This window comes from Lygodium microphyllum, chromosome 25, assembly GCF_053477565.2.
Source record: "Lygodium microphyllum isolate KBCC chromosome 25, Lygodium_microphyllum_v1.1.10, whole genome shotgun sequence".
NCBI classification, from domain to species: domain Eukaryota; kingdom Viridiplantae; phylum Streptophyta; class Polypodiopsida; order Schizaeales; family Lygodiaceae; genus Lygodium; species Lygodium microphyllum.
In genome coordinates this window covers 16,089,154-16,233,332 of record NC_141159.1, presented here as the reverse complement: position 1 = coordinate 16,233,332, position 144,179 = coordinate 16,089,154, and positions in this window count along the sequence as shown.

Sequence of the window (144,179 nt, the reverse complement as noted above, 5' to 3'; positions counted from 1 at the left end):
ATACTTGCATGTTTGGAGACGAGTAGTGTGAAAAAAGACAAAAAAGAAAGAAGAAATCAATGAGATTTTCAACCACTATAGCCATTCTTTAGAGTGTGAGAATTGAGGGAAGTCTAGATATTTAAGGGAGAGCTAGTGGCTAAGTTTATGGTCTTAATTGTTAGTTTGATGTGAATAAATTGATTTCATGTACATTAAAGTATCTCAATCTCACTCTCAATCTCACTCTTGATCACAATGTCAATCCGAATAACAATCATACTCAGAGTCTCAATCTCAAATTTTTGAAACAAGAATATGATGACACTAACTATTTGTTTGCTTCTCTTCCAAAATGACTTATTGCATATAGAATAGGCTTTTCCAATAATTGTATGTTTTCCAAGAAAAGCATGTGTCAAATTTGATGCGATCCTTCCAAAGCAACATTCGCAAGAAAACCTACCAAAGTTTCTGGAATTGTCATCTTAGATCTTCTTGCCTTGACTTCTCTATCATCAGGTTAATTCCTTGAAGTTTTTCTATCATCTCCAAGGTATTGAAACCAATGCAATCTTTGTTTCATTTGATAGGGATAGCTCATTAATGTGGGACTATATATCACTCCATGTGCATGTGCAGTCAAATGCACACAAGAGGACACTAGTACACATTTGTGTACGTTGTCATGATGCTATGCATTCACTTGCTAAAAATTTGGATAGATGGATATATGATAGTTGTTCAATGGGAATAATGCCCATGTCATTATCAATATGTGTTGGGTTGCTTAGTACACCAGAATGAACAACTTTACCATGTTTCTTTCTTGTTCAGTTAGGGTGAAAAAAGACTTGAGCTCTATATTTCATAATGCTAAGCATGGAGTGTATTAATTAGACAAATTGTGTGTGGTGGTGGTTCAATTCATGCTTAGAGGTGTTTGGCTTATCATAAGAAGAGTTAATATTCTAGATTATTATAACAAGTATCACATTTCCCTTTTAGTTTGTGATGGCTTATCACATAAGAGGAATTAATAGTTTAGTTTTTTATAACAAGTATGACATCTCCCTTTCAATTTGTGATGGCACATCTATTATAGGTAGCACATATACTGGAGCACTTGGTACTGCACGCCTTTGATATGTGACATGAAAATGAGCACACTAGCTTTCTAGAATGGGATGATGTTAAAGTTGGTGAGATTGCTTACAACATAACAGCACAGGCTACAAATTTAACAAAAAAATATCAATTTTCCAAGACATGGGATGATCCATCAAGAAACACTCATTTTTTAATGTGTCTCTCTCCTTGGCTTCGGTTATATGGTATGGATGAAATGAGTGGTTAGTTTCTTGCTATTAGGAAAAATTTCAATGGTGAATAGTAGGGAGAAGTGAACAAGTTTGCATACTTTTTGGGAAAAAGGTATGAAGGTATGCTTTTTGGAGGAGCATACTTGTATGTTTGGAGATGGGTAGTGTGGAAAAAGACAAATAAGAATAAAGAAGTCAACAACATTTTCAACCACTAGAGTCATTCTTTAGAGTTTTAGAATTGAGGGAAGTCTAGATATTTAAGGGAGAACTCTTGGCAAGTTTTATAGTCTTCATTGTTAGTTTCATGTAGATAACTCATTTCATGTACATGAAAGAATCGCAATATCACTCTCAATATTACTCTTTATCACAATCTCAATCACAATTAAAATCATACTCAAAGTCTCAATCTCGGATTTTGGGAAGAAGAATATGATGACGCTAACTATTTTTTTAGCTTTTCTACCAAAACGGCTTCATGCATCTAGAATAAGCTTTTCCAAAAATTGCAGTTTTTCAAGAAAAGTGTGTGTTAAAATAGATGCGGTCCTTCCAAATAATCATTCACATGAAAAACTGCAAAATTTTCTTCAATTGTCAACTTAGATCTTCTTGGTTTGGCTCCTCTATCACACTGAGTTAATTCCTTGAATATATATAAGCTTCATTTGATAGGGATAGCTCATTAATGCGGGACTATATATGAGTCCATGTGCATGTGCAATCAAATGCACACAAGAGCACACTAGTACACATTTGTGTACGTTGTCATGATGCTATGCATTCACTTGCTAAAAATTTGGAAGGATGGATATATGATAGTTGTTCAATGGGAATAATGCATGTGTCCATATCAATATGTTTTGGGTTGCTTAGTACTCTAGATTGAGAAACTTTTCCATGTTTCTTCCTTCTTCAACTAGGGTGAAAAAAGACTTGAGATCTATATTTCATAATGCTAAGCATGGAGTGTATTAATGACACGAATGGTGCCCTCTAGTGGTTCAATTCATGCTAAGAGGTGTTTACCTTATCATAAGAGTAATTAATATTCTAGATTATTATAACAATAATGACATCTCCCTTTGAATTTGTGAAGGATTATCATAAGAGGAATTAATATTTTAGATTATTATAACAAGTATGACATCTCCCTTTCAATTTTTGATGCCACATCTATTATATGCGGCACATATAATGGAGCACTTGGTATAGCATGTCTTTGATATGTGACACCAAATGAGCACATTGGCTTGCCAAAATGAGATCATGGTAAAGCTGGTGAGACTAGTGACAAGATAGCTACACATGCTACAAACTTAGCCAAATAATATCCATTTTCCAAGACATGGGATGATGCATCTGCTCATTTTGAATGTTTCTCTCTCCTTGGATTTGGTTCCATGGTATGGATAAAATGAGTGGTGAGTTTTTTGCTACTAAGAAAATAGTTAGTGGTAAATAATAGAGAGAAGTGAACAAGTTTGCATGTTTTTGGGAAATAGTATGAATGTATGCTTTTTTAGGAGCGTAGTTGCATGATTGGAGATGGGTAGTGTGACGAAAGACAGAAAAGTGTTTGGAGATGGGTAGTGTGACGAAAGACAGAAAAGTGTTTGGGAAAAAGGTATGAAGGTATGCTTTTTGGAGGAGCATACTTGTATGTTTGGAGATGGGTAGTGTGGAAAAAGACAAATAAGAATAAAGAAGTCAACAACATTTTCAACCACTAGAGTCATTCTTTAGAGTTTTAGAATTGAGGGAAGTCTAGATATTTAAGGGAGAACTCTTGGCAAGTTTTATAGTCTTCATTGTTAGTTTCATGTAGATAACTCATTTCATGTACATGAAAGAATCACAATATCACTCTCAATATTACTCTTTATCACAATCTCAATCACAATTAAAATCATACTCAAAGTCTCAATCTCAAATTTTGGGAAGAAGAATATGATGATGCTAACTATTTTTTTAGCTTTTCTACCAAAACGGCTTCATGCATCTAGAATAAGCTTTTCCAAAAATTGCAGTTTTTCAAGAAAAGTGTGTGTCAAAATTGATGCGGTCCTTCCAAATAATCATTCACATGAAAAACTACAAAATTTTCTTCAATTGTCAACTTAGATCTTCATGGTTTGGCTCCTCTATCACACTGAGTTAATTCCTTGAATATATATAAGCTTCATTTGATAGGGATAGCTCATTAATGTGGGACTATATATCAGTCCATGTTCATGTGCAATCAAATGCACACAAGAGCACACTAGTACACATATGTGTACATTGTCATGATGCTATGCATTCAGTTGCTAAAATTTTGGAAAGATGGATATATGATAGTTGTTTAATGGGAATAATGCATGTGTCCCTATCAATATGTTTTGGGTTTCTTAGTACGCTAGATTGAAAAACTATTCCATGTTTCTTTCTTTTTCACTTATTAGGGTGAATAAAGACTTGAGCTCTATATTTCGTAATGCTAAGCATGCAATGTATTAATGACACAAATTGTGCCTCATAGTGTTCAATTCATGCTAAGATGTGTTTAGCTTATCATAAGAGGAATTCATATTCTAGATTATTATAACAAATATGACACCTCCCTTTCAATTTGTGATGGCTTATCATAAGAAGAATCAATATTTTAGATTATTGTAACAAGTATGACATCTCCCTTTCATTTTTTGATGGCACATCTATTATAGGTGGTACATATCATGGAGCACTTGGTATTTTATGTCTTTGATATGTGACATCAAATGAGCACATTGGCTTGCCAAAATGGGATGATGTTAAAGCTAGTGAGATTGCTTACAAGATAGCTACACATGCTACAAATTTAGCCAAATAATATCCATTTTCCAAGATATGGGATGATGTATCAAGCAATGCTCATTTTGAATGTTTCTCTCTCTTTGGATTTGGGTGCATAATATGGATGAAATGACTAGTGAGTTTCTTGCTACTAGAAAAATAGTTAGTGGAGCAGGTAGAAGTGAACAAGTTTGCATGCTTTTTGGGAATAAGTATGAATGTATGATTTTTGGAGGAGCGTACTTGGAGATGGATAGTGTGGAGAAAGACAGAAAAGGAAGAAGAAATTAATGACATTTTCAAGCACTAGAGCCATGCTTCAGAGTGTAAGAATGTAGGGAAGTATTGATATTTAAGGGAGAGCTCCTAGCAAGTTTTAGAGTCTTCATTGTTCAAGTCTTAATTTTATTTTTTTAAGGGTTTTCTGGATGGCTAATGTGGGGAACAAAGGTAGTGGTTTCCTAAGTGAGCACCTCTCACTTTATCTATTATGTGCCCTCCCCACTTTCTTATAGTGCACTATAGACCTATTGGTCAACCTACTAAAGAGGCTACCAATATTCTAGAGAGGATGGTCATGTTGTCTTTTAGCCTCCAAAGTATTGTGTAGATGAGAACATGAAGGGAACTCATGATTGATAAAAATTATAAAGCACAAGAGTGCCTCCAAGCCATCAAACCAATTCTTATACAAGGGATGATATTACCGACAAGAAGAAGATAGATGATATCAATGTATGTTTGAATTGAAGATGTGCTACCAAAAGTAATGCCTCTTATGACAAAGAACATAACCTAATAACTATGTTGTGTCTACATGCATTCAGAAATTCTCATATTCTTTGTACTCCAGGATGACCAACTATGATCTTCATGAATTCCACAATCATAAGCAAGCTATTAGGTCAAAATATGACTCTAAGATTTTAACAGTCGTAAAAAGAACAAAAATATAGATATTAATCATAAAGGGTAACTGCAGATGCACATAATGTGCATGGAGGAATTTGATGGCAATCCTCTCCAACTAGGAAGGGGCCCTCAATCTACATTTAATTGGGGTGTTGGGGTAAAAGGCCCTTGGGCCTACTCGTATACACTGACCGCCCATATTCTTTATTCGTATATATGAGATACTACAATAAGGCTATCATATCATTCTTGACAGCACCTACATTTTGTGTCCTCTTCTCTCCTACATCTTCCTCTTCTCCTTCTCCACTGCCATTGTATCCCCTTCAACTGGTATTAAAGCTTTGGATCAGAGCTTGATCGTGGAGCTTGGCCCGGCATTACTTCAACCTGGACTGAAGACCTAGAGCTTGGAACTTCAAGGCCCCACAGTAGCAGCTCACTTTTTTTGCGCATATTTCAAAATTTGGCTCAAGAATCCCATTTTTTCTCATATCTTGGGCATCCAGAACCCGATTTAGGCAAGGTAAGACTTGGGGTTTTGGCATGCTCTGCATGCAATGGCGATGTTAGATCTGCCAAATTCTGATCATAGAATGTTTTGTAACAGGTCTGAGTTGATTTACAGTGAGAAAATGCCATGCTCTTAGCTTTTGTGATGCTTCTGAGGATTGGTATTTGATGCCCAGATACTTTGGGGATGTTTGCCCAATGTTTTGAGATGCTTTGGGACTTGGTTTAAGTTTCCATAGCTTGATTTATGCAGGGATTTATTATTGTACATTGTTTGGGCAGCAAGGTTTTATCAAGGACGGCTTCTGAATAATGCTTTTTGTTGACATTCAGGTGTCCTATTGGATGTATTCATGCTTGATCATCATGGTTTATGCCCAGATATGCTATTTGAGAGCTATTGAGCCTTGATTTGGATACAAAACTTCGTTGTTGGTTGGGATTTATGCTACCTTGGTTGACATGTTATTTTACCTCCAGTTTGGTTATGCCTATGGTCTACGGGTGCTCTCGACTACTCGAGATGATATGCTAATGTATTTGGATGATGCCACTTTGATGTTTATGCTCCTAGATGCTTCTTGAGAAAAGAGTAGAGCTCAATTCTTGGTTTACTAACATTTTCTTTGCAGCTGGCATTTCACTTGACAAGGTTTATGCTGGCTATATATAGTCTGTCTATATATAGCGCCCCAGGTCCCCTCTATATATTCCTATCATGTGTGCTCAGTTGACACACTTCTGGGGTTCCAATTCTGGTGTCTCATATCTCTCTTCTCTCCTCTCTTCCTTTCGTCTCTCGTCTTCCTTGCAGTTTCCAACATGGTATCATTGTTACAACTATATATATCATCTCTCACTTGACTTGGGTCTCACCTATATATACTAACTCTACATCAATATGAATCATTCTTTGGGAGCATGTCTTGTGTATCTCTCTTGTACTCTCTCTCTCTCTCAACATGTTAGCTATATATATTCTGTCTATATATAGCGCCCCAGGTCCCCTCTATATATTCCTATCATGTGTGCTCAGTTAACACACTTCTGGGGTTTCACTTCCGGTGTCTCATATCTCTCTTCTCTCCTCTCTTCCTTTTGTCTCTCGTCTTCCTTGCAGTTTCCAACATGGTATCAGAGCGCACAAATACGCCCGAGCTGGAGGAGAAGGAATGGGTGCTCTCCATCAAGGGCATGCTCGATGCCTGCTTGTGCGGGTCGTGGGACTCCTCCCCCTCCATCTTTAGTATGTTGCTTCACATCCTTTCTTCTTGCCACACTCTGTTTTACCTGAGTATGATCGTGTCCCGGTGCTGATTGTTTCCGTTCGAGGTGTGTATCTACTGTGACGGCATTGTCTGCCCCAGTCAGTTTTCCTTGGATTAGGATCTTGTTCCTGGTGTGGATTGTTATTGCCATAAAGCTTGTATATCAACTGAGATAACATCACCGAGACAGCATCCTACGTAGCTCTTATCGTGCTCTCGAATCCTGTCAAAACCACTTGTCAATCGGAGTTTTGGATCGAAAGTTATGACAAATTAGAATTCAAGACAACAATTCTGCTCAAATCTGTGATTCTTTATTTAAAATTGTAATTCGAATTACAATTTGTTAATCCCCAATTACAATTCGTTAATCGTCGTCTTCGTTAATGACGTTGATTACGACAAGCCAACATCTTGCTATTTTTAGCGATGTTTTATTATCAATCACCTTCTTTGCTCGACCAAAATAGCACTTTTCTTATATACGTCATCTCGTCTTGAACATTACGTCTCTCTATTTTGGGCTTTCTTTTTAGTCACTCGATACTTTTTGTCGTTCTTACGTGCATCTCCCTATTTTGATTGTCATGTGTTTCAACTATGTTCTCTTGATCATGGTTTGTAGATTCTGTGATCTCATCTTATTTGTTTTCTCTCGACATACAAGCATGGCCAATTGCATAATTGTTAATGGATATCCGTCTGGCCAATGTTCAGTTCCCTTCTTCCAAGGACAAGGCTTTCCTGGGTGGAAAGCAAAGATGATGCTAATTCTTGAAGGTGACAAATTATTTGATATTGTTTTGGGCGACCTGTCTTGCCCAGTTCAACCTATTGATGTGATGGATAAAATTCTATGATTACTGATGGCCCATTATTTGAATAATGGAAAATTGATTATACTGATTGGATTCATCATGACAAAGCGGCTCGTCATTATATATTGTCTGCACTTCCTGACTCACCTATGTTGGATGTCTTTCATCTCGAAACCTCTCATGCTATTTGGGAGTATCTTATCTCAACGTTTGAGAAGAAATCGGTCACCGAAATTTTATATCTCCAAACTTGTTTGAAGAATCTTCAATATAAGATTGGTACTTCTATGCACTCTCATATCGAGGCTTTTAAAGACATTATCAATCATCTTGGTGCTGCTGGCGCTCTTGTTGCTAAAAATCAGATTGTTACTCAACTTCTTCATACCATCAAAGATCCTTTATATGACAATATCATCAATATTTTGTCTAACAAGGATAATATCCACTTTGACAAAGCATGTATATCTCTTATTGAATATTCTCAACGTCATGAGCATCATTTGGAGAAATATGATGCTATTTCGGTCACTCGCGAACAAAGGGATTTTGATGCTGCTTTTGTTGCTCACAAGCATTCCACTTCACGTTTTCAGCAGGGGGGACGACCTAATCAAGGTAGTAAATCTTCTCATCTTGGTTATCCTAACAAACATTGTTCTTATTGTGATAAGAAAGGCCATGTGGCTTCTGATTGCTGGGCACGTCAATATGATGAGGAGCATGGAGTTACTACAAAGCAACCTCGCTCGTCCAAAAGTTTTCCTCCTTGTGATTACTATGCACATATAGATCATCCATCTCGTCGTTGTTATAAACGCAGATATGATGAAGAACATTCTCGAGCTTATATTGTTCAACAAACTACAAGTGATGATGATCATACTCATCGAGAGTTTAATTTCGTCCATCATGATATCTCTCTAGAAAAGGTACTTCATGTTCATGATGGTTCTCTATTCATCGTTGATTCATGTGCCACTAGAAACATGGCATACCAATCGTAGTGGCTTCACAATTATCATTCTCTTCCTGTCAAGAAGTTTGTTTACCTTGCGGATGATACGACTTGTCAAGTCAAAGGAGTGGGTGATTTATATCTAGGGATTGTTTCATCCACTAGAATATTAAGAGGAGTTCTTCATGTTCCAGATTTGCAAAGAAATATTCTTTCTGTTGCTCATCTAGTTGATCTTGGTTTGTTTGTTGGCTTTGATCATAATCAATGTCGTATAGAGAAAGACGGACATACTATAGCAGTGGCTCCTCGACATGGTAATCTATTTGAGCTATCATTGAATGATATAGTTGCAAATGTTGTTACTGCCCCTGGAGATGCAGATTGCAAATTATGGCATCAACGATTTGCACACTCCGATTTTGCCAAAATTCTTGATCTTCATTGTCATGGTCTTGTGCAAGGTATGGATCTTAAATCTCATCCACGTATGGGAATATGTGAGTACTATGCACTTGGAAAACACCATCGTTCGCCTTTCCACACTTCTACTTCATCACATTCCTGTGCTCTCTTGGATTTGGTTCATATACTGATATTTGCGGTTCTTTTCCTGCCTCAAAGTCTCAATATCAATATTTTATAACTTTCATTGATGATTTCTCACGGTACACACATGTCTATCTTCTTCGACATAAGTCTGAGGCTTTATCTATATTTAGACAATACAAGATAAGTGTGGAGCTTCAAATTGGATTCTCTATAAAGACGCTTCGTAGTGACAATGGCGGTGAATATGTATCCAATCTATTTGATGACTTCTGTAAGGATCAAGGTATTCATTATGAGTTTAGAGTTCCTTATTCTCCTCAGCAAAATGGTGTTGTTGAGCGCAAAAATTGCACTATTCTTAATGCTATACGTTGCATGCTTATACACTCTGGTTTGTCTTGAAAGTTTTGGACTGAAGCACTTCTAACAGCCGTTTTTATTCAAAATCATCTTCCAACTACTACACCTACTGGTAAAACTCCTATAACAATCTGGACAGGGAAGACACCTTCAGTCTCTCTTTCGCCCATTTGGCTACATTGCTTATATTCATGTGCCCAAGGACACTGGACATAAGTTGGAGCCTCCAGGTTTGAAGATTATTTTTCTTGGTTATTCAGATCATTCCAAAGGTTATAAATTTTATGATCCTTCTACTCTAAAGTTATCATTAGTCGTGATGCTATATTTGATGAGAAGACTATGGGTGGCACATGGTCGTCAAATGTTTCAGATGATACACAGTCTTTGCTTAGTGCATTTCCTTACTTGCTTTGTGAGTCTACTAATTCTGATGATCATAAACCTCCTTCACCTCCAAAGAAGATTAATGAAAATTTGGAGATCTATGTTGATCTTCCTATTGAGATAGAGCATGGATTCTATTCTATTGAATATGATATCTTTGATGATGCTATGTCTGTCCAAGAGGATCCAATATTGTATATGGAAGCTATCAATTCGTCTCAAAGGGATCAATGGCAAGAAGCTATGCAAGCTGAGTACAATTCTTTAATCTCCAAAGGTACATGGATTCTTACTGAACTCCCCCCAAATCGTGTTCCTATCAAATGTAAATGGGTTTATAAAACCAAGACCAATGTTGATGGCTCGTTTGATAAGTTCAAAGCATGACTTGTTGCAAAAGGTTACTGTCAGATTGCAGGAGTAGATTATCAAGGAACATTTTCTCCCATTGTGCACCCACAACTGTTCGTATGATTTTGGCTTTTGCAACACTATTTGATCTAGAAATTCACCAAATGGATGTTAAAACGGCTTTTCTCAATGGAGATCTTGAAGAAGAAATGTATATGGAGCAACCTGAAGGTTTTATGATTGCAGGAAATGAGCATCTTGTATGCCAGCTTCATCGTGCATTATATGGATTGAAGCAAGCCTCTCGTGGTTGGTATATTAAGATTGATTAGTTCCTCACATCTAAAGGTTTTGTAGCATGTTTTGCTGACCCAAATCTTTACATCAAAAGGGAGGACAAATGTTTTATTATTCTTGCTCTATATGTTGATGATATTATTCTTGTGTCAAATAATATTGCTTTCTTGGATGCTATGAAGAAGCTTTTATCGATTGCATTTGAAATGGTGGATCTTGGTGAGATACATTCTTGTTTGGGTATTCAAGTTCAATGACACTGACAACAAGGCATTCTTCTTCTTTGCCAGACAAAGTTTATTAATGATATTGTTAAGAAGTTTGGGTTGACAAATGTGCACTCTGCCAATACTCCCATTCTTTTGAGCTCTACCAAGGGTACATCTACAACACGCAATGAAGAATCAACCATTCATCAACATTTTGCTAATCTTGTTGGTTGTCTTGAATTTATTGGTTTAAACACAAGACCAGATATTTTATTTGTAGCTAACTTTTAGGGATAGTATCTTTCTTCCCCTTCCACTATTCATTAGAGTGCTACAAAACGTATTCTTAAGTACCTCAAGGGTACTAAGAAATTTGGTCTTATTTATCATCGTCGAGAGGATTCTTCTTTATCTTCTTCAACTTCTCTTGACCTTATTGGATATACAGATGCTGATTGGGCAAGTTCACACTTATCCATGCGATCTACAAGTGGGAATTATTTCTTTGTGAATGGATATTTGGTTTCTTGGTCCAGCAAGAAACAACGATGTGTTGCAGTTTCTACAACTGAGGCTGAATATGTTGCTGTTTCATTAGCAGCTCACGAGCTAGTTTGGCTTCGACAACTACTTGCAGATTTGGGACATCCTTCATCATCTAGTACACATCTTCGATGCGATAACGAAAGTGCTATTAGTCTTACCAAAGGCTATATACAACATAGTAAATCAAAGCATATTGCTATTCATTATCATTATGTTCGACATGAAGTCAATAAAGGTTCCATTATGGTGGAGCATTGTCCCACTGATCAAATGGTTGCAGACATCTTCACAAAAGCTCTTAGTGAAGCTCGCTTTAGTTCATTAAGACATGCACTTGGTATTGTTCCAAGTTCTTGTCTCATTAATTGATGCATGTATCATTGTATTCAAGAAAACTTTATAGTAAATTATTTTTGTATGGTAGATATGTGTAGGGCCTTGGGTTTTTACCTTGTTCTCCCCAAGGGTTTTTTCACTCATAGCCAGAGACCTTTGTTTGAGTGGGGATTGTTGAGAGAGAGAGAGAGTACGAGAGAGATACACAAGACATGCTCCCAAAGAATGATTCATATTGATGTAGAGTTAGTATATATAGCTAGGTGAGACCCAAGTCAAGTGAGAGATGATATATATAGTTGTAACAAGTTGGGTTAATAGGGTAGGGCCCTAACCCAAGGATATAAGGGTTAACAAAAAAACCCTTGGGGATCTTGCCAAGTCGCAATTGATCCTGGATCGAGTATAGGATGCATTCGGAGAGAAGGATTCACTCTTGAGCAGTTGGCCAAATAACGACCACTGAAAATGATTGTGCTTGTAACAGTTTTAAAGAGCACTGTTTGCTTTGTTTTCTCAAGGAATTAAAGGATGAAAAGATATCTAATGCTTCAAGTTGAAGGCCTGAAGGGAGAGGCAGCCTCAGTTACCCCCGACTCTCTGCCTAACCTTAACCAAGGGGGTTGTTAAATGCGCCGGGAAGGTGGACCGAACCCACTATGAGAAGTCTCTCCGTTGAGTGCTACTTGGAGCAGGAGGATGCTTGGGTGCCAGGGGGGCTTTGGCCATAAATCCCTCGCCTTCCGGGCCCTGTACAAGAGGCCAACGTGACTCATGATTGGATCTCGAGGCCCGCATACTAGTCTATCGGTTGAATCTTGGATTAATAATCCCTGTGGATTGATGGATAGCCTTCGGGCGGATTATGGATAAGCCTACGGGCTGGACTTTATAAATGTATTCCAAAGATAAATATGATAACCTATTGACAAGGAACTTGTTTTGACATTGTTTTTCTATGTCAAGTGCTAAGATTACGAGAAGAAACCAGTGCCTAACGGACTAACTAAGGAAGCTTCTTGATGCATGTCCAACTAAATGTGGTAGGTAATTAGACAACTAAAATAACTTGAGGAAAGTGCGGTGGATGTGGCCATGGGTCCATCTTATGGATGGGTGGTCCCGGTTGGCTGGGGACTTTTCTCAATCATGATGGAGAGCAAGAAGATCGTTTCAAAGAAAATGAATAGCAAGGGCGCTGACCTAGAGTCTAAGTTATAATAATCCCAATTTACGTTGTTTTAGGGGAACGGAATGGGACTATGCCTTATGGTAGAGAGGTCGAGCCTTGCATCCCTCTCATTTCCCATTCTCCTTGAACCAAGTGCAGCATGAATCTACTTCAACCCTGGTGTTTTTGCGTAAAGTAGTTCGCTCGGGGTTCAACGCTAGTTGCCGTTTAGAAAATGACCATTAGGGAAAACCCTGATTCTGGTCGGTCCTAAGTGGGAACGGCCAGAATACTTCCGCTACGTGGCAGACGTAAAAAGTCCTAGATCGCAAACCGCGTAACATTTCATGGGAGTGCCGGGCGAAGCTTTCTAGATCTCCTTTCCGATGGATTGCTAGACGTGTCCTGAAGAGAACAGGTGGACATGTTACAGAATAATCTCAATATATTTTTCATATTTTAGTGTTTTGCAAATTATTACAATCAATCTCTAGTTGTCTTTAATCAAGAAGAAAGAAAGCCAAGAGTTATGAACAATGAAGATGATCAGATTGGTGATCAAGAAGATAAGTTATGTATTCCAAAAGATGATGTTGTTATGGATGATAAGTTTGAGGATTATGGTTGTTGCAATGAAAATTTCATTGTGCATGATTTTCTTGGTTCTCTTATTAATGCTAAGGAAGATAATGCAACTACTAATAAGTTGGATTTCAATGAAGGAAAATTTCTAAAACTTGAAGAAGTGCCACTACTTGTAGTGAAAAATGCACCATCTTTGGATGTATTTGTTCAGGATACTGATGTTTCCAACATGCAAAATAATATTTGAGGTCATTGCATTGCTTGATCTGAAGAACAAGTCAGTGTTCCGCTCCCTTGGAATCACAGAATTGCAAGATTAGCATTGTAATCTCTTTGCAAGAAGAACAAAATTGCAATATTTGCACTTGAAATAATATTTTACTTGCATGAAATATGTTTTATGGGAAGGAGAGAAAGAAGTAATGAAATGAGAACAGTGTGAAGTGTATAAAGTACTTGTTCCATGGGGTATGGGAGATGGATGTATCACGATACAATATGATACAATCAAAGTATATGTTTTGTCAAGTAGGTGCAAAATTGCAATGTCAAGGTACAGTTGTCAAGTGGAAGAGAAAGAAAAGCCAATTCCAAAGCATATTGCTTCAATAGATCATGAAAACAAGGCAAGCGTGATCACCATTATGAAGTTAATATACTATGTAGCAAGAAAAAATAACTCAATTGCTTCATTTGAAGATCTTTATGACATGGCGATATCTCTAAGTGTTTTGAACATGCCAAGGACTAAAACATATTCTTCCTACATAAGTTGCTACGTAAGCACTAAGTTTCTTCTAGCAATATGAAGTCGATTCTTGTAAATGCAAGTTGCATCTATGTTGAAATTTTATTTATGATGTTGGCTGAGAGTACATAGAAGGGACTTGAGATGGATTTAATAGAATATGTCACATACATGGTAGACAAAGGTGTAGAGAGAAAGCAATTAAGCTTTATGGGCATTATGACTTTGCTAGATGGAAAAGGAAAGACATATTTGATGTTTTGATGCTATTTCTCAATGCAAGGGGGCTATCAAAGAAAAAAATGATTGGCTTAGTGATTGATGGGGCATCTATATGGTCAGACATGAGACATGATTTGTTGGACCTCTCAAAAGAGACTTGTCATACATGTTAGTAGTGTATTGTGTTGCACATCTTGAAGTTTAGTTGTTGGAGATGCATACAAATCATTTCTAGATCTTCTTTTTCTAGAAAAGCTAGCAAACAAGGCATATTAATGGATAAATAACTCATTTGAGAGAAACAATGATTTGATGTCTTTTTTAGTGATTATACAATTGGATACACATCAACCCTTACAAATCCATGAAGTTTGATGGCTTTCACATGGATAAGTCATGGAAAGACTTGTTGCCTTAATGCGTAGTACTTTGACAATTAGAAAAATGAGATCTTGATAGATTAGTGTAATAAATCAAGGCACTTTATTGCACAATTTTGTATTCATATGATGGTTGATGTCTTTAAAGAGTTGAATCTCTTGAGTGTATAGTTTCAAGAAGATATGGTGGATCTAGCATCCATTGGAAGTGTTATTGATGTGGTTATATCAAAGCTTAAGCTTTGTTTTTTAGACCCATATACTTTGGTCAAGATATCATATATCTATGTTTTGGAATGCTCTAAAGGAGGATACTTGCAAATGGTTGATATGGATGGCTGCAGACATATATATATCACTTCTTAAAGGTAAAGAGAAATATGATTCATCTAATGGGTAGAAAAAGGATGTTGAAAAGGCCCGGCCTAATTCTAAGACCACACATTGATGGCACATTGGGTTCTTGCATGCAACTCGCAATGGATTATGTGCAATGACTAATACATAGTCTAAATGCTTGTTTTACAAATCTTCTACTCTTAAATGCTGCAAAGCTCTTTCGTTCATGCTTTGAGGCTCAAGATGATGAAATAAGAGATAAGGATCCTAAGGGATGGCTTGATGAGTTGATACAACACCTTCAACCCTGCGAGGAAGGAAAAGAACCCGTGCATGGCCATTCCTCTCAATTCTCTGCGCATATGCAAGAGGCCGAAGCCGAAGTGTTAATGAAGGCCAAAAGGCATGTGATCACGTCCTCTTGTAACTTATTTCCTTATTTTAAATATGCCCTCAGGTGAAACTGTACCGCGATGTACGCGGGTACATCGCGTCGTATAAAAACGACCTTTGAACTGTACGCCAACTCTACGGCCTCTGTCTCTCTCTCTCTCTCTCTCTCTCTCTCTCTCGCTCGCTCTCTGTCTCTGTGGTTGTCTGTTGCCGTCTTTCTCTTCTCGTTTCTCTTTCGAAGGTTCGTATCATTGATTAAAATATCAATACCATACCATTAGCAGCTTAGCTGAATTTTCGGAGCTCTCGGGGAATCTGCCAAGGCCGGTAAAGTTGTAAACCTGTCCTGCATGCAAGATACAGTTACTCCAACGCAGATGTCACGATCTCTGCAGCCTCATGCTTCCGTAGCTAGGATTTCATCACTTCATGAGTGGTCTCGACGTCAGCTGAATAACGGGTGGCGATACTCATCCCGCCGCAGGCAAACCTGTTTCTCGGAAGACCCATCGGCTAGGGTTTGGTCTCCCGATTGACGATGATGCCGATATTCGTCACAAGCTGAACCTAAACGAGATGGTCAAGGAATTAGAGGTAACGCCAGAAACACACTACTGAGATGAACGACGACATGCTTGTATCGCTGTTTCAGAAAGTGTTGACGTCCAGTCACTACCCGGGGGAACTAGGTCCAGATCCGGCGCATCCAGAACCCTATCAGCCGATAGGTCACTTTCTACGAGACACACGTGGCGGCCATAGTCTTCTCTCCCACCAGCAAGCTCTACGAGTTCTGCAACACCAGATACGTCAAGTTCGTCATTAAGCCTATAGCTGCCTGCATTAGTATTTAGCTTGTCGAATGCTGCTCTCGAATGCGAGCATGTAGCTAGTACATGCATGTACACACGAATGTCAGCACCTTGCCATTACTTCTTTAATAGCACTTTTGCCAAATCCAAGAACACAATATCTCTGAACTGCTTACTATGGAGAGGATTCGAAATGTAGCCTACAGACAATTTGAGATCTTTGACATTCATACATGCATTTTGTAGGCCTTTGGTAAAGTCGTTGCTTTGTAGTTTGCTAAGTGAAAGATCCATAACTCGAGACTTGGCATTTTAATCCAATCATTTGATATCTAATTGAGTGACGCTTTGCACTCTAGTGGTACTGGCAGTCAATACGTTGCTGGTTTTCAAACTCGAAGTCTTGCTTGCACTCTAAGACTTACATTAAACTAAATTGTATATGTCGGACTTTAAGTCCTTCATCATGTCCTAACTTCTTGTTGACCAAGCCTTCTAAAACTAGACTAGGCTTCAAAAGTCATTCTTAACCATGTGAAGCATAAGACCTTAGCACATCTAAATTTGATTACCATTAGCACGAGATTTATAGTTCACTTTTAACCAACAAGCAACATCTCAATCCTTAGGAGTAAGATATGTGCACAAGCATACATGTCATGGATTGGTTTCTTTGTTTGAACAACTTATGGCACATGTAGCTAAAATTATGAGAATGTTTAGGTGTAGTCCAACCACAAATACAAAAAATTGTGTATTGCAAAAGTATTTCTTGTTCGTAAATAGTTTGCTAGTGTGGGGAGGTGTATAGATTCAAGGCACTATTGAATCATTCATTAATATGATGCTATATTATATCATTACCCAAATCAACAACGTTTTTTACATGTTCAAATATTACCATTATGGAGTTTGGAGGCATTGCCATTAAATGATTATTGTGTAACTTCTAAAAGTAGTATCACTATATGTTATTGGTGAAACGGTTAACCCTTACTAGGAAAAGACAACATGGTCTCTTGTTTACAACTTCCTCATATAAAAATGATAGGGTTGATGTTGGTACTACATTAAGTCTGTATCTCATAAGATTATTAAGAAAATTGCTTGAACGAGGAACCAAACCCTTTCAAATGTTTACGCCAAATTCATTCCTTTATTTTTTCTCAAGTGAATTACTAGAATCCTCATATTTTTCTTTTATTATGTAAACCATTGGGAGAGTTTAGGAAAACTAATAAGTTTACCATTAATGGCTTTGATACTTGATTACACATGAACCGGATTGTATTTGAGGAAAAGAGAGTGCATTTGAAAGAAGTGTTTGCTTGGTTGGAACCATGGTGGCCGATGTTCCTTTGATATGAGGGTATTCACATCTTGCGTGGCATGATTTGCACAAGACCATTGTTGGCTCACACAACCATGACAGTTCACGCTTCATGGGTACATCTTGTATAGTGTTATGGAACAATAGTAGTGAGAGAGGCATGCATGATGGGAAAAGTGTTACAAGTTGCTATTGATCACATCTTAAAGAGTTAACACTTTGAGGTCATGGTAGATCGTACACTACAAGATATAGGCCTTATACCAACGTTAAAAGCGACGAAAATGTAAATAACAAAATTTTTTCCCGTCGCCACAAAAAGTGTTGTTATTGGCAACGCAATAGAACAATCGATATCAGCATCGCTATTTGCGTCGATATCAGTGTCGCATTTGATACTGACGCAAATAGCGACGCTTATAACGACACTCTACGATGCTACGATAGACATGTCACCACAAAAGGATGAGTCCACCTTGTTCTCAAAGAATTCTTGGACTCCTGTATTTCCATCATTGTTAGGCGATGCTAGCTCCTCTACATGCTCCAAGCTTTTGGTGGCCTCCACCCCCTGCAATATCGACCCCTCTATTTGCATATTGTCCTCATCTATACTCACAACATTGCTTTGATCATATACTCTCGCACTTCGGGGAGGTGAAGGTATAGAATACCACCATTGAGGTTGTCGAGGGTTTGGATAAAAGATTATATGTTCACAAACATATACAAGAGAGATTAAACTATTGTGACATATACCATGTCGTTATACAATTAACAAACAAATGAGTTTATGCACATGTTCACAATGGGCTGACAACACAAAGGTGTCACGCAAAGCCGTCCATTTTTTTTCAGAATCTATTTCGAGAAATCTAGATGGACCTCGTCAAACTGTTGCTCCAGTTCCTTCAAGTGTCACTTTGAGCCACTGCATATCGAATAGTATCATGGAGAAGCTACAGTAATCCACTGTAACAGTACTTTGCAAGTTCCCAAAATAGTCCATCTCATCTATAACCGTGTTTGGATCCGTTGCTCGTTGTCGGCTCTCCTGATCGAACCTTGCCATGATACCATAGTCCATTGTGGAGCGCATTTTGTCAATACGCTCCACGCCAAAATGCCATCCGCGCGACCACGCTACACTATATATTTTGTATTGTACATTGAAACACTCAAATTAGTTGTTGCATATAAAATATAGATACGAAAAATCCTAAACACGTCATCACCTTTGGACTACATCCTCTCGAGAATTCCAACTCCTCCATTGAGACCTCTGCCCCTTCGCAAGCCATTGCGGTCAAAGCTCCATGCAACCATCGCGTTGACATGAACTGCGGCATCTCCTCCATGCCCTTGGGATATCAAATCGGTCGATGGCAGGTATTGTGTCGAAATTCAGATCGCGCTTTCTCTCGATCTTGCCTAGCGATCTGGTACTTAGCGAGCCATGTCTCCATAGAGGCATGGTGCAACATACAAAAGTGATTTACCTTCTCCTCCATTGCAGCATCCATTCTTTTTTCTACCCTATTTGCAACCACCACATCTCCGATCAGTCTATCATCATGCTTCAGTGACCATAGCATTTTGTTGTTTAGATCCACCATTGGTAGCCATTGTGAAAAATGCACTAGCGTCTCAGACACCAACCAACCTTCACCCATGCTACCTTCTGGCGGAGCTCGTTGTTGTACAAAGGATTTCAGGGTTTTCATGAAGCGCTCCAAGAAGAACATCCATCGCGTATGGACAGGTCTAGTAATCTCCACTTCATCTACAAGATGCACAAGAAGGTGGATTTGTATCGTGAGCATGCTGGTAGGCAAGTATTTCTCAAAGAGACAGACCGTCTCCACTGCTCCCCGTCTCGCGGATTCAATAGAGGACATCTTAATCTCCTTCTGTGAGATCCATTGCACCAAAGTCGACAACCTGTAAATGGCCCCACATATTTCTAGAGAAAGGTATCCTGTGATCGCGGTCGGTAGTACAAACGGCCACAAATGAGAAAGCATTATGAACAATGGCTACACTCCAAATAGCAAAATGCGCACGCTAATTACAATCCATTTGTAGTACAAACCTGACATATGTTATGCAAGTCATGGGATTTTAGCCCTGATAATTAGTCGTCTTTAGAAAATGTAAACCTGAGAGAACGCATCATACCCGTCGGAGTGTGGATAGACATGACTAGTTGCTTCACAATGCGCTTTTCTTTAGTGGACAAAACCCAAGGAGCATGAGGTAGCTGCACGCAACCATCAACACTTGACTGCGGCCAAAGCGCCTCCATCTTACCTACCTCCGTCGACCATCGTGCTTGCTCATATCTTGCACGGCGACCCCCTCCTCCTACAAAATCTTAAGCTCATCGACTAATGGACGAAGATACACGTCCATATTTTTGACTTTGTAATGGCCGGAGACGAGTAAACTAAGGATGAGATGTCCTTTCTTCGTAGAGAGCCATAGAGGGATATTGTAGTTGACAAGGACTATAGGCCACACACTATAAGAAGTTGAGCACAAATCGAATGGGTTCACGCCATCCATTGAAAGTTTGAGCCGAAGATTCCTTAGCTCTTGGGAAAAGCCTGGGAAGGTAGAGTCAATGTGGCTCCATGCGCATGAATCCGCTGATATTCGTTGAACTCCATCTGTGGACCTATTTTGCGCATGCCAGGTTGTCAAGCTCGCCATGCCAGATGTACGAAACATGTGGTTTCTACGAGGAATAAGCGAAAAGTGTCTAAGAACTTTTTGAGGGATGGTTTGCTCTTGCAAGTCCTATTGATACCTGTGAGTACCACACTTTGGACATGTCTCCATAGTCTCGTATTCTCCTCGAACCAATATGCAATTGTTGGTACATGTATGGATGCTGTTGTAGTCCATGCTAAGCTTTCGTAAAACATGTCGTGCATCATCACGAGACTTAGGCATGATATTTGCACGTGGTAATATATGATATTTCAATAACCTGAAAAAAATCATAAAACACCTTGAAAAAGCACAATTGTTTTTAATAATAGTGTCGGAAAGAAATCAACGAACCATACGTACAAGGTACCTTAACAACTTGGACACACTCGCATCGCTCCACCTGTATTTTACTTGCACACTTAGGAGTACAAGCAGTGTTTTCAGGTGAGATACTCGATACCCATCATATAATGGTATAGATGCTTCCTCTCTAAGCGGATTAGAAGTCTTGACATCCATGGGAATTAATGCATCGATCATTGCCTTCATCTTAGGCTCCAAGATTGTAGATAGGTCTTGAAGGCTAGTTGTCTCCTCTGATATTGACAATATAGATTGGGTAGTGCCTTCCAAGTCATGGATTGGCTCATGCACTCCATCTATCGCACACCCACAAACTCTTCTAATTTGCCGCAAAGGGTGCACTCCTCCTTGGGATGAGACGTTACCTCCTTCGATAGAAAATTGGCCAGCCACACCCAATCTTCTTGTATATGGTATTCAATTAGCTTACAAGTACAATGCATGATTGATATTAACTTTTCTTATCGTTTGTTGAAAATCCGTATTCGCCTAATCAATGATCTCAGATTGAAACTCACCGAAGCGTCGTACATGTTCTATAATCAATCGACGTTTTTATCTAATTGCCAGCTTCCATTGAGAGTAAGGACATGGGACACGCTGATTAAGTTACGCCTCACGATCTTGAACAACAAGACTTTCATCGTTTTCCATTTTTTCTATGTTACGACAAACAATTTGTTTTTGTTATCATTCTTTTTTTCTTTCTTAAATTTTTTAAAAAGGGATTTCTTCCCTTGTAACTCAGAAAAAATTAATGTATGTAAAGTCTCCACCCACCCACCCACAGATTAACATATATATGTCAGAGTGTTTCTATAACAACTCTGAAATAAAAATACGCATTTCGCATATGAATGCCCTCTTAGGTTAGGATAATTATTAGGGATAATATTTTTTGGAATCTGGAAAAAAAATTTCCCTGCCGACTGTCGTAATGGAGGAGAAGGGTTTAGTAAAGACACTAAGCTCCTTGCTGGAGCTTGAAGGGGGGAAACCCATGCTCATCGACGTGTAGGGGAGGGAGGATCTCCTCCCCTTTCCTATTTAAGCCTATGCCATGGGATGTAAAAGGGGTGTGCAAACTAAGTGAAGACACTACCGTAGTGATGCCACTTCGCCGTCATGAGCTGAGGGTCATGAGGATTGCCTAATTACTGCTTAGCTACTGTGTGGTTGTGAAGGTGAGGAAGGAGGAGCCGCCCTACACAAACGCCGCCGTGAAGGGAAGAAGGGAGAGTCCCAGCTGCCGCAGGAGCGCCACCCCCACTACAATCCGCTTGTTCGTCGACACGCCACCACAATCACTCTAGGCCGTCGTAATGCCACCTGGGATTCGTTCCCCCCTCTCCCCCCACGTGGCCTTTGTGAAGATTTTGGAAGCCCCTTGGAAGCTTCCAAGGGAGGGCTTCCTAAGCCCCCCATCCTGTGGCCTTTAAGACTACCCCCCTCCCCCCCTCAAATTTCCCCCTTAGGTCTCTATAAGCCCCCTTCCCCCCCCACTTTTGACGTGAAGGGCCCTCATATGGACCCTTAAGTTTTTTTTCCCCACCCTCGCAATAATTCCCTCCTAAGGGCTCCCTTAGGCCCCTCCCCCCCCCCCCCCCCCCCCCCTGATTTGCCATTGAAGGACCTTCAAGTGGTCCTTAAGCCCCTTTTTTCCCCATGCAAAAATCCCTTCTTTAGCCTTTTCATACCCTTTGTTCCCCCACCCCCCCCCCACACACACACAAAAAGAAAAGTCCCCTCTTTAAGCCCCACTCAAAAATTCACTGTAAAGGGTCTTTGACACCTTTTTCCCCCATACAAAAGCCCTTGTAAGGGTCTTCTACACCTTTTATTCTCCCTTTTTTTGTGGGTTTTTAAAAGGACCATTAAGCCTTTCTCGTGGCTTTAATGGGCCTTACTCGCGGAGGATTTTGAAACACCCCTCTCGGGTTTTAAACCCTTTCTGTGATTTCTCCCCTCCTCCACAGAAGTATCCCTTCATAGAGCTTCTACAAAAGGAAGGAAAAGAAAACTCATAAAGGACGGTGGAATTTCAAAAAGGAGTTCGCAAAGCCGCATCCAAGATAGAAAGGCTACATTCGCGATGGCTCCTAAGAAAGCCCAAGGTGCAGCCACAGGAGGATCCTCTCCTAACATCCACGTGAACATCTTACCCCAAGTCCAAGTTTTCCTTCCTAATTTTTATTTTTACGTTGTTATAATTTTACGTGCGTGGATGATTTTTGGAGATAAAATGCATTTTCCATCTTAAATATTTTGGTTAGTTTAAAAGAATTAGCTTACGATGAACAAGTTCGGTCATTAGTATTTTCAATAAAACGAACAAAAAGAAAGTGAGCAGAAAATTGATATGCATTTCTAGTAAGTAGTTTTTGTGCATCTCAATGAATTGAACTTAGATTAATGTCCATATTTATAAAACGGAATTAAGATAGTGCGCTCAGTTTAGGCATAGAAGTATAAATTGCATGTCACATTATTAGAATATATCTTCTCCGTAATAAGTCATTATGAAAAGTGCTAAGAATCCATAGGAAAGTGCAAGGCATGAAATGAGTCTTAAGTTGAATAACTCTAGTCAATTGGTATAAATATCGTTTTTTCAACTACATAATTATTAGAAAAGGCTGCATGCTTTAGCCTGAACCTTGTTCGCAAGTTATAGGATGATTATATGGAATTAGGATATAACCTAACCTATGCTTGACCTTAAATCGAAAAGTTAGGGTTTGAAAATCAACTTACGTGTAGACAATGAGTCATGTGGTTATGGAAACGATAGTGTAATTATCACCAAAAATAGATAGATTAAATTGGCATAAACCTAAACACCTAAACTCACGGAATACTTGTTTAGAAAAGAGTTAATTAAATGCAACGTATCCCAAGGAACTGACTAGGGCTGGCACGTTGGAGACATTACCTAGTCGCTCATTTTACCAAAGCTAAAACCCCAATACCCTAAAGACTTGCCCACATTCATGGAATGTAGGGACATTGGAACGTACTTGAGAAGTGATCTAGGGTTTATCCCTAGGAATCTCTCGCTAATAAAAGATGGAACTTGGAACCCTAGGACTAACAATGCCAGCCTAATGTAATCATGAACAGATTGTTTCGTGACTCCATCGCAAGGGTAAATAGTCCCATAGTTTGATGCAACACTTGTGCAACAAGTGTAGAGTCGTATGATCTTGTGATTGGATCAAAAGTGAACGGCCAATTCCTCGGAATGAGGTTGGTAGATTCTTACACAAGTTATCTTGCAAGAGGATGAATAATCGTCCTAATATAGTATCTATCTGGGATAAAGATAATTGCTTGAAGCAAAGGACAAGCCAGTAAATTGGAATAACATATTAACTTAAGGTATTGACCAAGTCGGGTTAATAGGGTATGGCCCTAACCCAAGATATAGGGGATCTTGCCAAGTCGCAAGTAATTCCAGATCGAGTGTTGGATGCATTCGGAAAGAAGGATTCACTCCTTAGCAGTTGGCCAACAATAACGACCAATGGAAATGATTGTACTTGTTATAGATTTAAGAGCACTGTTTTGCTTTGTTTGATCAATGAGTGCTACTTGGAGCAGGAGGACGCTTGGGTGCTAGGGGGGCTCTGGCCGTAAATCCCTCGCCTTTTTGGGCCCTGCACAAGAGGCTAATGTGACTCGGGATTGGATCTTGAGGCCCGCATACTAGTCTACGGTTGGAATCTTGGATTAGTGATCCCTATGGATTGCTGAATAGCCTTCGAGCGGATTGTGGATAAGCTTAGGGGTTGGAATATATGTATTTCAAAGATAAATATGATAACCTGTTAAAAAGGAACTTGTTTGACATTGCTTTTCTATGTCAAGTGATATGATTATGTGAAGAAACCAGTGCTTAACGAGCTAATTAAGGAAGCTCATTGATACATGTCCAACTAAATGTGTTAGATAATTAAATAACTAAAACAACCTAAGGAAAGTGCGGTGTATGCGGCTATAGGTTCATCCTACGGATGGGTGGTCCCGCTTGGTCGGTAACTTTTCTCAAATCACGATGGACAGCCAGAAGATCGTCAAAGAATATAAACAACAAAAGTGTTGACCTAGAGTTATAATTGATCCCGATTTACGCTGTTTAAGGGGAACGGAATGGGACTATGCCTTATGGCAGAGAGGTTGAGCTTCACATCCCTCTCGTTTCCCATTCTCCTTGAACCAAGTGCAGCATGAACCCGCTTTGAACCTGGCATTTCTGCGTAAAGTAGCTTGCTTGGGTTCGACGCTAGTTGCCGTTAGGAAATGACCAATAAGAAAAACCCTAATTCAAGTTGGTCCTAAGTGGGAACGGCCGGAATACTTCTGCTACGTGGCAGATGCAGAAAGTCCTAGATCACAAACCCCGTAACATTCCATGGGAGTGCCGGGCGGAGCTTTCTAGATATCCTTTCTGATGGACTACTAAGACGTGTCCTGAAGATACAAGTGGACACGTTATAGTTTCCCGTCTTGTGGTGTTGCACCGGACCTCGCCACCACTCTCTCTTTGTTTTTTATCCATTCATTATCTCCTCTCCTTCCATCTCTCTCTCTTTTTCTCTTTCTTTATTATGTTGTATGTTTATTCCCTCTCTCTCATTCCTTCTTCTTTTTTCTCTTCCTCCCCCGCTCTCATTTTCTTTAATGATCATGGCTACGACTACAATGAAGACTACGACCATGACTATGACTACGACTACAACCAAGACCACGACCATGACCACGACCACAACCACGACCACGACCACGACTATGACGACCATGACCAGGACTATGACTATGACTACAACCACAACCACGACCACGACCACGACTACCACGACCACGACCAGGACTAGGACTACGACCACGAGAGGAAGAGAGAGACAAGAGTTAGGGAGAGAGTAAAGTTAGAGAAGAAGAGGAGAGAAGTGAGAGAGGTAGAAATAAAAAGAGAGATAGAGGGAGAAAAGAGATACAGGGAGAGAGAAGGATTCAGGGAGAATATAGGAAGAGAAAAAGATGGAAGATTGAGGGAGAGAGAAGGGTTGAGAGAAGAGAGAGGAGAAAGAGAGAGAGATCCGACTAGAGCATTTGACACCCATAGCCAACACACCGTGGAGAACACAAGCACAAATTGGCATTGACTTATGGCGAGAAAATCCACCACAAAATAACAGTTATAATACACTACAACAAAAAGGGTTCATAGACGCGCTTGTAGACACAATATTTGAATTGTGAAAAAAAATGTCGGGCGTGTTTATTGACGCGTCTACAAAATCACATCTACAAGTGTGCTTATAATCAGATTTACACGCATACTTTGATGCGCGTATAAACGCGCTACGTAAATATATAATCATATTTATAAAAAAGTGTACATATTCATATTGTGCATCTATACAAGCGTGTATCTACGCGTCTAAAACCGCGTTTACTCTGAAATTTTTTGACGAGAATAGATGCGCATTTATCCTGCAATTTAGACGCGTTGATAGATGCGCAAAGCAGAGGTATGAAAAAAAAACCAGTGCAAAGCCACATGCTCTCTGGTTTTTTTTTCATACCTCTGCTTTGCGCGTCTATCAACGCGTCTAAATTGCAGGATAAATGCACGTCTATTCTCGTCAAAAAATTTCAAAGTAAACGCGGTTTTAGATGCATAGATACACGCTTATATAGATGCACCCATCAACATCAAATTGTATGCTTAGGGAAAATAGAGAAAGATTATTTCGAAGATTGGATACTGAAAACAAAACAATGTATGTAGCACACGAAATTTCATATATATAGATGAAATGTTTTTACATTATGAGTTCTGGTGCTTGTGACGTCATGGTCGCAAGCACTAGCTTAAAGTAATACATATCAAAAATGAAAATTACAAGCCAAGGGGAGGCATGCATGCATGGGGCTCCTCTATATCTCCTCAAAAGAGGCATCATCATCGCTACCACCACCGCTGCCTGTGCCGCTACCGTTGCCGCCACCGCTACTACTAGTCCCCCCTTTGCTATCCTCAACTACATCAGGATTGGCCTACACAAAGGATTAAGGTATATAAATACCATTACAAACAATAAATTAGAGTTATCTATACTTTTCATGTAACAAATAAAACATACCTCTTCTGATGGTGGAATCCTCATAGAGCGATTATATTTCTCCCCCATGATGAGTCCCTCCTCGTAGAAATGCTGCCAAGTGGACGCCCGGTTATGACCCCGATGGTAGCCTACCTCTCTAGAAGTAGGCATCCTACCAACGATATGATACTACAAAACAATTTGAACATAGAACGTATTAAAACACAATACATAATGAAGTGAAACAAATTACAAAGTTTAATTTTAAAAAAGAAATCAAATAAAACTTACAAACTCAGCCTCCCATGACTCCTTGCCACCCGATCCATAATGCGACGATCCCATGGTTGCCATCTAGATACGTCGCGCCTCTGCATGCTGGCGACTTGTCATTTTCTCCGCTGCTTTCTTCTTGGCCTCTTTCCACTCCTTGCAGTGCCAATTGGGTGGTTGGCCATATCCAGGGCGCCCCTGCTCTTGTCTACGCAATGACTCCTTGGCACGCGTCATAAGGTGAGACCTCTTGTTATGAAGCGCGTCTCTCACCTTTGACCGTCCCCAATCATCTGAGAATCGTGAATTCTCAGGATTAGGGTACCTTTTATGTACTGCCTGCAGCACCTCTTGCCACAAACCATTCTTTTGGTGCTTGAAGGGAATCATGCAATCTTTGTATGTGGCATGCACGACACTCCTCAAGTAGGCTATCACTTCCCTCCCATCAAAGTCATGCAAAATACCACCAACATCAGTGATAGAGTACTACATTTGTGGAGGCTTACCTCTCTCATTTTCTGGTGAGGGTGATCGAGAGCCACCACCTAGGCAACCCCCACAAAGCCCTTGACCTCCTCGTCCTCCCGCACCACTCTCCCTCCTCCCTCGACGTGCACTACCCTCTACCTCACTCGATACACGTGCTTCTGCAGATGCACATGCTTCAATCGATCCATGTACCTCAACTGATCCCTGTGTAGGCAAAGATGTGATAGGTGTCCTAGACATCACACTAAAAACCTCATCTATAGTGGGAGGGCAACCAAGATAATTGGTAATCTCCCCCATGAATTGCTCCTTATTGAATGGGGTGCTGGAGGATCTAGGATTCCACATCTACACAAGAAAAATCATATTACCCTGTGCAGATAAAACATATTACATAGAGCGTCTATACATGTGTCTCTGTGCGCGTCTATACCTGCGTCTCTCTGAGCGTCTGTCAGCGTGTCTCTGTGGGCGTCCGTCAGCGCGTCTATAGTTGAGTCTACACTGTTATCTGGACGCACTGACAGACGCGCGCAGTTGCACCATTTCTTCTCAAACTTGCTTAAAAAACAAAGCTAAAAAACCTCCATACATGACAAGATCCAACATGTGAAGAGAGAGACAAACAAACAGAGAAACCAAACAAGATTGAGAGAGAGAAGAAGAACTCACCTTCTTTGCTTGTTCCAACGGATGGCAGTGGCTAGGTTGCAAGCTCCTTGTCCTCCTTCTCCCTTCCCTTGGTGAGTTGCTTCAATCTTGTTCTCTTCCTTGTTGTTTGGCTCTTGATCTTTACTCTTTGACTCTTCTTTCCTCCTGTCCTCTTTTTACTCTTATTTCCTTGCCTCATTGTCTTCATGAAGTGATAGATAGGCACGAGTAGTGATGTCGAGCTCGAACTGCAGAAAACGTGCAAAAAACACAGGAAAGCACAGGTTTGAAAAGAAAGCCACAACTTTTTTTAACTTTTTCTATACTTGTGTGGCGCGTCTATCAGCGCGCGTATATGCGCAGATAATTCCTGTTACACGCGCTTACAGACACGCAAAAACAATTCAAGAAATCAATGCATGTACTTAGGGAATCAATTGACCTATGTGGTGACATATATAACAAAGCTTGAGGATAAGAGATAACACATTGGCAAGTCAATTGGCACATATATATGTAGTGACTTACTAGACCATCCCACTTACAATTGCATATTATCCCAATTACGTATCAATAGGTGGATAAAGCACGAATGGTTTTTAGCTAGAGAAAGATAATGCAATGAAGGTGTACATGAAAGAGATAGAGAAAGGCATATTATCCATCAATTAATCAAAGATATGTGAGCTATAAGTGCACCTTGACATGATTGGAATAGCTTGCATATGCACAAGCCAACTGATTTACATCAATCTACTCATGCTATGAATTGGCATGCATGGCTAGGTTAAGTGCACAACATTAAATGAGACATGTGAGTGTATTGATCAGTTATATATATATATATATATATATATATATATATATTGCATATGCACAAGTCAACCTTTGATTTATATATACATCCAATTATCATGCCCTATCCAATCACATTTGTATAGGGCATGATTGGATGTATATAGGGCATGAAATCACATATATGTAATTAGCTTTGAATGATTGGATGTATATTTGTAATACTTAGATTGAAGTAAAGTTGGTAATGTATATCATGTCCTATGCATGTATATGCCCTATACATGTATATCATGTCGTATATACATGTATATCATGTATGTATGATCCTATACATGTATATCATGTCCTAGCATATGATCCAGGTGTAATTATGTCATATATACATCCAATCATGCCCTATCCAATCATGCCCTATTCAAAAAAATACGAGTTGTTAAGAGGTTTGGTCATATTCAGGTAACCTCTTGCTTGCATGATATGTTTTAAACTACTCAGAATCTTGGGAAATTTAAAGAAAAGATAGGATTCTTTGCCACCCAAGCCTACCTTGCTTACTCTATTGTTGCCTGAGAGATTGTTGCAGGGGCTTCCCCCAATTACGAGGTCAATCTTTCCCACTGCATCCACAATCTCAGCCAACTTATCATCAGTAAGATCTCTAACATTATCCTCCATTTGAAATCGGCCTGTTTGGAAGGTTTTGTTCCACTAGCTGGCTATTATGTTTTTACATTTATCATTGATCTCCACAATAACAACAGCCTTCAAAATTATACCCAATTTGTGCAATGCCACTTCTTTCCCACCAAGGCTCGAGAATAAGGACAGAACTGTTAAACCTTGAGGATATAATTCTTTCAGTGGTGATAGACTGTGCACAATAGTATTGACCTGAAATGAGTTGCCCAATGCATCATACCAATCTGAAAGGGTAGAGCAGCCTCAAGTGTGGTCACAATCATATCCAAGCACCAGCTCAATCTCATGGGGTTCAAGTGGGGCGGCTTGGCCTGGGCTGACCCAAACCAAGTTCCATATTTTGCATGCCATGACAATCTCATGTTAAAGATGAGAAGGTGTCTTGCTTTCTTTGCGAGAAGAAAATATTTTTCAGATCAATCCACATATAGTGCTAGGGGCACCCTGTGTGTTTATGTAATTCAGCTTCTCTCTCAGATCCCATGGGGGCCAATACTTCTTTGTTTTCGGAAGAACCTCAAAGATTGTCATGGGAGCAGGGGGAAGGATCAACCTTCTTCCATCTACTGGAAGGTTATAAACATAACCACCTCAGCCTAAAGCATGCTGAAAAATATCTAGAGTCTGTGAACTCTGGATCTATGCCATTAAAATGCTGTTTGATGGTCTCCCACTCTGAATTGGGAACATTCTCAACATTTTCAAAATAGAAAAAGGGAGGGCCTTCCATCAAACTATTCAATGGTTTTGGCTTGGCTTTAAAAAAGCCAGGAATTCCAAACCCCATGCCCTTTTTGAACTTGAAGGGTGGGATAGAACCTAGATGTGAACATGATGTTTTTCCATTCATAGATTGAGTCTCAAGCCATAAAACATTCGAGTCTTCACTGGCACTTTTATCCAAGTCTAGAGTAGGGGTAATGCTGATCTTTGTTTTAAGGCCCAAGTAAGTGTACCATAGCTTAAGGGCTCTTTCATCTACCCAGTATATTTTGCTACAGACACCTCGTGAGGGTCCAGCATGTCTAGTTATTTGAACACCTCATGAGGGTCCAGCATGTCTAGTTTGATATTTTATCTTTTACGACTAGTGCACATTATTCAATGCACTTTGGTGTGAGGGTAAACATCTTCGAACTCAACGTATAGATGAAAAGAGAAATACCCAAGATTGTGGTATCCTTGCTCACTTCGAGGATGCCAATGGTACTTCGACTAATTATTAATTCTATTTTTTTAATTCAATGATTCAATGTGTATTCTTAATTCTATGGCTTTTATCATGCGCACACGTGCATGCTCAAGAATCAATTTTAGGTGGTTAAATAATTATTAAATTTGATTTTTTAATTATGGGAATTACAATTTTAGGTGGTTAAATAATTGTGCATCTGTTGGCGCATCTATATTAGCATCTATTTGCGCAGATATATAGACGCACAATTCGCGTCTATTTACACGCACGTTTACAGGCACTTATAGACGCTATGATAGACGCGCCCGACTTTGCACATCTAACATGCACGTCTATGCCTCATTTCTGTTGTAGTGATACTCGAGGTAGAATTTTAAAGTCATACCGATTTCAATCGGTCAAGGATGCCATACTATGGGTAGGTTGCACTCACGAAGAATAGAATTGTCTTTTCTACCTCATCTTCTCTTCATCATCAATAGAATTCCCATTTACCATTAACAACTCACCCACCTTCTCTCCACACTATTGCACACTACAATCTCTATGAGTGCATGAGATTGGGATCTCCACAGATACCAAAGCATGATCTCTAGCTTGATGGTTACATATATACTACTACTACTCATGGAAGAAACCTTAAAATAGTCATTATGCTCAAATATATACTTGTTGGAGCAGAAATTGGTTTCTAATACTATTCTAGGGATGAAAGAGGGTTAATGATAAAAGAGTATCCTTCCTTGCAAGTGATATTATATTATATTTTTAAATTAAAATTAATAGTTGAAGATGAGTTTCCTAAGAGATCTTGTGGTGATGAACATAAGGAACAATCTAGAAGTTATGTAGAAAAGAACCTTTACTACCTAGGCTACTCATCACCTAATGTACTACCAGGACTAGTAACTTTAAATAATGTAAGACAAATAAAGTACAATGATATACTTGGGATGGAATTGTTTATCTTTAGTACTAGTTATATTTGTACTTAACATAACAAGGGTAAGTTATTGTGGATCGCATCTTTTGCAAAGAATATGAATGATGTTGTTTTAGTTTTTTGTATTTGTCTTTTTAAGAATATATTTATTTTTATGGAATATCTAAAGTTATTTTTGGATTTACATTATGAAAAATGAATGTTTTTCTAACTGATAGGCTGATTGCCTTCCTTGTATACTTCTACAAAAGTTCTTGTGCCCTCATAGGTGGATATTTGGTTTCACATAAACCTCCCCCAAGGTTAAAGAAAACTCCATCTCTCTCTCTCATTTTCTCTCCCTCCCCCTCTCTTTCTCTCTCCCTCCCTCTCCCTCCCTCTCTCATTTCCCCTCCCTCCCTCTCCCATTTCCTTGCTCTCCCTCTCCCTCTCTCATTTCCTCTCCCTTCCTCTCCCTCTCCCTCTCTTTCTCTCTCATTTTCTCTCCCTCTCTCAATATACACAAATTATACCAAAAACAAGTAAAAGAGAGAGAGAAAACAAAAAGGCAAAGCAAGAATGGACAATGCACTCACCATAAAGACTCGAAGAAGGGTTTGGCGGCTCCTCTTCGTGACGAAGGCTCCTCTTCGCCCTGCATACACTAGACCCTCCTCTTCTTCGCGAGGCAGTGAGACGCCTTCTTTCCCTCTTTCTCTCCCTCTCAGCAAGATGGTCACTCTCCCTCTCGCTCTCTCTTTCGTGAATGTGTGAAAAATGACGCACTCAGATTTTGGCTAGCGTTTTTTTGCTCTAGGTACCATCACTATTTGCGTTGCATAGCGACGCCGCTATTTGTCATTGCTAACATGCATCGTTGTAGCCTTATATCCTTGTAGTGGTAATTGGTAATCAAGGTCTTACTGTGAGATTGATATCAATGTGAGTTTTGAGCAATAACATTCATTAACACATTTTTTACTTTTCATGTTAATATGATATTTTTTAAAAATATGGTTTTTATTGATAATTGTCATGTTATTATAATAATGGATGTCAATGTTAACATTCCTACTAATGTTTATGTCATAAACATTTGTGTTTCTGGAAATGTCAGAACCATGATTTTGGTCATGGTTAAGGAGAGAGAAGAAACGGTAGGGTGGAAATAGAGAAGAAGGTGATTGTTGGTGATATATATGGGTAAACAAGTACCATGTCTTGGACATTTTAAAAAAAGTGGAATGCAACTCTCGTGAGTCATGTGAAGATGAAGAGGTCCATATCTACTAGTGACAACCTCATAATTGGATGTTATTAATTGTACTGGATGGGTTTCATAAGTTTTTTATGAGTTCCATCTTAATTTTAAATTTTCCTAAACTTTAATATTTATTTCATAACCTTACCTTGGATTAGTAAACATATTTCTTGAGTAGTCCCCCTTTCCACCTGATACCAGGAGGCATTTCCACCATGGATTTAGTGAGGTTTTTCAATGGATTTTCGTAAAACTAGAGGCATATTTCACAGTGGATTCTGTGAGGTTTTTCCATGGATTCCATAAAACTATATGTATTTGTCGGGGCTCGTACACAAGGTGGATTCCTTGTGCGAGAAGTTGACGAGGATGCCCATCCTTTTCGGGTGTCAAATTAATTGAATGTGTACATGGCTAATTCCACAATGGGTGATTCCGCTGAATACATATCAAATTAATGGATGTTTATGAGTTTAGAGTGTATGTACACTTGAATTAAATTAAGGTTAGGATAGTGTTTCAATATATTTATTTATTTTGTAGTTGAATACTACTAGATATTCACTTTTGTTGGGTTTTATTATTTTCTAATAATTGTGAATACTTCAATTGATATATAGAGCACGTAGCAGTGGCTTTAAGTAGCATTGGTCGTTACCATAAGTCTAAGCATAAATTTCATAATTATGATTAGTTATCTTAAGTATAATATATAATATTATGTATTTATATGATATTGTAGTATTAAAATTATTACTCTATTTGTAAATTATAAGTTAAAACTTCTTTAGTAATAATTAGATCATTGTCCTTAATACTATTAATTTATTTATTTTTAACATATATTATTTTAGAATATGAGATTTAAGATATGCTTTTATTGAAATAAGCTTTTTTTATGGAATACCTTGTTATTTTCTTAATGTGGTTAAGTTTAGAAGGCTTTTCTAGCTTTTTTTATAAAAGCAACTGAATCGTGCGCAAAATAGGAGAACATGGTAAATTTTGAGTTTTTTTTCGTTTCTCCCTCATCCGGAACTAGAATTCAGAGCTTGAAGAGTCCTTTTGGGAGTTTTGGCATGCTCGGACACGATGGCGATCTCAAAACGTCAAGATTCAGAGCACAGAATTTTCTACATCAACTGCAGCATGTTACAAGATATCTCTTGACTCTTAAAACTTGGTATTTCAATTGATATTTGTACGTTCTTTGTAATCATATGTAAGATATAAATGCAAATATCCATGTAAAACTATAATATACAATTGGATGACAAACAATGGCTTTTGCCATGGGGGAGGTTGGGCTCAATCATGAGTTTTTCTCTTGTCTTTCTCAATCTATTGAGTTATTTAAATCCTGTTATTATTATAATGTTATTTGTATTTAATAGTTGAGATGTTTGATTTGTTGGATTTTTCTACTAAGTTCTTTGTCTATTATTGAGATTCAATTTGTTAGATTTGCCACGTGTTTCACTTCATAATATGCCTCTAGTTTTACGGAATCCTCTTGGCATCACCACCACCCAGAACATAAAAGCAATTAAATGCAGACTATTCTTATAGCACTATTATTCCATAAACAAGCAATCTATCATATCTTCTATCTCAAATACTTTGTGCTTAAACCATTTGTCATAAAATAATCTCTTTCTTCCTCATTTAGTCTACCCTCGCTAACCTTTGGTTTGCTTTCCACACTCCTACCTTGTATGGTCATCACGGCTTTTCATTATCGATATTGTTTGTGATTGAACCTTAGTACATGAAAGATGATCAAGTGGCTTCTCTTGATCCAAAAACACGCATGCCATATTATATTTAAGGTTCTTTCTAAAATATATCATATGTTGATTTATTTCTTAAGATCCACCAATAGGTCCGATTCAAGAAATCGTAGCTGAAACTGGTTAAGTTGTGTACTCCCCACTTTACATTTAGATTTTGGTATGCTCCAAAGCAATGCATAGTAGATATTCAAAAGTTTATGTAATTAAGTGTTCCTAGCCCAGTTCCAACAACCGTGAGGATGTTGCATTTTCAATTCCAACCGTATTCGTTTAAGGGAAAAACAAGGAATGTAACAAGATGAACTTCAACTTATGGAATTCTAAATGGATGGACCATTTCAATTTGCATGAGTTTGATGATGTTTTGTGTGTTAGAGAGATACAAAGTATGTTGCATAAGAAGACATACACTTGGTGGTTCTTCTTTGCAAATATATTATAAGAGAAATATAGAATTAGGTAAGCCATGGAATAGTATGCAACATTAGTTTTATTTAATCTAAGTTCTAGATTTTTATAAAATTTTTAAGGAGGCCATAGGATTTATGAATGCTTAAGATGCTTATTTATTTTCCTATTAAAATTAGCAAATTAATTTCAATAAAAAATGACTAGAAAAGGCGTTGTCTCTTGTCTTCCTTCATTTCATCAATTAAAATAGTTGTGGATTGCAATTGAAAAAGAGAACCCACAAAGATTGTGATTCATAAGTTACTTTTTAAATACAAATCACTTCCATAGTTGGGAGTGATCAAACCATTACTTTAAGACTCATATATACACAAGGCCGCCAACTCATTGATATTGTTTTCTCAATTTCATGGACCTCTTAATTCCTAATTTGTAACTTTATGGTTGTCATAGCTTCGTACTATACCTAAGACCATAGGACCATGAGAAATGAAAAAAATCTAGTTAGTTTCATAATTAGGCATATGTTGACATGTGGACGTATAGTTTTGACCACCACTAGTTAAGTGAGCTAAGGCCTAAATAGCATGCAATTATTGTCCAATCCATATACTAGGTAGAACCGATTAAAAGTTAGAACTACTCGTACACAAAGTCCGCGCATTGGTAAAAGCTTGTGATTCTAGCTCTACTCGTGTGCTAAAATTTTCATCAAAGGGTTGGATAGTTGAAATTTTGATTGGCTTAATGCGATCACTAAAATTAGAAAAGCATAGTTATGTAAGAATTTTAAATCTCCTTTCTCATTAAAACACTAAAATATTATTTGAAAAGAACTGCTTGGTTATTACTTTGGGTCTACAATTTATTTGCAAAATACATCAAAAAATTGGTAAAAACTTGTTGTTTATGCTTAACTAAGGGGTAGCATGTGAGTAGTTGCACTCCCGTAATGGCATGTATTGGGGATCTATTCAGCCAATTTTGTTCTGCCTACAAGCATTAGAATCTAGGCAAGAAGTCCTCATAAAAAGGTTCCCTCCTATGGCAACACATAATCGTTAGGGTTCTATGAGCAAGGGTCATTGCATAGTTTCTTCCAAGATGAAGAATAAATCCATATGAGTACGATGTATCAAGTATTGGGAGCCTAAAAAGAATGGGTTGGTTATTGTTCTAAATGAAAGAGTGGATATTGTACATGGCTCCATGAGCAAGAATCTTATGTACAAATTATTAATTAATAATACAAATGTTTTGAAAGAGTTGACTTTGCTACTTTTATGGTGTGCTTATTGAATACATGAAATGAATCTAGTGTTAAGAAATAATCAATAAAGATGTTTTTAAATGTGAAACATCATAGTTGTATGTTATATTTAGAAAACTAAAGAAAATCACAGTTGGATGGAAAGTGGACAATCATATTTTTCCAATGGAGAACCATTGATGATTGGATAGACTTGATAATTCTAATGCTTTCATAGCATGGAAATTTTAGGACAAGAGATGGTCGCTCTTGTTCCTAAGGTTTAGTCTTAAATATAGGTAGAGGGGTAATGTTGAGTTCACTCTCATCTCTCACTCACTATGAACTAAGTGTGGCAATGGACCTACTCTCAATCTCAAAGGATCACAATGTGATTGCTTGGATGAGCACTAGAATATTGGTAGAGACCATTAGGTGTTTGAAAACTTCTCATTGAACCTCATGGGTTAAGGTTAAGCACTTTAGTACTATAAGATATAGACCTAGGGCCACCCATTCATACAAAAAGGCCACATATTCCTTTGGAGTATGGACAGTGGCACATAGGATAGACCCTACACATCTACCAAGTCTTATCTTTTGCAATTAAGCATCTCGTATGTTATAGTCCCTAGTTAGAAACATGGGTGGATTTTCAATTAGTTTTTCAAAGGTTTTTATGAACACTGAGTTGAACATTTGTAAAGTTTATTTACATTGGACATGGAAAAGAAGACCTTGGACACTATACAAACCATGTGTTTTTCTCTACATGCATTACATCTTTCCTTTGCAATAAAAATACTTTAAAAAAGGTTCTTTGTAACCCTTTATATTATTAAGAGGATATCTTTATGTACACAAAAACACTTGGACAGTTTGATTGTAAGTAAAGGATACAAGTCACTAGGTTTGTCCTACCAAATTGCCTCAATTTCTAATACAAATGTACTTTCTATACCAACAATGGGCCATTAGTCTCCAGTTACTAGACAAGGTAGATTTAGGAGGATAGAGGATGGCTATAGAACAAGAAGCATTAATAAAAACTATAAAAGCTCCATGTATATTTTTAGATTTTTATCTACGAATCTTATCATTTATAATTTCCAAGGTTGTTTAATTAATGAGATTTTATTTCACCCACCCAACCAAATGAAATCCATTAGTAGTATTAAGGACATATTTTTTATAGTATTATTTGACAGCAGCTTCACTCACAATTTTCTTTCTTCTTAATTGGTGCAAATACTTTGATTCCACATGGCACTAGTTGATCAAGAATATTGAGTGTGATATGCAAGGGATAGAATTATGGATTGTTAGGAATGGATGTTTCCAAAGGTTGAATCTTTTTATCTTACAATACCACAAGATTTTGGACTTCTAGTTGATGATTTTGGACCATTCATGTGGATATCATTATTGGCATGCCATTGTGTTTTAAAGGTCTTCCTCATTTTTTATAAACTAAAAAGTATATCATACAATCCCCTTTAACCTTGATGGTTAATTCTATATGATTGAGAAACTTTCACCCTCAGAGATCACGAAATCTTATATACATATTTAATTAATCTTGGGATTCGATCAATGTTTTCAAAATCTAGATATTATTACTTATAAATAATTTATTAAAAATATTAATCATCAATGGTTTAATCTAATGAATTTCATTCAAATTATAATGTTAAAAATATTTATGGTTTATGTAAGTTGGATATGATATACATGAATTTTTTGAGTTTATTTTTTCTTTTAGAAATAAAAAAGGATAGCATGATACACTTCTTTATACACTTTAATATACGTCCAAATAAAGTAACAATGAAGGATTAGTATTTGTTAGCCTGAATGGATGATATGATAGATCAAGTATGTGGTGCAACTTAATTTGCCAAGGTTGACCTTAGATTTGCATACCATTAGATATGAATAGCTCTTGGGGATGTTCCAAATGACTATGTTTTGCATGTAGCATGGTCACTATATTTTGGATGTAGTATGGGTACTATCAATTCTTGGTCCTACCTTTTGAATTAACAAATATTTCCACTACCTTCTAGCATATGCGAAATTACATTTTTCATTCATATCTTGAAAATTTGAGTCATTTTTCTTGATGATATACTTATTTCTACCAATTTGTTGGAAAAATATACAAACCACATTTGTATCATATTATGTCTCTAAAGAAGATAACACTTATTTACAAAACTATAAAAGTTCAATTTTTACTACGTGGAGCTTTTTGTATCCAAGATGCATCATCTTAGTTGATGGGAATCAAGTCCATCTTGTATACTTGATTGGTCTATTCCAAGGATCATATAGAAAGAAAATTTATTTTGCAAGTTATGGCTAGTTGTTTGGACTAGTTATGGCTAGTTGTTTGGACTAGAGAGATAAATCAATGTCTCCAAGCATTGAATTTATAACTACTACTACATTGATATTGTAAATGATTAGTTCACATGAACATTTAGAGTTTTATAATGATCAAGTGATTATGTTGTTTCTTGTTTTTCTTTATTAAGGAAATTGACATATCACATTTGAGAGTTGAAAGCTAAAGAATACTTGAACACAATATATCATTCAAGGGAAGGATTTTTTAATAATCATCCATGTGCTTAAAATTTATTTTCAAGATTTATATGCTACATGATTCATTATTTGAACTCACCACCATTCACTAAAGTCCCTCTATGATTAGCCCACCAATCTTTATGGTCGTAAGTTGAGATGGGTGGAGCTTATGCAAGAGCTTGACTTTGAGATCCCTCACCAAAAGGGTATGACTATGACCTTACATGGATTCTTGATGTCAATGTCAATTTTTTGTTCAAAATGTTGATTAATATCTATCTTTCTTCCAAAATGCATTGCGAGAACAATCCTCATTTTCGTAGAATCTCACAATTACTCCAAGATGGACCTACTAGCCATGAAAGCTTTAATGATCTTGATGCTTGAAAGTTAGCTACTAAGAGAATATGATGGGAAATATTCCATCATAATATTTATGTTGGATGAAGAGGATATCCATAAAACAATTTTGTATGAGAGTCATGGTGCACTAAGCAAGAAATTACACCCTAAACTTTAACCTTAGTTGCTCAGTATTTTTTAAAGCTACATGAAGGCTTTGATTAAGTCTTATGTGTTTGAATGCTCATAGTCTTAGCTTAATTAAATAAAAATGGCACCAAAAAGTGGGGATCTTACATCCTTTATAAATTCTAGATAAAAAGTGGAGTAACATTTTTGTAGATTTTGTAGTAGGATTATCCCATACGAATTGAGGCCATCGATGCAATGTAGGTTGTGGTTGAAGGAAGTAAAACAATGAACTGATTCATTTAGAAAGAGACGAACAATAAAATCCATGATTTTGCTAGCCCCTTTACTAAGGATTAGAATAATTTTATGATATGGTTGAGAAAGTAAACAATGACCATGATTCTAAGTTCTTTCGCAAATTTTACCAAATGTTGTTCTAGAAATTGGACTCAATTGTCCATTTTATCCTCAAAATGTAATGAGAACGATGGATATACTGAGAGAAAAAATCAAATTTTGAATAATATATTGCATGTAGATATCTCCAATAGAAAATTTCATATGAAGTTACTTATAACATTGCTAAGCATTTAGCTACTACATATAGCACATTTATAGTTAAGTATAATTATGAGGTGAAATCACAATTAATACTTGCTTTAAAATTTCCCCATAAAAAATTACAAATGGAACTTACTCATAGTAGCTAAGCATTTAACTAGTGCATATAGTATGTTTATAGTTATGTATAATTATGAGATGAAATCATTGATTCCCTTGAAGCTCAAGGGGGTGAAAATATAAACTGTGGTAAACTTTCTACTTTACACATGGTCATGTTTACTAGAGAAAGAAGTAAAATAACCAAGATCATTCTATGTTTTAAATCAAAATTATACTCCTCAAGAGATCCAAGAGAGCATGTTTGTTTTCCTTAAAGTCCCAAAGGATTCCAATACAATGACAACCACTAAGTATAATAAATTGTCTTTGAGATATTGTGCTCCTTTCTAAGAGTACTAAGAAGATAAGAAACATGTCTTACTAGTTAGATTTACATCTAGTGTTGATCAAATGTTCTACATGTGTTGTTTGAAAGAATAATTGGGATAATGTAAACTGATAACCCTAGTTGAGAAAGTCCCATGACTTGAGGACATTACTTTTTAAAATACACATGAGACCAAATGATGTCTTCATTCCACAACTAAATAATCTTGTCAGATAATTTATCGAGGGTATTTGCTCACGTGGAAGAACCATGAGAAGGTGTAAGAATGTTATGGAAATTACGTAAATTTACCATAAAAATATGAAGTTACTATGAACATAAGTTATGTTAATTTATTTTTTGTATTCTTTCCATTTGATGTATAATTTATGACTTGTTTTACATAGTGATGTGTTTGATAGTAGTGTAATTTTATGTTATTAACCGAGGATAATTGCTTTTAACACTTAGAAAATTTTAAGGGAATGATTGAAATATACTATAAAAACAAGTTTTTTTAAAAATTTGGAGATATTTTCTATTTGTTACATGATTTGTGACTTGTTATGCATACCGCTACATGTGATATGGGCGAATTTGGCATATAAAATAGATGGAGGGACACTAATGTGTTATGTGTTGTGGTTAGTAGATAATTATAATTAAAAAGAGTTATATAGAATAAATTGTCTAATAAATTAAGCTTTTATACATAAGATCTATTTATGGTTCTATGCTTCATAATTTGGGATGGGTTAATCTATATCAAACATGCTATGGCTAAGATAAAGCTCTCTTTAAGTATTCAAAGTCCATATGACTCACGAATCTTTGACATTAATTTAGCAAATTTCAATCTGACCCAAAGTAGAGAGCTGTTTTGCAATGAAACAAAGCCCACTAGCTGGCATGATATTGTCACAAAATTCTTTAAGTTAAGGTCATCATTTCCAAAGGAATGTTTGTCCATGCAAGGAGCTAAGACTAGCCCTTGGTCTCTTGGGTCAAAAGGGAAAGTGACATCCTATCCATGCATGAAATCTATGACCACCAAGGCATAGGTATCATCACCCATGAAATGATATGTATGTACTTGTAAATCCAAAAAAGCATAAGCAATTGAATCAAACGTAAACCCATGGTCATGGTCTTCTTGATCAAAAACTTCATAAGCTATAATTTTAGATTTTTTATATTCCTCTTAGCTTGCATTAAAATTTTCCTCAGCATGAATATCTTCATCCTCTTCATCTAAATACTCAAGTACCAACAATATTCTTGCAATCTTTGCTCTGCATATATCTTTGTGATTGGAGTACATTGGTTCAATATATCCATAATATAAGTGTTGAGTATGCAATTCTCTAATCTAATCATTGGTTAAATGTCAAACTCTACTAGCTTTAGACACAAATTTTCCCACATCATCACTATGTAGATTAGTAATAGAATATTCATATTGCTTTATTTGGTACTCAAAATAAGCATGTGGCTGAGAAATAAATGAGTGCTACTCATAGTTATATTACAGCCCATATAGATAATGTTGCCTATAAGAGAGTGATTTCTTGTATTCACTAATGTATAATTTAGCTATAATTGTAGTAAGTGTTATGAAATTATTGCATTAGCCATAGCAATTGATGCAACCAACATATGCTTATCTTGTACATGTGCTAAACCCTTGTGAAAAACAACAGTATCATAAATATTTATGAGAGCTTTCAAGATGCATGGTTACACAACTAATCCATATGAGATGTCAAGTGTTGGATGACAACTGCTCATTCTATTCCGACTGTATCTACCACTTCTTCTACCATCATGATTTCATTAAAACCCATAAGTGCATGTGCCACCAATATATCAATCATATCAACCATGTGAGTGATTGCCTTGCTAAATTTTAGGTATCTTATGATGCTTATAATATTTCTATTGGATGCCATATTCTTCTTATTGGACAATTTAGAGTCAAGAATACCTCACTAAAAATCATGGGTATAAGTGTTGCAATGACTATCTTTATCCAAGGATTGACCCATAGTATCTATTCTTGTTGGAGATTGACTCAATAGTGTATGGCCTTTTCAAGAGCCCTTAGAAGCCCATATTGAATAAGAGATGTCCCTCTAATCTACATTTGTTATTGCCTATAAGATTTGACATTTTCAAACAAAAAACTACTTGCTTCATAGCTAACTTGGTGCTGAAACACTAGGCCATAACTAACTTTTTTCAATTCTATTATCACTATTATTTGAGCTTTCAGTACAATATATAGACCCAATATTATTTGAGACTTTTTGGGCGAGTGTTTTGGCATTTGTAAGGGTCCCATTGAATCTTACTACTTCAACCACATTACTAGAATCCCCAAGACAGCTAGTGTGATTTGCACTACTTGACTTGGTTGTCCTAGCTACCCCCCATTTTCTTGCAAACACTATCTACACTAAGTATAGGGAGAAAACTCTCGTTAGATAGAGTAAACATGGAAAATATAGGTCTAGAAGGGACTACATATAGAAATAAAGAAAAAACATAATATTCAAGATTGATATGCTGTATCATCAATGTGTTGTATAATGAGTGACATTGTAATTTCCACTATGACGTTCCACTATGAAGTTCTAAGTGCTAATGAGTGATCTTAGAATCATTATGACATGAAATATCATCATCAATCTTGCCCCCTTTCTTCCCCTCCCCTCCCCTCCCTTCCCTCCCCTCTCTCTCTCTCTCTCTCTCTCTCTCTCTCTCTCTCTCTCTCTCTCTCTCTCTCTCTCTCTCTCTCTCTCTCTCTCTCTCTCTCTCTCTCTCTCTCTCTCTCTCTCTCTCTCTCTCTCTCTCTCTCTCTCTCTCTCTCTCTCTCTCTCTCCCCCCCCCTCTCTCTCTCTCTCTCTCTCTCTCTCTCTCTCTCTCTCTCTCTCTCTCTCTCTCTCTCTCCCCCCCTCTCTCTCTCTCTCTCTCTCTCTCTCTCTCTCTCTCTCTTTCCTCCTTTTCTTTTATCTCTCTCCCCCTCCATCCCTCCCTCTATTTCTCCCCGTCCCTTCCTCCTCTTTATCACTTTTCCTCTTCTTTTTCTTTTTTTTCTCTCTCTATTTTATTTATTTTTCTCTCTCCCTCTCTCCCTTCATCTCTCTCTATTTATCTCTCCCTCTGTAGCCTCTCACTACTTCACTCTCCCTCCCTCTCTTTACTTCCTCATTCTTTTTTTTCCTTTTTATTTTTCTCTCTCTCTATTTCTCCCTCTCTCTCTCTCTCTATTTATCTCACACTCTCTCTAGTTCTATATTTTTTTCTATCTGTCTATCTCTCTCTTTCTCTCTATTTCTCTCCCTATCTTTATTTCTCTCTTTTCTTCCCTCCCTCACACACACACACACACACACACACTCTCTCTCTCTCTCTCTCTCTCTCTCTCTCTCTCTCTCTCTCTCTCTCTCTCTCTCTCTCTCTCTCTCTCTCTCTCTTTCTTATCTTTAATTTTATGTCCCTCTCTCGCCCTCTTTTTCTCTTTGTTCCTCCCTCTTTTCTGTTTTTTCCTTTCCTCTCTCTATTTTTCTCACTTTTCTCTCTCCCTCTCTCTCTATTTTCTCTTCTTTTCTTTATTTTTCTATCTTTCTCTTCCTCCCTCTCTTTGTCTCTCTCTCTCTCTCTCTCTCTCTCTCTCTCTCTCTCTCTCTCTGAGCTCTCCCCCTTTCTCTCTCTCTTCCTCCTGCTCTCTATACATCCCTTCGTCAACAAAAAGAAAGAGGGAGGTGAAGAAAATAGAAAAACAAATAGAGAAGAGAGAATGCACTTACCTCAAAACTTGAAGAAGAATCCCTTCATACTTCCACCCTTCCTCTTCTTCTTGTTTGTGTGTTCCCTCCTCCTTTATGTCTCTATCCTCCATCTTCATGTATGGTGGTGGTGGGTTATGCTCTCTCTCTCTCTCTCTCTCTCTCTCTCTCTCTCTCTCTCTCTCTCTCTCTCTCTCTCTCTCTCTCTCTCTCTCTCTCTCTCTCTCTCTCTCTCTCTCTCTCTCTCTCTCTCTCTCTCTCTCTCTCTCTCTCTCTCTCTCTCTCTTTCTCTCAAAAACTTGTAAAATGCCACCCTTAGATTTCATAGCTTTTTTTAAATTTAAAATATCATCACTATATGCGTCAACCTATATGTGACACATATAGTGATGCTAATAATGACACCGCCTAATCATGTAAAAAATGACCATCACTATGGTAATACCACCTAATCGCATTGAAAATGGCCATCGCTATGCTTTTCATTTCCTTGTAGTGTTTGTTGTAAGTTACATTTGTTGGGTCCAAGAGTTTCTTCCAAGTTGTTAGCCATTGAAGAATCAAATGCTCTCTCAAGACATTGCAAAACTAATTTACATGTTGCAAATGCCTTAGGGCATTCTAGAACTGATTTACCCATCTTAGACTGGAAAAACATTTGTAAGAGAAATTCTACTTTTCAATCCAATTACTTTCTCATGAATGGTGCCTCTTCGGTTTTTAATTTGTGATTTGGAGCAAGTGCTATAACAATCAATGGCCCAAGACATCTCACTTAAGAGAGATATCATGACAACTCAAGCATCTAATAAGTCAACATTTTCGTCTAACATTGATGTGAGTGTTCAATTTGAAGAGTTTAGATTCTGTAGAAGCTACCTATCCATTGGAAAATCACTTTCAAAGTACTCTAGTTCATCATCTTTGAGGTGCACGAATCTTCCTGCAGCAATGCTATAGTTCTATCTACAGCAATAACATACTAACAATTGGAATAGTGGTAGAGCTAAGAGTAGTAGCAAGAATAATGACTATTGCTGCTAGCAATAGCTCTTCAAACCTCAAAAACTTCATCTAGAACAAGAGTAATGATACCATTTCTCTAAAACATTTTCTATAGTGGAAGGTTCTTGGAAAATCTAAGAAACAATAATTAGCATTGATCACATCTAGCTGGTTATGGGTTAAATTAATAGAGATTTGTCCACACATCTCAATACACATTGTCCTTTATTACTCAATTCTCAGAAACCTCATGCATTAGGACTTTGGATATCATACATATTGTGACAATTACACTCATTACTCATGCAATGACTATGAGGAATGTATAGAGTAATATGGAAAGAAATTACCTTTATGCATATCAATCTAGAGAGTAGGATTATATGTTAGGCTAGAATTATCTAGAGCATACTATTCTCATTTGGGTAGAGATAAAAACAACTTTTTAAATTGAAATCATGGAAAAACGTGAGAGGGTTGTGTGATGGATATGTTTCTATTGGAGACTATACTAAGGCTCAATCTCTTAACTCTCATTATGCAAAGCATATGTGTAGCATCATGAAATTGATAAGCTGTAAGTTATAGACTTTGAGCAACAACCTAATTGTGTATCTATAGCATGTTACACAATGAACACAAGGGACCAACACTTGAAGGATGATCATATCTAAATTCATTACCAATCTTATGCAATAAGATTATACCTAGCACCATGAGCTTGAGAACTTGCAAGAAATACAATTAGAGGATAGAAATGATTGGGAACATATAGCATGGGAGGAAATAACAAAAGAGACCAACTCTTAAAGGATGATCATAATTACTTTTGTGATTCCACCAATCTTATAAAATGGCATCAATGGGAGCATTAGATCATGAATGTCGTGAGAAGATTGGTAAGACAAGAATGGAGGGTACATACATGAGAAATCTTGCACATTATATAGAAGACATCCTATGACAAAGATTATATTTCCTTCAAGATTCAAACTATATGAATTAGTTTTAGGTCCATTAAGACAATATATATGATCATGATACAATCAATGTACTAGAATGAGTTTTGGAAAAAATTATAGAAAATCTAGCGCATTTGTTTGACCCAAGCACAATTCATTTTTCAAGAAAGCTTGCATCTAGATAAGAGATCATAAAATTGTTTAAGTAGAGAAACATGTATTTTTTGGCGTGACTAGAGATTGTGCAATTAATTATCTTTGTAGTAAAAAACTCTTGGGAGACTAGTTGGGAGTTCCATATCCAAGATAATAACTAGGAGTTTGAAGACCTTGATTATGAGATTCTCATCAATATATAGTTATAGTTTTGGACTTAGGTTAAATGTTACCAAGTTGTTAATGAATTTAGAAGCATGAAGAACATCAAACTTTATGGCTATAGGGTTTTTTTGAAAAAAATTATCAATTATTCAAAGCCTTGTATTGTTTCTTCAAGAGCAGAACTCCTCCCTTATGCAAATGGTCAAAAAGTAGCATAGAAAAAGGGATTAAAGCGTGGAAAAGAGAGAAGACTCTCTATTGATCAAAAGATGGGGAGGATTCTCAAGGGAAAGGAGAAAACTTAACCCTAGAAATTGTGTGTAAAAGTGTTGAGCTTGAATGAAAATGGTTATTCTTGTGTGTGTAACTTTTCTCCTCTACTTTCGTGCTCCAAGTCTTGCATGAGAGAAATAGTGTGTGAGAGGGTGAGATTGGGGGAGATTGAGAGAGAGTGAGTGAGAGGTGAGGGACAAGGAAAGAAAAACCTCTAGCCTTTTCTCTAGCACTTTGTCATGCCCACCATGCTTTCTCTTGGATGATGAGGGCCATAAAGGGTTGCACGGAAATGGAGTGCTCACTTGGATTGTAGAGCTAGGCCTTGCTATGCTCTTCTTGGAAGACACACAACTCTACACTTGATAAAAATAGTTTGTTTCAATCAACATGTGAGAGACTCTGAAGAGATCAATCATAAATATATGTATGTATCATGTGGGTTCAACATAAGAGATTTTTAAAATACTATTTTTACACATTTTTTACATATGAAAGGGTCCCGTATAAAGGGGTTACTTATAGATTGAATAGAAAGGGTTATGTTTTATTATGAAAAATTTCACAAGTAATGATATTTATGAATAGGCTTTGAACACACTTGATATAGAGGGCATAAATATAGTGAATTCCCTCGATGAGAGACTAGGTGAAAGCTAGTCCATGATACATGTGTCAAAGCTCTTGAAGGAATAAGAGTGTGTCCAATGTCCCATTAAGCTGAGCTCCTGCACTGGAACATTTTGATTTTTTTTCTAGCACCAAGGATATGTCAATCATGTGATCGTTTCTGTGCACATCACAATACCGAATAGGGGGGGCATCCTGTTGCTAGCCTCAACTTTTTTTTCTTTGAATAGTTAGGATTTCATGGTTTTTATTTTGTTATTAAGAATTTTGAATTGTGATGATGATGGAAAATATCATTCTTTTTTGTACATTGGTACGATATAATAGTATCTTTATTCTTGTTTATTTTCTTAAAATTAAAAAAAATTTGATTTTTCCAATCATACTTGGGGTGGTCTAGCATGGAAATCATAGTTGCATGGTTTGAAAAATTTTCAAACCTTTTTTGGTAATGCTCTTGATGGATGCAATGGATAAGAAAATGAAAAGAGAAGAGAAACAAGAAGAAGTAAAAATAAGAAAGGAAAAAGAAGAAAAAAATAATAAGATAAGAACAGAAAGGAAAAGAAGAGTAAATTGTTTTAATGAAAGAGAGAAGAAAAATGGAAAGAAAAGAAGCAGGATAGAGAAGGGGAGAAGAGGAAGAAGGGGAGAAAAAAGGAAAAAAACTTTATTTTAAATTTTCTAAAAAACGAGAGAAAAAAAAGAAGAAATTGAAGAAAGAGGAGTGCAAGCGCTTCATAAGACTCACTACATTTAGACCTTGTGCAATGTCTTTTGTTTGACTCAACATCCTTCAAGTAGTGATACACATTGCACAAACCATCCTAAATAAGGATGGGAAAAAATCCAACCCAAAGAGATCAATAAAAATTTCTATTAGTAGCTAAACAACTAGATAAGTATACAGCCAATAATGATCCATACAATTTGTTAGAACAATGTGAGCAAGTCTAGGATGTGAATAATCTCACAGGAAACACAAAGTGAGTACAAGCCTTTTAGTTTTTTCTAGGCGAGAAAGGATGCACTTGGTTTTGCAACCTTGAAACCATAGGAAGAATTTCATTATTCTCTGAAAATACTTATTCATCAAATGCTTCGCCAAATTAGGTAAGGACAACCTTATTGTTTGATTGATAAACATAGAGCAACAAGATGGAGAGAGCATGAAAGACTATGCCTCTAAAGTCAAAAGTCTTTTTAACCACATTCTAATTGCTTAAAGATCTACACAAAAAGTAGTCAGGAAGGCCTACATCAAAGGTATTCATGACAAAAGGATATATGAGGCTTTAGGAAGCAACACAAAGTTGAACCGCTCAATCCTAAAAGATGACTTGGACAAGGTTACGTGTGTGGATGACCTCCACAAGGAGCACAGTAAAGACAAGCACCATGTAGGATATTCCCTCACTAAAAACAAGGAGACCCTAAAACTAATTATTGTTGTTAAGAATTAATATTAATAATTTCTCAAGATGGTTGAGTCATTTAATGTTCCACAATCTTATCACTAGAACATACAATGCGTACACTATGGTGGAGAACACCTTCCCTCATAATGTTTGAGGCCTCCATGAGGGTGCAAAAATTGTGGACATTTTGGCCATGAGGCAGCCTATAGATCCCTGAGTAGCTGCCCCATGAGCAAAAATTAATCCTTCAAGAATACCTTGACCCCCACTCATCACATCTACCAAGTTATGCCCTAATCCACTACATAGAGGATCCCACTGAAGAAGAGGAATACACAGATCCGTGTAATTGTTTTATGAAAAATAAGGGCATCCAATCCTTATGGATTACTATTTGGTTCCTATTATGATGTTAGGAGGAGGTCGCGGGGGAGGGAATCCCCCACAAGAAACCCTATTGTATGCTAGACCAATGGGCAACCAGGTCACGTGTCATCATTGTGTCGACAAAGGCATGAGCAAGCAAAAGGAAATAAGATAGAACAATACTACCTAGAATATGGAAATTCACATATGTATCCTGACTGCACACAATGCAAAGCAAATAGCAACAAGGCTATTATGCCATTTGTCTGCTTAAACTTGTTTGTTTTGGAGATGATGAAAGACAAAGACTCTATTCCCATTCCTATCAAAGCCATCACTCATGCTCAAAGCAAAGTAGAAGGAATTCATCTTGAGGGGCCAATGACTTTGAATGGATCATTTATTGGCAAGAAGAGTGCTACGAAGCGTAGGAACAAGCTGAACTCAAATTAGAAAGTGAAGGTCTCTCCTTAGTACCACATGCTACTACTAACTTGAGTACCAAGATTACCACCATAGAACCACCTAGTGAAAAGGAGACATTAGCAAAAGAGTATACTTATCCAAATCCAATCTAGGAATTAGCTACTATCAACAAAATTAAAGAGTGCTTAAAAAGCGCTCAAGAGGAGCAAAAAAAATAATTGACTAATAAGAAAATAAACCTCCGTAGCTTGTCCTCCATATTTGATACATCAAACCAAGCATAGATATATGGCAAACTAATGATCTCACCATTGAACCAATAAGCAAGCCATTGTCCTTGGATCATTAAATCTCTTTTAATTTAAGTCGATCACACTATGTCTACAAGCATATTGAACCAACTATGGTTACCTCACTTGCATTAACAATGGTCACAATTCCACTTGAAACTCTATTAAAAGGTAGCTCAACTATTTGGTAAGGATTAAAGGCTTGGGTGGAAGGTTTTGATCCTAATCAACCACATTCTACTCCTCATACCAACCATAATGCACCTCTAGCCTTGAGCACTATCGTGATCAATACATTTTGGGAGGGTGCTAAATGACATGCAATACTTCTCATGGCAACCCTTAGAGACACTATGCACTATGGAATAGTCTCAGGAATAATGGATACTAGAGTTGGCATGAGTATAGTTAACCATAGTATTCTTCACAAGCATAGGGTTGTCCACCCATAGAGCTTGTTCATTTCAACTTGACTATTATAGATGGATTTAAGGTTTCTTCATCCTTAGGAGTTCTAAGATATTGGCTAGTCAAAATTGTTGGAGTCTTATTCAAGGTTAACTTTCTTGTCATGAAATGAGTAGGTTGCAACTTGTTGCTCAAACACCCATGGATGCATAATGTGTGACTCATTGAAGATTTGGGCAATGGTCTAGTCTTCTTAGGAAATCACAATGAGGCAGTTTGCATTGAAATGGATTCATTGAAGACAAACCATGTTGACATAGACGCCATTTTATCCCTACTCAAAGGAGAATCCACAAACCCTCAAACCATTATGCCATTAACTAGATACCTTTCTTCCCTTGAGGATAAGCAAGATTGGATGCACATTCTTGCCACATTGGAGTTGCCATTCATCAAGGAGTTGGAATATTGTTTAGCTTTCAAATGCAGGAGTTAGAAATACAAAGTAAAAACCACAACTCTCACCATTGAACCATCCATGGAAGTTTCCCTTTTCATAATGGCCCCAAACGCTGCACCGCACCTACATCACGGCTATCCAATCCTAAGAGATAGACTAGATTTAAGGAAAATCCTAATTAAGTGTAGGCCATGATTTTGTGATCAGCTAGATGTAAATATGACAATATTTGGGGAATTAGTGGCTAGTCCCACCTAGCAATGGTTGTGGACAAACCTATATCAAGTTTTGTTCAACTTTTATAACAAACTCTTTGTCTCACTAATGCGTGAGCAAGGTATGGAAACATATGACCTAACTAACTCAGAGAATGATTTATTCAAAGAAGATTTTGACTTAGAATTGGTATATTATGACATTGATGGTGATATGATTGAGCATATTTAATTAGGCCCTAAACCATCTCAAAACAAGTCACTACTCATGGACACTGGCTTGTGAACATTACTTTGAAATTGGAATAGTTGAACTATCTTAAGGTTTTAGATCATGATCAATTTGGACCTCCAAACGATGACCTAGATCCTAATCGTGAGTTACTTCTAGCCCAACACAATGAGCAAGAAGCAACAATGAGTCTGGACTCAAGCATAGATAGAGCTGAGGACTTTGGCCTTGAAATAGGTTTACCAGCCCAATACAGTAATGCTAAAGGTAAAATCTCAATCCATTTGAGGAAGAAGCACTTGAAGAGAGATGTAGGTTATGTTGAGTAAAATTCTAGTAGTAAAAAAAGCCACAAGATTTACCACATGGAGTCACCAAGTTCAAGAAAAATGATAGATTCATTGTTTTGCTTGGAGCCAAGCATGAAGGCGCATGTAATTAACCTATTGAGGGACTAGCCAAGGTCAAGGAAGTGAATATTATTGGGGAGAGGGGACCCCTCAAACCCATGTATATGGCTGACAATCTCAATAGGGAGGACCGCATGGATTTTTTAAGAGAATTCAAGGACATACAAGACTAGTCAAAGGAAGAATGCCAAGGTAAATACAATTTGAAACTTTGTAGTTGCAATAGGATCAAACCGTTTCCATTGCAATGAGTCGAGCCACTTCAAAAGACAATACCCAAAGTTAGGCCAAACAATTTTCCAAGGATAATTTCATGGCTAGAATCAAGAAGTTTTAACAACAAAATGAAAGGAAAGGAAGAAAGGAATAGATGAAGGTGAAGATTCTACTTTAGAGGTGGACATGAAAAGAGCAATAGTACATGTTGCTCTCAATAAAAAGGGCCCAAATGGCTATTTCCCCATGATCCAGACCACCATAACCTATCAAGGTAAAGTCTTCAATATTTTTATTAAGTGCAGAAGCATGCAGTCATTTATCTCATAAAAATTTACAAAAGGACTAAGAATAAACATTGCATCTACATCAAAGTTGTTAGTAGATTTAGCAAATGGGAAAGTGATAACTTTTGTTCAATAGACTAGAAGCGTGGAATTTAACTCAGAAGACAATCTTTCCAACGTGGAAGCTCACAAATATTTTCTAGGGATGGATTGGCCAATTTCAAATGATGCTCATATTCATTGTGGAAAGGGCCAAATTACATTCCAAGATAAAAAAGGAGAGTTACTAACTACTCAATAAGTAGCTACAAAACCCTAGATTCCAACTAGTAAAAGCTTCTCGAATCATAAAGGGGCTAAGAAAAGGATTACTCATCTACCTAATCAAAATTAATAACACTGTGCAAGAAAAGAAAGCTAAAGAAGAACCATGCTAGTTAAAGGAATACACAGATGTGTTCTTGGAGGAGCTAATAGAACTTCCCTCAAAAAGAGAAGTTGATCAGAAAATTAAGCTAGCATCAAGACCCTATCGTATATCTATTTTATAAAGAACAAATCAAGTAACTCTTGGATCAAGGATTATCGAGACTTAAAATTGGCTTCATATTGGCTCTAAGGTTCTAGCCGAGATCCTATACTCTCCAAACAACCCCCACGATGTTGCAAATAGGAGCATCTAGATAATGCGAAATGATTTATCTATCAAACGGATTTGTAGACATGAGTTTTAAACTATAGTCCAATGTACTGCCCATCCTCAATCCAAGAAGAGGGAGTATCCCACACATAAAGGTGACTAACAACTCATCATACACATAAATATAGCACCCCTTAACTAATTGTTGTGGCTCCTATGACTCTCCTACACCTCAGGGATTGGCCCCAGGATGCACCTTTTCAAACATAAAGAATGAACTGGACAAGATCCTTTCATGATACATATAATGATCCATGAGTATTTTAACCTCATACAATGTCTCCCCATAGATTAGCGTGCTATCCTACTGCAAAGGGACCTCATACCCTTAGCATAGGTCACAACTAGGCATACAAGTAATATGCATCCAAGAGTTTCACTTTTGATATAGTGCTCAAATGTAGATGCAACATGTATGACTCATTGTGGTCAAATAATTTCAATAATAAACTAGCCATGTGTCATACAAAAATAATATTTCCACGATTTTATTTGTCTAAGGTCATGTCGCATTGCAAAGGGACAGTATCGGACTAACCCATGCTACTATTTCTCTTCAAACTTAGATAAATCAAAGCCTATATGCCATGATATGCAATGAAATCGGAAATCATTCAAATATTCTCTCCTTTCAACCCTTTTTTCCCTTCCATTTTAGGTTTTAGTTTCATGCATAGGTTTAAAAGGGGTTTGTCATTTTTTGTATAAATAAGCAATAAATACACACATTTCACACATAAATAGAGATAGGGTGAGGCAATTCTCATGCTCTATCCTCATTATACATCCATACACACCCTCTTAATTGTTAATTATTTTTGTACATTAAAATTAAAATTTACTTTGTTGTTTCTTCAAAAGATTATGGGCTTAGATGAAGCTCAATGTGGTGGTATCTGTCGAGTATTGGTGAAAGGCGACTCGCAGTTAGTGATCAATCAGTTGAATGGGACCTATAGTGTGTGGGATCCCATCCTATAGATGTAGCATCGTGTAGCCTTGGATATGTTGCATATTTTAGAGACGGTGGCTTGTTAGTTGGCTCCTCAACAATGGAATCGCTTTGTGAATTCCCTAGCCAATTATGCTTTTGTTGAACATCTCTTTTTCAATTGTGATCCAAAGGAGCGCTTACAATTATCTTCTAACATTAGCCTAGGACTACTTTAGGGTCTTCTTTTTGACACATCCTATTTATCATATTTGTCGGATACCCTTTTCCATCTTTCCAAGTGTTTTAGCAAATAACCTAATATATTTAGTGTAGGGCCTACGATGCCCTTATCCTTGGTCCATCTTATGCTTCAATACAATTATGCTAGGACCAAGGGTTTGTTTAAGTAGTACATTGCTAAATGGTAGTTATGAGGATTACTTAATTAGGCCAAGAGGGCCAATCATTTTGCAGTAAAATGTTATATTTTATTAGGCCAAGAGGACCATGTGTATGTTTAGTACAAGTACAATTAATGGTTTTGTTTTAGTGTTGTGCTAGAGAGATTTAGGGGGACCTGGAGGGAGCCTCTTGCTGCACAGAAGCTTGTTACGGCCAAGTTCAAGTGATTTTCTTCCTGTCTAAGTACTTCTCTTTTAAGCTATATGCATTTTTGTACTTGGGGAGAGCTGTCCTTTTGTTGGAGACGGGAAATATCAAGGCATGAAGTTGTAAGGGTTATGTTAGATGTATCTAGGGGAGTTTCAAATAGTTATCTACCTTCTGTCAAGACATGTTTTTGGAAGGTAGTCCTAGTGACCCTATTCTGCTAGCCTGCTAGGAAATTGTTCTAGGAGTCCCTACTAGTTTGAGGCAAAAAGAGAGGTGTGCAAAAGTAAAAGGAAGAAACGATCATGAATATACTTGCAATATAAGAATACAAGGGTGTGTAAAAAGGGGTCATATCCCCCTAGAATAGAAAAGATAAGAAAGAAAAAATCTCAAGAGCAATTGATTATCGCCTTGTAAAGGCTTGGTAGATTCCTAGGGACATGTTAGACCTAGGGACAATGCCTTGTCTTTCTAGCGATGCCTTTAAAAACTTTATTAAGGAAGGTTGGAGTTAAAATAAAAGTGAGCTGAAGAGAAAATATGTAAGTGTCACCTTGAGAGAGGTTGGTAGGTTCTTGGGTACCAAATTAGAACCTAAGGCCCATGCCCTGGGTTCTACTTGGGTCACTATGCTCAACTCCCTCCTTTTTACATGTGGGAGCATGGAAAGTTTGAAAGAAAAATGTGTTCCCATGAATATTTATGATGACCATGCTATAGAAGTCCTCGCCTATTAGGAGTTCTTGGTCCAATTGTCCTAAGTTAGGTAGGTAGCTCAAGCCACCACCTAAGATAACTTCTTTGGCAGCTATTTTAGCCAATTTTCATTGAACTAATTGGTTAGTGACTCCCTCATGATTTCTATTAAATTATTTTATGTCTCCTCTCTCTCTCTTTCTCTCCCCATCCCTTACTCTTCTTTTCTCTCTCCTCCCTCTCTCTTTCTTCCTTATCTTTCTACCTCTCTTTATTTTTACCTCTTCTCCTTCTCTCTCTCTCTCTCTCTCTCTCTCTCTCTCTCTCTCTCTCTCTCTCTCTCTCTCTCTCTCTCTCTCTCTCTCTCTCTCTCCTTCCTCTTTCTTTCTCTCTATTTGTTTCTCTCTCTCTCTCTCATTGCTAATCTCCATCACCCTCCTCTCTCCCTCCCTCCATCTCTCTATTTCTCTCTCCCTCCCTCTCTTCCTCTCTCTTTCTCTTTCTATCCCATCCCTCACTCTCACTCTCACTCACTCTCTCTCTCTCTCTCTCTCTCTCTCTCTCTCTCTCTCTCTCTCTCTCTCTCTCTCTCTCTCTCTCTCTCTCTCTCTCTCTCTCTTGTTTCTCTCCCTTCCTCTTTCTTTCTCTCTATTTGTTTCTCTCTCTCTCTCTCTCATTGCTAATCTCCATCACCCTCCTCTCTCCCTCCCTCTCTTCCTCTCTCTTTCTCTTTCTATCCCATCCCTCACTCACTCACTCTCTCTCTCTCTCTCTCCCTCTCTCTCTCTCTCTCTCTCTCTCTCTCTCTCTCTCTCTCTCTCTCTCTCTCTCTCTCTCTCTCTCTCTCTCTCTCTCTCTCTCTGTATGTCTCTCTCTCCCTCCGTCTCTCTATCCCTCTCTCTTTTCTATTTCTCCCTTCCTCCATCTCCTTATTTCTCTCTCCCCTCTCTCCCTCTTTTTTTCCCTCTTTTATTTCTCTCCTTCCCTCTCTCTATTTTTCATGAAGCCCTCTCTCTCTCCCCCTCACAATGCATCTCTCCACAAACAAAAATAAAGATAAAAATGAAGAAAATAGAAAGACAAAGAAAGGAGAGGCAATGTACCTACCTCAAAGGCTCAAAGATGAAACCCTTTGCATCTCCCTCCTTCTTCTTCACCTTCATGGCTTTCTTCCCTTTTCTCTTTTTGCACCCCTCTCCTTCTTCTTCATCGATGGTGATGGTGGTAGTGAGCTCCCATCTCTCTCTCTCTCTCTTTCTCTCTCAAAGCTTTGAGCTCTCTCTTTCATTCTCTTTTGCAATTGGTCCATTAAAATTCTGTTCTTGGATTATGAGCTTTCAAATGGTGAGGAGCTGTAGCAATCAGTTGGATTTGTTGAGTGCACATCCTTTTCTTTTTTTGGCCCTATGATCCATTCACACTCTTTCTATGTAGCTTTTCTTAGATATATTCCTCATCCTTTACATGGACTCATATTTTGTGATATTTATGAATACATTTGTCGTTTTGTTTAGGACTGTCCTCCCTATCATTTGATGTAGTTCATAAGATATCGTCATCAATATCATTCTTTTTTGAATATTGAATCAATGACTCTTTGTTCCCAACATCTCATGATATATGTGTTTCAATTTTAATTATGTACTTAATTAATAAATGATTTACATAATAATATTCAACATGTGGGGCTAGAAAGGTGGCAAGGCATACTACCTATGCCTTGCCACCTTTTTTTCTCTCTACAACTATTGCTAATAGTGTCGTAAATAACCATGCACATGTTGGTAGGTGAATTGGGTAGTCGGCCTCTAACAACCCCCAAGACAACACCACACGATAAAGATTGAGAATCTCACCTCAAAAAAACCTATGAGATAGCACCACTGAACACATGATAAAAAATTCTTGATCTCTCACTCCTCACTAAGACTTCAACTTAACAACTTGAGCAGTTTAAATCTTCAAGCTCGGTATTACCATTTTTAGAGAGAATGTGACATTGAAACAACCATGGTAGAGACTCTGACAACACGAGCTTTCAGATTTACACAACTCCTATTTTTTAGGGACGGCAACCCCACGCAGCAAACTGCCCCACAAAGCGTGATTGCTTCAAGCAGTACAAAATTAGTTGTTGTAGACTCTCTCTATTCTTCTTTCCTCAGAGCACACATAAATACAAACCAAATACATAGGGAATCAATGCTTTATACAGCCAATTTTCATGCCAATTCAATGGCTACAAGCATTTCATTGTTGTAGACATTCCATTATTGCATCAAAACAGAGCTTGCACTGATATAGCAATGGAAATCATGATGACTTTCATGGGAAAAGAAGTTGGTCACGTAGATGTTACTTAGTTCACGTGTTTCCTCATGGAGAATAGAAATTACCTCATAGAACATAGAAATTGCCTCATAGAGCATTACACAAAACAATTCATAACTTTTTAACCACACCTAAGATTGCCAATCTTAAAAAAGGAATGTTGTAGCTCTTTCTCCAATCTGTAACTCTTTAGAACAACTTAGAGTAAAATTCCTTAATCTGCTACCCTGAAACAGCTCTGCTCAGTCTGTAGTTCTAAATTCCTGCATGCACAATACAACAGATACAAGTTCTCTATTCCAAAAGCACAATCATGCATTGATGAAGAATCGTGGGAGATTCAAACTTTACAAACCCTAATCTATTATTTTCTCAGATACCCATAATACATATTCACTAATACATATCCAATTTCATATGTTGAGACCCTCCACTTCCATTCTTCTCTGCTGACGGGAAGCCTCACTCAACAATTAACAAACATCATTCTCAACATGATGAAGAACAACCCTCTACTGTCTTTCACTCATATCCATACACCAGAATTGATTTGCAAACTCTCTGCCCCACAAAGCAATAGAAGAAAACAAGACAAAAGGAAGACTCTTATTACCATCATTTGAAAACTGAAAATGCGCATCAGCCCATCGACTAAAGCAGCAATTTGTTCCTCTTCTTCTAAGCTTCAGATTTCTCCATTTGTCAGTGTGCAAGATACTTCTTCTCCCTCCCTCCCTCTATATATATATATATATATATATATATATATATATATATATATATCTCTCTCTCTCTCTCTCTCTCTCTCTCTCTCTCTCTCTCTCTCTCTCTCTCTCTCTCTCTCTCTCTCTCTCTCTCTCTCTCTCACGCTTTTGTGTTATGTCGAACACTTCTCTTCTCTTTTTTCTAAAAAAAACTACCAACATTTTTCTTTTTCCCTTAATTTTTCAAGTTGCCCCTTGCTTCCCCTTAATTGCTAGATGGCAAACATGCCCCTTGCCATGTAAAATTCCATTCCCAGACTCAAAATCAAAAATGAGAACACATTTTCTTTCCTTCTTGCATGAAGCGCGTGTCTCAAAATTGAAAGATCACAACCATGTGTCTAGCATGCATGATACCACCTGGGATTTCCATTTATCAATCCGACTCCCGCTACGGGTAAGTGTTAGAAAGACAAAAAAATGATATTTGCATGTGTTACTCCACTTGACTTCATGCAACATCATGTCCCTGGTTGCTCATTTTCACTCACGATGATTAGCCACCCCTTGGTTTGGAACACAAAGTGTGAACAAACCTATATTAAAAGCTTTGAAAACATTTGACAAAGACAAACTCATTTTCCTAAAAATCTACTTCTTAGAGGACTGCAAAGAACAACTCATAAATTTCTAACTAGACCTTGGATCATTGAGATTTAAAAAGGAAAGTTGTAGCTCTCTTTCCAATCTAGTATAACTCTTCAACAACTCAAAGTCAAATTCCTTGATCTAGTGCCCTAAAACAGCTCTGCACAGTCTGTAGTCCTAAATTCCTCCATGGAGTCCACTTCACACATCGACCTTCCAGAGGCCATAACTTTTGCATTCTTGCTCGGATCAACACCAAACTTGGCAGAGACCATATGTGTCAAAGCACACTTTGAATATGCTAGACCCTCTTTATTTATAGGATTCTGCATATATATTTCTTTAGACGAAACCCATTGATTCTACTGTTGTGAACAGCCCCATCTAAACCTTGTAGCAAGTAAGTCCCATTTTCAAACTTCTGCTTGATGAGGAAAGGTCATTCCCATCTAACTCCAAACTTATTTTAAAAAGTAGAGTCCAAGCTACTATCATATCTCATAACCAGCATTCTCTCTACATGATTCTTCCTCTTCAATTGTGTATTAAACCATTCCCTTGTCTTCACAATTTGTTTTTCATAACAATCCATTGCTTGACTGTAGGGTATGCAAGTTCAATCCTCTTTCAATTCCCAATTCGATTTGATCTAACTAATTCTTTCTTACAAACTTTATGGTAGGGAACATGACATTCATAGGTAATAAAGCATCTTGACCATCTACTAATTAAAAAGGGGCGAATCATGTTCTTATCTTCTTCATTGTTCTACAAGACCACAAAGCTTGATGTAGATAATTGACCCAATCTTTAGGATGATCTTCTACTAGCTTAAAGAGAATCTTCTGTAACGTTCCATTGAATGCTTCCACCAATCCGTTGCACTAAGGGTAATAAGGAATAGAAAATCTGTGTTTCAAGTCTAGTTTCCCTGTTAATTCTCTCAATAGCTTATTTCTAAAGCGAGGACCTTGATCTATCACTATTTCTAGTGATATTCCAAATTTGCAACATATATCCTCCATGAGGAATTGAGTTACATCCTATTTCTTGCAATTCCTTGTAGCCTTAGTTTCATGCCATTTGGTCATATAATCAACTGCAATAATGATGTAAGACTTTCCTATTTTTGTACTAGGCAAAGGTCCAACAAAATCCAAACCCCACTTCTCAAACAGTCCATAGGCAACAATGGCTTTAGTAGGTTCTAGAATTAGTACCCTTTTTACATATGAGTGGCAAATATGAAAACTTTTACTCCAATGAGCAATATCAACACTTAGACTAGGCCATGTGAGTCCTGCTAGCAAAATTTTCTTTTTGGTAATCTCAAAACCAAAATGACCACCACATGCTTCCTCATGACCTGGAGATAAACAAGCAAGAATCTCAAAACTATCCAATACGCTTCTTAGTACATTATCAATCCCCTTCATGTACAACTGAGAATTTATGAGCACATATCCCCTAGCCTTTCTAATAATGGCATACCTTTTGTATTTATCAGCCAATGACCTTAACTCCCCAGTTTTTAGAAACTCTTCAATCAAGTGAAGGCTCTCCTTGCCCTCATATCTAGGATTATCCACCTTCATTGCTAAAACATAATGGGAAAGAGCATTTTCAGCCAATTCATGAGCTCTACGGTTGTTCTCCCTACCAACATGCCAAATTTGAAATTTTTGCAGCTGCTCATTAGGTCTTTTATCTTAAACAACCAGTCCTTCAAAATATCTTTATTGACTTTCCAAACATTTTGAACCTATCTGACCACCAACATAGCATCTCCTTTTGCAACTATCTTCCTATATCCTAGCTGAATACATTGTTTTAGGCGAGCATGTAAACTCGCATATTCAGCTTCATTGTTACTTTGTATATCTTTACTCTCTTGACTTCCAAAAAAGACTTCTTGATTTTCAGTATCCATAATGACAAGACCTAGTCCTCCCTTTTTCAGCACTCTTCTATAACTACCATTAGAAAACAAGGTAGCATCTTTATTCTTCATCTCCTCATGAATTTGTGGATGTGGAATCAGCTTTCATGTTATAACAACTGCACTTTCAAGAGGTTCTTTATATGTCAAGATATTAGCCAAGCTAGCTCTTACAGTATCCTTCTTCAAACATGTAAATTCAAATTCTTACAAATCCAACAACCACTTAGTACTCTTTGAGAATTTTCAGTAGATCGCAACACCTCTGGAAGAAATTGGGAACTAGTAAGTACTACAAATGGTTTCTGAATCAAGTATGATTTCCATCTTTTAACTGCATATACCAACCCCCATACCAACAATTTTTCTTCCATCCAGGCCTTTTTAGTCACTCCAATGGATATGCTTATATAAAACACCAGCCTCATATAAGACATCCCTTTTCCCATCTGCATTAAAATGACTCCCACTACATTTTTTACAACACTGATACTAATGAAGAAAGGTTCAACCCAATTTGGAGACATAAGAACTGGAAAAGTGCTTAACTTTTCTTTAATATACAAGAATGCATCCTCTTCAACTTGCATCCACACTAAAGGATCCCGTTGAGTTGCTTTCTGTAAAGGATATACATATTTAGCCAGCATATGGAATGACCTTGATAGATAACTCCACTTTTGAACAAAGCTCCTTAGTTCTTTTATAGTTTTTGGAGAACCCATAAGAAGTAAAGCCTCAACTTTACTAGGCTCAGGTGAAATACCATTAGCAGACACTTCATGACCAAAGAGTATCACTCTAGTTCTTGCTATCTTACATTTATTAGGGTTCAAATGACCACAATCCTAATCAAGTCTGCAAAAAAATTCATCAAGTTTTTTAGAGTGTAATGCCCTTACACTATACACATAAAAGTCATCCATAAACACCCGCAAAGATTTCCCAATGAAAGGTGCAAATACTCAACTAACCCATCTTGAAAAGCTGGCCCATGCATTCCTCTGACCAAAAGACATCACTCTATAACATAAGCATCCCCATGGGGTAATGAACATTGTTTTCTTGTGATCTTATTTTGCTATTCTGATTTCAAAATATCCAAAGCATCCATCGCACGCACTGTAAAATTCATGACCAACCACTTGATCCAAGATCTCATCCTAAAATGGAAGAGGATAGTAGTCCCTCTTAATACCTACAATAAGAGGCTTAAAATCAACACATACTCTCCACTTTCCATTCTTCTTTTGTCTGATTATAACAAGAGACACCCACTCGGCATCATTAATAGGATAGATAAATTCAGCATCAAGCAACTTCTAAATTTCAACTTTAAGTACATTTTCCTGAATTGTACCAAGTCTTCTAAGTTTTTGAGCCACTAGTTTATACCCTTCTTTCAATTTGATATGGTGCATAATGTTGTTAGTACCCCTCATTTTGGTGATATTCTGTAGCAAATTGTTTTGGGTATTTTTTAAAAATGGCTGAATATTCATCTCTTTCACCATTAGTCAAGTCATTTCCCAGCATATTCATAAGCTTAGATAGTCCAACATTCATTTCAGGATGTTGATCATATGTTTCCTGCATGTAGTCTATACTTTGTGTAGCAATATCTACCACTTTTTCCTCTCCTTTTGAACCCCGGATTGACAACCCAAAGATGTCAACATCCATAGAGAGTAGGCTAGCTTCCCATTCTCTAACTTCCTCATCAAGGCTAGAATTTTCTGAATCACTACTTTCATCACCTCCAACATCACTTTCATATCCACTTTGAATGACGGACCCTATTTTCATGTCAAAGATCACCCTCTTATGAACTGGCTTCTGTAGATAGATTTCCAATTGACCTCTATACCAATCTTGTCTAGATCTCGTACCAATCAACCACGATCACCCCAAGATGAGAGGATATGCCCCAAGTTTTGCAGGCATAACATGGAAATCCAAACATGCTCTTTGGCCTCCAATGTTGATCTCCAAGTTCTCAATGACTCCCAAACATCTCACTTTTGAGCTATTTGCCATTTTAACCTTAAACAGTGACTTCCTTATCATTTTAAGATGCATTTGCAACATTTCTTCTTCAGTGATTACACAAACTTGTGCACCACCATCAACATAAACTTGACCAATTTTCCTTCCATGTATCCATGTGTCCATGATAGGTATAATGTCGTTCACATCTGATAGGTACACCACTCCAACATGCCCATTTTGGGTTTTTCCTTGACTGATACTAACCAAAGCATGCCATTGCCTCCTCAAAGATGAGTTCATATGCACTAGCTGACCATATATAACATCAATCTTTTTACCTTTTAAGTCTTCAAGTAGGTTGTAAGGAACTTGATTGACTCCTAAAGCAAAGTCTCCCATTTGAATCTTCCTTCGTAGTCTAGCTTTCCTGTTGGAATCTGTTTTGCCTTTTTAATCCTTGCTGCCCTTTGAGTTTCAGTTTCAGTATCCCTCTCTCTGACTCTCTTGTTAGCAAAAACATTTGCATTTTCCCCATCGTCAGACATGCTTGTTTTGATCAAATTCATATCGGATGTTCCTTCACCAGGTCTTCTTTCCAACTGTTGCCTAATTGGTTCATGTGGCCTTTGTTCCTCTCGAGGTCTAACATCTTGCCTAGCGTTCCCTTGTGGCATGGGATACATCTCCCTTCATGTTCTTCTTGGATAATGGCAATCAGGACCAATTTTACCTCTCTCCCTGTAATTAAAGCATTCAAAGTTTTCCCATCTATTTCTTGGAGGTCCTCTAAATCCAGGTTGCATTTGAGGTTTCCTTGCCTGCAATAGGCTCATATTCAAATTCAGATTTGCCAACTATTCCTACAATTTATTAATCACATCATCATCTGATTTCCTATGGCCTTGTTGAGTTCCATTCTCCGCTCTTTCAAATGCCCCATAACGATTCATAGCTTGCTAACTTGCATTTCATGCAACATTGTCAACTTGATTAGGCCGTAAAAATGCATGCACAACAATACCTCCTGATTGGTCCAACCTCCATTGTATTTTCCTTTCCTTTTCCTTGGCTATTTTGACTGCATCTTCATATGTATCAGGGTCTTTGATCAAAATCTTTTTTCTAATTTTAGGTTTGAGCAATGAAACAAACTTGTCCTTTTTCAGGAACATCATGGGAAGTTGCTCCATACTGTGTGCAATTTCTATCCATTTTTCTTCAAATCTCGCTCCAAATTTAGACACTTCCTCATTTTCTCCCTAAAACATCCTTTCCAAAGATTTCCATTAACTCTCTAGAGTTTTCTTAGTTGCAAACCTTGCAAAGAACTCATTTTTAACTTCATTCCAATTTTCCCTTATCTCTTCATTCAATAAGTTCCACCATAATCTTGCAAAACCTTCAAGCAGCATGCTGATCATTTGAAGCTTATCTGCTTCCGTGTCCCTTCAATCTTGGTAAGCCATCTACTCCAATCTCTTAATTAACTGATAAGAATCCTCATTTTTAGTACCAAAGAAGGGTTCATATCCAAAAGCCACCATGCTTGAGTTTGTGTATAGGTTGGTTTCCAAACCTTATGATTCCCAACTGATAAGATCAATAAGAGATCTTCAACATGGGAGATCCTCAATGGGGGAACCAATCTATGGTAGGTGAATTGGGTAGTTGGCCTCTAGCAACCCCCAAGACAACACCATAGGGTAAAGACTGAGGATCTCACCTTAAAAAAACCCATGAGACAACACCACTAAACACATTATCAAAAATTCTTGATCACTCACTCCTCATACTGAGACTTAAACTTAACAACTTGAGCAGCAGTTTAAACCTTCAAGCTCAGAATTACCATTTTAGAGAGAATCTAATGCTGAAACAACCATGGTAGAGACTCTGACAACACGAGCTTTTAGATTTACACAATACCTATTTTTTAGGGATAGCAACCCCACGTAGCAAACTACCCCACAAAGCGTGATTGCTTCAAGTAGTACAAAATCAGTTGTAGACCCTCTCTATTCATCTTGCCTTAGAGCAAGCACACATAAATACAAACCAAATACATAGGGAATCAAAGCTTTATACAAAAAAATTTCATGCCAATCAAAGCATAGCTTGCACTGATATAGAAATGGAAAATCATGATAACTTTCATGGGAAAACGAGTTGGTGACGTAGATGCTGCTAAATTCACATGTTTCCTCATAGAGCACTAAAACTACCTCATAGAGTATAGAAATTGCCTCATAGAGCAGTTCATAACTTTCTAGCCAAATCAGAGATTGTTGAGCTTCAAATAGGAAAGTTATAGCTCTCCTTCCAATCTATAACTCTTTAGAACAACTCAGAGTTAAATTCCTTGATCTTTTGCTCAAAAACAACTCTGCATTCTCTGTAGTCCTAAATTCTTGCAGGCTCTATACAGCAAACACAACTTCTCTATTCCAGCACAATCTTGCATTGATGAAGAGTCGTGGGGAGCTTCAAACTTTAAAATCTTTGCTCTATTATTTTCTTGGCTACAAATCCTTTTAGATTTTGAGTAACTTGAGCTCATACATTCAACACCTGCCCATAATACATATTCTTTGATACATACCTAGTTTGAGATGTAAGACCCTCCACTTCCATTCTTCTCTGCTGACAGGAAGCCTCACTCAACAACTAACAAACATCATTCTCAACATGATGAAGAATAGCCCTCCGCTATCTTTCACTCATATCCATACACCAGAACTGATCTGCAAACTCTTTGCCCCACAATGCAGTAGAAGAAAACAAGACAAAAGGAAGACTCTTATTATTGTCATCATCTAAAAATTGAAAACTCACATCAACTCATTGACTTCAGCAGCCCTACCATCATGCTCCATGAATCCAATTACTTCAATTTCATGGTCTGACAATTTGTTCTCCTTCTTCTGAGCTTCAGATTTCTCCCTTCTTCAGCCTGCAATATTCTACTTCTCCCTCCCTCCCTCCCTCCCCCCCTCTCTCTCTCTCTCTCACGCTTGTTGTGTTGTGTCGAACACTTCTCTTCTCTTTTTTCTTAAACAACTACTCATGTTTTTTCCTTTTCCCTTTATTTTTTCAAGTTTCCCCTTACTTCCCCTTAATTGCTAGATGGAAAACATGCCCCTTGCCACATAAAATTCCACTCTGGGACTCATAATCGGAAACGAGAACACATTTTCTTCTCTTCCTGTATGAAGCACGTGTGTGAAAAGTGAAATATCAACACCATGTGTCAAACACGCATGATACCACTTGGGATTTCCATTTATCAATCCTACTACTGCTATGGGTAGTGTTAGAAAGACAAGAAAATGATATTTGCATGTGTTATCCCACTTGACTTCACGCAGCATCATGTCCTTGGTCAGTCATTTGAGTCAATAATGACACAGATAGCAATGCAGATAGCGATGAAAATAACAACAGATTTGTAGAGATATCTATACTAATAATTTTAGCAATGATGGAACCAAGTATTTTTATTGCTTTAGACATTGGTATATGGCCTATATCTTGTAGTGGTGCTTGTAAATGTATTATGTGCAAGGGTGGGAGGTGCATGGTGTCTATGTGCTAGTTCTAGCAAGTCCTGGGCACAAGGGTTTTGTTAATGTATGTATAAGAGGATGTATGCATGCAAGGTTTATATGATGCAAGAGTTATTATATATGGGTTTTGGATGTGAGTGTCTAATCTATGTGTTAATGTGCATGCATTTTTTTGCCTATGCACAAGGGTATTGTCTACATATACATGGGTTATATGCATGTAACACATTTGTAGAACTTTTGGGTAGTATTTTGTATTAGGAGATAAACATTTGTATTCTTTTCAAAGATTCCCTAAAAAACTATAAATTTTTCATATTATTTTTCAAAATCACACTTTTTTGAGTCAATGTTTTGAAAAAATGATATGAAAATGACTAATTTTTTTGAATAGTATCATATTTTGCAACTTGAAAAGCACCTTGATTTGGAAAGAAATTTAAAAGGGAAGCATAAGAGAAGTACAATGATTTTATCCATTATCTAAAACTTACTATTCACTATGAGACTCCATATATATATGTTTGTGAAATTTGAAAATATTTACTAAATTTATACTAATTTAAAAAATGATAGCTATCTTAACAAGACAAGGTAAAAAATGTGGATAAATTCCATTATTTTGAGGCATTCATTCTTCCTCATCTTTCTCTTGTGTTGCGCCAATAGTATTACTAGCTTCTGCCCATTTACCTTTTGAGCTAAATGATGTATCCTCTTCTCTACTATAACAAGAGCATTGCTTTTATCTAAATGTAGACCTTACTTTTCCAAGTTTTTGGCTCTCCTTCTAGTATATATTGTTTCTCTAGGCTCATCATCATTAGCATCAGCAACATCATCATCTTTCTACAAACTAGGAACTTTCTCTTTAAGAATTGCAATGGTTAATTTCCTAAGATGTGACATCCAATCTTGTAAGGTAAAAATCATATACTAATATATCCTTGTTATCAAGTTTCAATGTGCTTGTGGATTGGCTTGACTTTTCTCGCTTTATTTTTGTTATAGAAGTTATTGTAGAGTTCATGGCTAGTGTCCATTTACCTAAAAATACATCCTTATGCTTTGTTTGAAACTAATGGAATTTTTTGGAGCATATTTATTTGAATTATTATCCTTTTCAATTTTTAAACTTTTGCTAACAAAAACCGATAACCCATCTCAACATCCTAAGCCAATTTTACCACAAGTAAGCCTACCTTAATCTCATTCATACCACCTTGCCATATTGTAACGTGTCCACCTGTCTTAGCAGTCCATCGAAAAGGATGTCTAGAAAGCTCCGCCCCGGCACTCCCATGGAATGTTATAGGGTTTGCGATCTAGGGCTTTCCACCTCTACCACATAGCGGAAGTATTCCGGCCGTTCCCACTTAGGTCATTTTCTAACAACAACTAGCGTCGAACCCAAGTGAACTACTTTACGCAGAAACGCCAGGTTCGAAGCGGATTCACGCTACACTTGGTTCAAGAAGAATGGGAAATGAGAGGGATGCGAAGCTCAACCTCTCTGCCATAAGGCATAGTCCCATTCCGTTCCCCTAAAACAGCGTAAATCAGGATCAATTATAACTCTAGGTCAATGCTTTTGCTGTTATGTTATTTGACGATCTTCTGGCTGTCCATAGTGATTTGAGAAAAGTTTTCGGCCGACCGGGACCACCCAACCGTAGGACGGACCTATGGCCCGGACATATGGCCACATCCACCGCACTTTCCTCAGGTTGTTTTAGTTATCTAATTACCTAGCACATTTAGTTGGACATGTAACAATCAGCTTCTTTAATTAGCCGGTTAGGCATTGGTTCTTTCACGTAATCATATCACTTGACATAGAAAAACAATGTCAAACAAGTTTCCTATTAATAGGTTATCATTTTTATCTTTAAAATACAAAAATTTTCTTATTAATAGGTTATCATATTTATCTTTAAAATACAGAAAGTACATCCCGTACGCTTATCCACAATCCACCCGAAGGCTATCCAGCAATCCACAGGGATCACCAATCCAAGAATCCGCCCGTAGACTAGTATACGGGCCTCGAGATCCAATCCCGAGTCACGTTAGCCTCTTGTGCAGGGCCTAGAAGGTGAGGGATTTACGGCCAGAGCCCCCCTGGCACCCAAGCGTGCTCCTGCTCCAAGTAGCGCTCAACGGAGAGACCTCTCGCAGGGGGTTCGGTCCACTTTTTCGGTGCGGTTAACAACCCCCTTGGTTAGTGTTAGGCAGGCAGTCGGTGGTAACTAAAGCTACCTCTTCCTTCAAGCCTTCATTCTGAAGCATTAGATATCTTTTATCCTTTAATTCATTGATTAAACAAAGCAAAACAGTGCTCTTAAATCTGTACAAGCACAAATATTTCCATTGGTCATTTATTGCCGGCCAACTAGTAAGGAGTGAATCCTTCTTTCCGAATGCATGCAGCACTCGATCCGCGATCACTTGCGACTTGGCAAGATCCCCTACATCCTGGGTTAGGGCATACCCTATTAACCTGACTTGGTCAATACCTTAAGTTCATATGTTATTCCAATTTATTGGTTTGTCCTTTACTCCAAGCAATTATCTTTACCCCAAAACGATACTATATTAGGACGATTATTCATCCTCTTGCAAGATAACTTGTATAAGAATCTGCCAACCTCATTCTGAGACTTGGCCATTCCCTTCTGATTCAATCACAAGATCATATGACTGTGCACTTGTTGCACAAGGGTCGCATCAAACTATGGGACTATTCTATCCATGAAATGGAGTCACGAAACAATCTATTCCTGATTACATTAGGCTGATGTTGTCAGTCCTAGGGTTCCAAGTTCCATCTTTTTAGCGAAGTTTCTAAGGGACAAACCCTAGATCACTTCTCGAGTATGTTTTGCTGTCCCTACATTCCGTGAATGTGGGCAAGTATTTAGGGTATAGGAGTTTCAATTTTAGCAATACGTGAGATTAGGTCACGTATTAAATCCTAGTGAGTTCTTTGGAATTGAATTAACTCTTTCTAAAACGAGTACTCCACGGGTTTAGGTGTTTAGGTTTATGCCAATTTGTTTAATTCTTAATGATAATTACGCTATCATTTCCATAAATGCATGACTCATTGTCTACGCGTTAATTGATTTTCAACCCTAACTTATCGGTTTAAGATCAAGCATAGGTTAGGTTATAACCTAATTCCAACTAATCATCCTATAATTGTGCGAACAAGATTCACGCTGAACAAGTAACCTTTTACTAGTAGTTATGCGGTTGAAAAAAATAATTGACTAGAGTTATACAACGTAAGAATCATTTCATGCATTGCAATTCCCTATGGGTTATTAGCACTTCCTATGATGGCTTATTGCGAAGAAGATATGGCCTAATAATGTGACATGCAATTTTATACTTCCATGCCTAAATGGAGTGCACTATCTTAATTCCGTTTTTATAAATATGGACTAAATGCATATCAATTTTCTAAAGCATTTAAGACAAAAAATGCATCCTATTTCCAACAATTATCCTCGCATGATCATAACAATAAGTTAAACCTAGACTTGTGATGAGATGTCCACGTCGATGCTAGGAGACGATCCTCCTACGACTGCGCCTTGGGCTTTCTTAGGAGGCATCACAAATGCAGCCTTTCCGTCGTGGATGTAGCTTTGTGAACTCCCTTTTTGAAATACCACTATCCTTTCAAAGTCTTCTATTCTTTCCTTTTGTAGAAGCTCTTTGAAGGGATACTTGTGGAGGAGGGGAGAAACCACGAAAAGGGTTCCAAACCGAGAAGGGGGTGTCTCAAAATCTTTCGCAAATAAGGCCCATTAAAGCCATGGGAAAGGCTTAATGGCCTTTTAAAGACTCACAAGAATGGCGAATAAAAGGTGTAGAAACCCTGACGAGGGCTTTTCCCTTAACACCCTCTTTTCTTTTACGTGTGGGGGGAAAAAAAACAAGGTATGCCAGGGCTTAAAAATGTATTTTTGCATGGGGAAAAAAAAGGGGCTAAGAGGGCCCTTAGGGGGATTTGAGATACGGGGGAGAAAAAGGGCTTTTAAGGTAAAAGCTTTTTGGGGGAAAAGGGCCTTGTAGAGCTCCAAGGGGGAAATTTGAGGGGGGGGGGGGGGGGGGAAGGGCCTAAGGGATCCCTTAGAGGGAATTACCAGAGGGGGGGGGCGGGGGGGGTAGTCTTAAGGCCATAAGAGGGGGGGCTTAGGAAGCCCCACTTGGAAGCTTCCAAGGGCTTCCAGAAGCCTTACTAAGGCCACGTGGGGGAAGGATAACTCCCCAGCCGTTTACGATGGCTAGGAGGTGGCTGTAGTGGACAGTTCCGAGCGGCCACTTCTCTCCCAGCCCAGCTCGTTGATGGCGTAGAGTGGCGGAGATCAGACTTCTCCTTCACGACGGCGTACGGATGTAATGACCCCACAACATCATAGCTCACAGCTCTTCCTCTCCCTTCTAGGGCTTCCTGGCAGCAGCCATGCCTTCAATCACTCCCTCCCTCACGAATTGAATAGAGAGACTCCCTCTCTCCCTCTCTGAAGTATGATGGCGTCTCCTTTAGGCCTTCATGGCAGTGCCTCCGTGGAGGGGATAAGATCCTCCCCTTGGCATAAACCAACGCTTGCACAACCATCTTGGTTTAAATAGGGGAGGGGATAAGATCCTCCCTCCCCCACGTGTCAAGCCGTATGATCCATAGTCTAGGCAAGCTCTAACAAGGAGCTTGCCTACACATGATATTCCCCTCTTCCTCCAGCTCGACAGTCAACTGGAGGAGAGGGGCATTAATTAAAAAAATTTGCCTTTATCTAATTTAAAAAATATATCTCTATGACTTATCCTATCCTAAGAGGGGTTTCATATGCGAATTGCATATTATCATTTCGGAGTTGTTACATTCTCTCCCCCTTGGAGGAATCAAGATGTCCTCATCTCGAGATAAGATGGGGATATTGATGGTTGAGAGTGCCTTCATCTATCCAAGTGGCATCCTCTTTGAGATAATCTTTCCACTCGACGAGGCATTCTCTCAAGGTTCTGGATCTCAGTTTTCTCTCCCTAACATCTAAGATCCTGTCAGGCCTTAGTTCAAGGACTCCTTGACTAGGCATTACAACTTGTTGGTCATCAAGTACAAGGTTAGGATTAGGTACATACTTCTTCAATAGGCTGATATGGAATACATTATTAACCTTTAGGTTCTCAGGGAGTTGTAGTTTATAAGCATTAGGTCCTAGGCATTTGAGGATCTTGTATGGTCCACAATACCTTGGACTTAGCTTCTTGCAATCTCCTAAGGATAGGGAACTCTTCTTAGGGCGTTGTGGGACTTTCACTCAACCGCGAAGACCCACGGACCGCTTATTGTTTCAAGCGTTCCAAGCCGAGCACTAATGGCTACCTCTCACATAGCCGACACGCCATCCATATCTACGGTGTAGTGAGCTTACCTTGATGCCGTTTGAGTTACCTCCTCTCCCGCGCACTCCAGTAGTTCCACGATCCAAGTGCAAGCTTCAAGCAAGCTCCATCCTCAAGCTCCACGCTCTAAGCTCCATTGCCGCGAGCAAGACAAGAGAAGAGAAGAGAAGAGAAGAAGAGAGGAGAAGATGGAGAGCTTCTCCTCCTCCGTCCCTCACCCTCACACACTCACTCCCTCACACTCTCACACTCCCTCTCTCAAGCACAAGCTCAAGCAAGCAAGAACAAGAAGAAGAAGAAGAAGAGGAGGAGAGCTACTTTTGGCCACACACAAGAATGAGCTTCTCATTCACTTTTCAACTTTATATACAAAACCCTAAATCCCTTTTTGGCGGTCATCCCCTTTTTCCCTTTTTTACATGGCCGGCCATAGCCTAGGCCCTTTTTCCCATTGTCCTTCTCTCTTCCTAGCTTCCTTTCCACCGCCCGTCTACATTTACAAATTGCATGGGTGAGAGCCCAGCGCTCTTTTACAAGATTTCAGGGTGCGCCTTTTTATTTTAAAATGTGCCTTTCCCCTTTTGCCTTTGCCTTGGACTTTTAAGGTTGCCCTTGCGCTTTTGGTCTTTTCTCCTTTTCTTTCTTCAGTCGGGCTACCTTTTTTCAGCCTTTTCCCTGCGTCTTTTCCACTTCTTTCTGCTTTCTTCGTGTTGGGGTTAACATTACCCCCCTCCTAGACGAGTGCTAGTCCCATGGCACTCATTCTCATAGGTAGCAGGCTGTAGCATGCACCTAAGATGTGGGTGACAAGGACGCCGGTGGTTTCCATGGAGGAGTGCTGGTGGTGGTGTGGTAGAAGGTTTTGGGGGCCTGTTGGTGGCCAAGGTGGCTGGTGGAAGGTTGTTGAAGTTGGTGGTAGGGCAATTTTGTGTTGGGGATTGCATTGATGGCCAGTACAAGGGTTGGTTTGTTGGGGATTCGGCACATGATGACCTTTTGCGGGCTTTTTGGATAGTAAGGGATAAGGATTCAGAGTTTGAGTGTTGATGAAGAGCAAACAACACCTTATACCTGCAATTGGAAAACCTCACATGTGGTCTCTCCCTAAGGGGTAGTGCTAGGCTTCTCATCGTGCACAAGACATATTTTGATTAGTTTGGGAGACAGGTGGAACTCTAAGCAACAAGCCTAGAGTATTGTCCTGTACTTGAGGACCCAAACTGTGGATATACTTTGGTGCAATTATTATGTGAGTGCTCGTGCATACTTAGATATTACATAGTTGGAAGACCGTGGGCTAGTTTCTCATAACAATTCGTGGATGAAGCAAAGTTGTCCATGTGGAGAAGGAGTACGCGTGAAGGCATATGAGACATCCTTTGCATTGTGACTGCACGATGTAGCATAATGGAATACAAGGACACTGCACTTTCAGTACAGCTGGAAACTATTGGACTTGCTTGATGAGTACGGTGTACTTTTCATGGCCAATCGTGCGGTGCTTATCACCATTGATTGCAATGGTACGAAGGCGGAGTGCAAAAGAAAATTGTGCAAGTGGGTCAGGGTGACAGGTCTAACCCTAGGCGAGACAAGATCCCCAGGTATGTCCTGCCCTTGATGTGCCTTGAACAATCGTGGGTGAGTGTAAGGGGCTAGGGGACTAGGGACGAAGCCAGTCGACCAAGGTCACCAGACGTACATAATTTGAAGACCCCTAGGTGATGTGCTATGATCATGGGTGCTTCTTATTTTTCCATTCTTTTCTTTTTCTTTTCTTTTATTTTTTTATTTTTTTATTTTTTCGTGAGTACAACCATTACAATATGTTGAGGCTATCAACCTTTCAATGGGTTGGAAAATGTCAAGCTTCGAAGGATCAGAAAATGAGTAGTACAATGATGATGGTGCCCTAGCCTCGCTGTTAGAGAAGCAGTTGGCGAAAGGGGGAGATACACTTGAGATATTGCAACCCTCCTTACGGCACATGCGATGCTGGTACAATTGAGGTAATGACTGCCGTGAGCCAACTATAGAGCCTGACCCAGAAAGGGGGCGTGGCCCAAGAATGTTTTGTGGGCCATGCAATGTGGGCGATTAGCAAGGGTGCTTTCCGGCAGCGTGGCTTTGCCGCGGCTCGTTGTGGGGTTGTGGGTGTTGCAATGATTGGGCATTGAGCATTTTTGCATAGGAACCTGTATTATCCTGCATCCACTTGTTGCTTCATGAGAGCATATGTGTTGTGTATGCCGCAACTATAATAAACCAGTGCAATGCAAGGAGACATCACTTATTTGAATTCTATGGTGTTGACTAGACATTTCTCACCTGCGCTTGATTAGCTTTTTCTTTTGCTAAAGGCGTAGCATATATTAAACGCACATATGATAAGTTCATACAAGTCAGGAACATGTCAACACTTAACAAGTCGGGAACACTCAACCATTTAAAAACAAAAAGTCCTGGCCAGTTATCCTTTGATAAGGCCCTTATGCATTATGGGCTACTCTATTTGTACGAGGTGGGGCGAGTCTAGATGGCCAGGTGATTGGGGCTCTGCTGGTGTGGGACTCCCGTGGGGGTGAGCAGGGAACATGTCGGCCGGGATATGAATGGTATAATCTCGGCTCGCTACCGTCTTCAAAATTTCTTTAAATAATTCATTAAATTCTTCTCGTTCCTGAGCTGCCCTTTCTGCCTTTGAGCGTATGGGGCCCGAGCGGGAGCTGGGAGTGCGTACCACTAGTGCTCCGGCCTGTTGCACGTTTCGAGTCTCGACTTTCTTGACTCGAGGGTTCTTCGGCCTTTGCCCTGGGCAATGTCACTTGGGACCTCGCTTGTTGGCATACCTCTTGATGGTGGGCACATAGCGCTCCGGTGGAGGGGCGTGTGCCACATGCTCCCGCCTTTTGCGAAGAGTGTCCTTGCATGCTAGATCCCCATGATTCTTCATGCGTTCTGCTGCCAAAGGAAACCTGCAGGACTCAATCCAAGGGTTAGACCTTGATATATGAGACAACTATTTGCATGGAAGGGATTTTAGTGTGGTTTATGAAGCGCATATGACAAGAAAGGGAGGGGTGAGGCATGCGGTGTTTGTTGTAGGGGAATGGTCCCCATGCTGATGTTTGTGTTGCCTCCAGTCATTAGCGGATATTAGTTTATGCTAAGTCGCGTGGACTGGTTGTCGTGGAGTGGGGCAGGGTACTTCCTCGGGAGGATAGACCAAAAGGGAAGAAGGTGTATAGGAAGGGACTACACCCTGTCTACACCATGAGAGTTGTTGGTCAAGGTCTCCTATGGTGACAATATGGGTTGCATGCCCTTCACTTGGAGGTGGGGCTGGTCACCCGACTTTTAAAAGTGTGATGTGAGGAGGACGTGAGGAGCTTAGCCCGTCAAACCGGACTCTTCTCCCTACTCTTGACTATCATTGCTTGTGTGTGTTGATATTGTTTATACATGGTGACACAAAAATCAATATTTATTTATATACATATCTATGAATCCATGTCACATCACGAGGATAAGAACCAAGTGTAGAACTCGGGGTTGTACCAAAGCATGGCACACGCATCTAGTATTCGTGGTAGCTGACTTAATACTGATAAATATTTTGCCACGTCGAGTAGCATGGAACCTTGACCGAGTCTACTGGCAATATATAACTCCTCTTCAGTGAGAACCTTATCAATCAAAGGGCCCTGTAGCCTAGTCCCAGCCAAGTTCGCACCCCGAATGTCAGTGAGCACTCGAAGGGAAGTTGGTGCCACGTAGGTTGGGTCTCTTTGAGACCGCCATTTGGCCAATCGCTCTTCTGAGACCATCATGATCTGAGCCCCTAGTTCGGCCATTACAACGTGGCTTCCGCACCAACGCTGCTCAAATTGACTCTGGCCTGCTGACAGTCGCTTTAGTAGCTCTATGTCTATGAGATTCGGTCCGCAGAGCACTTCATTGAACGTGATGGTTAAGCGCAGTTCGTCAGCCTCCTCGTCAGGGATGAGTGGCATGTGTTCATGCAGGAGCCTGTCGTAGTGCCCATTAAGATGTTCTTGTTCTTCCCATGATAGAGGAAAGGTCAAGTAATATCCAAGCTGCTCCTTGGGGATTGTGCCCATGTCTGCAAGGACGTAGACACGCGCGACCACTTTGAGCTTAGCCTCCAACTCAATTAAGCATTCTGCAACACTTATATGTTCAACGAGGGCTTGCTCGGTTGCTATCTCATGCAAAGTTCTAAGAGTTTCCTTAGGCTTTAGCATGGCTGGGGGCTCAGGCCTAAATGAGCAAGATTGGTCCACGCGAGGTTTTCTTATGCTCTTGGGGTTCTCACGTTTCTCCTGAGGTTTTGCTGTTATTTCGTCATGGTCCTTCTCGAATGTGACTGGTATAGATTTGTCACCCTGTTGTGACAGCGTTGTCTCCACTCTTGATTGATCAATGTGAGTTCTATTGTCAGTGGATAGAGTGTTGCAAGCAACTATTGATGGCAACGGTTTCTTTGGTTTCTCAGAACACACGGATGTGTCTGGGGTTTCACCACTATTAGGAGAGGCATCAGTGTGGGTTCATTGGTTGATGGACTCGATGCTTTATTCATCAGCTCTCTAGCTCCCTTCATCTGAATGTTCTTGGGGTCCACAACTACCTGCAACTGTTGCTATTTTCTCTGCTTTCTCCTCTTTCTCTTGGTCAATGAAGGTGCCTCTCTCAACAACTCAGGACCCTGGGCTATATCGACTGTTGATGTGCTTGGTCGGGCCTCAGAATTTCCCTTCTCTAGTGTGTCCTTATGGGACATAGCCGTGGTTTGCTGAATAGCCTTGCCCGGTTGTGAGGACACAACTGCCGCTCTTTTCGGAGAGTCTAGCTTTTCAACCAACTCCCTTGCGTTTAACTCTTCCATCCTAGGCTTTAGGCACTTTGAAAGTGCTGGAGTTGTCGAGGGATTTGGTTGCAACACCTCCTCCATAGGTAAACTACTAAGGACACGTTCCACAAGGGGCATTGTCGCAGCCAAGGGCTGTGACTGCTGTGGTCCCTGATTGGAAGTAGTAGTAGCTAGTTCAGTGGGTTGGCTAACCTTGGTGGATTGAGGTGTCAAGTCCCTAGGGTGATCAGAAGTGGTTGTGTCTTCTGTTGTCCTTTGAGCACTCATCTGTGTAGATCGAGCATGAGTTGATCTGGTCACATTAGGTTGCTCATGCACATCCTTGGGTCGAGAGCTACAGATGGAGCCATGTCCCACCTCTTGGACATTTTGAAGCTTGGATAGAGATAGAGATTGGAATTGAGCAGTTTCCCTTGACAACCGCTGTTGTGCTTCCTGTGTTCGTTTGGAAAAAGAGGATGTAGGAGATCTAGGACTCTTAGGTGAACTTGGCACTCGCTGAATGATTTTCTCAAGGCTATTAGATGATTGTGCCATTTGCTTTGTTGAGTGAGTAGCCTTGCCATGAGCAAGGTTGTGCCTATGATGTTTCTTCTCCCCTTGGGAAATCAAAGGCTCATTGGGCATTAATGGCTTTTGTGCACGCTTAATGGTACATATGACATCTACTCATTAAGCATGCTAGGTTGAGGCTCTTTCTTTCGAACACTCATGTCTGGTTTCTTGCCTTGAGACCTAGAGTTTCTCTTAGATTTCCTCCTGTGCTTCGTTGCTTTTGATGCACTCTAGCCTTCAGTCGACCAGGGAGGTTTAGCAAGGGGTTTTGGCACCCAAATCCATCGGTTGCCTGCATAATACCCTTGAGCCCAAAGCAAGGCCTTGGCTATCCATCATGTCATTGTGCTGGCTCTCTATCGACGCCTCCATCTATAAGGCTTGGGATTCTTTTGGGGTCTTCTACGATATTTGTAAGTCCAAAGCCCGTCCTTGGCATTGTCTCTTGACCTTTTTGTTTCAAGCATGGCCTCACTCACTGGTCCTCGTTGTTCGACCTGTGCTTGTATCAACTCTTCCAAAAAGTCCTTGCCCTCGTTTGTAGGCGTGACTATTATGTCATCACCTTCCTTGCCTTTCCCTTGAGGTTCGATGAGGTCACCCTTGCTAAAGGTGGTGACTATCCTCACACCCAGTAGTGTCAGGTGTATCCTCTGTGCTACATAGCCAGCCTCACATTTGGTCGCCCTTTTGAAGGGTCTTCCTAGGAGGGTTTCTTTCCTGCAGCTAGCACCTTTTGGAGGAACATGAAATAGGATAGGCAAGCTTTTCGTTTCCATTGTCGCAAGGATTTTGAACTTCCCTACGAGTGCTTGTGGGTGTCCCCCATAAGGGCTAAGATTTGCACTAGTCGGTGTGAGCTCTGGTTGGCCTAGTTGGGTCCATGATTCATAGGTCAAGATATTAAAATATGCTCCTTCATCAATTAGAGCATCAATAGTATGCTCTCTTTTCGCAGTGAGTTTGACCCTAAGATAAGCAGGTAGTACTATGTCTTCATCTTCCGGGTCTTGGCTTGTAAATTTAAGTCTTCTGACAGATGCCCTTGAGTTCTCGACTGCACGACCAGATGTGGATTCTCCACTTCTGTCTTGGATCGTCAATGTAGTGCTATTCAAGGAACGCCTCTTGTCAAAAGTGTCATGTCTAGTCATCTTCGCATTTGTAGCTTGTTGAAGTTGCATTTTGCTCTGACTAGACACGGTTTGAACACAATGTCTTTGTGTTCTCGTGATGTGGCCTTTTTGCCCTTGATGGCTAGATTGGCCCATTGATGTTCTAGGGTCTCTGTTTCTCTATGTTTGGGTATGGGCTTTTGATTGCTCTATTGCAAGTGAGACTCCATGCTGGTGCAGAGCCATTACTTCACTAGGGTCCAATTTGGAAGACCTGTCACAGCGCGCGTTTTCTCTCCAACCTACTCGGGGGAGGTGCGGAGGGGACAGACGCCATATGTAATTTGGAGGACCGTTTATAGCCAAATTTTGAACTACGTACTCTAAATTTTAGCCTAGTGAGGATCTGTGATGTGCCTTTAGCTCTACATAGTCTTTGGGGTCAATTTCAGGGTTTAGATGCGTCAGAACTTGTGTTCTGGATACCTGCCCGATTTTGACAGTTTTTTGGTCCGATTCCAAGATGTCCGATTTTCAGGAGTCTGATTATCAAAATCGGATGTCCGATTTTGGGTTGGTCCAATCGGACCAATGGTTCGATTTTGGTCACGTCCGATTCTAGGAGTCGGATCGAAAAGTGGTCCGATTCTGGGAATCGGATCGAACAGGGTGGTCCGATTGTGGCTGGGTCCGATTCTGGCTGGTCCGATTTTGGGAATCGGACCAGATTGGTCCGATTGTGAGTGGTCTGATTATGGACTCGTCCGAGTGTCCAAGTGTCCGAGTCGGACCGGTTGGTCCGAGCGTCCGAGCGTCCGAGTCGGATGGGTTGGTCCAAATCCGAGTGCCACTTGGCACATCCTATTCTGAGCTAGTCAGATTGTGGGAATCGGACGGTCCGATTCCAGAACTTGGGTGGTCCGATTCTGGGAATCGGACCACAGCGAGTTGGTCCAAGTGCGTCGGCGACAGACGCGATTCCCGCGCGTTTGTCCCCTCCTCACTGTCTGGTGCACAAAATCACCACAAACTTTCTAGATCTGATCAAGGCATTTATTGGAAAACACCAGACTCACCTGGAGCAACACAAATCACCGACGCCTAGAAATCAGGGTAGCGCTTCCTCGTCCTATGAACCAGAAGTTCTCTCTCTCTCTCTCTCTTTCACACAAGGCAAACCAAGGAAATGAGGTCTGTCCTGGCCTCCCAGGCCTCTTAAGGTCCTTTTTCAACTGCAAAACCTCACAGCTAGTTCCCTGTCCCTGTCTCACCCAGAACTTGAATCTAGTCCCCTGTTTCCCTGTTTTAGCCTATTATACAACAACAGAAAACCCTACTGTTTGTCTGTTTTTTTTAAATTCTTTTTCTTTGGTTTTTCCTACCCTAAATGCATCCAAATCACAAAATAAATACCTATACTACTCCATTCCACAACATAAATCTCAGAAAGCAGCAAACCTACTTGCCAAGGAGATCGAATACCATCTTCAACCCCCTCACTTCCTACCTATCTACCTCAAGCACCGGTTCGGGGGAAACCCCTTACTTGGATGCTCAATTTGAAGTGCGCAAGCGCTCAAGGCTTGAATCCGTTGGTCCCGGCAACGAAACCAAAATGTGGGAGCTTTCACTCAACCGCCAAGACTCACGGACCACTTATTGTTTCAAGCGTTCCAAGCCGAGCACTAATGGCTACCTCTCACATAGTCGACGCACCATCCATATCTATGGGTGTAGTGAGCTTACCTTGATGCCGTTTGAGTTACCTCCTCTCCCATGCACTCCAGTAGCTCCACGATCCAAGTGCAAGCTTCAAGCAAGCTCCATCCTCAAGCTCCACCCTCCAAGCTCCATTGTCGCGAGCAAGACAAGAGAAGAGAAGAGAAGAGAAGAAGAGAGGAGAAGATGGAGAGCTTCTCCTCCTCCGTCCCTCACCCTCACACACTCACTCCCTCACACTCTCACACTCCCTCTCTCAAGCACAAGCTCAAGCAAGCAAGAACAAGAAGAAGAAGAAGAAGAGGAGGAGAGCTACTTTTGGCCACACACAAGAATGAGCTTCTCATTCACTTTTCAACTTTATATACAAAACCCTAAATCCCTTTTGGGCGGTCATCCCTTTTTCCATTTTTTACATGGCCGGCCATAGCCTAGGCCCTTTTTCCCATTGTCCTTCTCTCTTCCTAGCTTCCTTTCCACTGCCCATCTACATTTACAAATTGCACGGGTGAGAGCCCGGTGCTCTTTTACAAGATTTCAGGGTGCGCCTTTTTATTTTAAAATGTGCCTTTCCCCTTTTGCCTTTGCCTTGGACTTTTAAGGTTGCCCTTGCGCTTTTGGCCTTTTCTCCTTTTCTTTCTTCAGTCGGGCTACCTTTTTTTTGCCTTTGCCCTGCGTCTTTTCCACTTCTTTTTGCTTTCTTCGTGTTGGGGTTAACAGGCGTACGCGAATGAAGACCATGTCTCCTTCTTCGAAGATTCTATCTTGACGCTTAAAATCTGCGTATGCCATCTGTCTATCCTTGGCAGCTGGGATGTCCTGTCTTATTGACTTTATTTGGTCATCCATCTCTTCCAACATCTGCCTTGAAGCTTCAACCCGCAAGTTTGGATCCAAGAAGTTTAGGGGACTTCGACAGTCATGACCATACAATGCTTGGAAAGGGGTCATCTGAATGCTTTGTTGGTAATAAGCACTGTAGGCAAATTCAACCAAAGGCAAGTATTGAATCCACCTTTTTGGCTCACGACAGCAGTATGCCCTAAGCAAATCCTCGATGACTTGATTGACTCGCTCTGTTTGGCCATCTATTTGGGGATGGTAAGTTGTGCTAAAACAGAGTTCAGCCCCAATGGCTTCAAAAATAGCTCTCCAGAAGTGTGATGTGAAGAGAGAATCACGATCACTAATGATTCTTCTGGGTAGCCCATGTATCTTGAATATCTCCTTGATAAACAATCTTGCAATGTCCGAGGCTTTATAGTTTGTCTTTATTGGAATAAGATGTGTAACCTTAGTTAGCATGTCAACCACAACCATGATGGAGTTGTATCCTCCCTGAACTTGGGGTAGGCCAACAACAAAGTCCATACAGATGAATTCCCATTTCATTTGGGAAATGTCAAGCGGTTGCAACTTCCCTGGCATTTTGACATGTTCGGCTTTGATACGTTGACAAGACAACACTCAATGACATATTTAAGAACGTCACCTTTAAGCCTCTCCCCATGGTAGCTCTTCCTAACTGCATTGAGAGTCTTGGCATAGCCAAGATGACCTGAGAAAGGGGAGTCATGAGCTTCCCACAATATCTTCTGCTTAAGTGACTGACTTGCTGGTATACACAGCATCGTTCTATAGTAGACAGGTCCATTATTGATAGAGAATTCATGATACTTAGCCTGGAGCTTTTGGTTCTGATCCTTGATAGAGATCTCCCTTAGCATTGTTTGGTAGGCTGGATCATGGCATGCATCCTCTCTAGCTAACTCAAGTATTGGATTGTTTGGCATAGATACTTTTGTACCTAGAGATGTAGTTGTTGATGGATTTTGCAAGATTAGGGAATTAAGGAATGCCTTGCAACTAAGTGCATCGGCAACTACATTCTCCTTTCGTGGTTGGTACTTGATTTCAAAGTCATACTCTTCCAGTACTTCAATCCACCAACGTTGCCTCATGTTGAGCTCGTTCTGGGTAAAGATCCACTTGAGACTCTTATGGTCAGTTACTAGTGTAAACTTATTACCCAATAGGTAGTGTCTCCAAAGCTTTAGAGCATGGATGACAGCTAGAAATTCCAAATCATGCGTAGCATAATTCTTCTCATGACTCTTCAATTTCCTTGAAGAGTATGCTACAAGGTGACCTTCCTACATGAGCAGACATCCTAAGGCAAGTGTGCTAGCATTAGTTACTACCTTGAACTCCTTATTGAGGTATGGAAGTTTCAGGATAGGTGCTGATACCAAACTTTGCTTCAATCTATCGAAGCTATTTTTTTCAGGAGTTGACCATGCAATGGAAGTTTGCTTCTTTAGTAAATCCATCAGAGGTACTGCAATCAAAGCATAGTTTTTTATGAAGACCCTATACCATCCTGTCAATCCCAGAAAGCTACGTATTTCTTTGACAGATGTTGGTATTGGGTCCACTGAGATTCCTTCTGCTGATACGATAAATCCCAGATATTCAATCTGATGTTTGAAGAATGCACACTTCTTCATCTTAGCATACAGCTTATGTGACCTCATCGACTCAAGGACAATCCGAAGTTGGGGTTCATGATCTTCTTCCTGTTTAGAATAGACTAAAGTGTCGTCAAAGAAGATCAGCATAAAGTCATCAAGATATGGCCTAAAAATATCGTGCATTAAACTGTTGAAGGTGGGAGGTGCATTTGTAAGTCCAAAGGACATAACTAGGAACTCAAAGTGTCCATATCTCGTATTGAAGACTGTCTTTGGGATATCTTCTTCCTTGATCCTTATCTGATAGTAACCGGACCTGAGATCAATCTTGGAGAAGATCTTTGCACCCTGAAGACGATCAAGAAGCTCATCTATTCTAGGAATAGGGTACTTGTTCTTGACTGTTGATTGATTCAATCCTCTGTAATCAATACATAGTCGAAGTGTTCCATCTTTCTTTTTCTAGAACAATACTGGAGCTCCCCATGGTGAACTGCTAGGACGGATGTAGCCTTGTTCTACAGTTGCTTGAGTTGTTCCTTTAGCTCAATTGCTTCCAATATAGACATTCTATAAGGTCTTTTTGCAATTGGCGCAGCTCCTGGTACTAGCTTAATCTCATGATCCACTTCTCTTTGAGGCAGGAATTCTGTCAACTGTTCAGGAAATACATCCACATATTCATTTAGCCAAGACTTTCACTAGACTCTTGCTTCTGATCTAACTTGTTGAGCTTAATTAAGTAGACAGGTAATCCTTTTCTGACTCCTTTTATGATCCGAGATGCTTTGGCCAATTGGATTTGTGGCACTCCAGCCTCACCTTGAGTTGTGACCAAATCCCCTTCAGAGTTTCGAAAGGAAATTTGGCCCTTTCCACAATGAATGTGGGCGTCATTAGGCTTAAGCCAATCCATTTCGAGTAGACACTCATGGATACCTAAACTCATGACTCTAAATTTGACCAAAGTCGTTTTTCCTCCCAAAAAGAATTCCACCTTAGCAGTTTGCCTGGTACAAGTAACCTCATGGCCATTTGCCAATTCCACAAGCAAGATAGGTGCTTCTATTGTGGCTATTCCTAGTCTTTTTACACAAGCTGGTGAGATAAAGGAATCTGTACTACCATGTCACAACTCTATAGAAACAGAATTTGTATCCTTTTTCATTAATTTGTTTATATAATGATTTATTAAATTTATTTCCTTTGTACTAATTAGATATAAAGAAAAGTGCATTGGAGCTGGCCACTGATGAGTGGTCACAAGTTATGGTGGACCCACGCAGTGGGTTAGAGAAAAGCTAGTCCACACTTCCACTTATATGACTCGATTGGGCGCCTGTGACTAGAACTCACGCATATCAGGGTTAGACTCGCACACAGAAAGGATTGATGCCGTGAAGTGTGGGCTAGATCCACCAGAACAAACACTTACAATTAACAAGATGGCATGATCATGAATTGCTTGTATAATGTGTATGTGTGGGCTGAAAGCTTGAAATGCACATTTCTTTGCATAGGAAAGTCACATGAAGATTCGGATACCATTTTTGCGATGTACACGGAAAAAGCTTTCATATGACACCCATATTGGGGGTCCCTAAATTTTAGGAGATCCCTAAATTTTAGGAGGTCCCTAAATTTTAGGAGCCTCAAATTAGCCTAAAAATGCTAGTCCTAAAAAATAGGGATATCATTCTAAAAATAGTAAGTTCTGTACTCTGACTGTGCTTACTAAATTTGGTTGTTTCTATTCTTGACAGTATTCAACCCAAAAAGGAAGGCCATAGAGAAGAGACAAGTGTCAAGACACTTGTCACACAAGTTTCCAAGTGTCCCACCACTTGTCACATCTCATGACATGTGGCTAGACACTTGTCTTGTGCTACTCCACTTTCCCCTTTTGTACTAGCTCTCCCCTCTCCTATAAATAAGAGCTCGTTTTTCTTCATTCATCATCATTTTTCTTTGCTGTAAACTCATGTACAGCACCCACAGATAGCCAGAATTTGGCCCCATCCATCCCCATCATCATCCCCCACTTCTCCATTATCAAATTCCTCCATATTCCCTCTTCTATCACTGCTATTTTACAAGACAGCAAGCTTGTAAATTCATTACAGCACCTCCTTCTCGAGCTCTATCTTCCATTTTAGCAACAAGAAGCAAGCCCTATCCATGTACTGCTGATCAACGATGGAGAAAGGCTGATTTTCCCTTTTTCTTCTTTCATACTGTAAAGAAATCAGTTCTTATCATTGCATAATAGATAATGCATGTGTGTTTGTACATCTTTGCATGATCTTGTGAGAGTGAGAATTACTTCTTCTCACTCTCAGGTTGATTGTAACTGAGCTCTTCCCTAAGGGACTTGGGTTGAGCAGAAATACATTCCTTCGGGGGGGGTTTCCCATCTTCAACCCTCAATCTTGTCTCCATTACTTTTACATTTTCATGGCTGTGATCTTGTGAGTAATTTTCATTTTTAGCTTTAAGTGTTCATTCTCTTTTATATTAAATCTCAAAAACAAGCGAATATCATAATTGTTAAGCATACTACGTTGTTCGGGGCGTTTACAGTGGTATCAGAGCTTTGGCTCGGTCCTCACCCCCAACACTAGTAGTGCTTACAACTATAAGTTTGTTTGTTTTCAGCCCTTGCATTGAGTGCTTGAGCATATTTTTTTTCTTTAGTCTCAATGGATCAATCGAGTGCTATCCTTCAAGCCATTCAAAGTCTTAGAGAGGAGAATCAGCAAATTCGTGAGCAACTTCTCAAACTAGAAAAAGTTGAGAATCCCAAAGAATTCAAGGAAAGAAGCCCATCTACTTCAAGGAGACAAAGCCATACCAATGAAAGGAGCCGATCAAGAAGTCCAACTACTTCTAAGAGGCAGTCCCATTCTACTTCAAGACAAAGAAAGAGATCGCGTCGAAGCTCATCCTCTTCTTCAAAGTCATATGGCGCCTATTCTGATGGATCCTCTTCTAGTAATGAAGAGTCACACCCTTCTCGTGGAAGACCTCATCATCGTCAAAGGCGTCGACATTCTTCACCCTCGTCTCCATCTTCATCCCCATCAAGCACTTCATCATCTTCAACCTCAAGATCCGAGCATGGACGAAGGAATAAGAAGAAGAAGAAGACTAAGTCACTATCTCAACTTGAAAAGAAGATCAAGTTCGGTATGTATGATGGTTCCCGAAATCCTGATCTTCTTCTGAAGTTTATTCGTCAATTTCAAATTTTGTATGGTCGTGACAAGTATAAAGAAAAAGAAAAGATTAAGTTTGCAGCTTTACATTTAACCGACTTAGCCCATACTTGGTGGACGGGGTTGGAATATGATCATGCTGCCCCAAAATCATGGCGGTCCTTTGTTTGCATGATACAAAGCCAATTTCTTCCTGTTCATTTCAAAAGAGATGTAAAAATGGAATGGGATCGGCTTTGGCAAAGGAAACATGAGTCACTTGGTGACTATACCAAGAGATTTTGGGAGCTACTTTTGAAGGTTCAACATTTCAAGAAGATCAGCAATTCAGAAAAGCTTAGGAAGTTTCAAGGAGGTTTGCATTTTAAACTTCGTACTGCTCTTAATCATTATCATTGTTCTAGCCTCAGGGAACTCATTGACCATGCTGAGACATGGGAAATGGAGCACAATGGCAACAAATCATTCCAAAAGAATGATAACAAGAGAGTAGCTGACGATGAGGAATATTCAGCCCCAAATGAAGGACAAAATCAGCGGCAAAAGCAGCCATCAAATCAAAAGAAGATGAAGCCCTATGCACCTCCTAATGCTCCTCAATTTCGCTCCAATCTATACCCACAAGCAAAGCAACTTTCCGAAGAAGAAAAAAAGCGCTTCATGAAAGAAGGGAAGTGCTTTAAATGTGGACAAACATGCCACATAGCGAAGCAATGTCCAAACAAGGGACAAAGCAAGGTTTCTGACAACAAGCCTAAGTCGCCAGTGAAAATCAATGCTATCAATGATGTAGTTGCAAACACAACTCTCACTCCAGAGACGCGCAAATTATTAAAAGCTTGGGGACAGTTGCAAGGTAAGCAATCACTATTCTTGATAGATCTTGGGGCGAATGAAAATATCATTTCCTTGCAATTAGCTAAAGAGCTTGGATTAAAGAATGAAGAGATGGACACTCCGGCAAAAGTTCACCAAGCTTTGAATGCTGATGAAGGTGACACAGTGAAGACTGTGATACCCTACATTGGCAAGCTCAAGTTTCAAATTCAAGGCTACAGTGACGAAGATACCTTCTGTATCGGAGACCTTGATGGTTGCGATGTGATTCTTGGCATGCCCTGGAATCATAGAGTAGATTCAACCATCTTCTCTCAGAAAAAGAAGGTAGAACTCACCAAAAAAGGCAAGAAGTACGAGATCCAAGCTGGAGTTTCTGGAGACACCATACCTATGGTAAGCCATATGCAAGTCTCTAGAGCAATTAAGGATTGTGTTCAATGTTGTTTGCTTTATGTCACTGATGTAAAAGATAATATGAATGCTGAAAACCAAGAGCAACTTCAGCTCTTGGAAAAGTATAAAGATTGTTTTTCGGAAGATCTTCCTTATCAGCTTCCCCCAGAAAGGCCAGAAGACCATCATATTGATATTATCCCGGGTAGTTCTCCTCCTAATATAGCACCATACCGTGTGAGCCATCCTCAACAAAAAGAAATCAGAAAGCAAGTCGAAGACCTACTCAACCGTGGGCTAATTAGGCCAAGTAGCTCACCATTTTGTTCACCGGTTCTTCTTGTTCAAAAGAAAGATGGCACATTCAGGATGTGCATTGATTATCGAGCCCTCAACAAAATCACTGTGAAGAATCGGTTTCCTATTCCCAGAATTGACGAAATTTTGGATCGTCTAGGAGGCTCAAAGGTTTTCAGCCGCATTGATCTAAAGAGTGGTTATCATCAAATTAGGGTAATACCACAATATGTACACAAAACTACTTTCCGCACTTCATACGGTCTTTATGAATTCTTGGTGGTTCCTTTCGGATTAACCAATGCACCAGCCACCTTTAATCGAATGATGGAGCGCATCTATAGAGAGCATCGACAATATGTCGGTACTTTCTTTGATGATATTCTTGTCTTTAGCAAGAATGAAGAGGAGCATCATCAACACTTGGAAATTGTTCTACAATTACTACAACAAAATCAACTCTTGGTAAATGGTAAAAAGAGTGAATTTTTCATGCATAAAATAAATTACCTTGGGCATGTCATCTCTTCTGAAGGGATCCAGATGGATCCTGAAAAGATCAGGATAATCCAAGAATGGCCTCATCTTCGTGATGTACATGAGGTGCGATCGTTTCTTGGCTTATGTTCTTATTACCGTCGCTTCATCAAGCATTTTGCACATATGGCTTCTCCACTTCATGACCTTACAAAGAAGAAGATCTCTTTCCAATGGAAGGAAAAAGAGAAGACAGCCTTCACAAGGCTGAAAACAGCTCTTACTTCTGGACATGTTCTTATCATTCCAGATCTGGTAAAACCATTTATGGTGGAAGCAGATGCTTGCGGTGATTGTATTGGTGCATTGCTAAATCAAGAAGGCCATGCCGTAGCCTTTGAAAGCCGCCGTCTAAATGATGTGGAGAAAAAGTATGACATTTATGAAAAGGAGCTCTTAGCAGTGGTTCATGATTTAAAGATATGGAAACATTATCTTTTAGGTAAAGAATTCCTTATTAAAATCGATCATCAAAGCTTGAAGTATTTCAAGACTCAAAAACATTTGCAGGAGAAACATGCAAGATGGGAAAATTTATTGTCTATGTTTCATTTTCAAATTATGTACACTCCAGGGAAACAATATGTAGTTGCTGATGCACTTTCTAGAGTGCCTCGCATTGCAACTATTACAGTGGCTCATCATGAAGATTTTCAAACGATGAAGAATACTTATGATGAAAATACTGATTTTGCAGCAATTTGGTCAAATTTACAGCAAGGAGGTTCTCATCCAGATTATTCCATCAAAGACGGTTACCTTCTCATGAACAATCGCCTTTGTGTCACTCTTCATGTTCGACAAAAGGTGCTTAAAGAAAGTCATGAACCCCCTTATGCAAGGCATAGAGGGAGGGCAGCCACTCTAAGTGCAATTGAGCGCTACTTTTATTGGCCAACATTACGAAGAGATACACATAACTTCATTGAGGCTTGTCTGGTATGCCAAAAATCCAAATATGATAGGCAGAAGATTCCAGGATTGTTGCAACCTCTTCCAGTGCCCAAAGATCCATGGGAATCTATCACAATGGATCTCATCTTAGGTATTCCAAGAACACCTCAAGGTCATGATATGATTTGGGTCATAATTGATAGATTCAGCAAACAATCACATTTTATTCCATGTCATAAAACATTGAAATCCGCACAAGCTGCAAGACTTTTCATTCAACATATCTTCATATTACATGGTATGCCTTCTGAGATCATTTCAGATAGAGACTCCAAATTCACAAGTAACTTTTGGCGTGCTTTATTTGAGAATTTGGGAACCACTTTAAAGTTCTCCTCAGCTTTTCATCCTCAAACTGATGGCCAAACAGAGGTGATGAATCTCACTCTTTTGGATATGTTGAAAGCTTATGTTAGTGAACATAAGTCACAATGGGAGAAATATCTTCCATTATTGGAGTTTGCTTACAACAATACAGTGCACTCATCCACAGAGAAAGCTCCAAATGAAATAGTACAGGGTAAAGTGATTCCTCCTCCAATTATTCGCACTAAAGATAAGATTTTTGCTGCTGATGAGTTTGCTTCAGATTTAAAAACAACAATGGATCAAGTTCGAGCCACTATCAAAGTTGCGCAAGAGCGACAAAAGAAGCAAGCAGATAAACGAAGAAGACCTTTGGCTTTTGAAAAAGGTCAATATGTCTTGCTAAAGTTTGATAAAAGCAGGCTCAAACAAGGTTCTGGTCAAAATTCATCTTTTCCAAAGCTCTCCAGTAGATACTTTGGACCCTTCAAAGTGATTGAGAAAATAAATGAAGTTTCTTATCGACTTGAGCTTCCTGCTCATTGGAAAATACACAATGCTTTTCATGTAAGTTTGCTAAAACCTTACATAGGACCAGAACCAAAGGAACCCATTACTGAAGATCCCCCAGAAGTTGAAGAGACAGAGCAACTCTTGGAACCTGAAAAGATTTTGTTTCTCAAGGATCGAACCACGAGAAGTGGCCTTGTGACACGAAAATTCCTACTAAATTTCAAGAATCTACCCACAACAGATGCACAATGGGTAGATGAAAAATTCATGAAGGATTACCTAAATATTCTACAGCAATATCAAGAAGCTTTTCACCTGAGGACAGCTGAATAAAAGCCAGAGGGCTGTCACAACTCTATAGAAACAGAATTTGTATCCTTTTTCATTAATTTGTTTATATAATGATTTATTAAATTTATTTCCTTTGCACTAATTAGATATAAAGAAAAGTGCATTGGAGCTGGCCACTGATGAGTGGTCACAGGTTATGGTGGACCCACGCAGTGGGTTAGAGAAAAGCTAGTCCACACTTCCACTTATATGACTCGATTGGGCGCCTGTGACTAGAACTCACGCATATCAGGGTTAGACTCGCACACAGAAAGGATTGATGCCGTGAAGTGTGGGCTAGATCCACCAGAACAAACACTTACAATTAACAAGATGGCATGATCATGAATTGCTTGTATAATGTGTATGTGTGGGCTGAAAGCTTGAAATGCACATTTCTTTGCATAGGAAAGTCACATGAAGATTCGGATACCATTTTTGCGATGTACACGGAAAAAGCTTTCATATGACACCCATATTGGGGGTCCCTAAATTTTAGGAGATCCCTAAATTTTAGGAGGTCCCTAAATTTTAGGAGCCTCAAATTAGCCTAAAAATGCTAGTCCTAAAAAATAGGGATATCATTCTAAAAATAGTAAGTTCTGTACTCTGACTGTGCTTACTAAATTTGGTTGTTTCTATTCTTGACAGTATTCAACCCAAAAAGGAAGGCCATAGAGAAGAGACAAGTGTCAAGACACTTGTCACACAAGTTTCCAAGTGTCCCACCACTTGTCACATCTCATGACATGTGGCTAGACACTTGTCTTGTGCTACTCCACTTTCCCCTTTTGTACTAGCTCTCCCCTCTCCTATAAATAAGAGCTCGTTTTTCTTCATTCATCATCATTTTTCTTTGCTGTAAACTCATGTACAGCACCCACAGATAGCCAGAATTTGGCCCCATCCATCCCCATCATCATCCCCCACTTCTCCATTATCAAATTCCTCCATATTCCCTCTTCTATCACTGCTATTTTACAAGACAGCAAGCTTGTAAATTCATTACAGCACCTCCTTCTCGAGCTCTATCTTCCATTTTAGCAACAAGAAGCAAGCCCTATCCATGTACTGCTGATCAACGATGGAGAAAGGCTGATTTTCCCTTTTTCTTCTTTCATACTGTAAAGAAATCAGTTCTTATCATTGCATAATAGATAATGCATGTGTGTTTGTACATCTTTGCATGATCTTGTGAGAGTGAGAATTACTTCTTCTCACTCTCAGGTTGATTGTAACTGAGCTCTTCCCTAAGGGACTTGGGTTGAGCAGAAATACATTCCTTCGGGGGGGGTTTCCCATCTTCAACCCTCAATCTTGTCTCCATTACTTTTACATTTTCATGGCTGTGATCTTGTGAGTAATTTTCATTTTTAGCTTTAAGTGTTCATTCTCTTTTATATTAAATCTCAAAAACAAGCGAATATCATAATTGTTAAGCATACTACGTTGTTCGGGGCGTTTACAGTGGTATCAGAGCTTTGGCTCGGTCCTCACCCCCAACACTAGTAGTGCTTACAACTATAAGTTTGTTTGTTTTCAGCCCTTGCATTGAGTGCTTGAGCATATTTTTTTTCTTTAGTCTCAATGGATCAATCGAGTGCTATCCTTCAAGCCATTCAAAGTCTTAGAGAGGAGAATCAGCAAATTCGTGAGCAACTTCTCAAACTAGAAAAAGTTGAGAATCCCAAAGAATTCAAGGAAAGAAGCCCATCTACTTCAAGGAGACAAAGCCATACCAATGAAAGGAGCCGATCAAGAAGTCCAACTACTTCTAAGAGGCAGTCCCATTCTACTTCAAGACAAAGAAAGAGATCGCGTCGAAGCTCATCCTCTTCTTCAAAGTCATATGGCGCCTATTCTGATGGATCCTCTTCTAGTAATGAAGAGTCACACCCTTCTCGTGGAAGACCTCATCATCGTCAAAGGCGTCGACATTCTTCACCCTCGTCTCCATCTTCATCCCCATCAAGCACTTCATCATCTTCAACCTCAAGATCCGAGCATGGACGAAGGAATAAGAAGAAGAAGAAGACTAAGTCACTATCTCAACTTGAAAAGAAGATCAAGTTCGGTATGTATGATGGTTCCCGAAATCCTGATCTTCTTCTGAAGTTTATTCGTCAATTTCAAATTTTGTATGGTCGTGACAAGTATAAAGAAAAAGAAAAGATTAAGTTTGCAGCTTTACATTTAACCGACTTAGCCCATACTTGGTGGACGGGGTTGGAATATGATCATGCTGCCCCAAAATCATGGCGGTCCTTTGTTTGCATGATACAAAGCCAATTTCTTCCTGTTCATTTCAAAAGAGATGTAAAAATGGAATGGGATCGGCTTTGGCAAAGGAAACATGAGTCACTTGGTGACTATACCAAGAGATTTTGGGAGCTACTTTTGAAGGTTCAACATTTCAAGAAGATCAGCAATTCAGAAAAGCTTAGGAAGTTTCAAGGAGGTTTGCATTTTAAACTTCGTACTGCTCTTAATCATTATCATTGTTCTAGCCTCAGGGAACTCATTGACCATGCTGAGACATGGGAAATGGAGCACAATGGCAACAAATCATTCCAAAAGAATGATAACAAGAGAGTAGCTGACGATGAGGAATATTCAGCCCCAAATGAAGGACAAAATCAGCGGCAAAAGCAGCCATCAAATCAAAAGAAGATGAAGCCCTATGCACCTCCTAATGCTCCTCAATTTCGCTCCAATCTATACCCACAAGCAAAGCAACTTTCCGAAGAAGAAAAAAAGCGCTTCATGAAAGAAGGGAAGTGCTTTAAATGTGGACAAACATGCCACATAGCGAAGCAATGTCCAAACAAGGGACAAAGCAAGGTTTCTGACAACAAGCCTAAGTCGCCAGTGAAAATCAATGCTATCAATGATGTAGTTGCAAACACAACTCTCACTCCAGAGACGCGCAAATTATTAAAAGCTTGGGGACAGTTGCAAGGTAAGCAATCACTATTCTTGATAGATCTTGGGGCGAATGAAAATATCATTTCCTTGCAATTAGCTAAAGAGCTTGGATTAAAGAATGAAGAGATGGACACTCCGGCAAAAGTTCACCAAGCTTTGAATGCTGATGAAGGTGACACAGTGAAGACTGTGATACCCTACATTGGCAAGCTCAAGTTTCAAATTCAAGGCTACAGTGACGAAGATACCTTCTGTATCGGAGACCTTGATGGTTGCGATGTGATTCTTGGCATGCCCTGGAATCATAGAGTAGATTCAACCATCTTCTCTCAGAAAAAGAAGGTAGAACTCACCAAAAAAGGCAAGAAGTACGAGATCCAAGCTGGAGTTTCTGGAGACACCATACCTATGGTAAGCCATATGCAAGTCTCTAGAGCAATTAAGGATTGTGTTCAATGTTGTTTGCTTTATGTCACTGATGTAAAAGATAATATGAATGCTGAAAACCAAGAGCAACTTCAGCTCTTGGAAAAGTATAAAGATTGTTTTTCGGAAGATCTTCCTTATCAGCTTCCCCCAGAAAGGCCAGAAGACCATCATATTGATATTATCCCGGGTAGTTCTCCTCCTAATATAGCACCATACCGTGTGAGCCATCCTCAACAAAAAGAAATCAGAAAGCAAGTCGAAGACCTACTCAACCGTGGGCTAATTAGGCCAAGTAGCTCACCATTTTGTTCACCGGTTCTTCTTGTTCAAAAGAAAGATGGCACATTCAGGATGTGCATTGATTATCGAGCCCTCAACAAAATCACTGTGAAGAATCGGTTTCCTATTCCCAGAATTGACGAAATTTTGGATCGTCTAGGAGGCTCAAAGGTTTTCAGCCGCATTGATCTAAAGAGTGGTTATCATCAAATTAGGGTAATACCACAATATGTACACAAAACTACTTTCCGCACTTCATACGGTCTTTATGAATTCTTGGTGGTTCCTTTCGGATTAACCAATGCACCAGCCACCTTTAATCGAATGATGGAGCGCATCTATAGAGAGCATCGACAATATGTCGGTACTTTCTTTGATGATATTCTTGTCTTTAGCAAGAATGAAGAGGAGCATCATCAACACTTGGAAATTGTTCTACAATTACTACAACAAAATCAACTCTTGGTAAATGGTAAAAAGAGTGAATTTTTCATGCATAAAATAAATTACCTTGGGCATGTCATCTCTTCTGAAGGGATCCAGATGGATCCTGAAAAGATCAGGATAATCCAAGAATGGCCTCATCTTCGTGATGTACATGAGGTGCGATCGTTTCTTGGCTTATGTTCTTATTACCGTCGCTTCATCAAGCATTTTGCACATATGGCTTCTCCACTTCATGACCTTACAAAGAAGAAGATCTCTTTCCAATGGAAGGAAAAAGAGAAGACAGCCTTCACAAGGCTGAAAACAGCTCTTACTTCTGGACATGTTCTTATCATTCCAGATCTGGTAAAACCATTTATGGTGGAAGCAGATGCTTGCGGTGATTGTATTGGTGCATTGCTAAATCAAGAAGGCCATGCCGTAGCCTTTGAAAGCCGCCGTCTAAATGATGTGGAGAAAAAGTATGACATTTATGAAAAGGAGCTCTTAGCAGTGGTTCATGATTTAAAGATATGGAAACATTATCTTTTAGGTAAAGAATTCCTTATTAAAATCGATCATCAAAGCTTGAAGTATTTCAAGACTCAAAAACATTTGCAGGAGAAACATGCAAGATGGGAAAATTTATTGTCTATGTTTCATTTTCAAATTATGTACACTCCAGGGAAACAATATGTAGTTGCTGATGCACTTTCTAGAGTGCCTCGCATTGCAACTATTACAGTGGCTCATCATGAAGATTTTCAAACGATGAAGAATACTTATGATGAAAATACTGATTTTGCAGCAATTTGGTCAAATTTACAGCAAGGAGGTTCTCATCCAGATTATTCCATCAAAGACGGTTACCTTCTCATGAACAATCGCCTTTGTGTCACTCTTCATGTTCGACAAAAGGTGCTTAAAGAAAGTCATGAACCCCCTTATGCAAGGCATAGAGGGAGGGCAGCCACTCTAAGTGCAATTGAGCGCTACTTTTATTGGCCAACATTACGAAGAGATACACATAACTTCATTGAGGCTTGTCTGGTATGCCAAAAATCCAAATATGATAGGCAGAAGATTCCAGGATTGTTGCAACCTCTTCCAGTGCCCAAAGATCCATGGGAATCTATCACAATGGATCTCATCTTAGGTATTCCAAGAACACCTCAAGGTCATGATATGATTTGGGTCATAATTGATAGATTCAGCAAACAATCACATTTTATTCCATGTCATAAAACATTGAAATCCGCACAAGCTGCAAGACTTTTCATTCAACATATCTTCATATTACATGGTATGCCTTCTGAGATCATTTCAGATAGAGACTCCAAATTCACAAGTAACTTTTGGCGTGCTTTATTTGAGAATTTGGGAACCACTTTAAAGTTCTCCTCAGCTTTTCATCCTCAAACTGATGGCCAAACAGAGGTGATGAATCTCACTCTTTTGGATATGTTGAAAGCTTATGTTAGTGAACATAAGTCACAATGGGAGAAATATCTTCCATTATTGGAGTTTGCTTACAACAATACAGTGCACTCATCCACAGAGAAAGCTCCAAATGAAATAGTACAGGGTAAAGTGATTCCTCCTCCAATTATTCGCACTAAAGATAAGATTTTTGCTGCTGATGAGTTTGCTTCAGATTTAAAAACAACAATGGATCAAGTTCGAGCCACTATCAAAGTTGCGCAAGAGCGACAAAAGAAGCAAGCAGATAAACGAAGAAGACCTTTGGCTTTTGAAAAAGGTCAATATGTCTTGCTAAAGTTTGATAAAAGCAGGCTCAAACAAGGTTCTGGTCAAAATTCATCTTTTCCAAAGCTCTCCAGTAGATACTTTGGACCCTTCAAAGTGATTGAGAAAATAAATGAAGTTTCTTATCGACTTGAGCTTCCTGCTCATTGGAAAATACACAATGCTTTTCATGTAAGTTTGCTAAAACCTTACATAGGACCAGAACCAAAGGAACCCATTACTGAAGATCCCCCAGAAGTTGAAGAGACAGAGCAACTCTTGGAACCTGAAAAGATTTTGTTTCTCAAGGATCGAACCACGAGAAGTGGCCTTGTGACACGAAAATTCCTACTAAATTTCAAGAATCTACCCACAACAGATGCACAATGGGTAGATGAAAAATTCATGAAGGATTACCTAAATATTCTACAGCAATATCAAGAAGCTTTTCACCTGAGGACAGCTGAATAAAAGCCAGAGGGCTGTCACAACTCTATAGAAACAGAATTTGTATCCTTTTTCATTAATTTGTTTATATAATGATTTATTAAATTTATTTCCTTTGCACTAATTAGATATAAAGAAAAGTGCATTGGAGCTGGCCACTGATGAGTGGTCACAGGTTATGGTGGACCCACGCAGTGGGTTAGAGAAAAGATAGTTCACACTTCCACTTATATGACTCGATTGGGCGCCTGTGACTAGAACTCACGCATATCAGGGTTAGACTCGCACACAGAAAGGATTGATGCCGTGAAGTGTGGGCTAGATCCACCAAAACAAACACTTACAATCAACAAGATGGCATGATCATGAATTACTTGTATAATGTGTATGTATGGGCTGAAAGCTTGAAATGCACATTTCTTTGCATAGGAAAGTCACATGAAGATTCGGATACCATTTTTGCGATGTACACGGAAAAAGCTTTCATATGACACCCATATTGGGGGTCCCTAAATTTTAGGAGATCCCTAAATTTTAGGAGGTTCCTAAATTTTAGGAGGTCCCTAAATTTTAGGAGCCTCAAATTAGCCTAAAAATGCTAGTCCTAAAAAATAGGGATATCATTCTAAAAATAGTAAGTTCTGTATTGTGACTGTGCTTACTAAATTTGGTTGTTTCTATTCTTGACAGTATTCAACCCAAAAAGGAAGGCCATAGAGAAGAGACAAGTGTCAAGACACTTGTCACACAAGTTTCCAAGTGTCCCACTACTTGTCACATCTCATGACATGTGGCTGGACACTTGTCTTGTGCTACTCCACTTTCCCCTTTTGTACTAGCTCTCCCCTCTCCTATAAATAAGAGCTCGTTTTTCTTCATTCATCATCATTTTTCTTTGCTGTAAACTCATGTACAACACCCACAGATAGCCAGAAATTGGCCCCATCCATCCCCATCATCATCCCCCACTTCTCCATTATCAAATTCCTCCATATTCCCTCTTCTAGCACTACTATTTTACAAGACAGCAAGCCTGTAAATTCATTACAGCACCTCCTTCTCGAGCTCTATCTTCCATTTTAGCAACAAGAAGCGAGCCCTATCCATGTACTGCTGATCAACGATGGAGAAAGGCTGATTTTCCCTTTTTCTTCTTTCATACTGTAAAGAAATCAGTTCTTATCATTGCATAATAGATAATGCATGTGTGTTTGTACATCTTTGCATGATCTTGTGAGAGTGAGAATTACTTCTTCTCACTCTCAGGTTGATTGTAAGTGAGCTCTTCCCTAAGGGACTTGGGTTGAGCAAAAATACATTCCTTCGGGGGGGGGGGGGGGGGATTGCCCATCTTCAACCCTCAATCTTGTCTCCATTACTTTTACATTTTCATGGCTGTGATCTTGTGAGTAATTTTCATTTTTAGCTTTAAGTGTTCATTCTCTTTTATATTAAATCTCGAAAACAAGCGAATATCATAATTGTTAAGCATACTATGTTGTTCGGGGCGTTTACATACCACAATCAATCAAGGTCTTGAAACTTTTACCTTGATAGTCTGATGGTGTCTGAATCACCTAGAACTGGCGATTCGGGTCTTTGTTGTGTAGAGTGGCATGGACTGTCGCCCTTTCAAACTCTGCTTCCATGGTTGGATCTTCTTCTTCTTCTTCGCACATTTGCCTATTGGCAAGGCAGGCGGTTCTTCCTCTCTGCATTGGGTAGCGGCTCCTTGACCACGGCCCGTTCCTTGGAAAGGCGCTTGGCGATGTCCTCCTCTAAGCTTGGGACATTGCCTCTTGAAATGATCGGGCTCGTTGCAGTGGAAACAACTGAGGTTTCGGCCATTGCTTTGAGTAGGAACAAAGTTGTTGACATTGTTCGTTCTTGATTTCTTTCTTTGTCCTTGATTCTGATCTTGAACTCTCTCCATTTGAGGCCTGAATGCTCCTCTATTTGGGTCATTATAAGACCAGGTTTTGTTACCCCTTGGTCTAGCCTGCACCTCCTCAATTATAGGGGCAGCTCGAATGAGTGCGTCTTGAAGATCTGATGGGCGCATCGATTCGAGAGGAGTATTCACTGGTGGGTTTAAACCAGCACAAAATTTTGACACCTATTGTGTCATGTCCATCTGTGGCGCATACTTAAGAAGTGAGACAAATTTGGAGTAGTATGCGTCGAGAGTGAGTCCCAACTGTTTTAGCTCGTAGAACTCATTCATTTTCTATGTGCGATACGCAGGTGGTAGGTATCTTCCCTACACGGCTTTCTTCAGCTTCTCTCGATAACGGATCCTTCCGCGATCCCTTGATCACTGCACCATTGCTTCCACCAAAGCTTGGCTTCGTCGGTGAGCTTCAGCTTAGTGAGCATAGCCTGATTGGCGGGTGCACTACCGGCTGCTTCGAAGTAATCCTCCATGGATTCAATCCAAATTTCAGCATCTACTTGGACGGACCTACCTCTTCCGTCAAATTTAGGCAGCTTAATGTGCTTGAGAAGAAACTTCTTCTCATGGATTACAGCAGTACTTGATGTAGGAGGCGAACTAGGAACCTATACTTGGGGTTGTGCCTGGATAAAGGTTTCTTAACGTTATTGCACGATAATCATTATTGATTTATATTACATCTTCAATTCCGCTATCAACCAAGCATTGATAAGAATCAGACATTGATAAGAAGAATCAGACATCTAACCACTTAACTTTTTATCAATTCTCATGCACAATCAGACATTGATAAGAAGAAGTTATTTATATTTATATGGGCATAGCCCTTTCGGAATACAACATTTCCTGGGATGATAAGCCAACTGTTTACATTTAGTTTAGGAAGAAAAATGTTGTATTACATTTATCTACATGAACTGAATAATAGTATGGTTTTGGTTCGTGGATCTTCAAGAATTGATAAGTCATTGGAAGTTCAGGGTATCCTTTTCTTTGGAACCCATTCTTCTCATGGCACCCCAACACTTTAATCCTGTCGTTGTTGATTATTACTTCCTCATATATATATGAGTTCATCTCAACCCTTCGACCTCGAATATGTAAAGTTGAGTTTACGTGAGATTCCACAAAAATGAACAGCTTCACGACTTTTAGGTCGTCCAACCACTCGATCCTCTTTAGGTTGGTTTGTAGGTAAGCAAACCAGTGGACAGCTATATGGTAGATTCCTGAGGCATCTGTCCATCTTCGTTCCATGTACAAGGGTGATGGATTATAGATTCGCTCTAGGATGTTCATCATCTCAACCCTTTGTCAATAATCAAGGGAATGCATCGCAGTCATAAACATGACTCGGAATACTAAGAACTTGTTCCATGCTTTGTAATTCTGCAAGATAGCATTGAAAGTAAGGAAATGTTTGGAACAACAACATTTGCTTTACTTCATCTTATTAAGATTTTATAAAAACAATTCTGTTGTTTGTTGGCTCTGATACAACTGTAACGTGTCCACCTGTTATCTTCAGGACACGTCTTAACAGTCCATCGGAAAGGATGTCTAGAAAGCTCCGCCCGGCACTCCCATGGAATGTTACGGGGTTTGTGATCTAGGGCTTTCCATGTCTACCACGTAGTGGAAGTATTTCGGCCGTTCCCACTTAGAAGCGACCTGAATTAGGGTTTTTTCCTATTGGTCATTTCCTAACAGCAACTAGCGTCGAACCCAAGCGAAATACTTTATGCAGAAACACCAGGTCCAAAGCGGATTCACGCTGCACTTGGTTCAAGGAGAATGGGAAACGAGAGGGATGCGAAGCTCAACCTCTCTACCATAAGGCATAATCCCATTTCGTTCCCCTAAAAAAGCGTAAATCGGGATCAATTATAACTCTATGTCAACGCTTTTATTGTTCGTGTTCTTTGATGATCTTCTGGCTGTCCATCGTGATTTGAGAAAAGTTTCCAACCAACTGGGACCACCCAACTGTAGGACAGACCTATGGCCACATCCACCGCACTTTCCTCAGGTTATTTTAGTTATCTAATTACCTAACACATTTAGTTGGACATGTAACAATCAACTTCTTTAATTAGCATGTTAGGCACTGGTTCTTTCACGTAATCATATCACTTGACATAGAAAAACAATGTCAAACAAGTTCCTTATTAACAAGTTATCATATTTATCTTTGAAATACAAAAATTTTGGCCTGTAGGCTTATCCACAATCCGCCCGAAGGCTATCCAGTAATCCACAGGGATCACCAATCCAAGATTCCGCCCGTAGACTAGTATGCGGGCCTCGAGATCCAATCCGGAGTCACGTTAGCCTCTTCTGCAGGGCCCAAAAGGCAAGGGATTTACGACCAGAGCCCCCCTTGGCACCCAAGCATCCTGCTGCTCCAAGAAGCGCTCAATGGAGAGACCTCTTGTGGTGAGTTTGGTCCACTTTTCCGGCGCAGTTAACAACTCCCTTGGTTAGGGTCAGGCAGGCAATCGGGGGTAACTGAAGCTACCTCTCCCTTCAGGCCTTCAACTTGAAGCACTAGATATCCATTTATCCTTTAATTCATTAATCAAACAAAGCAAAATAGTGCTCCTAAATCTGTACAAGCACAAACATTTCCATTGGTCGTCTATTGTTGGCCAACTGCTAAGGAGTGAATCCTTCTTTCCGAATGCATGCAGCACTCGATCCGCGATCACTTGTGACTTGGCAAGATCCCCTAGATGCTGGGTTAGGGCATACCCTATTAACCCGACCTGGTCAATACCTTAAGTTTATATGTTATTCCATTTTATTGGTTTGTCCTTTGCTCCAAGCAATTATCTTTACCCCAGAATGATACTATATTAGGACGATTATTCATCCTCTTGCAAGATAACTTGCGTAAGAATCTGCCAACCTCATTCTAAGACTTGGCCATTCCCTTGTCATCCAATCACAAGATCATACGACTATGCACTTGTTGCACAAGGGTCACATAGAACTATGGGACTATTCTACCCATCAAATGGAGTCACGAAACAATCTATTCCTGATTACATTAGGCTGACGTTGTCACTCCTAGGGTTCCAAGTTCCATCTTTTTAGCGAAGATTCTTAGAGACAAACCCTAGATCACTTCTTGAGTATGTTTCGTTGTCCCTACATTCGGTGAATGTGGGCAAGTATTTAGAATACAAGAGTTTTAATTTTAGCAATACATGTGATTAGGTCACGTATTAAATCCTAGTGATTTCTTTGTAATTGAATTAACTCTTTCTAAAACGAGTACTCCGTGGGTTTAGGTGTTTAGGTTTATGCCAATTTTTTTAATTCTTGATGATGAATACGCAATCATTTCCATAAACGCATGACTCATTGTCTATGCGTAAATTGATTTTCAACCCGAACTTATCGATCTAAGATCAAGCATAGGTTAGGTTATAGCCTAATTCCAACTAATCATCCTATAATTGTGCGAACAAGATTCACGCTAAACAAGTAACCTTTTACTAGTAGTTATGCAGTTGAAAAAACGATAATTGACTAGAATTATGTAACGTAAGAATCATTTCATGCCTTGCAATTCCCTATGGGTTATTAGCACTTCCCATGATGACTTATTGCGAAGAAGATATGGCCTAATAATGTGACATGCAATTTTATACTTCCATGCCTAAACGTAGTGCACTATCTTAATTCCGTTTTTGTAAATATGGACTAAATGCATATCGATTTTCTAAAGCATTTAAGACGAAAAATGCATCCTATTTTCAACAATTATCCTCGCACGATTATAACAATAAGGAAAACCTGGACTTGTGGTGAGATGTCCATGTGGATGCTAGGAGACAATCCTCCTGCGGGCTCCACCTTGGGCTTTCTTATGAGGCATTGCGAATGCAACCTTTCCGTCGTGGATGCAGCTTTGCAAACTCCCTTTTTGAAATACCACCGTCCTTTATGAGTATTATTTTTTTTCCTTTCCTAGAAGCTCTTTGAAGGGATACTTGTGGAGGAGGGGAGAAACCACGAAAAGGGTTCCAAACCGGGAAGAGGGTGTTTCAAAATCTTTTGCGAATAAGACCCATTAAAGACATGGGAAAGGCTTAATGGCCTTCTAAAGACTCACAAGAATGGGAAATAAAAGGTGTAGAAACCCTGACAAGGGATTTTGTATGGGGAAAGAAGGTGTCACAAAAACCCTTAACACCCTCTTTTCTTTTACGTGTGGGGGAAAAAAAACAAGGTATGCCAGGGCTAAAAAAGGTATTTTTGCATGGGGAAGAAAAAGAGGCTAAGAGGGCCCTTAGGAGGATTTGAGATACGGGGGAGAAAAAGGGTTTTTAAGATAAAAGCTTTTGGGGGGAAAAGGGCCTTGTAGAGCTCCAAGGGGAAAATTTGAAGGGGAGGTGGGGAAGGGCCTAAGGGAGCCCTTAGAGGGAATTTTCAGGGGGGGTAGTCTTAAGGCCACAGGAGGAGGGGCTTAGGAAGCCCCCCTTCGAAGCTTCCAAGGGCTTCCGGAAGCCTTACAAAGGCCACGTGGGGGGAGGATAACTCCCCAGCCGTTTACGATGGCTAGGAGGTGGCCGCGATGGACTGGTGCGACAGTTCTGAGCGGCCCCTTCTCTCCCAGCTTAGCTCGTGGATGGCGCAGAGTGGCGGAGATCAGACTCCTCCTTCACGACGGCGTACGTCTGTAATGACACCACAACGTCAGAGCTCACGGCTCTTCCTCTCCCTTCTAGGACTTCCTGGCAGTAGCCATGCCTTCAATCACTCCCTCCCTCACGAATTGAACAGAGAGACTCCCTCTCTTCCTCTCTCTAATATGACGGCGTCTCCTTTAGGCCTTCATGGCAGCACCTCTGCCGTCCCTCCCTGTCTACACACCCACCTTGGTTTAAATAGGGGAGGGGATAAGATCCTCCCTCCCCCACGCGTCGAGCCACACACATGCTATTCCCCTCTTCCTGCAGCTCGACATCTGTTGGAGGAGAGGGGAATTAATTAAAAAAATTTGCCTTTATCTAATTAAAAAATTTTATCTCTATGACTTATCCTACCCTAAGAGGGGTTTCATATGCAAATTGCATGTTATCATTTTTCATATTTCTTGTAGCTTCTTAATTGCTATTCTTAACCTTCTACTAGCAATATACATTTCTCGCTTCTTAGGGTAAGATCTTTTAGATCTCCTCTCACATTTATACATTGCTCATTTTAAGAGGATTTCTAGTACTCAATTTTTTAGACCATATTGTAAAAGGTTTTGCTAAATTCCAATCATCATTTTGTACTTTTATAAGTATCTTCTCTTGGTCCTAGAAAAAATCCTCCTATCAAGTCACATCTTGTGTGCCTTCATATTTTCTTGCTTTTTCAATTAACTACCTTTATTCTTGTATGCATTTGGTCAATCTCTTCTTGAATGCCTGTTTGTCTTCTTTGATGGAATCAAGAGGTCCTTGTTTTGCTCCAAGCATAACAATGTGGAATATATCTTAAGATCTTAAGTCGCCTTGAAAGGAACCACTCCTTATTGAAAGAGAATTACTTTCCATATAGATATACTCTATCACCCTCATTTTTTCTCTTTATTAGAAATGCTTGTTGGAAGTTGAGGTCATGTAAATTATGCAAAGATTTTTCCTTGTCTTCTGTTGAGAAATATGCAAAAGTTTGAATTCATATGTTCCTCTTAGGTGCATGAAAACTGGATTTGGTGTACAAGCATCCTTTATGATACACATCATTTCAAGCAAGCTAAAAGCATTATACCAAGATAGTAACTTATTTAAATGTGCTAAATATTTGATCAATATGATTGTGTGTACAATCCACCATCAGAAAAATCACTTTTAATTTTTGAAATACCCCCTTGTGTACAAACATATTGAGGTCTAATTTTTATCCTCTTGGTGGTTATCCAACTATAAATAAAGAACAAGTGGTAAAGTACTCTCCCAGCTAGATTGCACCCTGTTTAAAATGTTGAAGCTATATATAGCTCACCCTATCTAGACTAGGTCTCACCTATGTATATGTAGAGTGTGATCAATATGACATAGTCTTTCGGAGTATACATGGTGTGCCTATTTGTTGAAGCTATATATAGCTCACCCTATCTAGACTAGGTCTCACCTATATATATGTAGATTGTGATCAATATGATATAGTCTTTGGGAGTGTATATGGTGTGCCTCTTCTTTCTCTAACACATCTCTACATATCTTCTCTCTCTACATTTCAAGATGTATTAGAGCTATTACGATCGACTACAAAAAATTTCTTTAGGAAAACTGTTAGGAAGTATACCTATGTAGTATCTCTTCTACTCTTGATTCATGTTCTTTTTATGCTTAAATTTAATGTATGGTGTATATTATGAGCATCTTATGTTATGAACTTTAAGCATAGAAGAAGTTCACTCGATCATCCTTTAGGTTCCAGGTTGAATTGTAGATATACCTTGCTTGGACACCCTAAAAGTTTCTATTTGGAAAACTCTTAAGGAAACGCCTCTCGAGAAAATAAGTTTTTGTGATGTACTAGGACTCACAAGATTTCTTTCTATCAAACATGTGCTCAATTTGGAGTTCTATGTCAAAAGTGATATTAGTTCTATGAAAATTAACCAGACAATAGCTTTTCGTGTAGACTTCTATGACACAGGTTTTGTCACAATTACTTGCTCTTTCATTTTTGCATTTCTGCCAAAACAAGGCTAATCATCTTCTATTCTTGGCCAAAAAGTAAAGTGATAAAGTTTTAGGCACTGTTCGTCTATGTTGAAGCAATTTCTTTTCTCATACATTTTTTCTATTTTGGGTCACTTTATTCTTGCCCACGTTTCATTACAGCATAGCTTCTGTGTATGATTTGTTGTGCTAGACTTTCGTCTCATCGTTTTGTATATGATGTGCAAATTCTGTGATCTCATTTTGTACGTGTTCTCTCAGCCAACTATGTTGATTTATAAAATCATCAATAGATTTCCTTATGGACAACGTTTCATTCCTCACTTTCAAGGAAAAGGATACCTTGGATGGAAAGTAATAATGCTATTAATTCTTGAAGGCGATGACCTACATGACATTTTTCTTGGTAATTATGAATGTCTACCTCAACCAATTGATCAAACTCACAAATACCCTTGTAACTGAAAATGACCTATCTTTGAATAATAGCAAACTATTTATAATGATTGGATTAGATGAGGCAAAGCAGTGCATTGGTATATTCTTTTTGCTCTTCAAGAATATCTTAGGCTTGATGTATGTATTCTTTCAACCTCACAATAATATATTTTGCTTGATGTATGTAATATTTTAGTCTCACAAGCTATATGGAAATATCTAATAGCAAAGTTTGAGAAGAAATCTATTACATAAATACTTTATCTTCATATTCAACTCACTAAGTTACAATACAACATTGGAACTTCTATGGTAACACATATCAAATCATTCAAGAACATTATCAATCAGCGTACTGCTGCTATTGGTGATGCTATTCCACAAAAGAAATTGGTAACTTAGGTTCTTGATATTTTAAAGAACCTTACTTATGATAATATTGTTACCATATTATCTAACAAAGATGGGATCAATTTTGAGCAATCTTGTATATCTTTGATTAAATATTCACAACGACATGAATGACAATACACAAATCAAGAAATAGTTATGATATCACAAGAGGAAACATATTTAGAAAAAATCAACAAAGCTTTACTTACTAAAAGGCATCCTTTTCCATGCTCTACATGTAGGTGGTAACTTCTCTTATCTCAAGTTACCTAATACTCATCCTTACAAAAGGATCAATGGAAAGAGGCAATGGAAGTTGAGTATGAATCTCTTATCTCTAAAGGTGCATGGGTTCTAATTGAGTTACCACCTGGCCGTACTACTATTAAATGCAACTGGTTTATAAGACTAAAACAAAAGTAGATGAAACATTTGAAAAATTCAAAGCAAGGTTTCTCACAAATTGCAGGACTTGATTATCAAGAAACTTTCTCACCTGGTGTTCATATTACCAATATTGGGGTCTTGTTAGCTTTTGTTGTTGAGTTTGATTTGAAGGTTCACCAAATGGATGTAAAAATATCTTTTCTTAATGGTGATTTAAAGGAAGAGATATACATGGAGGAACCAAAGGGATTTGTAGTCAAACATAAGGAAAATCTTGCTTGCAGACTTCATCGGGCACTCTATGGTCTCAAACAATCTTCACGAGCTTGGTATCAAAAGATTGATCTCTTCCTTACAAAACAAGGTTTTATCTCTTGTTTTCTGGGTCCTAACATATATGTTAAGTGCTGCAAATTTGTTATTCTTGCTCTATATGCGGATAATACCTTGCTTGTTTCTAACAATCTCAACTTCCTTCAACAAGTAAAGAAAGTTTTATCTTCTATGTTTGACATGGTCAATCTTGGAGACATACACTCATGTCTTGGTATTCAGATTCAATGCTATCAAGAAAAGAGTGTTTTACTATTGCATCAAACAAAGTTCATTGAAGATATTATTCAAACGCTTGTTTTGGTACTACACATCCTGCTAGTGCTCCTTGTGTTGTGAGCTCTACCAAAAACTCTAACTTTTTGTAGAATGATGGGAAATTAGCATTACATCAACCTTATGTTACTCTTGTTGGATATCTTCAATTTGTTGGCTTAAATTATCACCCTAACATTCTTTTTGCTGCAAATTTTCTTGGACAATATCTAAGTTATCCATGTCTTAAATGTTGTATTAGAGCTAAATGAGTTTTGAAGTATTTGAAAGGCACTAAAGATTTTGGGTTGGTTTATTGGTGCCAACAAAACTTTGATTCTCCACATTCACTTCAACTTTTGAGGTACAAAAATGCAGATTGGGCAAGCTCTCACTTATCTATGCATTCTAATAGTGGAAATTGTTTCTTTATCAATGATTGTCTTATTTCTTGGACTAGCAAGAAGCAACATTGTGTTGTTGTTTCCACTACAAAGACTGAATATGTAGCTACATCTTTAGCGGCTCAAGAGTTAGTATGGCTTCAACAAGTTGTGTTTAGATATTGGCCATCCTTCTCTCTCTAGCACACCACTTCGATGTGATAACGAAAGTGTTATTAGACTTGCTAAAGACTATGTTCAATATAACAAGGCTAAACATATTACAATGCATTATCATTATGTTCTATATGTAGTAAAACAAGGCACAATCATGATTGAACATTTTCCAAGTGATTAGATGATTGCATATATATTTATCAAAAGACTCAATGGATCATGCTTCACTCTATTGTGCTTGGAACTTGGAGTTTTCTAAAATTCAATATTGGAAATTAATTTACTATGACATTTTAATGCCATTGTACATACTCCTTGTAGGCACCATACACTTCATACATGCACATACACCTCAAAACTCTTGGTCATATTTGTACATACATATTCCGTTTCACTTCACATATATAGATTCACTTTACATACACACAATGATCATTCTTGATCATCTTTGTATATTTGTATATAGGAGGTTTAGGTTTTCCCTTGTGCTCTCCAAGGTTTTTTGCATCCACAACTAGAGACGTTTGTTTGAATGGGGGTGTTGGCGCTATATATAGCTCACCCTATCTACACTAGGTCTCACCTATATATATATATATGTAGATTGTGATCAATATGATATAGCCTCTAGGAGTGTATATGATGTGCCTCTTCTCTTTCTACTGCATCTTTACATATCTTCTCTCTTTACATTTCAACACTCTTATCTCTCTCTCTCTCTCTCTCTCTCTCTCTCTCTCTCTCTCTCTCTCTCTCTCTCTCTCTCTCTCTACATATCTTCTCTCTCTACATCTCAACATAGTATCATAGCTATTAAGATTGACTACAACCAATTCTTTGAAGAAGACAATCAAGAAGTATACCTATGTAGTATCTCTTTATTTCCTGATTCATATTCTTCCCATGCTTATATTTAATGTATTTTTGTATGTTATGAGCATCTTATGTTTTTAATTTTAAGCATAGAAGAAGCTCACTCGATCATTATTTAGATTGCAAATATGTTGAATTGTAGATATGCATTGCTTGAACATCCTAAAAGTTTCTATTTGGGAAACTCTTAAGGCAATATCTTTCTCAAGAAAACTAGTTTTTCCAATGTGTTAGGACTCACAAGTGTTCTTCTTAACAAATTTGTGCTCAATTTACAGTTCTATATAAAAATTATGTCGTTTTAAGTAATCTGGACTTGAAATAGGAAAATAAATAGGACAATAGCTTTTCGTGGTAACTTCTACGACATAGGTTTTGTCACCATTAGTCAGTCTTGCTTTTCTACCAAAAATAGCTAGATCATTATCTATTCTTGGCCAAAAAGTAAACCAATAAGGTTTTGATCCTTTTTCACATTTCCGATCTATATCAGGCTGATTTATTGTCACACATGTTTCATCTATTTTAGGTCGTTTTATTATTTCCCAAGCTTAGTCTATCTTGGGTTTCTTTCTTTTGGAGTATGCTTTTTGAATTAAACATCTTTCTTTACAACATAGCTTCTGTGTAGGCCTTGTTGTGTTGCACTTTCTTCCTCATTTTGTATCTGGTGTACAAATTCTATGATCTCATATTATACTTATTCTCTCAGCCCGATATATCAAATTCTATAATCATCAACCGAGTTTTTTTTGGACAATGTTCTATCCCTCACTCTCAAGGACAAGGATTTCTTGGATAAAAAGTAAACATGTTGCTAGTTTTTGAAGGTGATGACTTGCATGCTATTGTTCTTGGTAATTGTGAATGTCAACCTCAATCAATTGATCAAGCTCATGATAATACCATTGTAATAATTGAAGGACCTATCTTTGAAGAATAGAAAATTATTTGCAATGAGTGGGTCAGATGCGACAAAGTACCTTATGGGTATATTCTTTCTACTCTTTAATAATCTCTTATGCCTCATGTATGTTATCTTTTAACCTCACAAGCTATTTGGGAGTATTTGATAGCAAACTTTGAGAATAAATCTATTAGAGAAATATTTTATCCTCGTAGTTAGCTCAGTAAGTTACAATACAACATCAAAACTTGTATGGAAACACATATTGAATCATTCACAAAAATTATCAATCAGCTTACTGCTAGATGATGATGCCATCCTATGAATGAAATTGGTAACATAGTTTATTAACACTATAAATGATACTGCTTATGATAATTTTATTGGATAATCACAATGACATGAAGGACATCACATAAATCAAGAACTAGTTATGATTTTACAAGAGGACACGCTATCACAATAAATAGACTAATATTTACTTTCTTGAAGGTTTCTCTTTCCACACTTTACACGTAGAAGTGGTTGTGGTGGTTACTTCTCTTGTTCTCAAGTTTCCTAATAGGCATTGTTCTTATTGCAATAGAAATGGTGACATTGTAGATGATTGTTGGGCAAAACAATATGATGAAGAACATAGTGTTAAAAATAAACAACCATGTTTATTCAGAGATTATTCTCCTTGTGACTATTGCAAAAGAGTAATCATCCAATCCATCTATATTTCAAGAGGAATTTTGATTCAGATCGTAATATAGCATATGCTACTACACATGACAATACTACTAAAGAAGCAAATTCTGTGAGTTATTCTCTCTCTACAAAGGATACTTCATGTTCCTGATGGATCTCTTTTATTATTGATTCTGGTGATATGGGAAACATGTCACATCGGTCCCAATGGTTACATAATTATCATTCTATTCCTCTCAAGAAATTGATTTATCTTGTTAATGACACAACTTGTCAAATCAAAGGTATGGGTGACTTATATATATTGGTACTCTTTCTTCAACAAGAATTTTGCGTGGAGTTTTACATGTCCCAGATCTACAAAGGAATCTTCTTTTAGTTTTGCAAGACTTGTGGATCTTGGTCTCTTTGTCAATTTTGACAATACTAAGTGTCACATTGAGAAAGACCACCAAACCATAGTTGTCACTCCATGAAATGGTAATCCTTTTGAGTTATCTTTAAATGAAGATACTGCAAATGTTGTTACAGATCTTAACAACAAAATATGGCATTATCACTTTTTTCACTCAGATTTTTCTAAGCTTATTGATCTTTATCAGCATAACCTTGTTCAAGGTATGAATTTCGAGCTCGTCCTCACATGGGTATTTGTGAATATTGTGCACTTTGAAAGAATATTTCAAAAGCTATTTACATTTGCACCACAACTCATTCCAAAGATTTACTTGATCTTATTCGCAACACTGATATTTGTGCACCTTTTCCTCCATTAGAATCTCACCATTGATATTTCGTTACTTTTATTGATGATTTCTCAAACTACATCATTGTTTTTCTCTTGCCACACAAAATAGAAGCTTTATTATCTTTTAAGCAATATCAAAAAGCTATAGAACTTCATGCTAGTCATCACAGCAAGAAACTTCACAATGATAATGGTGGAGAATACATGTCAAATTATTTTGATGATTATTGTAATAATCAAGATATTCATCATGAATATACAATTCCCTACTCTCCTCACCAAAATGGTGTTTTTGAAAGTAAAAATAGGTCTATCCTCAATGCCATGCGATGTGAAACTCCTTCTGTTTCATATTTTTGAACCTTTGGATGTATTGCATATAATCATGTGCCTAAAGAAACTGGCATAAAACTTGATCATCCTATTTTTAAAGTTTTTTCAATGGATATTCAAATTTTTTCAAGGGATAAAATTTTTATGATCCCTCTTCAAAGAAGGTAATCATAATTCATGATGCTATTTTCAATTAGCAACTTATGGGTAGTACATGGACTCAAGAGGATGGTAGGAGAACATGGTCACTAGAGGACGTTGATAATCCAAAGTCATTACTTACTTCTTGTCCTTTTCTATATGATGATGAACCTCCTTCAGGAGATAACATTAACCCTTCAAATTAGGATTCATAACAATATGTCTCCATTATTGCTAATGATAACCTTAGCATTGATCTTTATGTTGATCTTCCAATTGGCAATGAGCATGGTACTTGTCATGTTTATGATGCTAATGTTTTTGACAATGCTATTTCTGAAGACCCTATCTCTTATAGTGATGCCATGTCATCCGTACAAAAGGAATAATGGTAGGAGGCCATGGAAGCTAAGTATGAATCTCTTCTCTCTAAAGGTACATGGGTTCTAAATGAGTTACCACCTAGACGTACTGCTATTAAATGCAAGTGGATTCATAAGAATAAAATAAAAGCACATGGAACTTTGACAAATTCAAAGTAAGACTAATTCCTAAAGATTTCTCATAAATTGCAAGATTTGATTATCAAGAAACTTTCTCACCTCTTATTTGTATTACCAATATTCGGATCTTGTTATTTTTTTATGTTGAGTTTGACTTGGACACTCACCAAATGGATATGAGAACTTCTTTTCATAATGATGATTTAAACAAAGAGATATATGTGAAGCAATCAAATGGATTCGTAGTGAAACATAAGAAAATCTTGCTTGCAAACTTCATCGGGCACTCTATGGTCTCAAACAATCTTCACAAGCTTGGTATCAAAAGATTGATCTCTTCCTTACAAAACAAGGTTTTATCTCTTGTTCTTCAGATCCTAACTATGTCAAGTGCTACAATGATAGTTTTGTTATTCTTTCTTTGTATGTGGATGACACCATACTTGTTTCTAATAATCTCAACTTCTTTCAACAAGTAAAGAAAGTTTTAACTTTTGCATTTGATATGGTGGATCTTGGAGACATATAGTCATGTCTTGGTATTTTGATTCAATGCTATCGTGAAAAGGGTATTTCATTATTGCATCAAATAAAGTTCATTGAATATGTTATTTAGAAGTTTGGTTTCGTTTCCACACATCATGCTAGTACTCCTTGTCTTGTGCGCTCCATAAAAAACTCTCACTTTTGGCAGAGTGATGGACAATTAGTGTTATATCAACCTTGTATTAGCTATATATAGTCTGTCTATATATAGCGCCCCAGGTCCCCTCTATATATTCCTATCATGTGTGCTCAGTTGACTCACTTCTGTGGTTCCACTTCCGGTGTCTCATATCTCTCTTCTCTCCTCTCTTCCTTTCATCTCTCGTCTTCCTCGCAGTTTCTAACATGGTATCAGAGCGAGTTTCTACAACATCACAAAGCTTTCCAGCATTAGTGTTTACTCTGGATACATGTTGTTGGCATCATCTTCCAATCCAGCAACTACAATGGCGGTGCGGGACGAGGCACCTCTGTTTCCTTCTCTAGCCGCCGAAGTGTAGCGGGGCACGGCAGCCACAAAGTCCAGTGATGCATGCATGCTGGATGAGGAGGCAGTCTCGAGCTGCACTGGAGAGGCATGTGTTGACGATGATGTCTGCGTCGAGGTCGATGTTGATGTTGGTGTTGCTGCTGAGGTTGATATTGTAGGCATCCAGGGGCACCACCGTTGCTCCAGCCATGGCACTAGGAAGGCCTGTGAAGAGTGCGGGCGGAGATGAGGTGAGAGCAATGCTGTCGTGTGAGGGGGGTGGCAGAAAAAGGAAGCTACGGTCCTCATACAGAGGAACAAGGCAGCGGGGCCAAGAACTCGTCCTCCAACAGCAGCGGCAGCAGGCCATGGCTTTATCTCAAGTGGAGCGTGCTATTTAGCACCGAAGCCCTAGAGGATGCACAGATATCACAAGCAGGTAGTGTCACAGATGCTCATGTCTTGCAACGCAAAGGCCACCTGAAAGAGCAAGTTGCTTCTTCCCTACGTTACTGCTACAAAATCATGATAGATATAGCTCCATATAAAGCTAAGCTTTAGAAATAAAGCAACTAATAAAAGCATTGTCATGCTCTGCAAGAAGCTTCCTCTCTCTCTCTCTCTCTCTCTACATTTCAACATCAATATTACTTTTGGATGTTGATATTGCCATGCTTCATGATGATCATCCTCATTTGTTATTCCATTGATGAGCGTCTATATTCTAGCTGATGATACATTATTTTGTATTCCAGCTGATGACACATTATTTTGTTTATATTATTTCCAGCTGATGAGCATCTATATTCCAGCTGATGACAAATTGTTTTATTTATATTCTGTTCATGGGGCCCCACATGTGTCCAGTTGATGAGCGTCTGACAAAGTTTTATTTATATTCTGTTCATGGGGCCCCACATGTGTTATGTTGTCTATAGAGCAGCGTCACGAACCGTCTCTATAGACCTTGTGTTTTTCTAATGTCACTGTAACGTTTTTCTTTAAGTTTTGATGTGACAGATATACTACTTACATCCCAAGTTCAGTTGAAGGAATTTCTTGGAGATTTTATCTTTTGCAGTGATGTTGCTTATCCTTATTTTACATGTTGTATATTTAGGAGTGATAAAGCTCTTTTGATGCCTCTGAATAGGCTGTTGTAATTCAGGAGGGATGTAGCTCCTTCTCCGTTGATGTTGTAATTCACGAGTGATGTAGCTCCTTTGATGCCTATGAATAGGCTCTTGTAAGTTCAACTTTGTAATTTTATATTTTGAATATTAATATAACGATAGGCCTATATAGAGCTGTGGGTTTTTTCCTTGAGCCCCCAAGGGTTTTTTCATCCATAGTAAGGGACCTTTATTTGAATGGGGGTGTTAGCTATATATAGTCTGTTTATATATAGCGCCCTAGGTCCCCTCTATATATTCCTATCATGTGTGCTCAGTTGACACATGATAGGAATGCTTGAAATGTTTGAAAGGCACTAAAGATTTTGGGTTGGTTTATCCGCACCAAGAAAACTCTCATTCTCTGCATTCACTTCAACTTTTGGGTTATATAGATGCAAATCAGGAAATCTCTCACTTATCTATGCATTTCAAAAGTAGAAATTGTTCAACAACAAACAACATTGTGTTGTTATTTCCACTACAAAGTTGAATACATAGCTGTATCATAAGAAGTTTAAGAATTAGTATGGCTTCAATGATTTCTATCAGATATTGTCCATCTTCCCCTCTCTAGCACACCACTTAGATGTGTTACATAAAGTGCTATGTCTTGCTAAATACTATATTCAACCTAACAAGTCTAAACATAAAGTAGAGTATTATCATTATGTTTGATATGAAGTAAAGAAAGGCACAATCATGATTGAGCATTTTCCAAGTGATCGGATGACTACAGATATATTCACCAAAGGAATTAAGAAAGCATGCTTCACTCTATATTTGCAATGGGAACTTGGAGTTGCTTCAACTTCAATCTTTGTGAATTAATATACTATGACATTGTGGTGCCATTGTACATACTCCTTGTAGGCACCTTACACTTCACACATGTACATACATCTTAGACCTCTTGGTGATCTTTGTACATACATATGCAGTTTTACTTCACATGCTTTGATTCACTTTACATGCACACAATAATCCTTCTTGATCATGTTTGTACATTTGTATATAGAAGCTTGGGTTTTTCCCTTATGCTTCCCAAGGGTTTTTGCATCCGCAGTTAGAGACCTTTGTTTGAGTGGGGGTGTTGGAGCTATATATAGCTCAACCTATCTAGACAAGGTCTCACTTATATATGTGTAGATTGTTATCAATATGATATAGTCTCTGGGAGTATACATGGTGTGACTCTTCTCTCTCTCTCTCTCTCTCTCTCTCTCTCTCTCTCTCTCTCTCTCTCTCTCTCTCTCTCTCTCTCTCTCTCTCTCTCTCTCTCTCTCTCTCTCTCTCTCTCTCTCTCTCTCTCTCTCTCTCTCTCTCTCTCTCTCTCTCTCTCTCTCTCTCTCTCTCTCTCTCGTCTCTATATATCTTCTCTCTCTACATCTCAACACAAAATCGTGATGGTAAGATTAGAATCATTATGAAAATTTGGATAAGTAAAGAATATTCTCGGGTGAACTATTCCATGGTACAAAAGACATCCCACTAAAAGCATTTGTACAAGAGTTTCTTCAATGATATCCTTTGAAAGATGAGAAAAATGAACTAGCATGACTTTTTCTAGTTCATACCATCAATGACAAGTCAAATATATCTTTCAAGTATAGCAAAACACTTACGTGTATTGTACATGGAATTTTTTCTCTCTGTTAATTATTCCTCTCGATGAATTTATAGTGCTTCCTTTACCATTACAAACTCCTCACCATCTCTTGCATTCTTTTTTTGAGATTTCAAATTTGCACGAATGGTAAATACTCCCATTCTAGCTTTCCTTAAGATTGATACCTTGTTGAAGAATGATTTTCACAATTTGGTGGTGTGGATAGCTAGCAAACTTGTTTACATTTTGAAGCATAGCTTGGTTGTAAATGGAATATACTTCAGCCCTAGTAAAGTTATCTACAAGATGCAACCTCCTACTTCTTGGCACAACTTCAAAACGTGTCTTAAAGTGCATTTTCATCCAAGAAATTACATCCTTGCCTAGAGGACTAATGGTAACATTTGGATCAAGCCTGCATCCATCATACTTAGACATTCTACATTTGACTCTTTCAATATGAGTATTGCCTAGGCTCAGGCCTATTTTACATCACCTTGCAAACCATTGTGATATAATAAATATATTCAAATTTTCCATATATCCATTGTAACAACATTGATGAAAGAAAAGCATCATGATGACTATACATCAAAGAAAGATAATGTTGTAAGAGTGCCTTTACTTTTTTATACCTATATATACTAAGACAATTCTTCTAGCAACAATCACATCGCAATGCACACTTGATTTTTTTATCACTTATAAGTAACCTAGTATGCTCCATATAAAAAATTATTCTATTCTTTTTGAAATGTATAAGTATTTTACAACCATATCCTTCTTGCATATATAAAACATCTTCAGATGGTTTGTGATGTTGATAGTATGAGTGATATACATGCTTTAATGATTGCACCTCTACATCGCCTACGGAACCTTAGATGTCCTCCAAAGTATTGGGATCAAATGAAACATCAAAAGAAAATCGATCTTTTTCTTTTACAATATCCATATCAGTTTTCTTTGTAAACTAGGCTAGGCTATATGCAATGGATATGATCTCCAAGTCAAAGGATTCAAAAGATAGAGCATTAGATCATCACACGAATCAAAAAATAAAGTATCCATTCATATGAGAGGAAAAAGATACAATCTATATTATTAAGAGAATTAGAGAAAATGCATGAAGATAATAGTATAACTCATTAACAATAGCAAAGTGGAATATGGGCCTGATGGTCTTGTATGAGGAGAGTAGTTTGAGGTAAGGGTTATGTTAGGCCTAGGTTTAGGTCACGGATGGGGTTTAGTTTAAAGATTCCCTAGGGTTAAGGACTTGCCAAGTTGGAAAAAAGAAATTTATATGAAGTTATACATAACTCTCTCCTCTCATTTGCAAGTAAGAGATCAACAAGCTAGAGAAGAGGGGAATTGTAGAAGGAGCAAAACCAACCCACACAAATCTAGTGCAATAATCATGTAACAACAACCAAAAATGCTAGTGTAAGTGACTTTTGGTTCGTGTTAAAAGATTCCAAAAATATTCTTTTTATTGAAATAATAAATTATAAACAAATTTCAAGCAAGCAATTAAATTGTAACAGGGATTCATAGTTGGATATTATTGGCCTTCTATTTAGTTAATGACTTGATTAAAAATAATGATTGATAAAAGTAGGTCAACTTGATGCAATGCATCAAGTTAAAGTGAATGTAATAAACATATTTGATCAATCACTCGTAGAAGACTATAAAGAACTTGATCACCACATCAATGTTCTAAGAAACCTCTAACTTGTCAAAGCCAACTTGATAGATTATATTGAAATTTGGTCAATATCTTTTCCAATTTGATGCAATGCATCAAGTTTGAGTAGAGATATATTTCTAAGGTCATATAGTGCATCAAGTTTATTGGAAAGTTAGTAAAATTTTTGCCAAAGTTAGTGTAGTGCATCAAGTTTCCTAGAGTTATAGCTAATATTTTGGATGAATTTGATGTAGTGTATCAAGATCACTTGATATTTATATCAATTTTTGTCTTGTTTGAAACATGGCATGAATTTTCTTAGAGAGATTGCTAATTTTCTATCCATGTTGATGCAATGCATCAACTTTCTTAGAAATTTGGCTAATTTTTCTACCCAAGTTGATATAATTTATAAACTTTTGTACAAACTATACTATATTTTAGCCATGTTGATGTAATACATCAAGTTTCTTATAAGCTTTGCTAGATTTTTGACCAATTTGATGTAATGCATCAAGTTTCTAGTAAACTTTCCTAATTTTTTTTCCTAATTGATATAGTATATCAAGTCTCCTTGAATTTTAGCAAATATTTTGGTTGAGTTGATACCATGCATTAAGTTCATTTGAATTTTAATACATTTATTTTATCTTACTTGATGCATCAAGTACATTTGAAATCTTTTTACTTTTTTAGCTAGATTACTGTAATCCATCAAGTTTTTATATAGCACATCAAGTTCACTGTAGTTTTGGATGATTTTAATTTATCACACTTGATAAAATGTATCGATTTTATGGTAATATTGATACAATATAAGGAATTGGAGCCTTCAAATATTCGAGAAATACGCTGTGTAAAGAATAGACAACTTGTAGAAAAAAAAATTATGCTTAAGAAAAGTACCATAACTTATTGTATAAATATATAAATAAGGCATGCCATATATAAAAAAGTAGTTATTGAAGAGTACTTTGAGTCTATATAGATGATAGAGTTCTAAAAATTAGGCAGAATCAATTTTTTTCGAAAAGAGGGTGCTATTAAGACCCTATTTAGGGTGCAACTAGCTTCCATGTAACTATGTCTCAACCACCCACCAATGCATGTAGATAGCAAAACTTATCCAAAATGGAACCTAGCCTCCAAGAAGCTTCCTCAAGTGGTAAACCGTTCCAGTTCATCAAATATTCAATGATGGAGTGAGAGCGAAGCTTCTTCTCACGCTAACCTATAGCCTTCTCAAGAATATATTGAATAACTATTCCTTCGTCCATAGGAGACAATTCAACAACTATTTCTACAAGGGTACCATAAAAGGAACTAGAAGGGAATACACAAATAGAAAATGGCCGTTTGCGATGGAAAATAGTGGTGTTGCTATTAAAGTTGCTAACAGGGTCGCATTTGCGGTGCTATTAGTGACATAAATAGTGATGCTAATAGGGACACCGTTAATTTGAGAAAAAAAGCATCGAAAACCTGAGCGCAGAATTTTTCGATAACATTTTCAAGAGAAAGAAAAAGAGATCGTGGCTTTGAGAGGGAGAGGGAGAGGGAGAGGGAGAGGGAGAGGGAGAGGGAGAGGGAGAGGGAGAGGGAGAGGGAGAGGGAGAGAGAAGGAGAGCTTCTCATCACCACTGCCACATCTGTCGCCATACACAAAGAAGAGGGAGACGTGCATGAGGGAGAAAGAAGGGATGCCACGAAGAGGAGACAAAGAATTCATCCTCAGACCTTTGCAATAGGTATATTGCATCTTCTTACCTTTTTCTTATATTTTATTCTTTTCTTTTGTTTATTTTTATTTATAATAAGATGCATTGAGAGAGAAAGAGAGGAAAGGAGGGAGGGAGAAGAAGAAAGGAAAAGAAGAGAGAAAAAAGAGGAAAGATAACAAAGAAAGAGAGAAAGAGAGAGAGAAGGGGAGGGAGAGAGGAGGAGTAAGAAAAACAACCAGGAGGTGGAGAGAAACAAAGAGAGAGGCAACAAAGAAAGAGAAAGAGATAAAGAAAGATAGGAGGAAGAGAAAAAGAAATGGAGAGTGAAGGAAGAGGTGGATAAAAGGGTAAGGTAAAGAAAGGAGAGTGAAAAAAAAAAAGAGAGAACTAGAAAGAGAAGGGGGGAAAAAAGGAATGAAAAGAGGGAGAAAAAGAGAGAGATATAACAACAAATAGAGAGTGAGAAAAATGGAAACAACAATAGAATTAAAGAGAACAGAATGATAGAAAAATAAAGTCACAGGGGGAAGAGAGGCACGAAGAGGGGTGGGGAGAGAGGGTCTTTCAATGTCTTATTTTATAAGTTTTTATTTTCTACCTTTGATTTTTATTGTAATGAGATGCGTCAAGTGTGAGTGGAGAGGAAAAGAGAGAAAGACATAGAGAAAAGAAGGGTGAGAAAGTAAAAGAGAGAATAAGTGATAGTGTGGAGGGGAGATGGGGGAGAGAGAAACATTCATAGAGAGAGAGGGAGAGAGAAACAAAGAAGGATGAAGGGAGAAAAATAAAAAAAGAGAATGCAAAAGGTGGGAAGAGAAATAAATAAGGAGGAAGGTAGGAAAATAAAAAAAGGGACGTGAGAGAGAGAAAGAGGGATGGGGAGATAAATAAAAAGGGGTATAAATAAAGTTAGAGGGACATGGAGAGAAAAGAAACGGATAAAGAGAGATGGAGGGAGGAAAACAAATAAAGAGAAAGGGAGAGAAAGAGGAGTAGAGATTAAAACAAAGGAAAATCATAAATGAGGGGAACAAAAACTTGTTGTCTATCATAACGTAGACCAAATGGAAAAGAATGATGGTCATGATGTCCAAGATCCCGGGGTGTATCTTAATCAACATGTCCCATGTCCTTGATTTCAAAGCAAGCTGGAAACTAGATGAAAGCATCACTTGTCTATAGAATACGTACAATGCTTTGATGGGTTCCAATCAGATATCATTGATCTAGCTATCTCAGACTTTGAGCAAACCATAAAAAACTATGTATCCATCATGCTTTACAGTCATAAAGTAATTGAATATCATTTAACAAAACATTAGACGTGCCCGTAAAATTTATATAGGAAGGTGAAACCTCATCCCAAGGAGGAATGCACCTGTTGCAACCAGTTAGAAGAGTTCCTAGGTGTGCGATGGTGGATGGAGTACTTAAGCCAAATCCACTAGTAGGAAGGCATGACTCAATCTACACCTTCGATACTAGATGAGATAGTTAGCCTTTCAAACCTTCCTACAAACTTGGAGCCTAAGATGGAGGTAATAATCAATCATTGATCCCCATAGATGTCAAGTCATCTAATCTACTAAGAGAGGAAGTGTCCATACCATTATATGATGGATACCGAGTATCTCTCTTGAAGACACTGCTTGCACTCCTAATAAGTGTGCAGGAAAAATACATGTGGAGTGATGCGATTGTGACCAAGTTGCTTAGGTACATTCTACAAATGCTCTGTTGATCTTTTTGACTCCATTATAAAAAATACTTGTTGTGCTTTTTCAAGATGTTTTATGATTTTATTTTCAAGTTTCTAAAGTATCATATATTACCACCTTGGAAACATGATTCATGAGTCTCGTGATGATGTGTGACTAGTATTACGAAAGCTTGTCATGGATTACAACAACATCCATGCATGTGTTAATGATTGCATGATGTTTCGAGGAGACCATCGAACTATGGAGACATGTCCAAAGTGTAGTACTCAGAAGTATTAATAGTTGCAAGGGTAAACCATCCCTCAGAAAGTTCTTAGACACTTTCCACTTATACCACATATACGCCACATGTTTCCTACGATGAGCATAGCAAGCTTGACAACGTGGTATGCATAAAATATATCTAGAAATGGATTCCAACAAATATCAGGAGATTCACACAATGGAGCCAATCAACTCTACCTTTCGAAGCTTTGCATAAGAGCCGAGGAATCCTTAGTTAGTCTTGCTATGGATGGTGTAAATACATTTGTTCTCTACTCAACTTTTTACAAGTATGGCCTATAGTCTTTGTTAACCACAATATCCCGCCATGGCTTTCTACAAAGAAAGGACACCTAATCCTTAGCTTGCTCGTTCCTAAACATTACAAAGTCAAGAATATGGACATTAATCTTTATCCATTATTTGATGAGCTAAATATTTTGTAAGACAAGGGGATCGCCATGGAAGATATAAGCAAGTGTGATGGTTGACGGTCTACCAATATACAAGCCATTCTCATGTGAACCATGCATGACTTTTCGGGATTCGGAGAGTGCTCGGGTAAGAAGCCTTCTATTCTTGTTAGTGATATTGAGAGATTTCAGAGATTAAACAAGTAAAATACATTGATCAATCTTAAAGAAGATGATTGACTCAAGGTTTAGTCCAATAACTAAAGAAACTTCCATAACCTATCATGAATCTATCATGAAGCTCAAAGAATCCATAAGAGTATTCCATACATGCTTGAAAAATGTTAAATTCCTAAAGAATTGATGCCTTGATCTTGCTTAAACACTTGAATTTTGAGGATTCAAACTTCTTGATCAAAAGCTCCAAAATATATCTCCAATATGAGCTTCAAGAGACAAAAATATGCTAAATTTTCTTTTATTCTTCAATCATCCATCTGAATGCTTGCTGGAGCAATATCCTTTAGCCCTAAATGCAAGCTTTCTTAATTAATCTTGAATTATTAAAAGAGTTTTAGTAATATCTTGTTGTCCATGGTCATTAGAAGGTGAAGAAAGCTTGAAGAAACAAAGAAATGCATTAATAGTACTCCCATTTTATGCTCCATAGCCAAATAGAAAGCCTCACATGAAAGAATATAGATTATATTGTGAGATTTGTCGAGATTCTTAACCATTGAATCTATTATCTAGTTTTGCCATAGTTAGGGTTTGAAGGAGTTGGAAGAGAAGCTTCAATTTAGGTTCAAATAGTGGTTGTTTTGCCTTGCAAAAGTGGCCAAGTGATGCTTGATCATCATGGAATAAAACATGACCAGCTAGATGAAATACTTATAAGGATCTATGCAAAAAGCATCAAAATTTGTGCCCGTTGATTTTGATTCAAATTCTAGTTAAAACCTCTAAGAAGTACACTTTTCATGATGCACAAAAAGCCAATATTATTTTTCCCATGCTCAAGAAGAAGAACCAAATCACTAAGAAGAAAGATAAGAGATTTCTTGGCATCCCCACCATGGAAGCTTTAGCCAAAAGCTTGGAAGAGAGAAGAAAGAGAAAGCTTGTCCTAAAAAGTAAGTGAATTTCGAACTAAAACTAACTCTAATGTCCTTGTCTTGAACAGATTTACCTCCAAAATAGTATATTATGGATGCACCACCTACCATTTTATCTAAGATGCCTCCAACTTTACCTTCAAGTAGTACTAAACTTGGCTCTAACTAGCTATCATTGGCCCTCTTGGTTATTGCACTTTTCCATTTTCTTAAACTAACACCATGTCCTTGACTAACTAGGAAGTAACACAACTTTGGAAGAAATCCAAGAAAATATTATACTAAATGGATCAAAAACCAATGCTCTAATACATTTTGTCAAGAAGAGGCCAGAGAGGTGAGAGAAAGAAGAGAAAAAGAGAGAAAAGAGGAGAGAGAAATACTAGAAATATAGAAAAGAAGAGAGAGAAGCCATGAAAGTTGAGTACAAGTAGGTGGCATAAGAGACACTAATTGTATTATGATCAAAGATAAAAAAATTTATATGTCTCACACATTTTATACATATGTTACTATGACAAGTCATTATTAATAACTCTCTCTCACTAACACATGTATTCCTAACTTCTTATAATTATACTATTACAACTATTCTAATTGTAGTCTATGATGGTTATGATCCTCTTAATGATATTAGTAACCATTATCGTGATTGGTATACAAATGATTGTGTTTCCAGCATCATGATCTCAATATTGGTACATTATTAATCTTACATTAATAATTGCTTTGAAGTTTTTGATATGTTTTTTGTTGTAGGCTTAATAATTTAGAATCATTCATCTTTTATTTATTATTAGATTGGTTTAAGGGAGTATTCCAAAGCATCAATTTTTTCTTGCATGACTATTTTAATATAATGTGGCATTTTGTTATATGAAGTAAATGATATGAATAACCCACGGGGGCAAAGCACCAAACACAAGAGCTTGGGATAAGGCACACACATTTTTTTAGCATTACCTAATCATAACTTTCACGTAAATTTGTAAGTTGGATATTAATAATTTTTAACAAAATTTAAAGAATATAGTTATAATTACATATATTTTTAATTATTAAATATTTTCTTAATATTTTATTAAATAGGTTTATCTAATAAATTAGTCATTGCATAATTAAGATTTTTCAAAATAATAAAGATTTCTTGTATAATATAGGTTTTCTATTTTGTAGTTCTTGTATATTTTCCATCCAAATTAGTAGATTGCATTTGATACATATGTAATCTATACATGTTGTACATGTATATTGTAAAAAAATGTATTTTCTGTCCTCTAGTTGATGCATTGCATCAAGTTTCCTTTTATAATTGACCTTATTGCAATAGCATTTCATGTTGTGCCTCAGGTGATATTATGAATCATGTGATTTTCATTCTCCACTTGGTACAATGCATCAAGAGGGGTTAGAAATTGTGATATATTTTTCACCTTTCAAGTGGGTTTGAAAGTCATGATAGTTCATTCTCTTCTTGATTCAATACATTAAGTTGGTATGAATTTCTGGTAAATTTTTTCATAATGGTAAGTTTGTGTGAGTTTTTTATTTAATTCTATACTAACTTGATGCACTACATCAAGTTGGTGTGATTTTCTATTTTAAATTTATATGAGCTTGATGTCAAGCATAAAATTAGGCTAAAAATTGTGACACTCAATTATTTTTATAATACACTACATCAACTTGGTGTGAATTTATGGTAAATTTAATATTGACTTGAGGCATTACATCGAGTTAGTATAAATTTCACTATGGTTTCCTGTTTTAAATATGTACTAACTTTATGCATTGCATCAATGTTTTTTATATTTTATGATATTTTTATTCTCCACTAATGTGGTGTATCAACTTGATATAATAACTTTATAAATTTGATACCAACTTGATATACTGCAGCAAATGGCTAGTTTTTCATACTTTTTTACTTCTACTTGAAGCATCACATCAACCTTATATTGTTTGGGACAATTTTATCATTTACTTTTCACTAAATTTCCTATTTAATTGATGTAATGCATCAATTTGTTGGCAATTTTAGTACGAGTTTGGCACCTACTTGACACAATGTAATAATTATATTGTATTTATTTATAGTTTTATTCTTTGATTGATAAATTCTATCAAATTGATTTAATTTTTGAGTAATTACAAATGTTGTGTTGACTTCATAGAGTGCATTAAGCTCTATGGTAATTTTTTGACATTTTTATCGTCCACTTGGAGCATTGTATCAAGTTGGTATATATTTTGAAAAAAAATTCTCACCAACATAATATAAGATTTGAATTTTCTAGGTAGTTTGCTTTTCTTAACATGTAGCTTGTGACTTTGCAAATTTTGATGTTGTATTTTTTGTATAATTCCTTTTTCAACTTGATGTATTGTATCGAGTTGCTAGCTTAAATAATTTTTGCTAATAGTTCACATATTGAATTAAATAGGTGACTTTTACACTCCTATATCCATCTAAAATTTATCCTATTTCCTACGAGTTTATATTTTCATTTGTGTTAGGTAGGCATTCAATACAATGCATCAAGGTTCTTATATGTTTCCTCAATATTATATTGAATAGATCATGTTTAATGTATTTTATGTAATAATTCTTACGTATTATTGTTGAGTTCTATCAAGTAGATTAAACTTTAAGCATAACTTTTTACTCGCTTGATGTTGTGTATCACCTTCTTTCTCTTCTTGTCATTTTTGTTATGGACATGACTCAAGAAGAGAGTAGAAAGAAGTCCAAGAAGACATGTAAGTATTCTCTTGAAGAGAATACCTCTCAACCATTGATGCTCCTCCCCCCACTACTATGACAAAGAAGAGTAGCAAAGTTAAAATTGAGACACATGGCAAGAGAGACCTTGGTGGAAAATTGGATCAGCCACTAAAGTTTCAAAGTTGTAGCCAGAGAGTAATATTTTTAGGTGGTGCTTCTATTGAAAAAAGTATGAACACATAAGCATCAAGGCAAAAGAATAATGAAGAACTTGAGGACTGGCCCTTAGGTGTTCAAGAACAACCTCCTCTACCATCAGAGTCCTCATATATAAAATGAAACCTGAACAAGAGCCACAAATACATAAAAATGTAGAGTATGGATTTGACTCTTTGACATAAGAATATAGTTCTAGTAGCACTGAAGAGGAGCCAATGCGAGATTGAGAAGCCATGACAAGCTGGGGTACCTCTTATTGCAATTAAAAGGCCTTTAATAAAGGATGTCGCACAAGAGTACCCTAATCATCAATAGTGTATATCATATCCATCCTAAGGAAATCTCATTTTATGCTTTGCAAGAAATCTTAGGTTGAAGATGCTATCAACTGACAAGCCAAAGCAATGTGGGAAGGTTATGCCATATAATAATGTAGATCCAAATAGCTCCATGGTCTACTTGATAGTTTCTAATGGTTCAATGGTCCAATATTTTGGATTGGATGAAACAAAATGAGTTAATAAGACTCACTATAGTGTAGACCCTTTAAGAGATGAAACTCAACAAGAAGAAAATGTTATTGTGACATTGTCTTTCTTTATCCAAGGCAATGAGCCATCACATGTTGTATCTTCATCTCAAAAGTCTATTCAAGCCAAAGAGTCCTCTCATCCTACAAAAATTAAGTCTAGTGGCAAAGAAGGTAGTAACTTGATATAAACGAAGAGGAGTCCACCAAGGTCACTATCTCCATCAAAGAAAATACCACTATAGAAATCTAAGAAACAAGTGGAACATGAGCCAAGTACGAGTTTTGATTCTGAGAAGTTCAAGGATGGGTCCACTATTGGAGGAGAGGAACTCATAATGCCAGGTAGGGAGCTCGAATCTAGTATCTTACCTTTAGAACAAAATATACTTAGGAGATATATAAAAGAACATAAGCTTGTCAAAGACAATTTCATCTCCCTTCTAGTTAGGCAAATACATTGTGTCCCCATAGATAAGAGTACATGGCTTAGACCATTAGAGGTGCCCATGTAATTGGGACTTGTTAGAATTTTTCCCGAAAAAGTAAAATATACATGGAGGGGGGACTTGCTAGAGTGGCTAGTAAGTGCGGCTAAAGAGTACTACTTTGATCAGCATTAGAATGAGAATATTGGATGGGGAAGGGGGATATATTCAATGAGAATTAGGGTAGAGGGCCAAGTATGGTTGATGTGCACGGCATGGGTATGGTTGCAAGGGAACAATGCCACCAATTCATGTTAAGTGAGGACATGAAGACTATGGATAGCATACTATCCATCATAGATCTACTAAGGTAAATCTATCATAACTTTTGATGGCCTGGTCTAAACGGGGCATGCCACATGTCAAAACGGAGCTCATGAGAAGATATTTTATCCAATATAGGAAGTGTATGGCTGTAATTAATTTAGACACAAAACTATTCTAAAATAGTGTGTAGTCTATGTGCAGTGTGGGGTTAAAATGGGGAATATCCATCTAGTGTTTAGACCATTGGGCCTCTTAGAGGTGAAAAAAATCTTTTAAGTACAATAGTGACTAAGTGTCAAGATTCTTCTTCTAGGGGTAGGCCTTGCCATTTGATGAGGTATTCTTTCATAGATGGAGATCTCAAGTGTTTATCTCATTGCTCAATAATTGCCTCAAGGATATATACTAAATGAAGCCTTCTTCGTCTATAGGAGGTAGGTCTTCCACGTAGTTCATTGAGGTGCCAATGAAGGGCTTCAATTCACTCACATGAAACACATTGTGAATTTTGATGGTGGGGAAAGCTCTAATCAGTAAGCCAAGTTACCAACTCTCTTAAAGATTCAATAGGGGCCATAGAAACAATGGGCCAACTTATTAGTGTTACTCTCCTTGAGAGTGGAGTAACAAGACTTAGGCATTTTCAAGAGAACTCTCTCCCTCTTGGAATTCTAAATTCCTTCTTTTCTCATCAACATCAAGATTCATGTGATCTTATACCTATTGAAGATTCATTTTGCATTGCTAAAGTAGTGCCTACATGCGCTTTAGCACCTCTTTACTCTAGGGTTGATCTTGTCATTGAACATGACTATAGGGAGGGGGACCTTATACACATATAGTTTCTCAAAAGGAGAAACCCCAATGCTAGAGTGGGTAGAGTTTTTATATGCAAATTTAGCCAATTCAAGCCATATATCCCAACTACGTTGTACATCATGGAAAAAGTGTCTTAAGTAAGTCTGAATCCATATATCTACCCTTTTGGTCTAACCATCAATTTTTGGGTGGTATGCCATGGATGGAGCAAGCTTGTGCCCATAGATGTGAAAACAGGTTTCAAGAAGTGGCATCTCGATCATGCGCTATGACTTGTGGTAACTCTTGTAACTTCAACACATGCTCCATAAACTAAGTGGCCATTTAAGATGTTGTAAACTGGGTCTTAGTTGGGATGAACTAGGTAGCCTTGGTAAGGCAATTAACTACCACATATATATTTTTCCATCATTTCCTTGTGATGGGTAGGCTAGTAAGTAAATCCACAGTAATATGTGTCCATTTCCCTTTAGGAATAGGCAAGGGCTACAAGAGACCATCATGTCTAGGTGTGTTGTCCCTATTTTCTTAGCATGGAATACAACTGGCTACAAAAACCTTGACATCTCTCCATAGGTCCTTCCAATGAAAGCTCTTGGAAATCTCATCATATGTTTTGAAAACACCCAAATGACTAGTAGTGGTGCAAGAATGCATCTCTCCCAAGATCGTTCGTGTGAAGAGAGAAGTGTAAGCGAGAGTGTGAGGAATGACAATCTTGCCATGGGACTATATAAGGCTATTTTTGAGCAGATATTGGGCATTCTCATCTATTACCCTACTCTTTAATTTCTTAAAATTGGTGATTAAAGTCTTAATTCAACATATAAGCCTCATGAATCTCCTTAATCCAATCACTATGCAACTCTAAAATGGAAGGCACTCTTTATATCCACATCCATGATAGTGAATCAACCACTATATTGTAACTTTAAAACTTCCATAAAGTTTAGTTTGTACCATTTGAATTACTTTTGCTAAAGGTTTGTGGAAAAATCCTTAGTTTTTGAATTGTTATTACAATACTACTACCACCTAATACACTAGCACCACTATGTAGTTTAACAAACAATATTTCTTCTCTTTGATATTGAAGCCATGGAGTCTTGCATACTCTTCACTCCTTAGAGCCCCCTCAATTGCTCTGATACAATATAAAAATTACATGATGTAACAAATAGAATCTAAGAAAGGAGTAGAGAATATATAATAAATATAAGAAGAAAAAAATAGCATTAATTTCAATTGAACAGATATAAAGATGGCTCTATCCACCCATTTACTTCCACCATGAAGCTTAGATGGTGATCAAGATAGATGATACACAAAGAGCTTAAGGCTAACTAGAACAATCTGAGTGGTTGAAAGATAGATTGATAATGGCTTTGGTGGTGTCTTGATTTTATACCTAGGAAGGTAATCTAGTGGGCATATCCAACCATATTGTTAACCTTCCCTAGTTGATTCGTGATAACTCCAACAACTCACAACTCAATGCAGTGTGCCTTGAGTTGCTACTAGTATAACTACTCTATCTAGGGCTAGATCCAAAAAGGTCACCTTTTTTTTCATCCAATAGCATAGACCTCATCTAACATATGAGTCAAGCCCTAACCAATGTTCATGCTTACACATGGCTTCTCCTCATAATGGGGGCCTTACAACTTAGAGCACCATGGATCATTGGTGGCATCTTTCAAGGGCGGGGGATTGAGTATATCTAATAGAAAGAGATTAGAAGGCTATGGAAAAAAATTTCACTCTAGATATAGCTAATATTTAATAGTATAGTGAATGAAGCAATCAAGGTTGATGACCTCCGTCGCGAGAGGAGTAGAGATAAGCAAGAGATATGGATCCAAATATTCCAACCTAACAAAAGTGTCATAGATCTTAACACAAGAAATCACTTCTTTTTTGCCTTCAAAAAATAATAGCTTGACCCCTCCAAACTCATAGAAGCCCTAAAGAAACTTAGGCCATCAAGAGAGGGGGGGAGGATGGGGGGGAGGGAAAGAGAGAGAGGGGAATGTATCAAGCCACTAACCATTGGAGTTCAAGATACAAGATAGGAGAGGTTAAAGAATCAAGATGAAACTAAAAGTAACTAAATAAACTCTTTAATAAATCTATTTACACTATACGAGTACACATGGGTTAGAAACTCTATGTTCAAGGAAATGGCTTAGAAAACACTCTCTATAGACAATGATCACACTATGAAACTTGTAATATATTTTTTAAACTTCTTTGCCAAGACTCTATGAAAAAAAATCTATTTCAATAGTGAAACTCTTCCAATTTATCACTATAATAGTATATATCTCTTCATGCAAACTCATCCAAAGTATAGTACTCCACACAAGCCTCTCTTGGATAAAGGCACTTGGAAGTGGTAGATTCACTTCACTTCTATAATATTTCCCAAATCCTCATAACTTATACAAAAGTTCATTGCCTTGGTTTCTATACTAAAAATATAAGCTTTTTCCTTCTTTGTGTTGCTTTTGCTTTTTCATGTTTTGTTTTTGTTTTTGTGTATGTCATGAGACAGGCTGCAACTTGTTTATTTCAATTAATTAGATTGGCTAGTTAAGTTCTTAATAAAGGCTTTATATAAAGTAATCCTTAGTTTCTTAATGTTGTGACTTAACAGGCATCAAACTAATATAGATTTAGTTGATTTGCAATGCATCTACCTATCTAATATTTGTAATAAAGATTTAGTTGATTTGTAATGCAAATATTTGTCTAATATAACCTAAAGTACTTCACTATTTTGTTTAGTTAATTCAAGAAGAAATTCACACTTTAGAAGCAAGAAGGGTTTCTCTCTCTTTCCTTACATTAGGGGGTGCACCACACTCGAGAGAAATTTAATTACCTATTTAAATAAACCCATCTCTCAGTGTAGCAAATTCTCAACTTCTAAAAAAGTGCATAAATATTAACTTCCTTTTGGAAGTTAATTATTTTAGGGAAATTATTAACTTCCTTTTTTAAGTGCAATGCACAGTCAATAGGAGTTGTAAGGGTATGAGGAGGAAGGGGAGGAAGGGGAGGATTGGTTGCATCTTGATGGCTTTCAAGCTAACTTACACCCCTACAAATGCTTTCAGTTCCATTTAACTATCAAAAAGTGCATCATCGACAACATTAACTTCCTCCTGCCACTCCAATAACAACTTTACTAATACAAGGACCCACTAGAGCTCTTCTTGTATGTGTTAAGTTGGTGATCTTTGACTTAATTGGGTCTTGCTCTTGGTGGTGCATGTGATGCAAGTCATTGGGTGAGCGAGTCATGAGAGTGGTACCAAATTAACAAGCATGTGCCATGCTCCTCTACTATAGCCAATGCTTATCAAATGTGTGTCATTGAAGTTGCATATAACAAGGAGGTGATGACCATATTGAGATCCTAAACTCTCACTCTTGCCCCACCAATGATTTGATTCTAAAATCACCTAGACTAGAGAATTATAGGAGCGTACTCATTCAAACGAGACATGTGTTAAAACCAAGATATAGAGTTCCTTGATCACTAAGAAACATAACATGTGAGTAGAGAGACACTTATTAAGATGGTGTCTTTGTTGCTAGGGTTGGAAATTTGGACTTATATTTTCTTACAAAAGGAATTCGTTATTAGTGGCAAAGTCATCTTAAAGCCCAGAGTTCCTTATTTCTCATTCTTCTATGTGGCTTCTTGGGGTGTTTTCGCCACAGATAAAAATACAACCATCCATAGATATAGTGCCCCTAGTGAAAATAATTTTGGTTATGGGTTGAGTTATCACTCCAAAATAGCTCAAGATGGCACTATTTGTTATATTGAGTTCCATTGCCATGAGGGAGAGAGTCCTAGAGAATTTATCGAGTAAATAGAGCTTGTAACTTCTCGTAATGGCAAGGATGCAAATGTGGATAGGCTGAAAATGATGGGTTTACTAATTGTAGGGTATGTAAGAGAATTGTGAAATTCTCAACAATTGTAGATGAGGATGAGTTAGGTTTTATTTATCTCTCAGTTAGTGCAAGCTTTCCAAAAAATGGACAGAGCTCCGAAGGTTACATCCAAAACAAAATATGCTTATTTACCATTTAGCTACTGAGTTCAATGGTTTGTGAAATGGGATCAAAAGATCCTTACAAGGCACTGAGGTGCCACCAAAATTTATAGTTAGGGTAGACACATTATGCCTAGTTAGGATAGGCACATATTTTTGCATCATTTCCCAATGTATTAGCATTGGATCCCTTTGTGCATGTATTTATGTCTCTTTTACCAGGACTTTGTCTCATACATAATCTCAAGAGCATGAACTTCTTATCATCAAAGCATTCCTGCTTTGCTAGGTGCATAAGGGTCATGATCAAATTTACATGTCCAATGGGTACTTGTCAAGGGTTTTGGATGCTCTTCATTACAGCAAATGTAGGGTTCTGAAGAGATAGTTTCCTTCAACATTTGAAGAGAGGCGGGAGACAAGAGGGCTTGTGTTCTATGGCCTCAAGTGTTTTCTTTACACATATTTTTGTGTATAAATATATGTGTATTTGCAGAGGACCATTACATGTATCTTCTGCCGATGTGAATATGTATGTGTGAGTATCACATTTGTATTTGTTAGTGCATATACAAATGTGTTTGTGTGAGTATCACATGTGTATTTGTTAATACATATACAAATGAGTTTGTGTGAGTATCACATGTGTATTTGTTTAGGCATATGAAAATGTGTTTGTATATGTGCTTTATGTGTGTTCTTTTGGTTGCATTATCTGCTTGTCAATGGTAGCATGTGAGCAAAGACATGTGAGTTTTATGTGTGTATTTTTGGTTGTGTTATGCTTTGTCTCCACAACTGAGTTTTTCTTAGTCAACGTCGACCTTGACAAAATGTACCACCATGTGAGATGGTGATATTTAATAAGTCACGTCCCTTTTTGGCTCTTAGAATTTGGTTATGATTGTATCCATTTGAAATAGTAGGCAACCCTCAGAGAGACCTCAAATGGGTTACTCAACACTGTGGCTTATCAAGCAAGAAAGTTGATTGGTTGTGATATGTCCAACATGCTAAACAACTTATTTGATAACTCTTGCACCAAGAGTAGTACACCTTGCTAAGCATCTAATTGTTGAGTCTAGCAAAGCTCTTTTGCATTGCAAGAAATTTTGGGATTATGGAAACCTAGGCTTTGTGGAAAAAAGTGAGTTGATATTATGGACTTAGATTCAAAAATTTGGTTATGTGTACTTAGAATTATGTATATATGTATGCAAGCATGCATGTAAACACATGATGAGAAAGCAAAGGATGTTGTATGTACATGTTTGTTGCATATGGTGTGTACTTACCCATGGTGTGCATGTTCTTATGCTTGTTCATATGTGTCTATGGGTGCACAAACGTATTTGCAATGTTCATGGGTCCTGATAGACACCAAGGCTTTGTGGAAAAAAAGTTCTACTCTCTCATAGATGTAGGTGGAATAATAGGATATCCAAAGTGTGGAAAGCAATGCAATCAAACAAGTTGAATACTTTTCTATGAAGGCTTACTCTAAACAAATGGCTTGTAGGGACAGATCTTTAAAACAATCAATGTCTCTCCCTTTTGTGTTTTGTGTAGGAATCAAGAATTATTAATTTTGGAAAACACCTCCCCAAGGTAATATAATTTTAGTCAAGCTCAAGACTTAGTGGTCAGTCTCTAAAGGACTCTCTCTTGATGAAGATAGTACCCCTTGATTATCTTTAAATGTGCATCCAATTATTTTAAGACAATGGAATCTCTCAAGGTCCCTTGTGTATGTCACATTTGGAACTATAGGAATTGCCTTTTTTTTTGTCATGATACCAACTCTATTCCTATGGGGAGACTTTGATGTTTCAAAGTCACATGTAATAGCATTGCTATAGATATTAAAGAAGTGTGATTTGGTCTTTAGTCTTTTTGTTAAGAACTTACAAATATCCTCTTCAACTTTTGCCTCAATGAATTATTTAAAGCTTAAATTTTGATTACTAAAATATTACATAACATTAAAATTCCCATAATTGATAGCATAAAGGATGGTAAGTGCTCGCTCCTAGCTTTGGTAGAAGTGCTCGCTACTAGAAGTGCATGCCTAAATTGAGCCTCATTTGGGAATGGAAATGGATGTTCAAGCCTTTACATAACACTATTATGGTACAAGGCATTCTACTTGGCATGCCATTGCTTTGACAACTAGGAAATGCACTTTTCCTTCTATCACACTTTCTTGAAGAGAATATGCTATCTCTCCACCATATGTCATGTATTGCACCCATGTTATTGGATATACTTTATCATTCCTTTCTTATAGACCATGTGCTATGTTTCCATCCACTATACTAGATAATCAAATAGAGAACTTCTCTTTAATCACCCCTATGAAGCAAAAAGTAACTATCTATGTGCATCCCTACAAATACATTTCCTTGTACTTAAAATAAAGATGTAGTTATATTAATTTTTGCTCATAATAACACATATTAAAGTGAAAATCACTATTATATCAATTGACTATCTAAGTTTTACTTCACTTCAAGGTGTGTATAACATCCTTGACATCAATCATCTCAATGTTTTTTCCTTTACACATCTATCGTGGTGAGTATCAAGGAAGAACTATAATATACACCTTTATTTTACTCATTTTGGAAAAGGCGCCTTATTTCTTGATGGAATAAGATTCATGACCTTGGGTTTCATCATTACTCTTAAAATTCAGTTTCCCACCCTACTCCCCTCTCTCTATTCACGTTCGTGGCCGCTTTGCTCCCTTCTCCTAGTGTCACATTGGATCAGAAATCACTACATCCCAACTGTAATATTTCCGCACACTGCGTGCCGTAATTATTGACTTCCCGCATGTCGTGTAAATCTCGTGCAAAGATTATCACTAGTGCCAGCAGCTAATCTATAGCCATACGCGGGTAATGGAGACACTCCACCTTAGGAAAATAAGGTCAGGGATTCAAACCGGCATAGCCGCGGGAAAACTCCCTCTTGGGAGGAGGATAAGGGGATAAAGGTGGAATTATTACAAATTCTTTTATTATCTTCCCCAGCCGAAGTGTGGCTGGGGGAAAGGGATGGGCTAGCATGAGGGAGGTGAGAAGGGAGAGAGCCATGCAACTGACACGTAGGGAGGACCCCTCACCCTCCTTGGACTATAAGAACCCCCTCTTGGGGGGGGGGGAAAAAAAGCGTGAGAGGGAGGCTCTGGAGGGACAGAAGGCTGTCATATGGAAGGGCCGTAGAGAGGAGGCGTCGGACATGAGAGGGAGGGGGCACCGGACATGAGCTGGAGGAGGTGCAGGCGTGAGAGGGAGGAGAGCGGGCCGTGTGGAAGGGAGGAGGAGGGCTGGACGAACTGGGGGGGAGGTTGCCGTGTGAAGAAAGGGGCCGTGAGGGGTGTCGGCCGTGTGAAGGAAGGGCCGCCAGGCCACCGTCATCAAGCGCAACGCTGCCACCTCAGTCCGCCAGCCGCCCAGTCCGCCATAGCCGCTGTGAAGCCGTCGGCCCTTCAGTCCGCCGCCACTGGAATACGATCCCCCTCCTCCTCCACACGTGGATGCTGCTGCAGAAGCTTCTTAGGAAGCTTCTAAGGGGCTTCCCAAAGCCCCCCTTCCCATGGAGCCTTTATAGCCCATTTTACACCGGGATTTTTAAGTCCCCTTCCTTTTTGATCTCACACAAGCCATGCCCTAGGCGGGTTTTTAAACCCCTTCCCACTACATTGGCCATAGATCTATCCACACACCCCCGGGACTCTGAAGAGAAGGAGGCGACGAACCTTCTCACCGATTTTCCATAAGCCCTCTAGGCCCAGGTCTTGTAGAGAAGAAGAGGGTCCTTAAACACCTTTCCACAATATCTTTAACCCTCGGGATTTTGAAGAGTAAAAGAGGAAGCCTATAAAGGTCCTTCCCCACCAATCCCCCAAGACTGGGCCTAGGATTTTTGGAAAGGAGAAGAAGAACTCTAAAGCCCATTCTTGCAAGGCCCACTCGCAAGAGCCCTTTTCCGCGAACATCATCGTAAGGCCCACACAATCCTTCCTAAACCCGGAATTTCAAGGTGGATTAAAGCTCTCAAATCTCCATTGTCCAAGGGACCTCATAAGAACCCTAAGGCCTTCCCAAGTCAAATTCCGCAAGTCGGAACTTCGGTCAAGGAAGCCATATCTCAAAGGAAATTGCGCATACAAGGGAGACGGGCCAAGGTCATAAAAACTGCAAGCCAAGGCAAAAAGTTGAAGTCCACAAAGGCCAACTGGAGATCGAATTCGCGATGGCCTCTAGAAAGATCACAAGGCGTGATGCGGGAGGTTCACCCCGAGCATACATGGACATTTCCCGGAGTCCGCAAGTCCAGGTTTTATCTATTTGGATTCCACACAAAAGTATTGAATTATTCACGATAACTTCACGGATTAGGAAGCACTCATGCATGTTCGAATGCAACTAGTCAAGTTAAATGCAATTGGAAAATGAATTGGCTATTTGAACATTTATTAGAGATAGCTTAAGATATGAAAATTGATCATTGGTACGTTCAATGGAGTTAATGAAAAAGAGCATAAGGTGTCTATGCATTTGCAGAACCTTATTAGTAAGTTTCCTTTTGTGCATTCAAAAGTGACGGGCCTAGGACGACTGATACCTCATTACAAGGTTGAAATTATTGAGGTACACCTTTTTACTAGGTATGGAAAGATTAATGGCATGTTCCATTTTTAGATAGATCTTCCTTGTAATGATTCATGAGGGAAAGTTGACACCCATAAGATGTTGTTCGAAGAGGAATAGAAGGGCACAAACATGATCTATGGACTTGCAAGTGGCATGATTATTTGACATAAATCCTAGTAGGACCTAGGACAGTCAGTGTCCAGATTATCAGGCATTTTTACTTTGCCAAAAAAGGATAGGGTTATTGTGAACCATGTGATGCGTAGAAGCAGTGAATCGCATGTTTACACGTATTGGTGTAGTTGTAACTATTGATATAGTTTATCACCTTTGGGAAAGGTTCATCCTTGTCGCAAGACAAGTATATTGTGTTGTCTAAATCACATAAACCACAAGGGATTCATTTGGGCATGGTTCAGTCGATATGATAAGTAACCCAAGTGCTAACTAGGGTTTGGTGCGGCAAGAATTCGACCTAGTTTTACATTTGTTGCCAAGTTAGAACCGCAAACCCTAAGATCTTACACACATTCGGAATGTCGAGTCAATTGGGTGCTTATGCATAAAATGATCTAAGGTTTTATCCTAAGGATCATTCGTTCAAAATGATGGAACCTCGACGGAGTTGCCTATTTATAGGACCATGGGCCAATATAATTAGGAATGGATTGGGTAAGAAGATACCCTCAACCCTGCTACTCGGCTGGAGGTAAATCCCGTGACCGGAAAACGCTAAGCAAATGGGTAGAATGATCCCGTGGAATTAGATGCAATACATGTGCAAAAAGCTGCAACATTGTATAGACTTGAGATTTTTCCACAAGAGAGTTGTCATCTCTCGAAATGAGGTTGGCAAGTTATCGAAGGAATTTAACGTACAAGAGGATGAGTAATCATCCTGTTACTCACTTTTCATGGGGAATAATTGCCAAGGAAAAGGAAAGATAGGTATTTGCAAATGACCAGACAATAAACTAAAGCGACATGGTCGCTGGAACCCACCACAACAAACCTAAAGTATGGGTAGGGTATGACCCTAACCCAAGAATGATAGGAATCTTGCCAAGTTGCAATTGATTCCGGATCGAATGCGGGTTGCATTCGGAGGAAAGGAAGTCACTCCTTAACGGTTTGCCAGCCAAACGACCACTGGAATTTGATTGTGCTTGTAACAGTTTAGAAAGCACTGTTTGCATTGTTTGCTCAATGAACTAAAGGAGGAAAACATATCTAAATACTTCAGGTTGAAGCCTGAAGGGAGAGGCAGCTTCAGTTACCCCCGACTGCCTGCCTAACCCTAACCAAGGGGGTTGTTAGCCGCGCCGGGAACGTGGACCGAACCCGCCGTGAGAGGTCTCTCCGTTGAGTTCTGCTTGGAGCAGGAGGACGCTTGGGTGCTAGGGGGGGCTCTGGCTGTATATCCCTCGCCTTCCGGGCCCTGCACAAGAGACTAACGTGACTCGGGATTGGATCTCGAGGCCCGCATACTAGTCTACGGGCGGAAACTTGGATTAGTGATCCCTGGTGGATTACTGGATAGCCTTCGGGCGGATTATGAATACACCTACAGGCAGAAACTCCTTGTATTTCAAAGATAAAAGGATAAAATGATAATAAAGAAGTTGTTTGGCATTGTTTTCTTTATGTCCTGTGATAAGATTACGTGAAGGAACCAGTGCATAACAGGGTTAATCAAAGAAGCTGTTTGTATATGTCAAACTAATGTGGTAGGTAATTACATAACTAAAACAAACCGAGGAAAGTGCGGAGGATGGACCATGGGTCCGTCCTATGGATGGGTGGTCCCGGTTAGCCGGGAACTTTTCTCAAAGTCTTCAACGAACAGAGGATGATCGTCATCACCGAAACAAGTAACGAGAACGATGACTTAGAATTAACTATTACCCGATTCGCGTTGTTTTAGGGGAACGGAATGGGACTATGCCTTGTGGCAGAGAGGTGGAGCCTTGCATCCCTCTCGTTTCCCATTCTCCTTGAACCAAGTGCAGTGTGAATCCGCTTCGTATCTGGCGTTTCTGCGTAAAGTAGTTCGCTCGGGTCTGACGCTAGTTGTTGCTAGCTAATGACCAAACAGGAAAACCCAAATTCAGGTCGATCCTAAGTGGGAACGGCCAGGATACTTCCGCTACGTGGCAGACGCGGGAAGACCTAGATCGCAAGTCCCGTAACATTCCATGGGAGTGCCGGGCGGAGCTTTCTAGACATCCTTCCCGATGGACTGCTAAGACGTGTCCGAAATGATTCTAGCGGACACGTTACACCAACATCCATGGAAGTTTGAAACAAAAATGTGGTTCATGGAAGTTTTTATTCACTTAATGCATCTAATCAAAGTATTTTTTAATATTTTCCATAGCTATCATTACATGTTTATGTATTTAGGTGAGAGTAAGGACCTACTGTTGAGTGAAAATCCCCTTGCTTTAGCAAGCCATTGTGTGCATGAGCTGACCATACTCTGGAGCGAGTCTTGAGTTGGGGAAAGCTTTAAAGGAGATCTATCATAGCTCTCTTTACATGCATATGTCTACATAAGAGCAAAGCTAGAGTTTTAGATTTTTACCAGTTTTTTAACCCATCATTAGACCCATAAAAAATGTCAAATGGTTAGCATGTATGCATAGGGATTGCTAATGTGAAATAATTGCTAATTTTATTAGGAAATAAAGATAGAATTTATTCTATGATAAGTTCTAACTAGTCAATAGCTCATGAATCAAATTTTCCTCCTATTTTGACAATGTTTTATGGAAGGCTTAAAGGCCTATATGGCATTCTATTCACATTTTATTGATAGGAACACACTAGAAAAAGGGAAGAAGAAAAAAATGAATTTGTGCTGGATTTTTTTTTTTAAATTCTCCCTTTAGACATCACCATGTATATGAGCTTACTCTAGGCCTACCTTGCTTTGTGCAATAATTTCCAAGTTAGAAGAAGCTTTAAATCAAAGCTGTCATAGCTACCTTGTTTTTTGCAATCATTTCCAAGTTAGGCAAAGCTTTCAATCAAATCTACCATAGCTACCATGTCATGCTTATGTTTCTACATGAGAGTGATGTAAAGAGATGTTACACTTGTGCATATGTATTTGAGAGTAATGGACATGGAACATGGGAGGTTTGCTCAAGTGACTAGAGTCATAGATTTCTTGTTTGATCATTCATGTGTTCCTATTTTCCAGCTACCTATCTACATCCTCTATTTCATTTCAAATTTCCATTTGAGAATGTTTTATGAGAGGCTCTATTCCTTCTAATAATGCTTGAAACATGCTTTTCAATGCCACTATATTGCAACTGGAAAGGTTATTCATGATTATCTATGGATAATCTGGTGAAGATTGAATCATGCAACTAGAAGAAACATATGAATTTCAAAAGCTTCTCTAAATTAGTACGCTACTCTCTTGCATTGTACGCCTTGATCTATGCATTGTTATGGCTAAAAAAAGTATATACCATTGTTACTAGATTATGTTTTCTCAATCCTACTATTAAAGAATTCTCATTTGTTGATGAATTACCTAATGCAAGTTTTGACTAGTTTTCACTTCTTATTTGGCGTTCAATATGAGGATGTAGGATTACTCACAAATATTGCATTCGGGACATGAGAGTACATGGTAGCATACTAAACTAGTTGTATACCATTTTATAGCCCCTATCTTTTGAAACTTCTTAGCTCTCGTAGGGATGATGTTTGTGAAGGGGTTCTCTCACACTTTTTCAACTTATTCACTTGCAAAAAAAGTTTTGGTATATATGTTGTTTTTGAAGAGAGGAACTTTGTGGTTCCTTTTGGGTGCATATATACTTAGAATTCTCATTTTGTATGCTTTTGTGAAAAACTAATTGCTATGTATATAAAACATGAAAGGGCCACTAGATAAAATGAAAGGGTGCTACATATTCTTCGAGATACAATGATGTAGTTAATCCATGATGCAACAAGGATAAAGAGAATCAAGATGGTGCTGTGGAATTACCTATCAATAAGTCAGGAGTTGACTTCTACTGAATCATGGACTAATTTCATCATTGGCTACTTCAAATTAGGCAATATTGTATCTAGCTTGTAGTTTTTTTTATGGGATCAGTAGGTGTAACTACCAATAAAAAGGCATTCCTCTCACTACTCACTATTTGCAGTCATGCTTACTTACTACAAAGAAGGGTGTAGAGTCATTTGAGTCTATGATGATAGATTATGGCTTAACTCCAAGCATGAAACATTATGGCTATTACAACAAGAGGCTATTGTGCAATAAACAAAACTACTTAGCTACTATAGGAGTAACCACCATAAAGAATCACTGGACTAAAATTTTCCCTCTAAAAGTGCCACCAATACATGTGCTACAAAGTCATAATAGCGAGGTGTGAGGAGGGCCATCATGGCCATAAGAAGGCCTGCATACTAGAACTGCATGTTGAGGGCTAGATTCAACTAGGTGTACTAAGGTCACAAAATATCTGAAGTAAGATGAAGAAATCCATGTTCTATTAAAATATTAAATTGGAGTATTACTTTGAAGTTACATTATATATTTTAGAACATTTTTTGAAAAAGCTCAATCATCCATGAAATTGGTTTCTACTGCTATGGATGTAGTTTTTTTAACTTTTGTGAGATTTATATTTGCATGCCATATCCCTTTTACTTCTATGCACGGCTTTTCAAGTTGTTGATTTTCATTAGCCTACAATACCACCAATGCCTATTGTAGAATAGCAAGGGAAGTCTAAGACATACACATTGCGAGCAGGAATTCCCCTAATGTTTGTTTTGGTGGAAGTTCAAATGATGAAGTAGACTTGTTGAGAGATAGTCATCCAAGAAATATGGTAAGACAACCAAGTTTTGTGTACAATTTTGGCTGGTTTTCTCGCATTTCAAAAGTTTCTCTCACTTTGATGGTCATGCTTTGATTTTTGATTGTATCCATATAGTTTGTACTACTAGGGATATTTTTTCCTTTAAAAGTAATATCTAAATTAATGCTACATTAATAGAATATAATCAATATACTTGGATAGAATAGAATTAGTAGAAAAGAGATGTCAATACCTGGATAAAGTACAACCAATGGTCCAATTAGATCCATCCAACTTTTCTTTCTCTAGGAGCTTAAGGAGAATCGACACTTGTACGAAGGATTCCAGATTTATTGCTATGCTTAGAGAAAAATCCAAGTGGATTCTCGAATCATAGATGGACTACTCTTTCTCTGCTTAGGATCCCTCTTGGATATAACACATTGTCAAAGCTACTTCAAAAGTCATCAACTCCACCATTAGCTCAATTTTCCCAATCCTTGAGATGCGAAGGCCAAGGGTTCATCTCATTCTTGTTTCTCTATACATACTTCTCTCATCAAGCATTTATCATATATTGTTATTGTGTGTTATTATAAATTCTATGTGCTCTTTACTTGCCCCACCACTCTCAATTTCTAAGAATTTGGAAGAGGAGGGCTATTAATGTTGAGTTTAAAATTGGTTGTAGCACTTAGAAGTAGTTTAGAAGCCTAGTAAAATAGATTCGTACATGAGTAGATAAGAATAGATACAAGCTAGAGTATGTATAGACTTGTGGGGCCTATGTTTCTTAAGAGTTGAAGGTTACAATTAGATATTTGATAACATCATGGAGAAGATGTGCCATACATATCAGTGTGGCTAAAACTCTAAAATGGTCCTAGCTTTTAATAGTTACAAATTAGAGTTAGATATTACATGTTTATCATGATTGGAATGCTCCATATTTATCTCAGGGCATGAGCATATCAATCTATAGTTGTGAGGATATGTATAATTGTTGACAATTTGTCTAATAGGTCACGTTGATCTTAGATTCTGTCCATCATAGCTATATATATCATGCTTTAGATAGTGATATTGATCCTTTCAATTAGTACTAATAATCAAATTCTTGTGCTCTTTCTGTGATCTCATTGTAATAAATACATCATTTAGTACTTCCTTGCTATCTACAATTTTAAAAGTCTCTTGCTGCAAGTTGGTGTCTCATGTTGCTAGTGATGAATCCTCTTATGTACATTACATCATGCTTTAGATGGTGATATTGGTCTCATTTGTTAGTAGTAATAATCAAATTATTATGCTCTTTCTCTCACCTCACTTGAATCGATATATCATTTAGTACTAGCTTGCTTGTTTACAATTTTAAAAGCTATTTGTTATAAATAGGTGTCTCATGTTGCTAGTGGTGAACCTTCCAATGTCTGAAGCTTTAGTGTGATTGTAGCATTCAAAATCATTTACCTTTTTTGTGTTCACTAGGTTTATATTTCCTAAGTATTGATATGCTTCTCATGCTTTTAGTGGTTGAAAATTTATCATTTCTTTTAGTGAATGAGGCTTCAAAATTGTCTTTTTAGTCAAAAAATGTAGGTTTCAAGGTATTAACAGTATTATAATAGCTATCTATAGATTTCTCCAGCTCTTGCTACTAATGTCGGCCCTTATCATAATCATTCCCTACATAGTAAAAAAACAAGGAATTCCCTAGTTAAAAATACACATAAGTAGGGAAAGTAAATAGTAGAAAAAATGGAACATTTCCTAGTTAGAGAAACTAGTGAATCACATAGAAAATTTCTTACAATAGGAAAATTTTCCTATGTAACAAATTTCCTATGTGATTCCCTAGTTTCTCTAGCTAGGAAATGTTCTATTTCTCCCATTATTTACTTTCCATGCTTGTGTGTATTGTTAACTAGGGAATTGATAGAAAATTCTCTTTTTTTTCCTATGTAGGGAATGATTAAAAGTTCCTTGTGATTTACAATATCTTCATTTAAAGATAACTTAAAAATATTACCATTTCCAGGAGCAACAACTATGGTTTAACCATCTTTCTCAATGCGACACTTGGTATAGTCAAAACTAACAAAGAAACCAAGATCCACAAGTCTTGTAACTAAAAGAATATTCCTTTCTAGATGTGGGACATGTAAAACTACACGCATAATTCTTGTTGAAGAAAGAGTGCCAAGATATAGATCACCTATACCTTTGACTTAACAGGTTGTTTCATTTGCAAGATAAACTTATCTCTTGATAGGAATAGAATGAAAATTATGTAAGCATTGAGAATAATATGCCATGTTTCTCATAGCACGTGAATCAATAATAAAAAAAGATCCATCATGAACATGAAGTATCCTTTTCGAAGAGATAAAATAACTCACACAATTTGCTTCTTTAGTAGTGTTGTCATGTGTAGCAGCATATTCTCTATTACGATCTGAATCAAAACACCTCTTGCAACATAGATGGATCGGATGATCACTCTTTCTAGAGTAGTCTGAGAATGAGAATAATCTCTTGATAAATGTGGTTATTTATTTTTAATACCATGTTCTTTATCATATTGTTTTTCCCAACAAACATATGTAGTATGATAATTTCTATTGCAATAAGAACAATTTTTGTTAGGAAACTTGAGACAAGAGAAGTTACCATCATGATGACTCCTACATGTATAACATGGAAAGGGATGCCTTCGAGTAAGTAAAGCTTTGTTGATTTGTTTTTATTGTGTGTCCTCTTGTGATATCATAATTGTTTCTTGATTTGTGTATCATCATTCATATTGTTGTGAATATTCAATCAAAGATATAAAAGCTTGATCAAAATTGATCCCACTGTTGTTAGACAATATGGTAATAATATTAACATAAATACGATCCTTTACAGTGTCAAGGAGCTTTGTTACCAATTGCTTTCATGGAATAGCATCACTAACAAGGTAGCAAGCTGATTGATAATGTTCTTGAATGATTCGATATGTATTGTCATAGAAGTTATGATATTGTATTATAGCTCAATAAGCTGACTACAAAGAAAAAATGTTTTTGTAATAGATTTCTTCTCATATTTTGCTATCAAATACTGCAATATAGCGTAACGTGTCCACTAGTATCATCCTGGACACGTCTAAGTAGTCCAACGGAAAGGATGTCTAGAAAGCTCTGCCCAGCACTCCCATGGAATGTTACGGGATTTGCGATCTAGGGCTTTCCGCATCTGCCACGTAGTGGAAGTATTCTGGCCGTTCCCACTTAGGATCGATCCGAATTAGGGTTTTCCTGATTGGTCATTTCCTAACAGCAACTAGCGTCGGACCCAATGAACTACTTTACGCAGAAACACCAGTTCCGAAGCGAATTCACGCTACACTTTGGTTCAAGGAGAATGGGAAA